This window comes from Pyrgilauda ruficollis, unplaced genomic scaffold, assembly GCF_017590135.1.
Source record: "Pyrgilauda ruficollis isolate IOZ18807 unplaced genomic scaffold, ASM1759013v1 scaffold36, whole genome shotgun sequence".
In the NCBI taxonomy this organism is placed as follows: domain Eukaryota; kingdom Metazoa; phylum Chordata; class Aves; order Passeriformes; family Passeridae; genus Pyrgilauda; species Pyrgilauda ruficollis.
In genome coordinates, this window is record NW_024525045.1 from 3,215,442 (window position 1) to 3,337,337 (window position 121,896).

The 121,896-nt window shown below is 38.8% G+C and overlaps 2 protein-coding genes across 13 annotated transcripts; both read left to right on the forward strand.

Moving 5' to 3' along the window:
* The first annotated feature begins 7,030 nt into the window (after positions 1 to 7,030).
* Positions 7,031 to 18,119, forward strand: SLC16A14 (solute carrier family 16 member 14). Its single transcript, XM_041475759.1, has 6 exons — positions 7,031 to 7,129; positions 9,537 to 9,674; positions 9,963 to 10,239; positions 11,082 to 11,225; positions 14,919 to 15,911; positions 17,440 to 18,119. Exons 3-6 carry the CDS (start codon positions 9,978 to 9,980, stop codon positions 17,586 to 17,588), a joined length of 1,548 nt encoding a protein of 515 aa, XP_041331693.1. The 5' UTR covers positions 7,031 to 7,129; positions 9,537 to 9,674; positions 9,963 to 9,977; the 3' UTR covers positions 17,589 to 18,119.
* Positions 18,120 to 42,170: 24,051 nt separating this feature from the next.
* On the forward strand, positions 42,171 to 120,279 carry TRIP12 (thyroid hormone receptor interactor 12). 12 transcript variants are annotated; one of them, XM_041475785.1, is made up of 43 exons: positions 42,333 to 42,640; positions 67,641 to 67,787; positions 76,088 to 76,213; positions 77,163 to 77,824; positions 77,903 to 77,962; positions 86,762 to 86,867; positions 88,128 to 88,264; positions 89,177 to 89,260; positions 90,601 to 90,696; positions 91,678 to 91,826; positions 92,147 to 92,182; positions 92,267 to 92,362; positions 92,780 to 92,872; positions 93,012 to 93,173; positions 94,762 to 94,830; positions 94,944 to 95,109; positions 95,833 to 95,950; positions 96,091 to 96,247; positions 96,553 to 96,706; positions 97,330 to 97,558; positions 98,266 to 98,384; positions 98,987 to 99,194; positions 100,182 to 100,282; positions 100,399 to 100,573; positions 100,948 to 101,089; positions 101,937 to 102,128; positions 102,790 to 102,941; positions 104,708 to 104,880; positions 105,304 to 105,377; positions 105,494 to 105,693; positions 106,488 to 106,615; positions 106,900 to 107,051; positions 107,509 to 107,651; positions 108,877 to 109,033; positions 109,993 to 110,091; positions 110,616 to 110,730; positions 111,021 to 111,175; positions 111,684 to 111,848; positions 113,036 to 113,200; positions 116,567 to 116,680; positions 117,442 to 117,536; positions 117,738 to 117,841; positions 118,901 to 120,279. In XM_041475785.1, the coding sequence occupies exons 2-43, from the start codon at positions 67,690 to 67,692 to the stop codon at positions 119,095 to 119,097; spliced, it is 6,123 nt and encodes a 2,040-aa protein (XP_041331719.1). In that variant the 5' UTR covers positions 42,333 to 42,640; positions 67,641 to 67,689; the 3' UTR covers positions 119,098 to 120,279. The 12 variants fall into 12 exon arrangements, with proteins under 12 accessions (XP_041331714.1, XP_041331719.1, XP_041331712.1 ...); XM_041475780.1 differs by lacking the exon at positions 42,333 to 42,640 and adding an exon at positions 42,171 to 42,293 and having other exon boundaries at positions 77,163 to 77,962; XM_041475778.1 differs by having other exon boundaries at positions 77,163 to 77,962.
* The last annotated feature ends 1,617 nt before the right edge of the window (positions 120,280 to 121,896 follow it).

Consider the following 121,896-nt stretch of genomic DNA (forward strand, 5'->3'; position numbering starts at 1 on the left):
TTTCTCCTCACGCGGTGCTTCAGATGTTCAGCCAGCTGCAACCACACCCTTATATTCACACGTTTTAAACCAGAAAAGCGAGATATCACCATGTGCAAAACATGTTAATGTTACAGTTGCACTTAGGACTCATGGGATTTTTCCTGATAAGATAGTTTATCTTCCTTCTCAATTTACAACTTTGATTGCTAACGTAGAAAGCTGAAGTTAAATAACACCGCAAAAAGGGACTGTTTCATCACCTCTTTTTTTGTTTTGTTAGCAAGTGTCATTCCTCCTGTGCTGTGACTTTCTGAATTAGGGAAATAACTATAATGAGTTGCAGAGTATGTATTTTCCTGTGGACATCTTTTTCTATAACATGGAAATGTAGGTTTGCTGTTGTTGCTGCCACTGAAGAACTTAAAAGTGTGGGGATGGCAGCAGTTCCGTTCAGAAGCAGCAGCCACCATAGATACTCCTACCCATACAGTGTACCCTGCCAGCTCTTTAGACTTCTGCAACTCGGTATCCTGTTCCTGCTCACTTTCTCCCTTCATTGCTGCACTTCTCATGTGAGGCAATGCTCAGTTTTGCTGGGAGAACCTCTAACATGGTTCTTGACAAGTCACTAATAAAATAGCCTCTCCACCCTGAGGCAGGATTGTTAACCTCTGCAGCATCCCCAGCTGCTGAGAAATGTTCTTTGGTTCTTTTAATACAGTCCAGGAAACTTTCACATTTCTCACAGCATACACAGGGTGTTTTTTACACAATTTAATTGAAAGAGGGTAGCCTTAGATTAAATGATGCAAAGAAGTTCTTCCCTGTAGGGGTGATGAGGCACTGGCAGAGGTTGCCCAGAGAGGTTGTGGTTGCACCATCCCTGGAAGTGCTCAAGACCAGGATGGATGGGGCTTTGAGCAACTCAGTCTAGTGGATGGTGTTCCTAACCACAGGAAGGGGTTTGAAACTACATGAACTCTATGGTCCCTTCCAACACAAACCATTCTATCATTCTGCACTGTCCTCCTAAAGGATCTAAGGAAATTGAACAGGACCTCCTGTATCTGTAGCTGCTGTCATGCATCAAGCTCTTAGAGAGAGAAGGGAGAAGACAGAAAAGACAAGTAGTTATTCTCCAAAAGGAAATCTTCATGCCAGCAATGATAAAAATGTTGCTTTTTCCTCTACTTTTGAATTCCATTCCCATGGCCTATCCTCAGTATTGAGTGAACTTGAAGATAGCAAATTAGTTCATTCTTTCCCATTTGAGTAAGACTCTGCAACTATCATGGGAGTAGGCAGGGGAATTGCTGAAAATGTTCATACTTGCTCAGAGTATTGTTTAATAATGTTGTTTTGTGGTTGAATCCACAAAATATACCAAGGAACCTCTGCAGACAGGCAGTGGGAAAAGAAAAAAATATGCATTACTTCTGTTTGGCAGTCTGGAGTTACCAAAATGAAGAGAGGGCACAAGCTTTTAGGGTTTTGTAAGGTAGCTGTACTACTGTGCAGTCTCTATGCCAAATGATAATATTAGGTTGTTTTCCTTTTGCCTTTTTACCCAGCACCAATATAACATGCCCTTGCAAATATACAGAATTCTTCAGTTACCCAAAGAGGCTCATGGAAGAAAGAGGAGGCAAAATCTATAAATACCATAAATTATCTTTCCTTTCAACAGTAACTTGTGTAATGAAGAATTGGCCGGCTCATTCGGTGATACTTTGTACTGGTTAAAAGTTCAGCAGTTCAACAAAACTGGGAGAAGGATTTTCTTTTTTTCTGTTGTGTATCTTGGTGCTGCAGCCACCAAGCTCCTGTTTTAGACCTTACCTTCCTCATCAATCACTACAGCACTACGACTTCATGGGAAGCAGGGTGGCAGCTTAATGAGAGCTTTAGGGAGGAGAGTGATCAGCTCTACAGCAATAGTAGAGGAAAAGTGCTGGGAAGATAAATAGCACTTTATATTTTTATCAGTATGCATTTCCAGAGGGCTGAATGGTCTGTGAAATCTACAGCACAGCTACTTTTTTAAGCAATGAGGATTAAGCAAGTGGTTGAAGCTGAAGAGTATGGTCTGAATGAATGAACTGCAAGATGGGTTAAAACTGCATGGAATCCTGGGATTGAAAAATAGGAATCAATGTGGTGTTTAGTTGGTGACCAGTACAAGCAGAACACTCAAGGGTCAATACTGGTGCCAGAACTGTTCATTACTTTGATTTTAGCTTGAATAATTACATAGGATGCACCTGCAGCAGATTTTCAGACAATACTAACTTAGAGGAGTGATTTCCAAATAAAACAGTGGAGATCCAGTTGAGAGGCCTTTGGGAAACTTAAAAACTGAGGCAAGAGAAACCTTAAAAAGTGTGATGATGAGTGCAAAGGGAACATATGTGGTTGAATAGTGCCAGGCACCAGTGCAAGCTGCCAGAGCAGCAGCTGAAGAGAATGTGGGGTCACAGTGGACACTAAGCTGAACATGAGCCAACAGGGTGTTTTCATTGTGAATAAAGTGAAGCACTGTCTGAGCTACATTATGAAGAGAGCACGGGCAGCAGATGAATGGAGATTATTATCCCTCCTTATTCAGTGATAGTGAGTCCGCACCTGGGATAATGTGTCCTGTTTGGGGTTCCCCAGTCCAAACAGGACATCAAGAAACAGGAGAGGGACATGCAGAGGGCTGATGAGATGGCAAATGGCCTATAGCATACAATTTGTGAAGAGATTTAGAATGAGTTGGGCTTGGTTTGCCTGGCAGAGAGGAAAATAAGGGGGTATCTGACAACAACCTAAAACTACTCAAAGGAGAGTGGCAAAGATTATTGAGCTGGGCTCTTCTTATTAGTAGCAAATGGCAAAACCAGAAGGAAAAGTCACAAGCTGAGTCCTTGGAGTTGTGACTGGATGCATGTGATTATGCATGGCTGGTGCTACACAGGAACATACTGCCCAGAAAGGCTGGCCAGTTTCTATCCTTGAAGGCTTTCAAGGGCAGCTTAAGCAAGGCCATGACCGACCTGCAATACCACAGGTCACAGTCCTGCTTCAAGTGGAAGGCTGGACAGGGTGGATCCCAGAGATCCCTTCCAACCACCACTTCTAGGACTATGCTGCCACAGTGATCCCCAGACAGTAAAGGAAATTGAGTTATCAGTTCTTCCTACTTCTGCCTTCTTCCCTCTCTCCCTCCATTCCTCTTTCCCTCTAAGTTATATTATGTAATCTAATTACCTTTATGTTTAAGGGACTAGTAAAACATCCTTCCTTTTCAGTTGGGGTTACTCTGCTGGCCATCCAAGCATTTTACACAGTTAAGATTTGTAAGGCACCAGAGTCTGTCAGACTTTGTTTACCTCTTATTTTAGGGGATCAGGCACCTTATTCTTCTTAGCTAAAAACTGTAGACTTTTTCTGATACCATAGGATTGTGCTCTCCATTCTTACAAAATGGGCTTTTTTCCTTACTGAACATAATTCATACTCTTGCTGTTAGACCTGCACAGTTTAGTGGTTACAATTCAAGTAGATCCACACATAGTCATCTTCCCAAGGGACAACATAAATCCAAAACAATAGCCCAGAACCACTGTGGTATATGAACCAAAACTGCTGAAGCAGTATGACACAGCTGAGTAAATTCTCCATCAGATCAAATCTCTGTGGGCACAAGGATTTAGGCACATAGGCGGCACTCAGGTTCTGGAGGCACTGGGTTAGCAGCCAGTCAAATCCGTTTCCGTGGCAGACTTAAAGGATGTTAGCATGTTAGATAATTTATAAATCCAAGTGTATGTCTCAAACTTGAGTAATAACATTAGTCAATAAGTAGCAAATTTCAAGTGCCAAGCCCCTAGCATTAAGCCTTTTAAGAAAGCAGACTCCAGTCAAAAAGCTAATGCCAAGTTATAACTTAAATTCTGGGATACAAGTGCCTATACACTGTTGGGCAAGGTCTTATTGTAAAAGATGAAATCATCATGGAACGTGTGTACTGTAGAATGACACATATTTGCAATGCACTATCAAATTCTTTTAAAATGGAAATCTAGTTTTGTTTATGAAGGAAACATAAATAAACCTAATCACAAGTCTCTGACACTAATCTAGTTATTTATATTGCAAAATGATTTCTTTTTGAAGACTACAATCCAAAGTAGTGTAAGTTTTATGTAAAGACTGAAGCCCTAGCAATAGTTCATAGTCGGCCACATTTGAACCCAACCCAGATAGAAGTGTTTCATATTGATATATTTGATAAATTAGATCCATGATGGATCAGCACATTTTTAATGAAAAAAACAGATCAGACTTGCATTTATCAGTAGATAGAAGAGTCAAGCAAAAATGCAGAAAAAATATTTTAAAAGCCCCAAATTAATATTTTTAGCCCTCTTCTGACCATTTCTTCTCTAACAGATTCTGTGCCACGTTTTGCACATAGGCAGTTTGTGTAACACAAAACATTCCTGTTGGTCTCTCCTCATTTTGTCTTCTCTCAAGATACTTCTTATGTCTTCTTGAACAACCTTAATTTATACTACTCAGCGCACTGCTAGGACATCAAGAATCTCTGAGAATGAAAGTTTTGTATGGTGGCATATAGTCTCCTTAGCCTGGGTATATTCACTGCAAATAGAGCAATGAATTGCAGAATGTAAAACTCATTAGTCAGGTTACTTAGAAAGATGCAACTGAGGAGCAGATACTGGTCTGAAAAAGTAATGTATTTTTGCAGCTCTTCTCCCAAGGGTGGAATATTTTTGAAACTTATTTATAGTGCAATTTAGGTACCATACAGTGAAACTTCCCAAGCTGCATGGTCAGGGTGGTTTGGATACATAAATTCAACCAGCCACTCTGAAATAAACATATTTAACGGCCCTTAAAATCTCGATACTGGCTGATTTTATTGGATCATATCCTCCAGCTCTCTGGGATGTAAATTTCCAGCCATAACCTGTGCAGCAATAAACTTCGTTCAGCCACAAGAGTGTGCATGTGAGAGGATTGCAAATCTGCTCTGCCAAACCAGAATTAGCCGGTATCGCAGGAATGAAAGAGCGTGGAGATTTGAAATTGCAGAGAATGGAGACAAGGCGGTGCAGAGGAAGAGCTGCCTGGGGAGCAGGAGGCCCCAGACCGGTGCCGCACTCTCATGGAAAATAAGCCCCAGGGTGGTGAGCAGAGGCGAGGCTGAGCCGGCGCGGGCGCTGAGCGGAGCGGGGCGCAGGTGGACACCGGAGCCCGCAGCAGCCCCCGGGGTCTCGGGGCGCGGAGCAGCGCCGCGGGTTGGGCTGACAGCGGGACTCGGTGCCGAGGCGCTCAGGGGACGGCGGCGTTGGCGGAGCTCGACGCGGTGAGTACCTCGGGAGGAGCCGGGAGCCACCACACGGCAGCGGCACCGGAGCGGGAGGGGAACGCGCAGCGGCCACGCCGCCTGCGGCAGAGGCGCGCTGGGCTGGGCTGTGCGGGGCTGGGCTGTGCGGGGCTGAGCTGTCCCGAGCTGTCCCGGGCTGTCCCGGCGCGGGGCTCCCGGGGCCGGGGGCGGCGGCCCCTCGGAGGTGCGGCGGACCAGGAGCGCGGCTGCCGCAGCGGGGTAACTCGCGGTCATCCTTTGTGCTCGCGGGCGGGCGGTGCCGCGGCCGCGCCGCCTCCAGAACCCGAGCCCGCGCCCCATCCCCGGCCCCGGGCTGCGCGACACCGCTGCTGAGCTGTCCCTGTGGCAGCCCCGCGGCCCGGGCGGTGGCGGCCGTCCCTACCCCAGCTCTGCTTCGCATAGGTGAACGGAACTGGAGTGCTGGGAAGGCGTCGCGCGTGAAGCTCCCAAAGCTGCTCTCTTGGGAGAAAACAGCACATCCCCTGCCTTCGGGCTGCTCCCGAATGAGGCTGTTCAAAAGCCTGTACAAAACAGAGGTGCACGCCTGATGCAAGCTGCCCACGCCCGTGGGACCAAGGGGAGCAAACTGTCCACTGTCTGAGCCAATTCTGCTGTGCCCGGGGACGGGGCACCACGCGTGGGTCTCACCGCGGCACAGCAGCACCGAGCGGTCTCCGGGGAGGCCGCCTGAGCAGGGCTTGGAAGCATCCCTCAGGGAGGGGCAGCAGAGACAGCACTCCTGGTCTGGAAACAGAACTGCTGCCGACTTTATGCAAACTTGTGACTCTGGCAATTAGTTTAGCCTTTTAAGCATTTAATTTCCCCGATTTTGTGTTCCTTTCTGGGCTTGCATTTTTATGCACTGGGGCTCTGACTGGCAGAGGTGGCCGGTGTCCACATCTCCGTAAAGCTGCTGACAGCTGAAGTGCTCGACATGTTAGCAAGGTGAAACAAGACTGCTGAAACATATGACAACCAAAATAAATCATGTTTTTAGCAATGTTTCCTCTGTATGCCTTCATCAACCAAATAATTACATGTGGCATGTTTACTGGGAATATTACAAAGTCAACCTCATTACTAGTTATAATGCATTTGTGAGTTATCCATTGGAACTGTCTTTAAACTACAATTTTATTCTATAATTTTTAACACTGACGCAGTCAAATGCTGGAGGTAGTTGACCCAATATATGTAAATTATTAATCATATACTTTTTATAGCAACAGCAGATGTTTTTCAGTGATCTAGTTGAACTACAAGCTAGAGAGCCATAGCTCCACTGATGGTACATGGAACTTGGGTGTTTTGCTGCTAACTTAGGTCTTATTACAGCATCTGCATTTGTCCCTAAAATAGTTCATGAGTCAGGTTTTGAAAAAAGCTCAGCATCTTTGCAGGCACTAATGCTTGGACCATTTTTCTAAGAGCTCTGCATACTTTGTGTGCATATAGTCTAAAAAGCTTTTCTGGGAAAAAAAAATAATCTCATTCTTTTACAGGTGACCAAATAAGAATCCAGATTCCCCTGCCTTTAAATGAAATTCTTCCTGAGGAGCTGTATTCAAACACTGTTACTGTGAATGGGTCTTCCTTGCCTTGCTTGTTGGGGAAACTGGCTGGCTTCATCAGCTGCTGTCATTTTCACTACAGTTTCTCTAGGATTTCACAATTGCAAAGAGTTCATTTGGCTCCTCTGCCTTTCATGAGCCTGCTCTTGGCAGTGCTGTGTGGGAAGAAAGTTGAAGGCAGGTATGTGCCTTTCCCCTGGGTGCAACAGGCCATGGGACAATCAGACTGTCCTGGGGAGGAGATCCAGGCGTCCAATCCTTGCTTTATCCAGAGACTGAGAGTTTGTGCAGTTATTGGAGATGACCTCCTCTGCTTTTGAGTGTATTCACTCTGAACTTGTCACCTTAGTGAAAAGTTAATAGTATGAAAGTAATAATAAGCAAGAATTCAGTTCAAATGGTATATGCATTTTCTGAAGATTGTGGGGGTTGATACAAGCATGACATTAACTTGCATCTACTCAATCTAAGCCACTTCTGTCAGCAAGACTGCAAAGAGGAGTGTCATAACTTTGCAGCTCAATATCAATTATTTTTCTTCAAATAATTTAAAATATGTAAAAGATGTGCCTATTTCCTGTCCAAAGAAGAAATTTTTTTTTGTATCCAGTATCAGGATTCAGGTGTGCACAAAACCAGTCAAAAGTATAAGAGAGAAAGGTGAGGCTTTACATTTAATCTTGCCTCTGAATCTTCAGTTACATAATTTTGTGTTCCATTACCTAAGATGCACTGTAATATCCCTCATACATTTTCATTAATCTTATGCAGAGCATGTGCAACAGCTTGTGATTTTCTTTCATTCTGCCTCTTCTCATTATTTCCCATTAGCATGATTATTCACTGTGTTTATCACCTTTTTGCACCTAGTCTCTCTGTGCCTTGTGAGTGGGCTGAATCCTCTGTAAGTAGTCCAGTAACCTACAACAACAGAGGCTCTGGCTCCAAGTACATTATTCGAAAGGCTTGAGATGTCATCTTTAAGACCTATCTTTTTCAGAAGAATGGTGAGGTACAATTATGACTAAGGCTGTCCTCTTTAATTTAACTAATAATATAATTTAATAATTGTGACCAGGCTGTCCTTTTATGGTCAAAAAACCAGTCTGTACCAGTGCATGGCTCTGACTTGTTCCCCTGCTGCTCGTCCTTCCTCAAACACCCTGCAGGACCTCTCAAAGGACCTCCAAGCACTATCTCCATTCTCTGTTTCCCAGTTTGGAAAGGAACAGCCTAGAAGGCATTTCAGTATCCATTTCCACTGACAACTCATCAATTGACCCCAGCTTATCTGCCTGTGCAGCAAGTGTTAAATGTGCACAGTTCTTGTTCTTCCTCACTGTGTCACCAATACCTCCCATGGCCAAGTTAGGGCTAATGACAACTTAGTCACTATAGAACATCCATCTGTGAAAGATTTGCTACCAGGAGTGCAACACATTTTAGCTGCAGCTCACTTGTGAGGCAGATCAGAGTGCTCTCAGAGCCTACATGCTCAAGCTGCCCTTAGTTACACATGATTACCTGCACTGCCAGGAAGGGTCAGGTGACACTTGAGCACAAAGGGAACGTAGGCAGCAGCCAGGCTGGAGAGGCTGCACGTATCAACAGGTGTTCACTGGTGTCTGGGACTGGCCAGCTCTGACCCCAGCTATGGATTACTGTGGAATGCCCCAGAGCCTTCTCGGTGTGTTTATCTAGCAATAAGAAAATAGTAAAGCGGTTTGGAAAGGTAGTAACTTGAGAAGCAAAATGTACTCACGTATTTAAAGACAAATTTTGAGTTGGTACAGAATCTGGGTTTGTCTGTTCACCGCCTGTTTGCAGCAGTGAGGAGCCAGCCCAGAGGCAAACATGCTGAGCGCTCACAGGAGACATAAGGAGCTTTTAAAAAGAATTTTTGGTATCTTTTTTCCCTTTCCACTGTTGTGAAGCTGATGTTTCTTTTTATTTCTCTGAAGGAGAAAAGAAGACAAAAAATTGCCATCTCTTGTAATTTGTATCATTGCATTTCTAGTCTCCATGGAAACCTATGTGGTGCTCCACAGTTGGGTAAAATTTGAATCTGTGGCAGCAGAAATCAGAGGGAGGGAAGACTGGATTATGCACCTTGACTGTTAATCAATTAAAAGTGGTTTTGAAATTATTTTCACCTTGTGTTACAATCTTCTCTTAGAGTAACAATAGAATAAATCAAAGTAATCAAATTAAGCCAGTGTGATCTGATCCTATGTACACCTATGCATGTAACTCTGTCACTCAGTTTGATTCTGATAGGCATTGACATTAATTTGGAAGAATTCTTAGCTTTTAGTAGGATTATAAGGATTAATACTGTGGAAACTGAACACATAATAACAAACTGTTGTCATGTTGACTATTAAAAAGAGGGGCAGTAACCATTGCCTTGTTGTGATTTATGTAACCAAAACATTTTAAAAATGAAGAATCTGAATTCCTTATCTTTTGCTGTCTTCAGACAAGCTTCATTCTTGTTCTTCCACTGCTAAGGAAAAAATACATCCCCAAACTGGTTTCCTCTGAAAAGATGTGGTAACTTCATCTACCTGCTGCTTCTTTACTCCAAGCTTTATGAACTTGAACACAAAGGTGCATCATCTTACTGGGACAGCAGGTGACATAGAGAAGTAATATACAGAGGGAGACCAATCTTTTTTGTGACCACAGTCAACCCATGAAGAGTGAGGGCTCTCAGCCACCTAAAAGTAAGTAAAATATATAGTAATGGAAATAATGCAGCCTACTGTCAGCCTGTAAATACTTCTGCATAGACAGCCATGATAAGAAGTTACACAAAGAAATAAATTAATTGGACAATTTTCTAAGCATTTTACAATTTTCTAAGCATTTGAATAATGAAGTCACAGTATTCACTACAACTGCACTAACTATGGTGGTGAAATGTGATAGTGATTTATGGCATTCACCATAACCAAACCACAAAATCTGATTATTTTGTATGTGTTTTTAGGTATTTACTGCATTTGCTTCAGAATACTGCAGAGAAAATGTATGCTAGTCGAGAGGATATTGGATATGATTTTGGAGATGACTCAAAAGTTGGAAGTAAGCCAATTAAACCTAATCCAAACATCGATGGAGGATGGGCTTGGATGATTGTACTTTCCTCTTTCCTTGTGCACATACTCATCATGGGTTCCCAAATGGCCCTTGGAGTACTCAACATGGAATGGCTTGAAGAGTTTAATCAAAGTCGTGGCTTAACAGCATGGGTTAGCTCCCTCAGCATGGGCATCACGCTTATTGTAGGTATGTGCCAGCATCACATATGTTAAAACTGGATATATTTTCAGAATATGTTTGCCATTCATCCCTAAAGTATTTTCATATGGTTGTCCCAAGCTGACTTTTAAAGTCACCAGGACCAATTTTACAATGTGGATGGAGAAAGGGAATAACAAGGAAGATGACAGGGAAGACAGTTAGCCCAGGAAACTGCATGAGCAGGAAAGGAAGCCTGTGACTTCCAGGTCTGCCTAGAATTAAGAAAACATGATCTGTGAAGCTTGGAGTCATCCCCATGCTCTATCTGTGAGGAGAAAATGTTGAATTCACACAGTTTACATTTCAGTTTGGCAGCTGAATGAAAATACGTTTTTTTAGTTGTTTAGTTTTTAGTTTGGGATCAACCCAAAATAGTATCTGGAGGAAATGTTTGTGTATATATGTACATAGACACATATGACTCCCTAAATGAAGACTGAAAAAAGTTATATCTGACTAAATTATTCTACTGAAAACAAGATAAAATGCTTAACTTGTAGTTACTTGTGAAAATGTCTTGCACTCCTACAGCATCAGCATGAGGAACAAGTGTTTCAGCTTATTCCTCTGTTTAAACTGTCCCTTCTTCATGGGGCAACTTTGATTGCAGGTCTTGTAGGTATTTGCTAAGTATTTAATTACTTGATTGTATTTGTCTTTCCATGATTTTAAGAAGTAATTTTAAGAAGTAAACAAACTGAGTTGCACAAGTTTTTGCCTAATGTTTTAAGAATTTATTTAAAACATTAAGAAACTTAAAGTGAAAAATCGTTAAAGCATAAAGAATTAAATAAATAATTTATAATTTCTTTCATGTTTTTTAACAGGTCCTTTTATTGGTTTGTGCATCAGCATGTGTGGGTGCCGTACAACAGCCATAATTGGAGGGATCCTGAATGCCCTGGGTTGGATACTGAGTGCCTATGCCTCAAATGTGCACTACCTCTTCCTCACCTTTGGAGTGACAGCTGGTGAGAGCTGCACTAATGTTTGAAGGTTCTTTCAATTATTTTTGATTCTTTTGAAGCTTATTTGAGTGAGTAAATAGGGAAGGTAGACTGTAAAGTTATTCCAGCTCTGCTTTTACACTTTTTACAGCCTGTTATCTTTTTAGGAAAATTATTTATTCAGTGGATTGGGCCCAGTCCCTTCTGTTGTTGTTTGAATTTGACATGTGAAAGTGGAACTTCTATCAGTTTCACCCAAGTGAATACATTAGAGGACATTTTTAATGAGGGGAGTTACTGTAACCCAAACTCTGACAAGTAAAATTTAAAGATGAATTTCATATCTAGCTAACTCCTCTCCTTCTCACAGGAAAGAATAAAAAATGTTTTCTCCAGAAGTTGCTCCACATTAATAAAATACTGGATTATGAAAATTCAGCACTGCTTCAAAACCCATTTTAAAGGTTGAAGTGGGTTACAGCAGCTAAGCTGCACACAGCTGCTCACTCCCTCTCCCACAGTGGGATGGGGAGAGAATCAGAAAGGTAAAAATAAGATAAAGAGAGTTTGGTAGATAAAGCAAAAGCTGAATGCACAAGCAAAACAAAGATAAGAAATTCATTCACTACTTCCCACGGGCACGCAGGCTTTCAGCTGTTTCCAGTAAAGCAGAGCTTGGTCATGTGCAACTATTACCTGGGAAGACATTGCCACAACTCCACGCATCCTCCCTTCCTCCTCCCTTCCCCAGTTTTACTGCTGAGCACAACATCTCGTGGTATGGGATGTCCCTTCAGTCAGCTGGGGTCCCCTGTCCCACTGCATCCCCTCCCAGCTTCTGGTGCTCTGCCACTCACAGGGGGTGAGAAACACCCTGTGAGAAACAGAAAAGGCCTTGGCGCTGTGTAAACACTGTCCAGCAATAGCTAAGCCATGCCTGTGTTAGCAGGGATTGGGTCACAAATCCAAAACACAGCACCAGATGAGCTGCTAGGAAGCAAATTAACTCTCTCCCAGCCTCACTTAGGATAATGTATGGGGTGGTATTTCATATGCAGTTTCTAATAACATTTATTCATATTGTATCAACAACCACTCAGAGCAACTAATATCACTACAATTTTTAAAATCAAAATGACTGATGTAATGTTTTGTCATTTGAATGAAATTAGATGTCTAGAAAACCTTTTGACATGTGTAAGAGCCCAATCAAAATACAAAAAGTTGTGGGTTTAGGCATCTTCCTTCAAAACCGACAAATCCTTAGTGCTTGAATGCTCAGTTTCTAGCAATGTTTCTTATGAAAAAAAATCAGTTACATAAAGTAAGTTATGTAGAGGAACCCGTATTAAGTACTTAAAGCACTACTGTTTTGTTTGCTGCTCATTTCCAAAAATAGATACTGTTAACAGATATGAAACAGAAACGTGAAAGTTATCCATGTAAGAAATGCAAAATTTGAGCTTTAATTACTGTCTGAGCAGCACTGAGCAGTTCAAGGGGCTTTGAAATGTTACTCACTCCACAGATAACAGTTATTTTGCAAATGAAGCACTGTCTATGTTACATTTGCCAGAGGGCAACATTATGGAAAAAATGGACTGTTTGCAATATTAGTAATAGCTTCAGTACTCTACATTCTCTTAAACTGTCCTTTCATAGAATTTCATAGATATCTACAGAATTCCTACACATAAATTTCTATCTAGCTTTTTGGATGGAGAAATACTCCATCCAAAGTGAGCTTAGCAAAGATCACTCTGATGACCCTTTACACCACCATACCGTAGACTTCAGTAATGTTGTAAATTCCTGAACAAAGAACAATGATCACAGAGAGGATCCTGCCTTTTTCAGAATTTCTGTTTTCATATATATTGAATATAATCAAACAGGCAGGAATCTATACAGTTCTTCTTCAGCCCCAGCTGCTTTTCAGAAAGAGCACACACAAACCAAAAAATGGCAGAGTTTAAGTAGAGAATTTAAAGAGGACTTTAAATTTAAAACCAGATTTTCTGGGAAAAAAAAAAAAATAAATCAGAGACAAACTTTTATGTGAGATGGAGAAGTGAGATGTTGCAGGAGTAATTCTGTCCAGAAAAACAGTGTAGACATATCTGAGAGGTTCCTTCCAGCTCCATGAGACCTCTGTCCCTCCCTCACAATCTCCTCACTCACCCTCAGTCCTGCCCGCTCACTCCCATCCCCTCACTCACCACCCCCTCAGTCCTGCCTGCTCACTCCCATCCCCTCACTCACCATCCCCTCAGTCCCGGCCCATCTGGGGAAGTCTCTCCATGTTCTCATGGCTGCTCCTGGAAAGAGCTGCTTTTCCCTTGTGGTGGCCACCTCTTGCCATCACCTCTGGGCCTCCACGCTGCGCTTGTGGGCCTGCTCATGGCTGCTGCCTGATCAGTTAATCCCTCCGATCCCAACCTCATCGTCCATCCGCAGCCACCCTCAGCACATTCCCGAGGGTGCCTTCCCTCAGGGAGCTGTTCGCAGCCGGCTCCCCTGGAGCAGCGGGGCTGTCTCCTCACGGCAGCCGGCAGCAGCCCCAGCAGCAGGGGCTCTCCGGGGGGCACAGAGGCCTCCCGAGTCTGTGATCGGGTGTAGGGCGGGACACTGGTGCAAGATAAAAGCCCCACAAAAAAAAAGCTCAATTGTGTATGTGCCTAGGAAAGAAATAAATACTTCTAACAAGCAAAATGGGTCAGCTCTGGCCAGGGTCACTGCTGTGATGTTGAAGGGCTTTTTTCAGGCTTTTGTGGAATCATGGCTTTCTCTGGCCTAGCTGCAGCTAGATCATGCTGCAGCTGCATGCAGCTACGTTAGCACCTATTTAGGAAAACAAAGCAGTCACAAAACACTTCTGAATTACAATCACAGTGAGTTGGGAAGCATTTTCTACATACACCTGTTCCAATCCAAATTTCAAATCCAAATTATGAAGAATTTACTGTGAGAAAAAATGGTGAACTGTAACCTCTAACGATGTGTTTGCACACCTCATCGTTTTCTGCTAGAAGTACATGCCATGAATACCCACCCTGGTTTTTAACTACAGGTGAGGGGTTTCCAACAGAATTAGAGATCTACCTGGTAAGGCTGAGTAGCTACTGTGTGGCCCTCCCTGGACTGCCCGAAGAGAACCAACCTGGAGGCCACCTGAGGTCCCACCAGTGCACTAACCCCATGTACTGGCTTCTCAAATACATGTCATGGTCACTATTACTGAACAAGGACAGGAACTCAGTGGGAATCTTCATTGCTGGGGAACTTGGGTGAAAGCAACAAGATGTGCTCACTAAGCAGTTCTGGTCACTGATACCATCAGATGTGGGTATTATAATTGCAGATATTTCAAAATAGGCTGTGTCTATGTTTGCCCCCATAGTAACTGTCACTGTTTGGTTGTGGGACATTTGTAACTTTCCAGTGTTGTCATGCTGACGTGAGATAAAGGTTTTATATTCCATGTGTTTAGTTTTTCTAGCAATAAATATCAGTATTGCATTCTCACTGGAATGAGTATTGCAGATTTTGGAAAACACTATGAGACAGAAATGAAAGCTAACATCAGAACTGAATATCTATTATTGGTTTTACTACTATGCTTACACAAGAGTTGGGAATAAAACTGATTATTTTTCACTTCTTTTTACATTGCTGGCAAACAGTTCAGCTTTATTTAATTTTTTTTTTTTTTTATAGGCATTGGAAGTGGCATGGTTTATCTGCCTGCAGTGGTCATGGTAGGGCAATATTTTCAGAACAGAAGAGCACTTGCACAAGGGCTCAGTACCACAGGAACGGGGTTTGGAGCATTCCTAATGACTGCCTTATTGAAGTACCTCTGCACTGAATTTGGGTGGAGGAATGCCATGTTCATCCAGGGGGCCATCTCCCTGAACCTATGTGTCTGTGGGGCACTCATGAGACCGCTCTCTCCCAAAGAGCTCCGTGAAAAATATGTGGTGAGAAATGATAGCGAAGAAAATCAGGCAAAAGCTCTGTCCCATTCTACAGAGACTATAAAATCTAATGGAGTCCTTGGTGAAGAACCAGAGAAAAAAGAAGAGGCAGCAAATGAAGAAGTGCTTGCCAGTGTGCAGCACACAGAAATTGGAGGTAAATCTGGAAGTGGAAGGAGCATGTATGGACTGCGCCTCTTTAAGACAGTGAGCCAGCTGACAGTTACAGTCAGGAAGGGCTTTGCACTCTGGTACTCCAGCTACTTTGGAGCTGCATCACTGTTTACCAACAGAGTATTCGTGGCCTTTATCATTTGGGCTTTGTTTGCCTATAGCAGCTTTGTCATTCCCTTTATTCACCTTCCAGAAATAGTCAAGCAGTACAACTTATCTAGGCAGGACAATGTATTTCCTTTGACATCCATTATAGCCATTGTTCATATTTTTGGTAAAGTGATCCTTGGAATCATCTCTGATCTGCCGTGCATCAGCACATGGAATGTCTTCCTCATGGCTAACTTTACCCTGGTCACCTGCATTCTTACTTTGCCACTAATGCAGACGTACATTGGCCTGGCTGTGGTTTGTGCTCTAATAGGATTTTCTAGTGGCTATTTTTCTCTAATGCCTGTTGTGACTGAAGATTTAGTTGGAACTAAACACCTTGCAAATGCCTATGGCATCATCATTTGTGCCAATGGAATATCTGCTTTGTTTGGACCACCCTTTGCAGGTAAAAAGTTCAAATTGCTAACCAACAGATGTTTGTGTAATGATTGTGTGACTCTTTGTATTATTAAACTTATGCTATGTGCATGTGCAGTTAACAAAATCACAGCTGCTCCAGAATGGACATAACATTGAGCTTTACAATGTACAGATTTACAGGTCACATCTGCTGGGTTCTAGCTCACTGCCCTCACATTGCAAATTACAGTTCTTGGACATAGCCCCAAATCTATTACAACCTATCCTTAAAATGGTATGTTTTCTTAAAATAGTTACCATACACTTTTTTTGTTAAATGAGAAAGGTGTAAGCTATTTTTTCATGTTTTGTATACTATATGCACTATACATACTCATTCCTTTACCCACGTGAAGAAATGGTGATTAGTTCTCAGGGTAGGCAGCTGTTTGTACCACAGCATTACCCCAAGGAGAGCGCTGTGTGTTTGGGTGTCCCCACTCCAAACTGCCAGCTGATGTGTTGATTTAACTAACTTTGCTTTGCCTTCCTTCACCCAGAAATACCTACTCTGGGGACTGCACTGCTCTGCCATCCCCAGCAGAAGGGAGAAATGTATGTATGCTATCCTAGAGTTACTTAGGTTTAAACATACATTCATTATAAATTTCCTCATGGAAAGAGGTGGGGGAGTACAGAAGAGATACAGGTACTGATTGTCAGTACTCTATCAGAGTCCAGCTCTCTCTTTCCAAGGTGCTGCTGAGAAGAAAGCTGTGAGAAATCTTGAGGATGTCATGGCTACAGTCAGCCAGGGGCAGCTCTAGGCTGAAGGGAAGCCAGCAGCAGCATGAGCAGCCCTGGAAAGCGAGAGCCCTTTCTCTCCCCACCACTGGGTGAGCGACACGAGTGAGAAGAAAGCTCTCTCAGTGCCCCTTGAAAGCAGCAGTGTTTTACTCTGCCACGTTCCCTCAGCACCTCCCAGTCTGTGCTAAACCTGTCTCTGAATTTGGTCTTTGGTTAAGAAGCAAATTGGATGCAAGCAGCTAATGTAAAGAGAGCTTCAGACCTTGTGGGTACATCGCAATGCAGCCAGTGTGGAGTGAGGGAGTTTTGCTTATTTAGGTTCCCAAGCTTTCCCGAAGTAATGAAGAAGTAACTTTAATGAAGAAGTAACTTTAGTGTGTTTTTGCAAAGGAATCGAGGCTGGAATGAGAGTCATTGCAGTACTGAGATTGTATCTCTTGAACAGTCTTCTATTGGTATGTGAGGCTTGGAAACAGCTGTGGGGAATGTGTTTGCTTGCACAAGGCAGAGCATTTGAAATACCCAATATTGGGCATTTTACAGAGGCAGTGATAGGGAGGAGGATCTAATTGCTTTGGGATTACAAGATGTCGATTTTAAAATCAAAACTATGGTAACTTGTTTGAAAAATATTGTTTGTCCACAAAGCATCTGTGGATTTGACAGAAATGTCATGAAAGAAGTGTGAAGTACTTTTTGTATTTTCTCATGAAATGTACTTTTTTTGGCTAACTTTGTAACGAACATGTTCTGTCCTTGTTTTCCAGGTTGGATCTATGACATCACACAAAAATATGATTTTTCTTTTTACATAGCTGGATTGCTATACATGGTGGGAATAATATTTTTACTTATACAACCTTGTATTCAAAAGAAACAGTCAAGAGAAAAATCTGCAGAAGAAGCACAAGTATAGAACAAATTCCAGAACTTTTTTACAGAACTTTTTTGGTTTTGTGTTTCTCTTGTGTGACAGTATGAAGATGTTTTTCGTATAGAACAACCACATTTAGGTGCACTTAAGTGAAAAACAAATGTGCTCCATAAGGCTTATAAATTATTTGAAGTGTTCTTTTAAAATTAGTTAATATATTTTACTTTATAACTACCAAATACAGTGATTAAAAGCACACTGCTAGTACTTCAATATTAGAACAATGCTAAGGACACTTACCCTTGCTTCTCTTTTAATATTTCACCATTAACCACTGGTGAAAATCCACTGACTGCAGTGCAGTTACTCTAATTTACATTAGTCCTATGAGAGAATTTGGTCAGGACATGAATGATTTATAACAGTCCTTTCTACTATATATTCAATCTGATGAAAGATTAGTTACTGGGTGCTAGGAAATGATTGTATTTCTTGCCTGGCTAGCCAAGTACTGTTGAAATGCTACTATAATAATTCCATTAATTCAGCATACTAAATTACTATTTCTGTGATGCAAATCTGAAGAAAAGTTCTCATATATTTCTGAAGTGATTCAGTTGGACTCAATAGGTCCCTCCCAACCCAGTATATTCTGTGATTCTACTTCAACGATTTCTAATTTTGTTTTTTTTTAAAGTATCAACTGCATCTAAAGTAGCCATCCTCAATACACAGGCTGCATTTTAAATGCTGTGACACTTAATGCACCTGAAGTAAAAAAACCCATAAATGCAGAAACAGGAAACATATGGAAAATATCACTGTGACTGGAAAACGTTTCCAGAAACAGTTTGAGTTCTCTGGCCCCTTTACCTAATTAGAGTTATTGTAGAATTTAATAACATTGCCACTGACTCTTTCCATGGGAATGAACTCTACTACAGCACACTAAATTTTGTTATAATTTAATTTAATTGTTCACCAACTTTGTTACATATGAGCAGTTGCGTTGCTGCTTGTAATGTACCATGAACTGACTAAGATTCGTCATGTTTTAAAAATTTATTCTCTAGAAAATGAGATACTACAGAGCATGGAATAGCTAAAGAGCATTTAAAATACTAAAATAAATTTTCTTAATATTAAGGGTCTAGTAACCTGTGCAGAAGGTGATGTATGGTGGTTGAGGGCATATTTTTTTCAGCTCTGGGAGATGAGTCTGATGTTAATTTTCCTCTCAAATAAGAACCACTGTAAGTTTTCATTCTCTTAGCTTTATGAAAGTTCTTTGCATGACAAATCAGGTTCTTAGTTTAATACTTCTACATGCTGCTGGAATTCCTTAAAAAACAATTGAAACTATTCAGTTATATTGAAGAACTATTGGGAAACAGTTCAGTGTGCAACAATATCAATATTCTTATCTTCTTTATAGCTGCAAGGTTGGTTAACAAAAAGTTCTGAATGTGTATTGTTCTATATTGCAATTCACCAGCTTCTTAGTGTTGCACTTCTACAACTCTTGGCAGGGCCATACTTTAAAGTATTCCTTAAGGATCACTGAAGTGAGCCAAGTTAAAAAATAAAACCTTAAGGAACCCTGAATTAGTTTAAGATTTATATCAGAGCAATCATATAGGGTAGTTATGTACGGCCTTTAAAATTCACATAAGACAACTGAAGTGGCACTGAACTGCAGCACACAGCGTGAACACACAGTCAGTAACTTCCTAAAAACAGCTTTTGTTATTGGAGAAAATGTGCACGTAAATTTTCACATCAGTTCTTTGTTACAGGTTAAATGTTTCTTGGTGGGAATGCTGCTGATAGCTCATTTGAACTGAGCTATCTTTTATTGGTGAAATATATATTGTAGTGATGATTTCCCTCATTTGCCTTTTTTTTTTTTAAAGATATGTATCCTTCATACATAGACCTTCACTTTGTCGTTTGTCAAAAGCAACATTATTTGCATATTTCAGTAACAAAAAGTATGTTGTTCACTTGTGATATCTGCAATAGATCTTTCCATAGAGGTTCTTACAGGGCCATATGTCGGGAATAAACTTACATTACCCAAAAATACTCTTTCTGTTCATTTATTAAGTTATTATAGCATTTTAGCCACATAATGGAATTTGTATTTGTCATTATCCTAAAAAGAAATAACCACAAAGAGGAAAGAATATATAAGTGCTTCTTATACCTAAAGAACAACAGTCACTGAATGTTTCCAGCATATTGGTATATAGTTCTAGAACAAAAAATCCTTAATCTAAATCAATGAATATTTAGGTATTAAAGTACTGGTTTATAAAGCATTATACAAGAACCCTGTATTAATATCTTTTAATCAATTTATAAAATTCAAGTTTTGTACTTGGCATGTTAAAAAATTGTAAACTCCTTACACTCTTCAAATATGAAACTATTATATCCAGATACTGAAATCACTGGTTTAATACTTCTAAATCTAGTCAATTGTAAATGATGTATTAATTACTCTTTATAAATGACAATGCCACAGCATCTGCTATAAGCCATGGAATACCTGTAGCATAGATACAAAACAGAGAAATCAGAATAAAGAAATACAAAGTAGCTGCAACCTGTTCTATTGCAGTAACTGCTATGACGCTGATAAAACAAAATTTCAGGATACCCAACCTATTAAACATTGTAACATTTACATGCTGCTCCTGGTGAGACATATTTTATTTCTCCTCTTTCAATCCTTAAAAAGTCTGTTTTCCGTAGTAAAGAAGAAAACTCCATGTGTCTGACCCAATATACAGCCATGCCTTATAACAATTGCTTGGATGGAACGTGCACCTTTATTCAGTTAGTTTTTGTTCTTGGCACGTTGCTCCTGCCTCCTTTGGAGCGGTGGCTGACATTTGTGTGTGTGAAGGTTCCCATCCCACTGCCTGTGGGGCTCTTTCCTTTCAGGTGTGGCTGTGTCACACAGCCTCTCCACAAGAGCTTCCCAGAGCACATCATTGTCACACAGCTACTTGTAAGAGAAAGCAGAGGCTTAAAATCAGCATTTGGCTTACTCACTGCTGATTATTCTACTCCACAAAATGCGTTTAGACAGCACAGAGGCCTTGTGTGAAGGTCATTTGCAGTGCAAGCTGCCCACGCACTTTGAAAGATGCAGTGATAGTTAAACTCACAGGAGATCAGAAGTTTTGCCCAGGGTTGCCAGTGCAAGATATTACATGTTTTTCTCTGAAAAATCTGAGAAGCTATTTTTGGTATAATATCCAAGGCCTTTCTGCCACTGTTTAAAAAAAAAAAAAAAAAAAAAAAAAAAAAAAGCAAGCAGCTGTAATGCCACGTACTTTCCTGGTGTGTAATTCATACAACTGCTCTGAAATCAACTGTGTAAACTGAAGCCAAAAACCTTGTCAGGATGTAAAAATCACCTCAGAAATACAAATCTGTTTTCAAGGTAAGTAAAAGAGGTCTTGAGGTTTGAACAGAAATGCAATTTTAGAAAACTTTCTGATGTTCTGTAAGGATTAAGCCTGTTTCTCAGGAGAGAACAGAATCTGGTGGAAATAATATAAGGAAGAAAAAAAAGTGTAATCTGTTAGATGACAGAACCATCACCAAAAAAAAATAGGAAGATACTCTGTGTCATATATTATCTACTCACTGTAAATTATACAAGAGCACAGAAACATTAATTTTCCCCACAAATTTTCCATTTTTCTACAGATGCAGTTGCAGGAGCCTAAGTGCAGTTGTACTCAATGACTCCAATGCAAGTGGTAACAGAAATAGAAAAGCAAAAATCCTGATGTAACTGGTGTTACACACTGCAGATGTAGCTGGAACTGCTTCACTCACTGCCTACAACAAAACTGTCTCAGAGTACGTGTGGTCCTGGTTGTTCTTATGCAGGCATACACAACATCCTAGCACATTCTAGCAGAGCAAAAGCAGGGATTATTGGGGAAAAAAATGTGTATAAGTGCTGAAATGAAAATGTATGAGCCTTTTAAAAGTCCTCTTTACATTTCTGCTTACTCTTGGGTCTTGCCAATCTTCTTTGCCCATGAAATAAGGACATCCTGAATGATGAAGTCTTTAATGAAGTTAAAAAAATATATAGACTAGTATTTACTATTGCATATTTTTATTTCCAAACACAGTGCTCTATAAAAAAATACAGGAAGAAAAGCAAAGCTGAATCCTAGCCATTCCCTGACTCTGGACTGTCCCAGCCATTCCCTGGCCCTGGACTGTCCCAGCCATTCCCCGGCCCTGGACTGTCCCAGCCATTCCCCGGCTCTGGACTGTCCCAGCCATTCCCTGATTCAGGACTGTCCCAGCCATTCCCCGGCCCTGGACTGTCCCAGCCATTCCCCGGCCCTGGACTGTCCCAGCCATTCCCCGGCCCTGGACTGTCCCAGCCATTCCCCGGCCCTGGACTGTCCCAGCCATTCCCTGGCCCTGCCCTGTCCCAGCCATTCCCCGGCGGACTGTCCCAGCCATTCCCCGGCCCTGGACTGTCCCAGCCATTCCCCGGCCCTGGACTGTCCCAGCCATTCCCCGGCCCTGGACTGTCCCAGCCATTCCCCGGCCCTGGACTGTCCCAGCCATTCCCGCGGCTGTCCCGAGGCGCGGTGACAGCGGCCCTGCCCCGGGGCGCCCTCTGGCGGCCGGAGCGCCCCGCAGCGCCCGGCGCTCGCGGAAGGGCTCGTCCCAGACCTCGGGCACGGGTCGCAGCCGGGACTGGCGCCGGACACCGCACAGGATTTCAGCTCGCTGCCAAAGCGCCGGGAAAACACACCCTGTGCTCACACAGTGGTGTCCACGTTAGGACTTCTTTTACAGGACGTAAGAATAGCACCTAGTGAACAGTCTAAAATCCTCTGAAATGCACATTGAAAGGGTCTGGATCTCCTGGAGAGCAGGATTTATGCTCAGAACCCCAGTCTGAGAAATGCCATGCTCGGGGCAACTGCAGATACCTGCTGAGTTCAGCCTGCAAGGATGCACTGCACGGCATGGACACACAGAACTCCCACACTCCACTTTCCAGTCCTGAGTGGAGAGACTGTTCTATTTCCTCTGTTCAGAAACCCAAATATGCTACTCGATAATCCCACAGAGAGCATCATTCCAGCATATGCACAAATTACTCTGAAAATAAAAACTCATATTGTTTACGCAATTTTTAAATTCTCTAAATATACTGCTGAACTGAGAGAAAGGGAGCATGGCTTTACTTGTTCTGATAGTTTACTGCATTATGCCAAAATCATATTTTATTAGTATGAAACTTAATTCTTTCTAGGATTTCTTTAAATTCCAGAATATCCAAGGCTTTGTGTTAAACTAATGAAAAGCTTACTGCCCTCCACAATACCTTCTCCTATTCCACTCACACTCTTCAAATGACAGATGAATTCCAGATATACTGACAAATAATTTCCTGGTCTCCCTTCAATCTTTTCTCTTCCTCTCCTTTAGTTATTTTTACTCCCTTATTCTCCATTCAGTTGTTCCCCAGTCACAATATCAACTGATTTATCTTCAAATTGAAATACAGCCCAGGACTTTAGCAAGCTTATCTACTCCCATCTGGCCTTCATTTTTAAATTAATGACATGCTCTATTTTCCTGTATTGCCATTTCCTCCTGTGCTTTCTTTGCCCCATTCCCTTTTTCTTGTGCTCACTTGGACTCACTCTCGCTAAAACATCTGTAATGCTTTGGTAGCCACACAACAGGCACAGCAGCACAGCCACATCCTCTGGAACTGCCAGTCTGACACAGAACTTTTCTTGAAATCTTGTCCCACGTAGCCTCAAAATAATACAAATCTTGTGAGCAATCTCATTCTGATTGGGATGTACTCTGCACCAGACTTGTCCCACTCTCCATACTGCAAGTTTAATCTGCCTCTCTGAAGTCTTTCAGAGCACATCTCGTTGTCACAGCAGAATCAAGAGAACTAAACTCATTTTAAAATTCCTCATAGGGTCTCACTGTTGCTGATGTTCTCATTAATTGCTCCACCCAGAAACCAATGGGCTTCATTCTAGGCCTCTACAGCACCCTTGGGGATAAGAATAAAGTTATTTTTCTCTTTAAAATATTTCTCTTCCTATTTTCCATAAGCTAAAATCTTTTCTCTCCTATTTGAATTACTGCAGCAGCCTTTTTGCAGGCTCTGACAGGGACAGAAAATACAATTTTGAGGTATTCAGACCAACAAAAACAAACTTCCTACATGATAGCTCTGAATTTTTTAGCTTTCCATCCCAATTTCCTGACCCTGCACAGACAGGAAGCTGGAACACTTGACCTCCCAAAGGCCTTTCCAATAAATTTTCTTTCTTTTGCACCAATAGATCGCCCCCCCTTCTCCTGCAGCTTCCAGGCTATCCTTTACCCCTCATTTGGCATGGAGAGGACACCCTTAGCTCCAGTTGTCCAATAATGGCAAATTCTGTTATTCACTCTTTAAAGTTTCAATTCAACATGTACATACTATTTCCCATCATTTCCTGAGGGCTGGGAAGAACTTCCTAGCAAGCAAGCAAAAGTCACCTCTTTCTCCTCCTGTGTTTCTAACAGTTCCTTGCTGCAAAATCAAAAAATATTGAAAAAAATCTCTTTCCTTGTGCTCATGTCTTTTGTCAAGACATAAAATTTTTGTAAGGAATTTTTGTTTGGTGATGAGTTCAGTATAAGGGGATCCCAGTCTGTGGGTGAAGTTTCTAGACACTAAATAATACAAATCATAACACAAAACAAAGGTTTCACATTTCCAATACTTAATCCTGGAAGTAGTGTGCAACACCCAGCCATGGGTTGCAATGGAATTACCTGGATCACTGTGTTTATTATAAAACAAAAGTTTGCAGGATAAACACAGCCTTTTTAAGATCTGGTTTTTACTGCAGCCATTCAGTTTGATTCATTTATTGTCTCAAAAAAATGACAATCCTTATTTACTTGTTGTCTTAAGTAAAGCAGACGGATTGATGATGATGTTAAAACATGAATCAAAGCCAACAGGCTGCTCAGCAAAGATAACTATTTCAATTTGATTTTTTTGGGTTTTAAATTTTTACTGTTTCAAATCTGTGTGAAACTTGAGAAAGTCTGGCAATATCTTCAAGCTCCAGAAAGGAAATGATGTACAGGAGCAATGGGACAGGAAGCCATTTCAGGAAGTCATAGTTACCTCGGCACAGATTGAGGACGTTCCAGAACTCTGGCACCAAACACTACAGCAATCTGAAGTGGGAAAAAATGAAAACAAATACAAGAGACAACAGATTTGTAAAAGCCTGAAATTTCTTTCCAATAATTTCAGGTTATGCAGGTACATCTTTACAAAAAACAAAACCAAAACAAACCAAAACCAACCCAACAAAAAGTCAGCTTTTTTCCCCTATGTTTTCTAGAGAATATTTAACATGAATATTCAGATTCATTTTTGGATCAACTTTTCCACATAAATATAGTTTTTATGTAAAGACTGTGCTATTTACTCAGAGGAAGGTTAGTAAAACAACTGAAAAAATTCTTCAGTCATATGCTTTGGGGAAAATAATGATGGCTCTGACATCATGAGTCCCTCTAGTTCTGCTTCTTATCTTACATAGGTACAGTTAAACCAACATGAAATTGAAGGCAGTTCCCTTCTACAGGGATGTGGCATTTTTTGACTTATTCCTTTGTGATCCAGTACAACACAAAATTGTCCTTCTGTAAGTGTCCTTCCTAGTGACCAACTGCCCAACCCACAGTCAGCCGATTATTGCTGCTTCTGTGTCCAACTTGGAACTTGGCCTTTCGAGTTTACCACTGTTCTCTTCAGATCACTTACCTATTTTATCAAATTCCTGTAATAAAATTACTGGTTCACTACAAAATAGAATCCTGAATTCAATTTGCTACACTTTTAGTGAACAATCAGTGGTACATTTTGAAGCTGCATGTTGTTTCCTAACAAAATGAATGCAGCCATTCAGATTTGTACAGGATTTTTTTCCCTTATTTTTTATGGAAGTTGAAATTGTACTGATTATAGGCCTATTTGGATACAGCAGTTTTCCTTCCAAAGTATTTTGTAAGATTAATTACAAAACTCAACATTGTGTGAATACCTTTGAAAGAGCTTTGAAAATGACAAGATTTTAGGACGTTAAGATTTTTTTCTTCTCCCCCCCACCAAAATATTCCTGAGGTAACCATATGGGAGGAAGCTATTACCTTATCTTCCTTCATGTTTGGGTAGGTGGCCCAATATTCTGCAGCTCTCTTTTCCATGCTACATCACACTGCAGAATCAGTTTGCTGTGTTCTCCTTTGCTTTTATGCGTTCCAAGCATCTCAGTTCTATACAGTTGGTAATTTCCCTCAAATTTCTTATGCAAGTACAAAATGATCTACACAGCCAACTAAAAATGGTTGGGCTGATCTAATTCAAGCTGATATGAAAGAATGCTTCAAATCTTCTCATCCTGGGAATGATGGAGATAAATATTTTCACTGCACATCTATTTAATGTTGAATGATCAAGCAGGGTACCACACACATATTTGACTTTTTCTTTATTAGAAATTATTTATTTCTAGAAATAATAGTATGATCTGGTATGCATATTATAAAATATATTTAGTATTTAATTTATTTTATTAATGTATGTAAAGCTAACAATGAATTAACTGTGAAAATTTATTGAATTTTAAGTTTTCTATGACATTATCATTCTGAAAGTGATGGAGAATATTTGATGACTTATACTAATTGTTCACTCACCCAGAAATATAAGTAGACCTCTCTTTTTTTGCTCAACACTATCATCAATTAATTTTCCATCATTGCAAAACCAAATAAAAAAATCTTGCTCTATACTCTTGGCTTCATGAAATAATGAAAAGAAACATAATGATACTTTATTTCACTGCCCAAAAAGAACAGAAAATATCTCAAAACAAACATGAATGTTTACAGCTGTATGGTCCTTATAAATTTAGTAAAATGATAATGTTAATAGTTCAGGCCCCTTATAAAAAAAAAGTTGTCCAAAAATCCCAATCACATGAAGAGAGATAAAATCACAGGAATGAAAATCAGGAGATAATAACAGGAAATACCAACACTTAACAGGAAAACATTTTAGTGGCAGGAGTGTACCAAATATTTTGCAGCAAACCACGGATCTGGTGAGAAGTATTTATTTGAACTCTCAGTTAGCAAATAAATCAGTACGGATAACTAGAATATTATTCCAGAATATCTATCTATCTATCTATCTATCTATCTATCTATCTATCTATCTATCTATCTATCTATCCTTCCAATATCTATCTATCTATCTATCTATCTATCTATCTATCCTTCCAGTGTATATATGTATGATATGTATGTATATTATATATTTGTGGAGAATTAATAGAAAAATAATAGTGTGTGAATACTTAGGAGCAGCAAAGCTCTTAACAGGAGGTGAGGAGGTGTAAAAACATCTGATTTTGTGGAACAGCAAGAACTATGGACAGAAATAATATCAGTTTGACAATATAATTCACAAGCATAGTAATTTATACTTGTAATACTTCTATTTATGTTAGCATTTTTCTAAAAAGAAAACACCCTTATTTTATATTATAATTTTAATAAAAAATAGAGGAGAACCCCCCAGTTTTAGAGATTCTTTTAGAAGAAGAAAGAAATAACTACATCTTAGAAAAGAATGGCAACTGTGGCTTTCAATACTTCCTATAGGGAAGGAAACCTCTGAACCACCAATAAGACTTTTCAAGAAAAAGCAGGCAGATCTTATTCATAACCTACTGAATTATTTGTAACCTACTAAAACCACAGAATAACAGCAGAAAACAGCTTGCTAACAATAATTTAATTATCTAAATCATTGCACCCACGTAATGTAAAACAGATGTTTCATTGTGGCATCATATTGATATCAAGTAGTGCAGGAAAACCTTACACTACAAGCAACAAGTAAAAACCAAAAAGCTAGAATCCTTCTCACCGTCACATATTCACATCTCAAATCTACATTTATAAGGTAAATAAAAAAAAGAAGTAAACAAAAAGAGTATAGAAAACTACTTCTTTGAAAGCTCAAATTTATAAAAAATTATGAACAATTTTGCCGTGAATTAAAAATGTGGTGCAACTTTTTGCTTCAACTAATGGAGCAATTAGGAACATCTGCAAAACTCCAGCATATTTAAAGACTGTCTGAGCCTGAGCCAAGTTCAACAGGCAGTCCATTTTCTGTTGGTTCAGGACATACTCATTCCCCTCCTAGTCAAAACAAGCAGTAATAACTGGAATTAAAGATTGGTTTTGTCATGGACTGTGAGTGCTGATTGAAACTTTTTCCATGGCTTGTGTATATATATCCAGTCCCTTGAGCTCAGACCGTGGAGCCTTTCCATCCATGGAACACTAACAGAGCTCACAGCCCTACCCAACAGCCTAAGGTGGTGTTATTATTTCTACCAAGTTCACTTGAAGCTGATCAGTTGCAAAAGTTATAACAGGGAATCAGAAACACAAATGTAACAAACACAAACCTAAACACAGAAGTTCAGGCCACAGGGCTAAAAGTCTCTCAATTGTGCTGTAGGATGTGTTAGATTTCAATAAGAAAAGCACAATGTGTTGGTCTTATCTGAGACTCTGAGTGAGGATACACTATAATTTATTCTTGAAAAGAGATAAATGGTTGCACCCTCCCCCTACCCCCATACTTCTTTCCTCAGATTCATATAATTCTTGGGAAAGCAGATCTCCTCCATCTTGGTGTAAATAATCACAGAATCACCAAGGCTGGACAAGACCTTCAAGACCATCCAGTCCAACCATCAGCCCAGCACAGCCATAATCATCCCTAAATCATTCTCCAAGAGTCACATCCAGACACCTCTTGAACACTTCCAGAGAAAGAGACTCCAGCACCTCCCTGAAGAACTTATTCAAATAAGATGATGATTACTTAAGATGATGATTCAAGAAGATGATGTCAACCAAAACTGTTGATGAGAAAAACAAAACTTCATTTTGAAATGATAAACAAACAAACAAACCCATTTCTCAGCATGAAAATGCCAAGTGTAAATGAAAAACAAAATATCTACCTGCCCCTAGAACCACTTACCAAAACGGATTAATAACTGTTGCTTTTAAACTTTTGAACTTGCATACCTAACAATGTTCTACAGATTAAATCTATAAGTCTATTTAGAAAATTAATCATACACAATTTTATAAGTCTGATTCTTTAAAAAGCAGAGCTCTGTTGAAACAGAGATTACAATGTGTTGGGATCTGTAATGAAGTACATTAATCAACACTTTTCAGTCTGGGATATACAGTACAACAAAACAAAGTGTAGACAGATAGAAAATACTCAAAATCTGCACTGCTGTAAGCAAGACAAACTTTTCACAGTAAGTATTCTATATACTTTTTGTTTATTATTTTGTGTATGTGAGTGAATTTATCCATAATGTAAGCTTAAATACATGTGAGTGCCCAAAAACATATTTATTCCAAACACTAGAGTGGGCATATGTGTATTTAGACTCTTGAAAAGGTTTTTGTCTTTACAGAATCTAACAAACTTTAAAATGGAATATAAACCAATACTCTGCAAATTAAATACCCTTTTCTATTACAGCAGATGTTTTAATATGGGTATAAAAATGTACTTTCTTGCAGTATTGTCGTACAATTCCAAATTATTGTTTTATACATTCCAAGGCATTTTAATAGGAATTTCAAAAAAATGAAAGAAATGCATACTTCCATAACATTGCCTCCTCTTAACTGCTGTACCAGGAAGCATACTGCAATACATCTCTGGCAAAATTGAAAGATCAGGCCAACACGTAGAGGCACAGGAAAAGTAAAATATTCAAGTAATTTTACTGAACACCAGTGTGATTTTTTGAAACATTATTCTTTGATTTACAGTGGAACAAACTGTCAATAGCACCACTCCATTAAAAAACAGCTTTATGTGCAAATACCCAGGACAAATTGCAGTTACCTTGGTTATTTGTTAGCATGTGGTTATTTCAAATAAAAATATTGCATAGATTTTATAATACTATACTATTTGCATAGATTAAAAGATGAAGAATGGAAAGTGTTATGAGTGCATCCTAGTTACCATGGACACATTCCATTCTCAATGTTATTTGGAGGTGCAAGTGGTAAAGGAATTCACTACCACACTGCTTATTCCATAGGCATTTTCTTCATTAAAAAAGAGAGAAGAGGAAAGGATGAGCAAACCCAAATCTAAACAGCAGCAACCAAACAAGGCTTCAGGTAAAATGTCATTGCAATTTTTTAACAAATAAAACAACTTAAGTATTTACGTGAAAATTAGTAAAAAATAAACTATTTAGGAAGTATCTCTTGTCAAAATGAATCTGAACTGTAGCTTACCAGAAGCATAGAACTCTTTACATTGTATGAGAAAATAATATTTGAAATTTGTCATATAGTTAGCCACCTTTTAAGGATGTGGATCTCACTCTTCCTCTAATCTCTTTCAGAAGCTATAGAAGTGAAGACAAGTCTCACACATCAGACTCATACTGTATAAGAAACCTCTGGGGGAAGCTGAGACAGACGGTGTGAACCGAGAAACCCTGTACAAAGGCAAATATGAGAAATTTTCTCTTTCCCCAGTACACATTATTAGCATTTCAAACTTCTTCAGATTTATCTTTTTGCTTTGCTTAAAACTAGTGACTCAAAATACAGTTTCTCAGATTACAGGCTATATGGAGGTTAACTTTTCCCTTAAATTATTCTCCTTTAAATAGTTAAATGTTCATTGGAGAAGGCGGGTGACTACAGAATGTAGAAAATAACATTGTTGACATTCAGGAGATCTAGACTGAAACATTTTCCTCTGTCCCAGGTGAATGGCCTAGATCCCCAGTCTTTGTTTTTAGCCTTGGATTTGTTACTACAGTCCAAGATCTCATTCCACTGTACAGTGAAGGAGCCATTGTGTCTTCTACAGAGAAAATGTCATATTCTCAGTCTTAGAGACTTTATCTTTACTAAATCGCTTTACCCAGATTATTTTATCACATATGATATTACTTCTCCATCATATTTAAAAAAACCCCACCAACCTGTGCTTTTATTTGGGTTTTGTAGATTGAAAAAGACCATAAAATCTTGATTTCAGAATTAGAGTATTCAAATGCTTCTGTCACTCATTTTATTATTTTATCTTCTCTTCTCTTGCACAGTGTTGTTGCATTTTTACTACAATTTCAAATTAATCTATTGGTTTTAAAACAATTTGCTTCCATGTATTTTGGTTAAGAAATTGCCCATGTCACCCTCACTTAAATCTTAACAAAATAAAAGTGGAATACATATCAGCATTACTGAAATATCTTAAAGGAGATAACTATAAATTAGATAGTTCTAAAATTTTTACTTATGGAAAGGCACCCTCTGGTCATAGTTTTTTCTACTCCCATTCTAACATAGTTGCATCTAAGTGAGAAGCTGATACCATAGTAGAGGGTGTTTTTTTATTTTATAGTGAAGTTTTTCCAACAGCTGCATTTACATCCACACTGCAGCATTGACTGCATAAGAAATAAAGGAAATTTTGAGTTGGACAAGAGAAATCTTTAGGTTTAGACAAAGCTATACTCATTCTGCAAGTGAATGAAGCTGAGGCTTCTAGGTCGCTTTAAAAAATGCAAAACAGGTACCTTAAAATTTTACTCAATTTTCACCAAGAAGAAGAAACCATGTCTTGTGTCTAAACTATGAAAGAAGCTAGCACTGACAATGGACAGGTATTTGCAAAAGAACTAAAATAAAATGTTTCATAACTTTAGGAAGGGCTGGAGTGAGGCTATCCTTAGGCATGGACACTGACCCAGCTCAAGCCAATGCTATTTTGATCCCTGTGGGATAAACTGCTGCGGAACGATAACACACACGGGCAATTGTTTCATGAGAGGCTACAATGGCATATTGTGATTAACTTAAAAGCAAGAATGCAGGTCTTGTGGAACTGAAGAATCTGTTAAGTCTCCTTTTTTCCTTCCTGCCTCCAAGACCAGTTAGACACTTGGTAATGAAAATACATGACTGGCCAAAGCAGATTATTTTGAGAGTTCTGATTTGGTTAATATGCAAGAATGTGAACACTAGCAAATGCAGCCTGGAAGAAGGGACTATACTGGTTTCAGGACTGGTGCTGGTGTGTAGCTCAGAATTACTGGCAGGGTTTGACCTGAAAAAGAAAGTAAAACGGACTATCAAGAGGTTGCAGTTAATGAAGTCCTAATTTACGTGGGGTTTTCAGAAGTCTTTGAAGGACAACTTTTTAGGAGTAAACACAAAAAATGAAACACATCTGGGTGCAATAGTGCAAGAGTTCACCAAACTGAAATTAAACTAAACATGCACTGGCACCATTCCACATTTCAGGGATGAACAATATGAAACCAAAAGGTACTAATTGCTGCCTGTTATATCTGTGAAATCAGATGCTTTTTGTTCTTTTGGCAATTTATTGACTGTCTTCTCAAATTTAAGGTAGGGTTTACAGGGTCCCTGCTTCATTTCACAACTGATACAAAACCTCAACATCTGCATGTGCTATAATATAGGAAATTAAACAAATTACTATTTTGTCTACACTGATAGGATTACATTACAAGATAAAAGTTTCCTTCTGATCTGCACTCATGAGAAGAAAAAGTAGGTTTATTTGGCACTTACTAAACATAGGCCATTTTTCAGTCTTTCTAAGAGATGTTCACTTTATCTATGCCAAAGAGTCTAAAGTGTAAAAGCTAATACCCAGCTGTGCTAAAGTAACTGTTCTACAAGAAATACCCATACACGTAATTGAGTTGAAATTCTGGACAACAGTGTGTACTTGAAAGTTTGTACAGATTCTTCTCAGGACCACATTAGTCATCATGGAAACCCACATACTTCCTTTCCCTATGTCTGCTTTGGTTTTGGAGAAAAAGTTGTTTTAATAGCAGGAAAGCTAAAACAAGCTTTAGTTTGCTTTAGTTAGCAAACAAAAATAGAAACAGTGACTGTAGCAGAGTTCAGAGATAATGAAAATGACACACAGAGAAAAGGTAACTTCCTGGTGGCAAGGCAAACTCTTTTGTGTGGTGCTTTTAACAAGTATTTCAAATACTTGAAGAGAAGTGTTTCAATTCCAAAATTTCACATGTAGCAACTATGAAGCTGATAATTTTTCCCCATTTCACTCACACTTGGAAACATCAACCCACTTAAACCAAGGGATTAGCTTTGTGTGTGTGTATGCATGACTACTGAAGGCTCCCACTTAGAGCACCTGAAAAACGTTTTAGTAAAATTCAGGAGGAAGATATAAAAAGCTTGGAAATAATAATTGTCTTTTCCTTTGGGGAATGCAGTACTTATATTTGAGCACAACATTTGTTGTCTTGCCATGGTCTCTTCCCTTTCTCTCAGTTTCATACCTGGTTTATTCCTATTTTAGTACCTTTCTTTCTCAGTTTTCCCAGAGCTTGTGGGTGGGAGAGAGAATAAATAAAAAGTGACGAAAGTAAGGAAAAAAAAAAGTAGGTAAAGCTGTTTATCACAGCTGCTTACAGCAAAGGTGCTTCAGAAGCATACATACATATGCTTCAGAAGCATAGGGACTTGGGCATACAGATCAGAGAAACAATACAAGAGTGAGAGACAATGCAGAAGGGAGGGGATGTGCTGAAGGGAAAGCAAAACTATCAGAGGGAATAAAATATTACTCTAGAGGATCAGAGTCTTCACTTACGAGCATGATACTTGCCATTTATTAATGTGATTAAACAGGCAGACCTAGATCAGACCGCCACAAAGAGATTATTCTACCACTTAATAGAACAAAGCATGCAAGCTAAGTGCAAGACATAACATTCCTTTCTAGATGGATAAGACACTGACAGGTTTAATTTAAAACCATTTCTTTAAATTTTGTCCTCCTTAATTCAGTTTCAAGATCTCCCTCTCACAATTTCAGGTCTAGTCAATGTGAGTAAAAAACTCCAAACAACAGAACAGAGCAGTCAGAATTTTGCTATCTATATAAAATGTCCTGAAGTACAGCAGTGTTACAGTGCAAAATAATTTTTAGAGAATCTGCACCTCTTTTAGCAGGGTGTGCACATATAACTGGCAATACTTTTTATTACAGATGAAGTCTTAGTTAAATCATCCCACTGCTCCCTTCTTGGATACTTGTTATCTTCCTGATTTGCATATATCTGCCACCAGTTTAATCTAATATATGCTGAAAACTGTTTTCCTATATTTGTACGTGGGCAGCTCACTTTCAGCACTGACATCTCCTACTCTAAATTTTGAGGAACATCTATTGCATTGGTCCCTAAAATCTCACCATATTTTTTAAGAACAAACTAACACCATCAGTGCGTTTTGCAAAGTTCCCTTGCTGTCTATTTACAGCTTTAATTCCACCTCAAATCAGAAGACAGGAACACCAAAGAATCTATCACATGGTGCAGGCATTCTCATATACTTGTCTCCTACGCATGACTCCAGTTTTTAGAAAAAGCTGTGTTAACAAGTGTGCCCTTTCTCTCCATCAGTTATCAGCCCAGTACTATAGGGAGCATGTGCTACCTGTTGGTTGATTTTTTTTTCCTGTTTCTTCAAAGACTAGGATTTTTTCAGCCCAATTTCAACAACTCATTTTACATGAAACTTAACTGATAACCTTTAGGTTTCAGTCTCATTATAAACTGCATAGGAGGAAACAATTGTACAACTCAGCTGTAGCACCAACTTAGCAAAAGCTGAAATTTCTCATTATCATTTGTCATGATAATTTGATATGCACATGCATTAAAACACATTGAATTTTCTGTCATAAATATCTGCTTGTTTTTTTCATGCTTTCCAGCTACACAGCTTCTCTTGCTTGCAATCCCCATCTGCTGTCATTCCTTTCACTCTATTGTTCACTGTCATCCTATTTAGAACTCTGGCTTCAGACACTCTCCCAGGCTTCTGTGTCTACAGTATTATTTTGAGTTTTTCAACAAATGATTTCTATCATTTTACTGTGCACTAGTGGTCATTCTTCTAGTTCCCACCCTTCTCCAGATAATTTGTGTAACTCAGGCTTCAGCCAACAAGTGACATTTACACTGGTTGTACCCAATGCACAATTTTAATCTAATTTTGTGAAGTCCATCCAAAAGCTGCAGGCACTTTTACTTTGGTATTATTTAGGCTTATTTCAGTTTAACACAAACTGATTTCATTTATACCAAATCAAAATCAAGCAAAGTTTTAGAATAAAAATCCATACAGCAGTTTAGACCACCATCTTTGTTTAAAAATTATTTCTAGGTTACACTAAGTGTAACCTAGATAAGACCTTTCATAGCCTATCTCACATTGAGATACAAATTCAGAACTTTATCTAGCTTTGCCTTCTACACTTCTTGCCTTCTTCTTTCCCTTGAACATTTTGCTGAGTGCATTTAATTACTTTTGATAAATGAAAAAAGTATAAATATATGGTATGCCTAGTCAAGTAGACATATCTGATAGTTCTTCATCATGAATGCTACTGTGTATATGGAAAATGAAATAATGTAAATAGTTCTTGGTTAATAAAGTAACAGAAAAAAGAAGTAATTATTTCTCTAACTTGAAGCAGGAAAAAGGAAAACAAAACAGGCAAGAACACAAACTTAACTTTGGTAACATGAAAGTAGAATTACTCCTGAGGTATCCCAGGACAGAGAACAAGATTGATAAGGATTTACTACCTAAGTAAGGCAAGTGAAAAATATAACTAAATCTTCCTTTGTTTCTAAAGAACAAGCACTGGCAATAAGGAACATGTGAACATGACTTGGTTACAGCAAGAAATGTTTACATTATTAAGCAGAAAGTAGTTGTGATTGCTTACCTTGAGAAACTATTCATTTCATGACAAGAAAATCATCCTTGTCAGGTAGGACTAGATCAAGTACGATATTTTCAAAGAAAGCCACAAGTATTAAAACCATGCATAATACTTACAATGGGAGCTTATTGCCATTCTGTGAGATCCTGCTGTCTGTATATTAAAGACTAGTTATAAGTAGACAAAACCCAGCTGAGAAAAAAGTAAAAAATACATCTCTAGGCTACCAGTGATACAGTAAAACCAGATTAATGGCAAATTAACTATGATTACTTTATCATCTTTAACATACCTTAATTAAAACTGATATGAGAATATTCCAATGCATCTTCAAATAACAGCTCAATCACTATTGAAAAAGGATTTTATAAGCCCACACGACAGCACTGCATTATCATAGGCTCACTAAGAACTCAACTTCACAAGTAATAATCACTCCATATAAATTATATATCTAATTTCAAATCAATAAATGAATGTTTCACAGGATTAAGCATTTGGTAATGTTTGTGGGGAAAAAACCCCAAAATAATCACCCTCCAAAAAGAGAACTGAGTCTTCTGGGAAGGTAAAAACCCACCACTTACACTGCTGTATGTAATGCCTTCTGTAGAGAAATCATGCTCTGCTAATAACGAAAGCCCTGAAATTCCAGCATTGCCGGTGCAACACATCACCAATTACATTTCAGTTGTTAGAAGTCCAAATTTTCCTATGTCAGTTCTTGTGCTGTATTACATTTTCAATATTGCAACATGACCAAAGAATTCCCAAATCTTCCCCAAAACTTATGGATAAGATCTAGCAACCGCATGCACCCAGAGGTGGCACATCACAGAAGAAATGAGAGGTACCATCAGGCATCCAAACCATAACATGTCACAACACGGCTAAACTGACTTATTTTGGCTTTGGACTGAAACTCCTGACAACAATATTCATGTTTTTCCAGTTCAGCATTATTTCCCCAGAGAAACTGTCTCCATTTTCTCCGAGCAGCTCTACTGTTTGCTTTGATGCCTGAAATAGAGACAGCAAAAGAGCAAGGACAATTTCCCTATGTATTTTAGGCTTAACAAACATTTATCTGATAATAACTGCTAATACTGTGTGGTACCATTACCATGAAAATGTTTGATTCTTTGGGAAATACACCTTTTCAGCACAGCAGAGCATTTCCTTAGCTGGGACAAAATGGCTGCTGCCTCCTGGTATCAACAAACTACACTTGAAATGTTTCTACTTTACAACAACAAGAAGTTCCTATTTTATGCAGTTGAAGTCCTCCATACAAATAGCTAATAATAAAAATATATTTTTTTAAATTCCCTCTTGAGAAATTTATGTGCTCTTTTTGTTTGCTTTTCTGTTTGAAAAGTCAAAGAAGAGACTTGGATAGAATCCCGCTAGGTAGTAACTGGTATGGCATCCCTCAGGTTTCAAATGCAAATAAAATAGTAGAATTTTGAAAGAGGTTCATCTCCCACAGATATTTACTTAAAATAAGACTTATCTTTCCAAAAATTGTTTTGTGTAACATGAAATTAATTTCAGCTCAATTACTATTAGAACATCTGTTAATTTCCCCCCCCATCCATCTGGCTTAAGCACTTCAAATGGCATCTGCTGTCAATCAAATAGGTTACATATCAAATGTCATCATAAAGACTTGAAAACAAGCCCAAGATGTAAGAGCTAACTGTATAATACATTTTTTTCCAAACGAAGGAGCTATCCTTGCAGGTTTAATAAATCATGAAGGTTCTCACAACTGAAAATCAACCAGCCCACCACTACAAGGATCATTTATTAATGTCTCCTAAAATGGAAATTTTATTGAAAATGATAAGTTGTTGGCGTGTTTTGTTTTGTTTAATTTTTGTTTGGGTTATGTTGGTGGTGGTGTGGTGGTGATTTTTTGTTTGTTTGGGTTTTTGTAGTATAGAACTTACAGAGATCAGTTAGAAAATCAGGTTGTTTATTAAGAAAAGATTTTTAAAAAAAAAAGGTTCTTAAAGATTTAAGTGCTGTAGGTTCAGAATTTTTGCTTACAACTAAAAAAGCCAGAAAAAACCTTTCTTTTTAAAATTGAAACAACTAATTATAGGATCTTTTAAGCAAATACTGTAGTACTCAGTATCCAAAATAAAGTGCTGTGCTCAGGATGTATTGATTTAATCAGAAACTGACTGAAGACATAGAGGCAGACACTAAACAATAGGAGCAATGAGGTGTAAAGAACAAGAACATTCATGAGAACTGTTTGCCCAGTTACTTACACTGTTTGTTCATGTCCTGTGTGTATCTTTGAGAGAACCCAGTTGCTGATCTCTGGCCAAACACACAATCCTGCAGTTGCATATTTGACAGAGTCCTGGCTGTTACACGAGCGTATCATGTGTGGAATATTGCACAGAACCGTGGCAGCCTTGTGAAAGTACCAAGCTGGTCTTTTGTGGGTAAGTAGCTGAACATTTTACTAACATGACAAAATCTTCTGATTAGTGTAGCATTCATTAAGTGGTGACAGATGCTAGTATTAATTACATGTTGAGTGGATCATTTTCCCATTACATTTCTTTTGTTACCAGCCTCATCATTCCAGTTATCAGCCTGCCCTATAAGCAGATTAAGCACCAGACTTTTTTTTTTTTTGAGGGTGGGGGATGTGTGTCTATATTCCTTGTTTGACCAAAATGAGTGACTGATCTTTCCTACACTACCCCACCATCTGGATTCCACTCTTGCACTTTTCAAAACCTGTACTTATCATCTGTTAGGCAATTTATAAAAAATATTATTTTGAAAGGTTGTGTGGCTCTCTCAAGCATCTTACATTTAATGTTGGAAGTCATAGGATTAATCACTTGCCTTGTACAAACAGATAACATCTATTGTTTTTTGTGATAAATGTTGCCAAATTATAACTGGCATATTAAATATTAATTTGGCAATTAAAGTTTGAAAAACATGTACAGTAAAAGGTATATGTGAAACAAGTTGCCATCCCTCATGTCAGTCTTGAACAAAAATATTTCCATTCTATGTAACAGTACATGCACTCAAACAAAACAAAAACTATTCACCATACCCACGAATACTAGCAGGATTCCTAGAACACATTTTATGGCCAAGAATGATTTTTTATTTATTATGTTTATTCTGACATGTACACCAACTTCTCCTTCAGAACAACTCAGAGCAGCCCTGAAGAGGAAAAAAGGAAACAAATAAAAAAAAAAATTGAAAAGTACAAATGGCAAAGTCATTAATCTGGAAATAATTTCTGCCATAAACCAAAAGGTTATAAATTGAAGGTTGATAGAGGAGAAAGACATTGGAATAATAACTAATCAAAGGATGATCAAGAGTCATTAATGTGATTTTGGTAGAGAAAGTTAAATACAAACCTAAAATTTAAATCACCCAGGTTTTTTCAGAAGACATGGGGAAGTAATAATGCTTTTGCACATGGTACTTATTAGGTTTATTATTATTAAGAACAAACATATTAATAGGAATAAGTGCAATTGAAAACGAGAGTGACCAAGAAGCAGAAAGTCTGTTTCACAAGTGGAGACTGATAAAACAAAACAAGCCCTATCCAGAGTGTGTATTTATTAAATGTATACAATGTATCTCATATATATACGCACATATATACAGCATTGTTACCTATGCAAAAGATATCCAAACAAAATAAATGTAATAAATGTAATAAATGTAATAAATGTAACTGCACTGCTAACCATCAGAGAAGTGATGGTCTGGAGCAGTTGTTCTGTGTGAAGCAGCAGAGGAAAAAAAGCTTCACTGCCTTTGAAACACATCAAACCCCATTTATGCTATGGAGATCTATTATGTAGCTGGATGAAACAGCAGGCACTGGGACTGGATGACCTGAAGTTGTCTCTTTCAGTCTTATATTTCTGCAGTGGAACTGGCAGATGCCCACACAGGGGAAATATGTGGAATAGTTTCTGTGCATTTGTAAAATTATGATTGCTGACTTAAAATAGCTACTTGAAAAAAATTATTTTCGCTGATGGCTCAGATCTCTCCTTCCACACAATCCAGCTGGGTAAATTGCATTCTGTGAATGCTCATTTATGCAACTAAGTTACTTGCCCTAACACATTCTTAAGATCTTCTGTATTTGTACAGGATTTCTGGTTCTGTGATAGTTTGACTTTATAGTCAGCAGATACCTGGAAATCCTGGCCATGACCACAGGTCCACAAGCCTTGGAGCTTTGTAAGACATGCCCAGTAAATTGATAACTTCATCCTGGAGGAGCTGAATTTACTGCTCATGTAAAGCCCAAGTAGACTGTTCAAAGAAGGGCAACACTGCACAGAATTATGGGAGCTTTCATACAAATCCACTATGCAGCCACAAACTCCCCTTTTTGCTTTTAAAGAAAATAACAACAGACAGTTCTGAAACCACAAACTTCCAAGAACAGGGATATTCAAAGTAGCAGGTTTCAGCATTCACGTAACCCTGTGCTAGCTGAAGGCTTAGACTGTTATTTATTTGGAAACTGCAAAATAGCACACTGGGAACGTGAGCCAACAACGAGGCCTCCTCCATGCTAACCCAGGATGGCTAAATATATTTTACATGAGACATAACTTGGAACATCAGTGATGCACATACCTTCAACTGCTATTTTTGACACAGGTCTCTTCACAGGAGATTCCATAGCCTCTAGAAAGGTTAACTAGCATCCAGGAGTTTTAAATGTACAGAAGTTAAAACTGGAGACACTACTTACATGAAGGTGTTTTGGCAAGTAAGGAATTAAAATTTGAGTGAAGGTTTTGCTGGAGGTTTTGGGAGGTTTTGCTGGAATCAGATGCATTAGCTTCAGAAAATATAGTGATATATTCAAATACATACATTCACTGCACAATACTTAAATGATCTTATTGCCATAAAATCACAACTGAATTTTTCAAACAGTCCAAACAAGTTATTTTTCAATGACACCAGCTTCCTGGTAATGCCTTGTACAATGAACATTTGCAGAACAATTTGAACTTACTTACACAGTTATGAAGCTTTTTTTGCATGGTTTATGTTAACTGATTTTGGTTCATTTTCAGGATATATTTGGTCAGCTGAAAACAAACCCAAGAATAGATATCTGAAGAGTGGGACAGAAAACACATATGAGAACCAAAAACCTAAAGAAATAATAATAAGAACCATCTTATTTTTATTATCTGAGTGCAAAAATGAATAGCAAAGACCCCACAACACTCAGTCACATTCCACAGGCAAGCAGAGCACTGGTAGGATTCCTATGGGGTCAGTGGGACAGGCCCACTACAAGACTTCAGCTACTCACAACCACATATTTCCCAGTTATTGTGCAGCAGTTCTTCCCTGAAATATGTTTATTATTTTGGTTTACTTTGTGAAAACAAACTGAAAACTTTCTCCTAGTTTAAAAATATGTTGTGGGTTTTTTTCTGGTTCTCGTGAGACATTTAAAAAACTTTCTCAGAAAAGTTTCTGAATCTTTACATTTTCTAAATCATTATGTCCAGCTTGAGACAAGTATTTGTGTTTGCCTCTAATAAAGTAAGTAAACTAAGTAAAAAATGTCTCAAAATGAAACAAAGATTATAGTATATTTGCATTTTATTTCATTAATCTTATAAACACATAATCAGATTTGTTAAATTTCATTTGTTTACTGTCCAACATTTCTTATTGATGATTCTATTAGATTACTCTGAAAAATACTTGTATTGCACATTTTGCAGGATATTTTAAAGCAAAGGTTCAAAAACCTCTTTCAAGATATTTACCATTGCTTATTTCCCTGTTTGAAAAACCAGTTATCTACACTGGTGAAAGGCAGGAGATCTAACATCTCCAAGCACAATGTGGAAAATATATATGGCCTTCCCATTCCCAGATGTTAATTTCATGTTCTTGGAACGACATGTTAGATTATTGCTTACCCACCTGCATTAAGTCTGATTACCCCGAAACTTACCTTTCTTTAGAAGGAATACTTAAGGATTTGTCGTTTATTTGTGTTAAATGGCGCACCACATTTATTTGTGAGGCATTTCTGAGAGTGAACTTATGTCTGTTTTAAAGGTACAAAATCACGATATGTGTATACCACTTCGCAAGGCTTCTAACTCTCATTTCTTTTTCCTCTGTTTCCTCACGCAGAGCCCCATCCCACAGCTCGGGAAAGTCCAGGTAGAAGCAACCTCCCACATGCTGAGGCTCCGGTCCAGACACACTTTCGCCCGTGCCTGGAAATTCCCTTTTTGGCAGCCGGCCCTCACGCAGCCGGGCGTTCCCAGCCCTCAGGAGGCCAGACCAGCGGCACTTACGGTGGCGCCTCCCGGGTCGCTTCCCGGCAGCGTTAACGGGGCCCCTCGTCCTGCTCGGGTACGGAGGGGCTCCTTTCCCAAGGAGAAGCCCTCGCTAAAGCCGCTGCCGCCTCAGGCTGCCGGTCTGCCTTCCTTGCTTCCTTCCAGGGCTGCGGAGAGAGCGGCGGCCCCGCGCGGCTCCACCGCCGCCATTTTGGGACGCTGGCGGGCGGTCTCCATGGCAACCAGGAAGGGGCGGACATCGCGCGGGGTCACCGCTAGCCCGGCCCCCTCTTAAAGGAGCAGCCGCGGCGGCCCCGCGGTGCCGGGCAGGGTCCGACCCCCGCCGCCGGTGCCACCAGCGACCCGCGCCCCGGCCGCCCCCTGGCCGCCCCGAGGGGGGGACATTCCCGCGGACCCGAGGTGACGACCCCGGCGGAGGGATACCGACCGCGGCCAGCGGCTCCACCGAGCGCAGCGAGCGGGCCGCGCTCCGGGCCGCGGCGGGGGCTGCGCGGGGGGCGGCAGCCGGGGCAGGGGCCGCCCGCCGGCCCGGGGCGCGCGCGGGCCCCGGCGGGGCCCCGGCGCCAGGAGAAAGTAGTCCCGCGGCCTCCCCCTCGCGCCGCTGGAAGGGGTTCGGCGGCGGAGGCGGCGGACGAGGCGTCGCTCGGTGCTGCGGCTTCAGCTGATAATTGAAGGGAAGCGAGGCGGCTGCTGCCGGGAGGAGGGAGGCACGGAGCGTCTGCGGAGGCCGCACCGGGACAAACTAGGTACCCGGGGCCCCTCCGCTCGGTCGGGGGGCGCCGGGGAGGCGGGCGCGGGGCGGCGGGGCGCTCGCTGGGCCCCTCGGCGACTCCGGGCCGGGCCTGTTGTGTCATCCTGGCATTAGCCGAGCTGCCCTTCCTGGCGGCCCGGGGCAGGGGGAGGGGAGCGGCGCCATCCCGGAGCATTGTTGCGGATGGGGGTGGGGGGGCAAATGGAAGCCGGGAACGACGCGGCGCCGTGCTGGTGAGTGTGTGGGGCGGCCCGGAGGGGTGGAATGGGGCCCTCGCCGTGGAGGGAAGGGGTGGAAACGGAGCTGACAAAATGGCCAGGCGGTCCCCGAGCCCGCTGCAGGGATATCCCTCGCCCTCCCACCCCGGGCTGGGGTGCCGGGGGCCACCTGGCCTCTCCCGGGCCGCCTGGCGGGGAGGGGGGCGGCAGCGCGGCCGCCCCTCGGCGGGCCCTGTGTGGTTGCTGATACAAAAGGGCAGTGTCAGTGTTGACACTGCCGTGCCGATTTCGATGCCCTTCCCTGTCTTCCCTCCCCCACTCCGCTTGGCCCCCTTTTCCTTAGTGGTCCTTTCTTTCCCACCCCCCTTTTATTTTTTTGTTCCCCTCTAAAGAAGGTAGGGAATATCTTAAAGGAAAAAACAGCATTTTCCTTTTCTTTCCTTCCTGCCCAGCTCGGTAAAAATGCTAAACAATCGGCCGACGTCCATATTTCACGAGCTTTTTTGGGGGGAGGAAGAAGGTGGGCAGAAAACGGAGGCGCCCGTGGGGTCGGAGTCACAAAGCTGGCTGCCCACGAAAGGGATTATTTTCGCAGCTAAATGTTTTCGAGCTGATGTTTTTCTTGTTTTCAGTCAAGAATCAAGTTGCCTGGTCCTTGCGTTTGCTTGCATAATGCGTCGTACTTGGAGGCTGATCAAACGCTGGGTTCTGCCTTTCCTGCCTGGCTCTTCCTCCTTCCCTTTTCCCGGGGGGCTGGGTCGTGGGACAAGTCTGAGGGGGCTGGTGGCGCTGGGGCTCCCGGCTGCTGCCCCGGTGATCCGGGGAAGGGAAGGAACCGAGGCCGGGGCTCTCGCCAGACCTGCAGGCCTGTCTTCCTGTGTCCAACTTTTTTATTGTTCCCCCTTCCCCCTTCCGAGTGCACGGGCTCTCCGGCAGGCGGGGGTTTGCGCGGCTCGGGAGTCCCAAAGTCTAGACGGGGAACCGGAAAATAATAGGGGAAAGAATGGAAAGTTAGTCAAGGGCTTTGGGGGAAAAACATCGACGTATCGAACAAAGGTCCTGCCTGTGTTGGAGAGAGAGGCCTGCATGTGAGGCCTGATTGTGTCGCATTTACACACGGGGAAGAAATGAGTGCTTGGTACTGGCCTAAATTTATTCTGTAAGTCTGGCATAGAACTTAGGAACGCTTTCAGAGAGTGTGTAGTTTGTTTTGGGAGTGTTTTTATTATGTGTAGCAATCCAGTAATAATTTTTATTTTAAATCTTTTTTTTCCCCCTAAAAAGATAGTTCAGGTTGTTTTTTTTCCTCCTTCCTGCCTTGTTCAGCAGAAACAACACTGATTCAGAGCTTCTAACACTGTAATGCAAAACTTAACTCGGACTAACTTAAACAGTTTGTGTTGTGTATAATATGAATTTTGAGCTTCCTGGTGCTTTAAAGGCTGCCATAAAGAGGAATTGAGTAGTTACCAGTTGATAAATTTGAAGTGCATCTATCATAATGAGAAAGGACTTGTGAGCACTTAAATGAATTTTTCAAGCTTTTCTTGTAGGAGCTGACATTGTGGGTATACTTTTGTAAGACTTTAAAAGCTAGAAAGCATTCCTGTGATTATTTCTGTTTATCTCTGGTGTAGTATCTTCTTTTCAGTTCTTCCTCTTCCACTCTCAAAACAAGAGTTGTAATTGTACAGGGTTTGGGTTTGGTGTGGTGGTTTTTTTTTTTTTTTTTTGATTTTTAAATTAAAAAAATTTTGGTGTTTGATTTCTGAGGTTTCTGAGATTTATTAAGATTTTTGTTAAGCTGTAAGTTTTTAAGCAAGTTGTATTTTATAGATGTAAAATATATGTAATGGACATGAAAGTGCTGGAAAAATAACTATTTTTTTGGTAGCTTATTTAATAAATATCAATAGGTGCTAAATGTATTTATGAAAATACTAGTATTCCAGTTTTTGCAGCTGATATTTTAACTAAATAAATGTATTTGAACTAAGAAATTTTAAAACAGTGGTCTGGTGAATAAATCCTGAAAATAATACTTAAAGTTTTTGGCAATATACTGTAATAGTTTCTGTCTTTGTAAAATGCAGCTGATTATGAGCAGCTCAGTTCTTTTGATTTTAAATGCAAAGGTGTTTTTAAATTTTATTGTTTGGTGTATCTTATTGTTGTGTTAGAAATACAGGTAATCAGATTTTTTTCCCCTTTCTTAGCGTTTTTCTGATAAAAATGAGGAGTAAACTTGAATTAACAATCTTTAAGTCTTCAGTCTCCAGATTGGTTGCATAGGTAGGAACCTAAAGATGTCTTAGCTGTTAGTAGAAAGATTGTAGGTCATCCACAGTGTGACATTACTGCTTATTAATATAGCAGATCTACTTCAGTAGGAGTGCCAACCTGTTGAGTAAGAGCTTATGAAAATGGAGTCTTTTGATGTCTTGCAAAAGTTTTTCAGGTCAAAGTGACCATTAGGGGAAATATTCTGCATCTTCCCAGTAAATGAATAATCAAAGCTGTCATTCCTAATCAGGAATCATGCGCAAGTTTTTGTCTTTTTTTTTTTTTTTTTTGTTTGTTTTGTTTTTTTACTTTTCCTTTTTGTATTGTACTTTGACTGTCTTCAAACCCAGAGTGTAAATATTACAGAAAAAAAAAAAGGTAATGAAAACTTTTTCTTATAAAATCATTCCTAAATTTGAGGCCTAGAGCTACAGGTGACAACAACACTATCTCTTCTGCAGCAGCGTAGCAAAACTAAAATGCATTTGTCTTTAATGCCATCAGTGGAGACATGATCAATTTCCATGTGGATCCTTACATCACTGATAAGTACAGTTACTTACTCTGCAGCTGTCCAGAAGCATAACCTGCCTAAATTCCTTTTGTTTCTAAGTGATGAAGCTGAAGCAGAAGTAGGAAAGTTAGTAAACTACATGTTTGTACCTAATTTGCAGCTAAATGAATCTCACAGCTATCTGTGTTAATATTGTATTTATAGGCCATGCTATATTTTCTAACAAACTACTTGGTAAGCATCATGTAGAACACTTTTGATCATGGATCTGTCTTGTGTGACACTGAGGCTGAATTTTTGTGACAAAGTGTAATCAAATACTGAAGTTGTACAACATGGTGAACTATGGCCTTGGCAAAAACTTAACCCAGAATGTTTCTGGGATCTCCCATTGGCCTGTTAGATGATCAGTGTCCTGTTCATCACTTGTCAAGTCAGTAAAACTCCCTATAAAGTACTTTGTTGACTCTGTTATGCTCTTTTCATCAAGGTGTCACTGCACTGCCCCATTCAGTACTGACTCTGAAGGTAGTAGCACATGGGATTTTTTTTTTTTTTTAATAGAGTAACATACTAGCTTTGGGTGAGTGCTTAGTTTTCTGAAGAAGTAGTATTTTAAATGTGCTCTTAATATTTTAATCATTACATAGTACCACTACAGATTTATGGTAGTATATGAAGCAAACTTGAGGGTTTCCATAGTTCAGTTTTAACTTAGAACATGAGGTTGGTAACTGCAAAACAAAGTAATATTAACTTTTTTTTCCTACTGGCGTGTTTTTTTTTTCAATGTATGTGAAATGAAATGCTTCTCAAGGAGTGAAACTATTTTCACAGTTCTCAGTGGTGAGCAATAATGAAAAAAATGCTTGTATGTAGCCACGTGTCTCAGGATTGCTTTTTTTAACAAAACAGTTGCTGAATTAATGTTTTAAAGTTATCTTCTGCAAATTAAGAAATTGTAGCTACCTATCAAATGTACAGTGTCTGTGGAGGACAGAGCCAAGTGAACTGGCTTCTCCTGCCTGCTTTCAGATACCAGTAATGGTTGCTTGTACGAAGTTCAATTTGAGGGGCAATTGTTCTCCTAATCCTGCCGTCAAGTTGGTAGAGTCCAACTGTGTAAATATGCATATTCTCCTTCAGTTCTGTCTGGCAGCGAGGGTTCAAGCACACAGAACCAAATTTGTTTACTCTTCTTGTCTGTGAAGATGCTTGTCTTGCAAGGTACTGACTGTTGCCAGTCTAACTTGACTCATGAGGGTACAAATATGGCAGCAAACTGCCCTGAGAGCAGTAGATGGTCACGTCTGTAAAGAAAAATGGAAATACTGTTTTCATATAGGATAAATGGAAAATTTAGGTGTCTTATAAAAAAAGTTAATCATGATAGTTTAATATTGGACTTCAATATTGAAGATGCATGAGGAATACTAGCAATTATGTTCAAGGCATGGTTGCCCTCGGTTGCTCCAGAAAAACCTCTCTTGTAAGGACTCATACAGTAAACCTGTTTGGAAAGTTTGGAGACCTCAGGAAGTTCCTTGGCCCTTCTCACATTTGACTTCTTATACCCTTGAGTAGTTTTTAATTGAATACAGTGTGCTAAAAAGAGGTTCGTTTTCTTGAATGATAGGAAAGGACCAAAAGCTTACATAGAAAGGTATTCTTGGAGAAGAAACTGCAAATGATTCCATCAGTGTGTAGTAATACTATGCTGGCTCATGGACTGGGAGGGAAAAATCCCATTTTATCAGGTGTTTTCTATACGATTTGCTTTGATAGTGTCCACAAGAAAGTGCATATGCTGAACTGCAAAGATCTGACATTCATGAAAGGTATGAAAGGGTCTGAGTCATCTTCTGGAATGTGAACCTTGAGTTGTGGGGAGCAATTTGGTGTTTCAAATTGGAAGCTGATGTCCCTGGTACTTCTTGAATAAGATGGCCTTTTTTAAGATCTGAAAGGCAATGTATTTTTCACATTTATTCTGCTTTCAGAGCAACTTGTTGCTGATAACTTGTGTTGTGTTTCATGAAGTCCAAATAACTAAACTTAATGTAAAGAAGGGCAAATAGTTGCTGGACTTTTGTAAAGCTGGAAATAAAAAAAAAATACGAATGTTATTTGTTTACTGAGGTATGTATGGTTTTTTGGGAGCAAAAGTGTTAAACTTTCAGGAGGCTGTCAAGCCCTGAGATGGGTATTAGACTTGGTATTAGCAGTGTACACCTCTGTCAGTTTTGTGGCTGGCTGTTTGAAGCATGGTTAATACCGATTTTGTTAATGCAGAGCAGTAACTAATTTTTTACCTTGATTTTCAGGTGTAGCTTTTAATAGTAAAACTATTAGGAAAAATAGGTCTATGACAAACTCATGCCCGAAGGTAACTAGGTGTAATTTAGCTATTTTTGCTTTTAGAATGCATGTATGCTGTTCTGTTCTCTCATTTTTTCTCCTTTTCTGTCTTCCATCTTACTTGTCTTTGAGCTTGTGATAGTTTGACTTAGCAGCTCTTGGTAGGAGAAATGTTCTCTGTATGTGGGCTTTTATGTGCTTGAAGTATGCTCTGTACCTCCCCTCTAGTCCAAGACTGCTTAGATGTAAAAGTACAGGTAAATAAGTGTGGGAATCAAAAATACACTCTTGTATAATATCTTCTGAGTTGAAAACATTGAGTTTTTGTAGGAGCAGGAGCAACATAAATGAGTTGAGGCACCAAAAAATGCATAGTAACACTAGTCAGGGTGGACTCCAATATCCCCCATGCCTGCTCCTCCTCCTTCCCTCCAGCCCTAAAGAAAAGGAGAAAAAAACCACCTGCATCCCACCCACTCATCAAGGGACTTGAATTACATGTCCTTGATACTGATATCATGATTAGTTGCTTACTTTAACACTTGCTGTTAGTGAGGAGAAGCTCTCTTTACATTATATATGCCTTTGTGGAATATGTGGTAGATGAGTGTTTTTGGACGAGGTAATACTGTAAGATGTGGTTAATGTCAGGGCTAGAGGATGCCATCTTATCCAAGTTAATAATGTTCTGTGTCTTCTAATGTCAAATCCCTTATGTAATTAGCTTATTCAGTGTAGGGAGTGTCCTGTCTTGGAAGGTGTGTGCAGTGTAACTGAATCTTCTGATCACAGGTGAGATGTGGCTGTGTATTTAAAGAGGACAAATGAAGAAAGTAACTGAGGGGGCATATTAATAGGCTATGTGCTGAATTTAAACTTGGAACTCTGCCTTCCTTAAAGAGTGAGTGTTTTCTTCCTCTTTATTTTGGGGATACACTTTATTTATAATCAACTTACTGACTGCAAACTAGTTTCTCCTTAAAACTTCACTTGTCATGAGCTTTGGAGTTGTTTCAGGTGTGGTGGCTTGATGAACTCGCCCATTGTACAGGGGTGAGGGGAAGGTAGGAAATTGCTCAGCTGAACAAGGACAGCAGACAGTCATAAGCTGTGTCAATAAGCCTGAGTGAACAGCACCTGAGAAGGAGCTACATAGCTGGGTAGGTACATCTGAGATCTTTAAGTTAAACAGCTGGAGAAAACACAATTTCAGCTGAATCTCATTTAATGAAGGGAATGGAAGCTGCATAACTTCAGCAATCTTGAAGCCACAATTTCAAGTGTTACAGCTTGTACTTGGAAGATCTGCTGCAGTCTCTTCTACAGTGTTTTTCAAGTTTATATGAGGATAATGGATGCTGCCATATCTTACTCTGGTAATATTCTGCCTGTTGTATTTAGCAGATAATAGTCTACAATAAAAGACTGGTAATAAAAATTAAGAATTGAATTATACCATAAGATTGTGGATTAAAGAAGTTAGTTTCACTCCCTTATTCAGTTACAAAAAGCTTGGCAGAAGAACAGATACATTCCTTTGCCAAAAGTAAGATAGGAAATGTGCATTTGTCAGATTTCCTCCATGGCAGCTCTTAAGTTGATACAGTTCTGCTGTATATTTGTAGACTTGCAAACAAACGTAGCCATGCTGGATACCTGACTTCACAGCACCTCAGAAGTTTCACCAGCACTTTAAGTAGAATTGGAAGTAGCGTGTTAAGGGAAATGCCATTGCACACCTCAGTCTGCACATTTAAATGCTCCATGGAGTGGAGAAAGTGAGCTCTCTTCAGATTAGCTGTGAAGAGGAAAGATGAACTTTATGAAATTCATGATGTGAAGGAATTACTAATGCCTTTGGTTAATGCTGACATATTTGAGCACTATGGCCATACTTTTTTTTTAATAGTTTAGAGGTTCTTGATGTATTATCCAAATTAAGCCAGAGTTGGAACAGAATGGACATTGAAAATTCAAATTTTATTGTGAGTTATGGAGAAGAACTCAAGTAAGCTAGAACCTGAGAACTTTATAATTAAAAACTGGGGGTAAATAGGAATGTAGTGATGAGTTATTTTTTGGGAATACATTTAAACTAAATGTAAAGTTGTCTGTGAGACTCCACTGAAGTAACAGGTCAAGTAATCTCAATCTGTCACTTTCAAAATACAATGCAGTGACCATACTTGTTGCTATGCTTCATGGCTTCCAGAGGTTCCTGAGTGTATTCCCTGCTCTTCTTCTGTCACAGACTTAGACAAAAGCTGTTAAAACTATTCTTGTAGTTTAAATATAGTAGATTCCTATTAAGTAACAAGTCATTGGATAAGCAATTGTATCATCTGTTTTTCAAAACTTCTTAATTAGTTTATTTTATTCAGATGAAATCTTGGGTTTATGTCAGACTGAGATCTCACACTTGAATGCAAACTGTGATTCTTGCTGGTAGTACCTGTAGTGTTATCAGGAGTACTCAACTCCTTTGGCCTGTTCTCAGCAATCTGCCTGTGCTAAACTAGTGTTGCTTCTGTTTGTGGCATTTGTTTGTTGGTCTCGCATCTACCTTGCAATTGCTGGAAACCCTATTAGGACTCATCTGTACTATTATTTTAATTAATTAATTAAAATGGAAATAATCTTAATCCTATTTTAGGGGTGTTGGAGCATCTTAAAAACTTTTCTCAGAAATAAGCTATGTAGATTGCTCTGCATTACCAAATTGTATAGCGTGTTTTAATTTAAAAGCTGTTCCCCTTTAGATAAAAAGTGATTTCTTCTCTAGACAAGCAGATTTACAATACTGTTTTCCTTTACCAAGATGATATCAGGCTACTTGGAAAGTCAGCTCAGTAAGATGGCAAATCAAAACCAGATAGCAGGTGATAGTGCTAATTGATCTAACAGCAGAGTTCAATTAGTATTTTGACTTTCTCTGTTGTGTAACCCACTCTAAAAGACCAGTTGAGTTGAATGTTAGCAACTCAGTTACAAAATTTCTCTGTTGCATTTTCATAGGACTCCTATGTTTTTTGTCTGCGAGTTCTACATGGAGCTCTTTCCACCTTTCCACAAATGGAATAACTGGTTTGGTTTTTGGAATATATTAACTTTGGCAAGTTTCCTCCCCTCTTCCCCCCCCGCCCCCCGTCATGTGTCAGATATCAAACATGAACATATGGGCACAGAGTGACACAGCAATAGAAGGATCAAGCTGGATAAACAACCTCTGCACAGACTAGCCCTATCCAAAAGTGTGGTATATGGTCTGTGGCTTTTTATTTTTAAATCCTAGAACTTGCTGCTTACTGCAGTAACTTGCTTTGTGGAGGGCTGTCTTCTGCCTCCCCTCCTCTTTCCCAGGAGAAGCTGTGGGGACACATTTTCTCTCTTCAGTCATAACAGAGCTTCAGTGGTAGGTACCATGGGACAAGAACAGGAAACGCTTCTCAAATTGTAGTTAATAGAGGTGTTGGCTTCTTTGCAGTGTCTTCTCTGACTTCTTAATACCTTCTGAGAAAGGGGATGGATGTTACAATAGCAAGAATGGTGTTCTAGTTACTTCCTTAGCCAAAAGATCCAAAGGGGGGGCGACTAGCTTTTTGTAGGAACTGAGCCTTAAAAGAGATTTTTGTACCTGAGCAGCATGAGCATCTCCTCTCTCTGGTGGGCATGGTAGGACAACAGAACTTGTTAGTTGTCTGTAAGGACAATGAAGACTCTCTGGGAGTAGGCTTAGTAATAAACCTCATACTTGCCTTTTTAATTCTTCAGTCCTTATGGGATATTCTTTCAGCATGTCATGTCTCAAAATTTAGGATCATCTAATTTCCAGCCTGAAAGTTCCTCTTAACCGTTTGCCTGCTAACTGTATCAATACTGTCCTCTCTTTATTTTCTTCTGTTAATGTTTTAGTCTTAGCACTTACTGGAAGTATTTACAACCTCGTTGCCTGGCTAAATAGTACAGATTTTATTAGTTAACTTCTTTAAGATCACCCTTCTGGTTTTCAGCTGGAATTCATGTCCATTGATAAAGACCCACTGTGATGGGGTAGAGTATTTCAGATAAGCACGGAGAATTCTCAGTTACTCGGTAATGGAGCATACACCTAAGCATTGGTTCCTCTTCCGCACCTCCTTTTCCATTCCCCTCCAGCATCACTCTGGGAGGAACTGGAATGTGCTGACATGGTTTGGCTTATAGCAAATGCTTTTTGGGTTCAGTACTGAGGTACAACATTTCCATATTGAGTGATAATATTGTACTTCATAGCATTGCAAGTGTCTCTCTAAAATAATTTACTATTCCATATTTTGATATATCCTTGCTATTTTGGGAGAGGGACAAAGGAGAGAAAAGGGGACTTGCAAGTTTTGGTAATTTTGGAAAAAGGGGAGCTTTAAGGGAAGAGCTCTGTGTTTAGATATCCATATCACCTGTGTAGTTATTTGGAAATAAGCCAGGCTATAATGATAACAAAGCTTTCTTCTTAGTTCATAGTTTTCTTCTATAGGTAATAGTCTTCCATCATTACAAACACTTTCTGTTAAATTTGTGCAGTGATGCAATCTGTTTGGATGCTACTTAAAAGCAATTTAAGTAGTCTTGGGTTTAACAAAACAGAAATAAAATATGAATGACCTCTCTTCTGTGAGCCAGGAAACAGTAACATGTGTCCAGAGTTCTGCTGTCAAAAACCAAAATCTTTTGCTTCTGGAGTCTGTTGATGTCCTGTCATTACTGAAGTATGATTTCAAGATTTAATACCATTACAAGTTGAACATTATTGCCTGCCTTCAAGTGTTAAAAATGTTTAAGCACCCACAGCTTACAGAGATAATATTTTCCAGTTGTTTTTCAAAACCTTGGGCCTTTGACTGTTAATTCAGAGTAGCTGTGAGTATTTTAAGTCCAGATACATCTGAATGGTATTCTTACTTGAGTATGTTTGCTGTAACACAGGTTTGAAGTCCAGCAGGTGGAAGCTGTAGTCCTCATCAGAGAGTACATTTTGCTACACTTTGAAACTTTGGTTCGATGAGAATTATCTACATAAGTTCATTTAGTAAACAAATAAAGTGTCATGGCACTACTGACATAGGGAAGGCAGGTAGGCTGTCCAGTGTGAAGTACTTGAAAAAAAACCAGACTTTGTCTCTCAGGAAAGGAGAAACCCTTAGTGCTGACTGTATTTCCAGGAATAGGCTCTCTTGAAATAGTAATTTGTTTTTTGAAGCAAAGAGACAATTCTTCCTTACTGTATTTTTTGTACCGCTTTAGGCTGGAGGACTTTAAATACCTGATTTTTGTGTAAAATACCTAGTTGCCAGCTAAAGGCTAACTTGAGGAGAAAAAGTGAAGTGCAAAAGTATGTACAAGTATTCAGTTTTCATACCACTGATTCTAGATGTATTATCATAAATGTTACAGGTATACAGGGGAGATAGTTCTCAGACATTCTAAAGATGTTAACCTGCCATGCCTAAGCTTTGAATAATTGAGTTAAGCAATTTGGAAACTCGGAGTTCTGTGCCTATGGATTCAGGAATGCTGCTCAGAGATTACTGAGTATGACAAGTAGAGGAGATGCAAGCTACTGTATTTGCTCAAATTTTCACCTAACCCTGTGAGGCATAGCTGAGTTGGATAAGGGCTTGTGAGCCCTTATCCTGGTTTTATGTATATGATCTACCTGGTTAAAAAGCCTACTTCAGAAGGAGTTGGGCTTTCTGTTGACAACATCAAATGCAGGATGTGACTAGTGCATGCCCAGACCTGTGGCAGCTAGAAGCAGCAGCTCAACTTATGGCAGAATATAGTGATTTAAATGTCTAAGCTTAGCTTAGATGCATCCAAAAGCAAGGTAGTTTGTTATTCCTTAATAGTATTCCAGGTTATGACAACAAACTAGAAATGCATTTACTCTTGGGGTGTGTTTGCTGTATTGTTGGGAAGGCTGGTGGCCCAGCTTTGAAGTGGGATTAACTTGAAAATACAGATTTGTGACTGGCTATCATTTAAACTGTTTTGTTCTTTGTACTTGAATAGACTGGAATAATGTTTGTGATGGGAGAGTGGAGGAGCAGCTCATGTAATTTCAAGTTGCTTCATCAGAATTTGAAAAGTTTAACTTGTGACAGTTGGTGGTAGATCAAAATATCAGGTTTTAAATTGTCTATTTCAGATTGTACAGATGCAATCTATATTTTGGACCAACTCTCTAAGTTTCATGTGCTGAATTTTAACATGAAAACGGTCTGCACTGGCATAATAGTGAAGCTCTATCCCCATACCCTCTGAAGTGTGTGGAACTTTGGATAAATAAATGTTATAGTTGGAAACTACCTTCTGTGTCATACACAAGACATCCATGTCGGTTTGGATTAGAGCAACTAATTTGCCTTCCTATTTTATTTAGGTGACCATACTCACTAGGATGTCTCTGAAGAAATGTAGTTGGGTTTTTTAGCTTCCATCAGTACTTGGTATTCTTCGGGAGATATAATGGAGTTCAGCTGAGCAACTGCATAGTGCAGACTCACAGCTCTAATGCCCTGAAGTCTGGCCTGTTTGTTTTCTCTGCTTAGTCTGTGCTGTAACTTCAGCAGTGAGTTAAATATTGTATGAAGAGTATAAGGGAGTGTAATCACCACTAAGCTTAGAATTAACGGAGTTAGAAAAAAACCCAAAAATCAAGTAGGTGTTTGGCTCAGAACGTCTGTCGTACTTGAATATTTACAGAATATTTATGCTGTAATTTTGATTTAAAAAGTATCCATTATAAAACACAGACTATGATGCCACATCTGAAATGTTTTCCTTGAAAATGAAAAAGTGCTTCTGAAACTTTCAGGCTGTTATCATGCAACTGTTTAATATAATAAACACTACCATGTTAGTAATATGCTAGTGGCATATTCTGCCCTTAATATAAGAAAAAACAACTCTGGAATTCTGCTTTGAAAATTCAATATTAGATGCTTTATATCCTCTACTTTCTACCAAAATAGACATATAATAGGAAATAGTTTCAATTAGTTTTTCATAGATAACTGCATGTTTGGAGAGCTGTGTTTTCATCAGCTTTCAATTATGTGGAAGAAGTTTGTGTTGGACAGATCACGCTGTTTCCAAATAGCAGTACATGATGTCTGTGTCCCAAAACTGGTCTGTCAGGGGAGCCTTTAAATACAAAGTAAACATACAGATAAATTTTGAAAAGCACAGAATAAAGACCCAAAGTCAGTGCAATAATTTGGCATCTTTTGTAGCTAATAGGGGTTGAGATGCTCTCCTTAGCACCTCATCTAGTAGTTGATGGGAGAAAAGATTTAAAGTATTTCCAAGACTGGACATTGGGAAATGGAGGTGTTGAAGATACTGGGATTACTGGAATGCGTTTTTCCCGTTAATCATATGGGGGATGGGGATGTGCATGCTCCTGAGTGTCTTTGGTTTGCAAAACAGATTGAAGAGTAAGAGAGGCTGCAGCCTTTAGGGACTATGTACATTTTACCTGTGATATGTAGGATACTGTGCAGAGGGGAGGGAAGAAACTGGCTCACTTCAGATATTTTGTCTTTCTTTACAAGCCTGTCTGCTTCATATTCTTTTTTTTTTTTTTTTGTCTTTCACTGAAGCCACTCCATTCCCTGTATGTTTTTTTACTAAAGTGTTGTAAAGAGTTATTTTATCTTGTACCATGATGAAGCTGCCCTCTCCAGTTAAATATCTTTGTATTTGTCTTCCTTACTAGTAAATGGATTATGAGAGGATGAGAGTAAAGAGGATGATGTGGAGTAGTTCTGGAGTGTCTTATGGGTGTTCTTTAAGGGAAAAAGCCCAAACCACAAAAACAAACCAGAAAGACAAAAGATCTTGCATGGGAGTTGAGTGAACTTTGCCTCCAATTCAGTGTCATATTATCAGTATGGAGTTATTTTCATGTTGGCAAAAAGATGCATTGCTTTGCTTACATCATTGATGTGTACACAGAGCACTTAGGAGAAACTGTCTTCCTTTCCTCTCTTCCTCACCCAATTCTTTTTCAGTCCTAGACAAGTAATGAGTTGTTTTGCAGGGCAGTAGGTTGTAGCTTTGTTCATAAAGCATAGTTAATCATTAGTGTTGGTTGAAAGGTCATCAGCATAGGAGACAACTCTTTGAGTATTCTGATTGGGTCGCAGAGCAAATTGCAGGAGCAAAAGCTTATCAAACCAACTATTGTAATATCTTATTAAATAATCATTTTGATACAGCTATAGAAAATTTACAGCTCTGCTTGTTCTTTTATGAATGTCTCAGGGTGGTGAAGAGATGGTGTTTTTCTGTCATGTGTTCTGTATTCATCAGAGAACAGCAGTTTAGCTGGAATGTTACAAAAAGCCTAGAACAGATTTAGGCGGTACCTGTTGGAATATTTTTTGTCAGAAAGTAAGGAGCCTTTCTTCCAGCCCTGAAGTGATTGACTCTTGACAAGAAAGTAAGACTTCGACAAACCTGGCCATGCTAGGACCCCAGGAAAAACACCTCATTAGTGTTAACTTGTTAGTCTTGTGAGCTATAACATGTGGGCATAGTTACAGTTGTTCTTGTTCAAGGAAAATGTGTGGGTAGCCTGGGAAAGATGAAGTAAAAATCTCTGGTGAGGTAAAGCAGAAAAATGTCCTAGTGGTACTTGCACATAAGGGAATGGGGAAAGGAATTTGTAGCAGACTTTTTTTGTGCGTATTTGATGATGCTGAGTTTTTGTCTAGTTTAAAACTAAGACTAAATCTAGCATCCTGCTAAAAAGCACTTCAGAGAGCTCTAATACTTAGTTTTGCTCAAGGTCAGCATCATGTACAGCGCCTTGTTCCCACAACATCTCTTGTTTTATTTGTGGAGCATTGAGAAGGTGTAAATGTGCAGAGTGGAGTAGACACTTGTCAAAAAAGCGTGCCATAAATTGTTTAATTTCTTCATAAAGCTCTGGCTTCTGAAAACTTTTTCCATGACTATAAAAGTTTGAACCTTCCTTAAATACAATTGTGGGACCGATATTGTATATTGTTCCCTGTATTTAACATGGAAGAATAGCTCTGAGCACTGTAAAGTCATGATCTTACAATTCATAGGATCAATTTAAAGTCAGCTTAATCCTTAGTGTTTAACAGATGTTTCTTGGGTTGTGGCTTTGTTTTGCTCAACTTTACACAGAACTTCTGTTTATACAGGTATTTGGTAGGCAGTTTGGTTCATGATTTCATACAAGGTACATGTTGTTAATTGTGCATGTGTCAGTAATATGGTATGTGTATTGGAGCTTCCTCCGAATTACATCACTCTAAGATATAATGTAAATGTATAAATTTTTCCATAGTCAACAGAATGTCTCTGGTACATAATTCCAAGATGCTGCTGGTTTAAGCACTGCCCAGTTTAGAAAACTTCAATGTGTTTTAATCCCTTTGTTTGTTGTTACAGTTTTCTTGTGATAGCAAAAGATCCATATGCAGATCCAGTGCCGAGGAAGCCGGAAACTTAACCTGTTTTAATTGGATTTCTTCCTCAATGACTGCAATTAAACCATTTCCCAGATTGTGTCATGTGGCGCAGGGCTCTTGCTATGCATTAGGGCCTATTACCTTTTCTTGTAGCAATTGGATGAAGTCTCTGTTCAGGAGAACAACATAACCTGCTTGAGCCAGGGTGGGAAAGGAAGCCTCAACAGGCATTGGTCTGAATCAGTGCTAGACATCAGTGATTAGAAAAACAACACGAAAACTCCTGAAATCCTCCTGATTTCTCCCAAACTTGTCTAAATTATATTTTGAAGATGCAAAAATCTGAGGACCCATTCTAGGTGAGTAGAAGAGAGATGAATACCTTCTACCTGGCCTTGGAAGGATAAGTTATTTTTTGAAATTTTTGTTTCTAGCTTTGTAGTTTTCCTCTTTATGGCATGCTGCTATTACTGAACAATTTTGTAGACTGATTTAGAGCTGAAGCAGAGTATTATGAAGACCCAGTCTTCTGCTTCTTTATCTTGGTTTTTTTTTTTTTTAATACACGTAGACCTGTGGTCTTGAGCTCATCTGTGGCACTTTTCTAATCCACATCTACAAGTGAACTGGTTTTTGTTTCTTCCAGCAGTAACTTTTGTGACATTTGGTATCTGAATTTCTTCATTCCAGTGGTTGATTAAAGTTACTGGCTTTTTGTTTTGTTTTTTTGTGGGGTTTTTTTTTTTTTTTTTTTTTTGGTTTTTTTTGCCAGTACCCTTCTAGTTGTCTAGGAGAGTGCAGAGATCATCTTGTGTTAATTAATCTTGTGTTAATTTAGACTTTGGGTACTGAACTCACTAGGTCTCTCAGTAATTTAAGACAGCTTGGCAAAAGTTGATGAGGAATTTGGCAGGTCTCAGAAAAGCTTCCATGCTGCAACTTGGGGCACGTATTGTCTAACAGGCTCTGCAGGTAGGATGTGGCTGTGCACCATATCAGTATTTGTCTTGCTGTTGCACTTGGTTTTGCTTAAGGGCTGTGTGTGCCAGCTGCAGGTGAATGGCAAGCTGCAAATGAGGCACCATCTGCTCTGTGGCATTAGAATAGGGAAGAGGCCTGGTGTTCCAGCAGTAGGTTCTGCATTCAGACTCAGTGTTGTAAGTAAATGCAGCTGTGCAGCTCAAAGGCAGCTGGGCATTAAGCATTGGTGGTGATGATTTTGAGTACTTCTTGGTTCACTTGCAAAAAAGTACTGAAATAAGCTACTAAATTGAAATTTGTATAAATCACTCAGCTAATTTTTTCTTTTTCTTTCCTCTGGTAATAAATACCCCTTTTCCCAACTTTGCCACATCTCTTTTACTTGGTCTTAGCTTGACCACCTGCTTCTAGCTTGCCTTCTTTTCTGGCAGTGTCACTGATCTGTACTTCATGAAGGATTCTGTCCTTTGGTTCACATTGTCTCACAGAAGATAAAGCTCCTCATTCAAGTGAATTCCTGTCTTCTGAGTAGAGTCTTCATTCTTGCCAGACAATGTGGTTTTGTGTTTATTTTGTTTTTTTTAATGTTTTTTTTGTTATGCTGTTAGTGAAAGCTTAGACCACTGTTCTGATAGTGACAACTAAATAAAGAGTTTTTAGAAAGTCTGAAAACGAAGATCAGGTAAGATTTTACTTGTAGTGTTTATGATGTTTTTTAGTTAAAAGTGTGCAAGAAACAGAGTTCACATCATTTTGCTTTATGTACAAACAGCATGGTTTTGGTCAGAATTTGGCTGTTGGAAAATGTGTTCTTTTCTGTTGGAGAGAGCTGCTTTTGTTTTGTTTTAAAAAGGAAAAGAACTATTATTTTCATTGTTACTAGAAGTTGAAACTACACTTCTATTAACAGCTGGTAGCAGAATTGCATCCTGAGGGTCTCAGTGTAGATTTGTCAGTATGTAACAGGAGTTTTAAAGGTTTTGTAGAGGTGAAGTCAAGACCTTGCTGTAGGACTGATTTGGCAGAAAAATTTTGGTCTGTGACACAAGTGTACAGAAGATAAAAATTTGAACATATTTGTTCCTCGCTTTTCCTTTGTTTCCCGTTGCTGTGACAAAGGGAAAAAAATCTATCAATAAAGATAGGAAACGTGATTCAGTATTTTGCAGCAAACGTTTGCTGTATTTGTTTGTGCCTGTTCTCTGTGTGGTCTAACAAATCTTTTGTGTTACTGACATGGCTTAAATACCTCTAGGCTGCTTCTGAAGCTGAGCTGTCTCTGGCTGGCTTGCAGCTATCCAGATCAGACTATTCCTTGATATAGACTGACTCAGGAGTTTCTGGGTTCTTATGCTTTTGATAATCTTCATGTCTCTGTAGCAAAAAAACTAACTGCTGCAGAGTTGATGGACTTATGCAACAAAACTTAATGTTTAGCTGGTTAAAAACCCAAAATAATACAGAACACCAAATTTAGACTGAGAAACTACAGGTGTTGTAAACATGAAAATATTTTCTTGAAGCTTTGAGTCCTGGCTCGCTGCCACAGTGAGAGCATTCCCTTCCTTTGTTAATAAATTCAAGTCAAACCATATCGTAGAGAAGAACTTAGACTGAACTAGTTTAAACATGTTATGAATGGTGACATGGAAAAGTATCAAATTTGGTTTATTTGCAGAAGAACAACTAATATTTTAATTTTTTTACAAGGGCAAATTCTTTGAACGAAATAGTGAGTAAATGTTTTAGGAGATTATTTTTATAGTTAACTCTATTATTTGTGCACTCAAAAACATGAGAAATAGTAGCTGTTGACAGCACTTTCAATACATAATGTAAAACTACAGAGACGCAGGAGAAAAAATAAATGCTTTCTATTTTTCCTAGTTTCTCCTTTGGATGAGGATCAAAGATCTGACTGATGTGTGTGTTGGTTTGGGAACCAAAGTGCAGTCCAAAGAGTGACACAAATTGTAATGTTTCAGTCCTTGATGAACACAAGAGATAGAAAGCAGTATTGTGGCAGAACTGAAGAGGGATGCCCTCAAGAGACCATTATATTTGTTCCATGCTACTTTCTTAATTTTTCTCCTCAGACTGCAGTTTGTTTTTTCAGAGGAAATAAAGAACTATAGGAGTGAAGGCTTTTACTGTCTTAATGTTAGGTAGCCCTCTCAACCACCTTGCAAGAGTTCAGTTAAGATTTAGACCTGGTTTTAATTTCTCAGCGCACAAGTACAGTAATGAAGTGAAGCTCAGGATTCCTGTGTACTATGAACTGGGAACACCAGTTGTACAACCACACCTGATATACCTGAGCTTGTGCTTGTACCCTGTACAAGGTTTAGGTTTTTTGTTCCTTTAAGCTATTCAGATGAGTGGGAATGTTCTGCTGTCTGACTTCTGCAGGTGCTTAATATTTAAGTTTTTTTAGCTAACTTGTGACCCTCCCCTCCATCCATAGGTTTCTCTTGGTTCATCAGCTGATAAGCTGGTTGTACTGTTGTTTGCCAGTGGTACCTGTACTTCTCAGTAATTTTGAGTAGTACCCCATTTGCTGATTCAGTTTGACTTCTCCACTGCCCAGAAGGATTTACTGATGTTCAGGCTGTGGCATAAAGGCCAGTCCATTGTTTTGATGGTTGTCAGTTCTTTGTAATCTTAATGGAACAAGTTTTTGCATTTCTTACAGGTCCCTGAAGAAGTCTTGAATTTTCCTTTCCCATACCAGGTTCAAGGAAAGGTCTCTGCACTCTCAGACTTCAAATTCAATTGACCTGCTTGAAGCAGGGGAGACTATTCAGCTTCTGCAGCTCAGTCATTGTCACAGAACGGCTCTTATCACCTCTGAAATATGTGATACATGTATTTATCTCATATCTTCCAGTCCTTGCAGAAGGACAGTAGACAGAAGTCAGTAGGTAAATGTGCTGCTTTGCTTGCTTGGGGTCATGGCATGGATGACCTTTTGGATCACATAATCCTGACAGCCTGGGCATTCCTCTAGCAAGTAGTGCTGTGCTTCTTTTCAGAGGTGTTTTCAGGGTTCTTACTTCCTGTAACTGTAACGGGAACTTGTAAATCTTCTGGTTGCAGATAATGAGTATTTGAACTGCCATTTAGCAGTAAGAGATTACAAATGTAGACTTTTTCTCTTCTTCCTTCCTCTTTCATACAGAGACTATGTCATTAGACATATATGCATAAATGCAGTCTGGAAACCTATGTAGTGGTTACATCCTTTCAGGCTCTTAGCCACTCATTTTGCTGTTCTATCAAGGTGGCCTTCAGCACTGCCACTCTCTTGGCTAGAAGGGTAGGCAAGGGCTGACCTCTTGAAAGTCTGGGAAGGGGAAAGCTGACTTCCTAATGTAGCAAGGCCTGAAGTTTGCCTTAATTTTCTGATGACTGTTTGTTGTAGAGTCAGTGGAACAGGGAATAACTCCTGTTCCTTGACTGATTTATTTTACTTTTTTTCTTTATGGTGAAATCACTCTAGTGATTCCAGAGAAGCTGAATTAAAAAGAATTCTTCCACTGTAAATTAATCTAGGAAGAATATTTTACTGAAGTTTTTCTCTTTTTTGTTGGCAATTTGGAAAATTATTCTCTCAGTAGAAAAGGAACTGAGTGGATAACTCTTGAATTCCAAAGTATAGGAAGGGAGAATATTGTGTCAAAAACAGCTACAGAAGACAGAGTTTAAAGCAACTGCTTGGACTAAAAAGTCATCTTAATTTAAGTCAGCTGCTGAAGTAAAAGTAGTAATTGAGTACTTGCAAGTGCTTGCTTGTAAGGCAAGTAAAGAGGTGTGTATGTCTGCAGGTAAATCAGGAGAACCTTGTGAACAGTGAGCAAAAATGAGGTGCAGCTGAGATCGGTTGAATATTATGTAAATCTGAAACAATTCAGCATTTACTAAACCGTAGGCAGTAATTTCTTCAGTTTAGTCACAATTAAAGTCTGAGCTCTTAAATGTGTTGTATGCTTATATATTTAGAGTGTTATTTCTATCTCAAGTGACAAGATTTATCACAGAAACAGCTGATCATGTAAATTAATGTCTACATTGAAGTAAAGTAATATAAATCTGAAGTCTTAGGCTTAATATTTTCTGATATGTATGCTGAACTCTGGATTCTGGCTGGCAAGATGCGCAACTTGCTGGAAGAAAATGTTCTGAACTTGCAAGGTATATAAACATCCTCCTGTCTTTTCCTTCTTCCTCCCCTCCTTTTGCCTAATACTGACTTCAGGGCAGTAAGTCTGTATAATTTTGAGGATTGCTGCAGCAACATGAAATAAGGCGCCAGGTTTTTTTGGCTAAACTGTGAGAGAGGAAGGGTGATGACCAGTGTACTTAGCTCAACTCCTAGTAGGTAACAAGTATTATAATGAGGGATTACAGGCAGAGGTGCTAGGCATATCCTGAAATATTCAGGAATGTGCAAGAGTGAAAAAAACTCTTGCATTACCAAGATTTTTGCAAGGAGCTTCAAACCCAAGACCAAAACAAAACTACCACCCAAAATGACAGAACAAATCCAAACTGAACAAACACCCCAAACAAGTTTCAGAGCTTATGCAAGTAGATTAAGAAGGCCTTTGTGGAAGAGTTCAGTTCATTTTTTACGGGTATTGTCACTGATTTGCCATGTTACCCTGTAGTTGGCCCTAGCCAGAGCGTGTTGGAGTTCTTCAGTTCACTCATTGTCTTTTTCTCTCCGTAGCCTATGTCAGGGTGGTTACATTAGCTCTTGGTGTCCTGCAGGGAGTGATTTGGATGCTGAGCAAAGGCTTGTTCTTTAGTTCTTTGTTTTCCCAGTTTGCTTAAAAAATATGGAAACATGTTGTTTCCTGTTGACTTTTCCACAAGAAGAAAGGTAAAGGTTTCACTGCAAGGTGACAGGTGATTTTTGTCTTGTGTTTCTGTACAACCTCTCCAAACCATATGTTGACCATAGATTGGCTACAGTGTTTGCGATGGATATGTTAGGTCTACAGAAATGAATTCTAGCTACTTTCCTGTGCAATAACAAAGATGACTTCAAATAGTAATCAAATAGTGTTTGCTGAAACTCAAAAATACTATGCAGCATAATAAGCACTAGATAGCAGTATTGTTACATAGCTTCAAAAGATATGTTGTGGGTTTATATGAAATGCTGGCCTTTGGAATTCATCCTCATTCTAAGGAGTCTGCTGATAATGAGAACCTCTGCAGGTCCATCCATGCTTTGGCCTCATCATAGCTAGGAATATGGAGTTATGAAACATTAACTAAAAAGGCTTGTGTGCAGATAACTATGCTAGAAGGGGACCTGAGCTTAAGAATTCCAAAATAGCATTGTCTATTGTGGAAGCATGGAGGTCTGATGGAGGGTTGTAGCTTTTTGTTATTGTGGGTGTGAGCAAGAATGTGTAGTTGAGGGAATGATTTTAAAATCTGGCAGGACTGCACTGGTGCATTTGTCTGGTCTCTGCTGAGTTGTACTTTTTTTTTCAATGTAGGTGTCTGACGATGGGAAAAAAAAAGCCAAGTGCTTGGAGTGAGCTCAGAGAGAGTGACAAGTCTGAATGAGAACAGCTGAGATTTAGGAACCTCTGGGCTCTTCTGTTTTAGAATGTTGAAGGCACAGTTGTGAAAATGTCTCTTCATTGCTGGACTAACTGGGCACATGGTATTGTGTGGCTTGCAGTGAGACTTAAGTTAGCATTTTGATGTTAAAGGTCACAGCTGAGTCACGAAGCTGCATTATATTTAAAAGCAAACTGGGAGTCGTATGGTAACAAGTACACAATAAGAAATGCAGTTAAATCGAGAGGTGTCAATATAGAACATAACTGCACATCATCTGGACTTGACAGATGCCTTACAGGATCAAACAGTTGTCATTTCATTCTTCTACACAGCTGAAAATACTGTGTGTATGACAGCATGTTGCGCTACATAACTTCTATGCACAGAGTACTTAAAGTGTCTGGTTAAACCCTTTGTCATGGTTTAATCCCAGGCAGCAACCAAGCACCAGGCAGCTGCTTGCTCACTCCCCTGCCAGTGGGATGGGAAAGGGAATTGGAAGGGTAAAAACTGGAAAACTTGTGGCTTGAAGTAAAGAGTCTAATCAGAAAAGCAAAAGCCATGAATACAAGCAAAGCAAGCCAAAGAATTGACTGCTTCCCATCGTTGGGCAGGTGTTCAGCTTTTTCCAGGAGAGACAAACACCATCACTTTAAATGTCCTCCCCTTCCTTCTCCTTCCCAATTGATATACTTCCCAATTGATATAGCATGAAGTCATGTGGTCTGGAATATCTCTGGTCAGTTTGGGTCACCTCTCCTCGCTGGGTCTCATCCCAACCTCTCAGGCACCTCAGGCCTCCTCACCAGCATGACTGACAGGACAAAAAGCAAAAAAGGCCTTGGTTCTGTCTAAGCACTTTTCACCAATAACTAAAACATCTGTATTCTCAACACTATGCTCTATTATCAATGCTGTGTTCAACAGAAATCCAAAACACAGCCCTGTACCAGCTGCTTTAAATTCGGGTTTGTCGGAGACAAAACCAGCACAGCCAGGCAGATCAGTGTTAAACTAGTTTCTCTAGGGAGGGCCAGGATTGCCTGTGTGATGTTTTCTTCAGCTGACTCTTGTGGTGGTGTGTGGAGAAGCCCAGGTTCTCGCCCTAGGTGGGAAAGTGCTTGGCTAACCTAGCAGAGGTCTAGGTGGGCACTGCTCCTTAGGGAGTGAAACCTGCTGGAATGCATGTTTTAATCGGTACAAGGTGAGACAGTAGTTCTGTGGCAACCATTTTGTGGTATGACTGAAAGCTTGACATTAGTACAGTTTGAGTGCCAGCTGACCTTCATGCAGAGGAGGATACTACTCCCTCCTTTTAGAAAATGCACAAAATGTGCCTCATTTCTGATACTAGAGAAGTTTTGGTGTTTTTTTTTTTTTTTTTTTTTTTTGTGTGTGTTTGACAGTGCCTGTGAATTACTTCAGCTGGACCTCTTAGGTGCTGAGCCCTTGCTCAGCTTTCAGCCTGGTTAATGCTAGGCTTTGCTTCTTGCACTGCTGTTCTGAAGAGAATGCTACAGCTTACGAACCTGACTGGTCTAGCTACACCAGCAAGCTGGCAGGATTTCCAGCAGTTGCAAACTTTTTCTGTTTTGATGTAAATCTTTTTGTGCTCTGAAGTGTAAGAAGTTGTAGATAGATGGTGTTACGTGTTACTGAAAAGCTTTAAAACTTTCTGTTAGTGGGAATATTGGCTTTGATTAAGGAGTTTGAATAAGAGGAAAAATTCTGAAGAGGGAAAGGTCACCTTTTGAGTAGTAGTGTTTATAGCTTTCTCAACTTAGTCATCACGACTTCTATCTAAGAGGTTCATCAAACAAGTGTATTTTGTGGGATTGTGTGTTTTGTGCTTTACTTATATTGTTTCAAATCCCTAAGCATAAGGTAAAAACAAACCCCAACCAAAACAAGTGAAGTTAAAAGTGATTAGTTAATTAATTCTACTTTGTGTTTGTGGTTTGCTGCTATATTGGACTTCTTAGTAGAAAGAATATGAAAAACATTGAAAAGATGCTTTTAGCTCCTGTGATGTAGGGATTAGGATGGAGAGTAATTCTTTTGCCTAACTTGTATTCTTACTCAATTCCTGGAACTATTTAAAGTATTTCTGGCATGCTAAGTGTGACCTGTCAATATTAGGTTGTATTATTACAGTGTAGCAAGACTGAATCTGAGCTAACAAAATCCTGATCAATAATTTCCTGTGCTGCACAGGTGTATGGATGATATACGTGTTCCTTGTAGCATCATATGTGAGGCAATGGTTTGCATAATGTGAGTTTATATGCCAGGTTTATTATGGTCTACAGTAAATCTTCATTGATTAGGATTCTTTCTTTGTCCCCCCTTCCCCTCTTGTCACCTTTGTTCACTTCTCTGAGCCCTTTTCAGAAGAATAGACAATTATGTTCAGTTATTCACTGTTTTTACTGACAATTCCAGGTCTTAAATTATTTCTTTGGAGGCATTTGAATTTGAATCTGAAGCTGCAGTGTTTTAAACCTTTTCATGACAGACTCCTTGCTTACTGTGCTCTGGATACCAAATCAGTGTATATACTACTGAATTCTTAAACTTGGGTTACTTTCCTTCTTATCGCTTCTTTATTTTCACCTGCAAATACCTTTTTTATACCAGATTCCACAAAATTAGAAACAGTAAAACTGGATTTGCTGGTTGTGATCCTGTTGCTATGTTCTACATGGAAATACCAATTTAGCACAGGATACAGAAGTCACCTCTCTTCACTGAGAAATTAACCGAAGCTTGTTCTTGAAATATATCTGTTTTGGAGGACTGTGGCTTGGGGGTTATGGTAGTCTTTAATAAATAACTACCAAAATAATATTTGTAGACCTCTAACAGTCAAAAAGCAATATCAACAGTAGTAATAGAAAGCCATCATAGATAATTTTAAAAAAATAATTGTATGCACTCATTAATCCTTCTGTCTCAAATGCCTTTCCCTTTAATTTAGCTCTCTTGAGGAGAATTTCCTGATTATAAAGCTAGATTTTTTTTCCTGAATGACTATATATCTTGCTTTATGCAAATGAAAGTTGCATAAATCTGACTAGAGAAAGAAGCTGTTTGGAAAGCACTGTAGTTATGTTGTGAATGCTGCTTCTTATTCCTGAAATGGGCTTTGTAATCTCCTACAGTGAAAGTTAAAATACTTGAATACTGTTGCTGTCTATGAAGCACTGAGTTTTTCCTTAGTGTTGATAAACACAGATTCTCCTAAATTGCATTTGTCCTGTCTCCTTATAATTAGAGAAGCCTGCTAGAAAGAAAACATGTCATCACAAAATCATAGAGGAGTTTGTAGTTTGGGTTGGAAGGGATCTTTAAAGGCCATTTAGTTCATTATGCTATATATACCAAAACCTGGTTGCTCTGTATTAAGTTTCTAAATGTCTTGAGAAGAACCTTGCCCATGTGTCTTTTAACTAAAAATTGTCTGAAAGTTTGTCTTTGGTTTTTGCTGAAACGATAGCATTTTACATTTGTCTCTGGAGGTGTGGCAGTGAGTCTTCATGCCACATATCTTATGGCTCTTCCTCTCTTGTCTTTCAGTGAATGATAGTGTCTAGAAAGGGTATGTCCCTTCAGGAGAGAGGTGCCAATGTCCAACCGGCCTAGTAACAATCCAGGGGGGTCACTGCGACGTTCACAGAGGAACACTGCCGGGGCCCAGCCACAAGACGACGCAGTAGGAGGAAGGTATGACTGCTATCTATGAGTGTTCAGATGTGTAACAGTGAAATGCATGTGATTTAGAGAATAATGTTTTCCACCTGCAATCCAAGCACTGAAACTTGCATAAAATCTTTCTGCCCCTGAAATGCTACCTGTACTGTTACTGTATGGGATAAGCCTATGGATAGCTCACTACCATACATGTTCAGCTGCAATAGCAGTAGTAGATCTAGCTATAGGGGGAAAAAGCTGTTTTCCATAAATCACACGTAGCAACAAATTCTTTCTGTGTCTTTCTTGCTGATATTAAAAATATGGGAGGGGAATGACAGGGAGAGTCTGTTACTGGGAATTTGGGAAAATGTTCCTCTTTGACAAGACTGAATAACTGGTACTCTATTACCTTTGCACTGCATATAAATCCTGTGCAGATGCTGTGAATAATTCAGGAAAAGAAAGGTTTGTCATCATTTAATATGCTTGATGCAGTGAGCAAGTGGACCAGATTGTATTTGCTCTGTAAGTGGTTGCCTCTGCAGTGCAGAATAAAGATCCTTAAAACTGTTCCATGGATGACTGTACTGTTACTGCTGTGAGTGAATCCTGTATGGATATAAGTGTGTCTTCAACTTTGTTAAAGGATCAGTCTAATGAAGAGAGGTTATAGTGTGATGGTAGGCAAATCTGTCTATTCTACTCCCTCAGATACATTACTGGTGAGTTGTTGAATATGTGTACCTTGGGCTTGATATTTTTTTTGGGATGGGTGTTAATATATTACAGCTCAGTGACACAAAAGCTTTTTACTATGAAGGAACTGGAAAGTTTAATGAAGATGAGGTTTATTTCTTACTAGTATCAAGTCTAAGTAAGATCAAGTTGAACAACTGTTGAATGGGTGAAGAAAGCCAACTTCTAAGGAACTTTGGGGAGAATTGAATCTGAAAAATGCAGCTTCACTTTCTCTAAACTAGTCTACTGTACAAGTGAAAGAGCAGATGATAAAGACAAGGCTTCTCCCCTCAAATAATGTTACACAAGGAAGGGGAAGTTGCTGCCTTATGTAGCTGATTATTTTGTAAGCTAGAATTGGTTTTGGAGAATAGCTCTTTTAACAGAGGCATAGTGAGCCCTCCGTTCCCTTCTGCCCATTCTGTGTTGTCTCTGCATCTCAGTGGATGTTTAAATTAGGTATTGCCCTACCAACTCTTTCCTTTTACACAGAACTTGACCTGGAGTGAATAAATTTCTCCCTAGAATAAAGGATTGGAGGCAAGTTATTTGGAGATGAGATGGGGGATTCTTCTTCAGATATCTACTGGTAGTTCAGATTTTACAGTAGAATGCCAGGGAGAAGCTCCACAGTGAGTGAGTCAGATAAACTGAAGCATTTTAAGGGTAGCACTGTTTTCTTTTGAGGAAGTCACTCATCCATTGTTTTGGTGCATTGTGATCTGTTATGCTGTCGTACATTGATTGAAGATTCACTTGTCTGAAATGACAGAACCTCTTCCATCCCTCACCAAATCTGTGCCAGGCTTCCATGAACAAGAGTGTACTGCACTTTTAAACTATGTTAGACCTTTATCAGAATGAGAGCTCCTTGCTAAAGTGAGCAGGATGGAAGAAGCTTGCAGTCCTCTTTGAATCTGGGTCTCTTTAGAACAGGACCTCCCCTGCCTTTGCATTTCTGAGCAAGCATTTTGAGCTGGCAGAGCCTATAAACTTCCTGGTTAAAGCATGGTGGTTAATAGAAAATTTAAAATGAATTTTCTTCTTTTACTGTCATCAGCATCTCCTTTTTAATAAGGTGCTGGGCAGAAATGGCTATTGTACAAGGACCAATGTAAGATTGGTCTGTCAGGTCCTTACAAAATTTGTGGAAGACATGGAAAGAGACAGGTTCTCAGATAAGTTTTTAGGTGGTGCCTGTTTTTGGACACAAACCTCACTCTCCCATGTATCTAGCATGCAGTGGTATAGTATGTTTCAGTTTTGCTGCTGAGCATTATGCAGGAGAGTCTCGAGTTCACAGCTTGTTGTGCTTGTTATGCCTTGCTGTACTCCAGTGATAAACACTGCTTTTGCTGCTATATTAAAAAAACCCAATAAAACCCCAAACAAACACAGCAAAAAACAATACACCTTTTCTTGCATTATGGGGGTTTTTGGGATGCCTGAGACAATTTATTTTCAGTCTTTTTTTGCATTTGTCATCAGTAAAATGAAACTCTTCAGTTTCAGCTGTAAAATCACTTAAATAGAATAAACAAACTGTGGAAAGACTAGTAATATGCTCACGTTGTGCAAATAACTGAACTTGGGATTTATCTATTTTAGTATTTCGGTTGGAACTGGGAATGTTCTTTTGAAGCCAATCAGTCATCCTCACTGCTGTGTTTTGGCTAATGTGGAATGGTCTTGGAGCACTTGAACTGGAATCTTTTTGGATGAAACTGAGCTGAAAGTTGTGTTCTGTGAGAGCAGTTTGTGTAAGCTGGTCACTTGTGGTTGTAATATGGTATGCTTTGAAGTAGAAATGATTGAAATGCAGAGATGGTGGACACTGATCCTTAATGCAACTGTCTTGCTTTATAGATTTTCTTTTGTTGATCCATACTACTTATTGATGTTGTTGTACAGACAGTGTGAGATTTTGTTCAGCCACTTATCCACGTATTTCTTGCCCTCCTCCAATAAACAACAAACCAATACACAAACATTGAAAACTCCCAGTTCCCCCCCTTCCCAATAAAAAAGATGGAATTAGACAGTAATGTGACTCTGTAGAGGATTGTTGCTTCATGCCTAAAATTAGCCACAAAGTTTGTAAGCAGACTTAAGGGCCACACCTTCTAAAGTGTTAGAGGTTACTTCACTTTGGTCATAGATATGCAATCATAACCCTTCGAGCAAGGACAGGTTTCGATACTGTCTGAACTTGTGTACTTGATTGCATTTCTGCTTTGTATAAATAGCTTTTTCAGTGCTGGAAATGCAACAGCTTTTTTCTTAAAGCTTTTTTTGTGGCTGAGGTGTGTGCATTTTCAAAATACAAATTAAGTGGCGAAAGCTTGGAGAGTTTATGCAGTTTGTCACTCATAATTTCAGACTTGGGTGTGAAGGCCAGTAATCCAAGGTAAGTGTGTGGTATGGCCAGATGGCCTTGTAATAGCATTAGAATTGCCTCTATCTCTTTTATGCTCTGGCTGGACTGAATGCAAGAGACTTTAGTTGATAAAGGTGTTAAAAAAGAGGGAGTCAGGAGAATGATAGTGCTGCCAAGCTGAAGTGCTAATGTATGTCTTTCTATAATCTTTGACACTTCTACAGCTCAAAAGTCTTTTGTTAAAACTATGCCAATTTAACTTGCTGAGCTGCTACCTTCACTTGTATGAAGACCTTGGAAATTCCAAACTTCTGTCTTGTCTGTTCTAAATGCAGAATCTCCCTCCTGTTACACTGAGTATTGACGGACTGGCTTAACCTGGAAGTAACAATGCAAACCCCTCTTCCTCTAGACTGGACTTGTTTGATGTCCCCATAACGTCAATACTTGAGTCACAATGAGAAGGGGATGCCTGTAATGGTTTTCTGCTGGAATTTTACCAGCAATTCACTCTCAGCGTAGTAACTTGATAGGAGCTTTTAGAGTTTGATTTTAAGATGCATTCTTTAAAGGTACAAGCAATGATACTAGGCTCAAGGAGGTGTAGAAAGACAGATGCTGTTTATTTGCAATTTGTGCTGTAAGAGTGATGTGTGCTTTTTCTCTAAAGGACAAAAGGGGTCTGTATTTGAAAAAGGGTTGGACTAATGTGAATCTTGACTTTCTGTTGTCAGTAGTTATGTTGCAATAACTGTGCTTTGGATGAATTTTAGCTCTTGTGGATATTATAGTTCTTACTGGTTTTGAAAAGTATTTAGTGTTTACCTCTGAATTCAGAATTACTGCTATGATTGCACCTTTAGAATGGTACAGCATGAACCCTGTCTGAAGTGTCTCTTGGAGCACTCTCTAGTGAAGAGTGACTTTTGTAGGTTTTTAAGGAAGCAATAATGATGCTATAGTTTCCCTTTGCAGCAGTAAACTGAAGCAAATGTGTTAATGAAGCTTTTTTTCATAGTGGTAGGAGGAGGGGGGTGGAAGGTACTTACTGTCATTTTCATAACTGTATATTGACATTGTTACCATCTGTGTTGAAGAATTGTGCCCTCCTGGCTTAGTTCCCAGTGATGCCATAGGATTTACTTTGAATGGGAGCAATCTGGAAGTGGTATTGTGAGGCACACAGTAAGATCTTTTCTGGACATGGAGCAGTTGATTGTTCCTTTCAGTTATGAGCAGTGTTTCACTGTATTGGTATAGAGTAATGGGAGTGGTCCCATGTACTAGAACTTTCTTTACCAGTGCTGCAAAAATTAATTTTTTTCATTAGTGGCTTTAAATGACAGTGGTGGTTATCTTTTTGCATATTATTAGTCTTAAGTAATTTTTAGGAATATTAGTATTGAAGTAGTATATCACTTTGACATAAATAACTGCTATGCTGTTGTTCTACATGGAAGTAGGATACTTTATAAGCAAAGTTTAATGTTTTGGAATAAAATATATACATGTTCTTGTGTATTTGGAATGGAAGGCTAAATGATAGATGAGATCCTTGTTGGCTGTGTGTGGGACTTGGGTATAAGCAGAAAGAGTGCTTTTGTCAGTTACATTGCTTTTGTTCTAAACAGGATTTGGTGATAGGTTAACTGGTAAGAACTTATGTGAGACCTGTAACAAACTAAATATGATGTTTGAGTTGGTGGGGAAGACATTTAGTGTATTTCTGAGGAGAGAAAGTAGGTGTTTTTCCACAGCTTTTTTCATCTGTGCTGTTGCCTTTTTCTTAATCTCATTTTTGGCAAATAAAAGAATAGTTTCTGCAGACTTTGTTTGGAAGCATTTAATAGCTTACTTTCAGCTGCTGTGGGACATAAACACTTTGTTTATTAACTAACTTCAAAAGGTTTTTTTAATATGCACAGAGTAACTCTGAGAACAGGTTCTAGTTCGTTCTTTATTATTGTTTTGCTCAGAGCTGGCATTTTCCACCATATTGTTTATATAACACAGCAAGCTAAATGGTGGTTATCTTGTCAACTTTTGTATATTTGTGTTATTCTAAACTTGAGTGTCTGCTTGTGAACTAAAATCTGCATCAGCAGACAGCTTTGCCCAGTTGAATGAAGTCTTGGAGTTGTTTATGAAACTGTCTTTAATTTTGGGGAGGAAAGCAAAACAAAAAAACCCTACAAAACACAGCTTGAAGGTGCCGCAGGAGCCCAGTCTTTCTGGAGGTGCCCCTGAGAGTGGAAATGGAAGAATGCAAGCTCATAAATACTTAGCTCATGCTATTTTGTCATTAATGAGGAGCTTAGTCTCTCAAAACACTTCTTGCTGGAATGGCAGTTCTTAATGAATGGTACATTAATGAAAAAGACTGTAGAACTTGTAATTGTAAGTTACAAGTGAAAAGCCTTGGTTTACAGACCAAAATACATGTAGCTTACAATCTTAAAATCAGCCTTCTAGTTGTGCATATATATTTTATAGCACTTGATTGCTCTGCAAGCATTGCTTGTTCTGAGCTTTACAGACTATTCTAACTACCTTTGTATGTGAGTTAATTTTTTTAAGGAGACCTTAAGTAAGCTGACAACTTAAATATAAATTGGGATGATAATACTTGTTGATGTACGGTTGAAGTTTTTACCTTAATCCTGTAATCAAATTCTTAGTTGTCTTGTATAAACCTGAGAGAAGAGTTCATGTCATGATCCTGGTGACTGACATGCTGCTGCATGCACAGTTGCTATTGTATTGGGGCCTTCTCTTTGTAATTCATGCAAGGTGAATGATTAAACTTGCAGTGAGACGTGAGAGCACAGTAGGTGTTTTAAAATAAAACCTAAAAAAACTCAGTGGTGACTCCCCATTTGTGACGTAACCTTTCTGCTCAGAAAGGCTATTTGTACTGATAGCTTGAAGAATAAAGAAAGCAAAGCAAATGCTAATACTCTGCATGTATTGATGATCTCTAGGATATGGCTTTAGATTTAATAGTCCTCACAAATTGGACATTAGTATGAAAGTGTGTTTGTAAAACTTTTAAGAATCAGAAGGGTTTAACCGTGAAAGGGGAGGAGCCAGAAGCAAGTGGAAACTCTTCAGTGCATGTTTTGCTTCTATTGTTTTAGCAGTATTTTAGTTGAAAAGTTTTTCATTTATTATGTTGTGTGAATATCTAAAGCAAAACAAAAATCTTTAGAGGAAAGTAATCTTTTAAAATATACTTCAGAATAAATGAACCCTGATCAGTTTAGCTTACATAAAACTCGAAATTCCTGCCAAGTGCAAATTATGTAATAATGTCTGTTACTCCCATAATAAAAACATTTCATGGGGAAAATTAAATTTCACGCCTTAATATTTTGTTGGGAAAAGGAAAATCCAAATACTCAAGATTAGGTGAAACATTCCCAAGTTTACCTTGATGGAGTTTGCTATTGTGATCTCAAGATCTAACAGTTTTATTTCACTTGCTTTTGATAATAAACAATATTTCTTATAGTATGATAAATAAAAATTAATTACTAGAGTCTGGAGAAGATGCTGTTAATTTAATCTTTTCAGACTGTCACACTCTTAGATTGGGCACAGAAAATGTTGAATATGTACTGTCTATGTGCATTCATCTGAGTAACTGCCTAAATGAGAATAATTCAGCAGAAAGCAGAAGGAGGAAAGTTATCAAGAAAAAGTCATATTACTGAAGTTTTACTGTTTTGACTCTAAGTGAATTAGCATTTGGTTATCATCTGGATGGTTGAACATGGTACTTGTTTTCCACTGAAATTCAAGTTTGTGTCGAAATCCTGAAGAGAATGGGGAAGCTTTCTGGTCAGTAGAATACTTAGCTCTGCCTTTACTACTACACTTGTGGCATTTCCTTGGAAGATGTTCATTTTAAAGCTTGTGGAACTCTTACCACTTTCACTTAGTCTCTTGGGCTAAACTTTGTGATGTTTGGGGTCATGGGCTGGAATTGGAAGTCTACATTATTCCCCATCCTCCGTGGATGTTTGCAGAGCTCAGCTCAAAAGCTGTCTAGGCCTGGGTTAATAGCATATGACCATGTAAACAGCAGTTCTTTAACTTTGAAACATTGCTTCTTTCAGCATTAATACTAGACTAGTTCGAGATTTTTCAAAGATCTTGGGCACTGGTTCTTGGGCCTTCTGTATCGGTAGGATATGTGCAGTAGGGTTTTCCTGGTGCCAGCTGAGTCAAAAACAGCTGCATTTTATCCAGGGAAGTGCAAGTGAGGTGTCTCTTGCCTTAGAAATTATTTATACTGTCCTGTTTTAAATGCTGATGAGCATTCTCTTTTGAGTCTTGCAGATGATAATTCTGAGTGGGTTTCAAAGTAAATGTGGAATATATGAACTTAAATTTTATCCATGGTGTATAAGATTATCTTTGTCCTTCAGTCAGAACTCATACAATAAACCACTTTTTTCATGCAGCTGAAAGCTGCTTAGAAGACCTCTTACAGCTTATCTATGTGAAACTCGTTCTGGTCTCTGACATCACAAGTTTCCTGTCTCACTTGACTGCCTTCATTGGTGGTGTGCATTTCTTCATTCCTCTTACTTCAGTGGTTACCAAACAGTTCTCAATCCTTTTAACTGGTAGATCTTGCAGCCAGAAAAGAACTGGTATGGTTGAGCTTTCCTACCAAGTAGAAATGCAGTCAGTTCCATTCTGAGCCCTTGTTTTTTGTTGTGGGTTTTTTTTTTCTTTCTTTTTTTTTTAACTGAAGAGTAAAGATGTAAATAATCATAACTGTATAAAGACTTAATGCTTGGGATCTGGAGGTAGATGAGTATACATCTATTTTTGAGAAGAGATCTTTGACAGATGCTCTAGTCTTGTGCTGTACTCTGCTAGGTTAATGATTAAGTGAATAATTCAGTAATCTTGCACACTAAAAAGATCTGAACTTATCTGCGAAACTCAGATGTGAGATGATGTTTTATTCATTTAAAATGACTAAATTGTGTGCTTTGCAAAACAGTTACACTGGTAGTGATTTGTAACTGCATGAGGTGGTTCTTTTGAAATGCTGCTTTAATACTAGGAGCTGATATGGACAAAATTGGTAGCTGTAAATTAATATGTGTAAATGCTACAAAAATAAACAATATTCCACCTACAGGTCTGTATCTGTATCTTGGAATCCTGATAGCTTTCTGTTTTGACTTTCTGCTGACAGGTCACATTTAGGGCAGGCAAAGCATAAGGCACATAGCCCTCCTGAGAGTAGAAAATCTATTTCAAAGACACCCAAAGTGCAGTCTAATACTACTTCTGAGCAGTCCAAGGGACACTTTTCTAAAAGGTAATTGTGCTTCGTATTCATGTGTTTACCAGTGTTATCTGCACTTGAAAAACTTGTATAATTATTGAGCTACACAGAGTTCTAATAAAACATATGACTAATGGATATTTAACTAATCTAGGTATTGCATTCACTGGATATATTTCAGTATTTCCAGTTCTGTTTGGTTTTTTTCTTTTTCTAATTCACCTACTAAGAGCATTCCATCAGTGATGGGGAGGAAATGATTTCTGCATAACTAGTCCTGGAGTACTTGCAAGGTCTTTCTCCCCTTTTTCTGCTTCATGTTGGGGGAAGATTGCCCAAGGAGTTTAGAGCAATGTCCAATGTGAATTGAAATGTGCAGTAATCTAAAGCAGGCCTGTGTTCAGGGTAATCTTGGTATTGCTTGTCTGCTCTTCATATGCTTCTGCTGTATACACACTGGAACAGTTTTCTATTACATAGAAGAGAATTTTGCCAGTTTTGTATGTGATTCACTACATCAATTTAAAGATTGGTGAGAAACTATTCTTTCCTCAAGAGCCTTTCTTGAACTAGAATCCAGTTATGACTAGTTATGCATTACTGAACACTCCTTATTCTCTTGTGGAACTTACATTCTCAAACATTCAGTTAATAACTTTATGGCTTGATTTTTTTGTTTGGTTTTAATCAGTTTGACATAGATATAAAAAAAATCTATTCAAGTTAAATTTCCTTTTTTAAAAAAGTGGTGCATTGTGCTTTTATTTTGCAATCTACTTAGGTTTCATGCTAGCAGATATGTGCAATGTGACTGTTCGCATCCAAGCATGTGGGGATTTTTGTTTGTTTGCTTCAGTGTAAATTGAACAGTGTTTCTTACATGCAGTATCCTTTACTATGATGACTTTTATCATGCAAAATTCTTACAAACTGTGAGGCTTCTTGAGTTCAACTCTAATGCTGTTCCTGCTTACTTCTACAGAGGCTGTAGTTCATCTGCTGTTTTAATACCACAACAAGAAGATCCAGAGAGAATCAATACTTCAGAAAAGCAAAAAACGGGGCAAGTGCCTAAGAAAGACAATTCTCGAGGAGTTAAACGCAGTGCTAGTCCAGATTACAGGAGGACCAATTCTCCTAGCTCTGCTAAAAAACCCAAAGCACTTGAACACACTGAACCTTCCTCAGAAACTAGCAAGCCACATACTAAATCTAAGAGAAGACACTCAGACCAAGAGCAGCCCAAGTCTACACAATTGCCATCAACAAGCAAGGCTCACACCAGAAAGGGTGGAGCTGCTGGTAGCTCCCGAAGTCAGAAAAGGAAAAGGACAGAGAATCTGTCTTGTATAGAGAGTGGGTCATCAGTTGAATCAACTGGCACTGAAGAAAAGTCAGCAAAAGTCTCCAAGCTGGCTTCAAAATCGGTGACCTCAGCCAAAGCTGGGTGTAGCACCATCACTGATTCTTCTTCTTCAGCTTCCACCTCCTCCTCCTCTTCTGCTGTTGCCTCTGCTTCTTCTACTGTTCCTCAGGGTGCCAGAGTGAAACAGGGAAAGGACCAGAGTAAGGCTAGACGTTCCCGTTCTGCATCCAGCCCCAGTCCAAGAAGGAGTAGCAGGGACAAAGAACCAAGTAAAACAGGTGGCTCTTCAAAGTTTGACTGGGCTGCTCGATTTAGCCCAAAAGTCAGTCTCCCTAAAACAAAACTGTCTCTACCAGGCTCTTCCAAGTCGGAGACATCAAAACCTGGACCTTCAGGACTACAGGCTAAGCTAGCAAGTAAGTAATTCTTTTCTGGAAGAATAAACACATGTTTTAAAATCAAGTATTTTAAACAAATACTTCTATTTTTTCAAGCTGCTTGTGATCTTCCTAGAAAAATCAACTTTTAGTATGTTCTGCTTTGTAAAGCTGTGACTGAAATTATTGACAGCTAAAGCAGACAATTTAAGTTCAGTCAGTGTTCTGTGAATTTAAGTTGCTTCTGTGTCTAACAAACCAATTTTAAAAATACAACACATGCAAAATAATTGGGTGTTGTGATAGGGGCATATATGTTATAAAGCGCTCTTGATTATATTCCTTTTGTCAGATGTTTATTCCCCCTCATTTTCTTAAGTCTTCTGTTCGGAAGTGGGAATGATAAATGCTGGAAAACAAATAGATCATATGTGGTATCTTCTTTGAGACTTACTTCCCTGCTTCTTCCTTATGGTGAGAATCTGACTTTTAAGAACTGTAATCTGGTAAGCCTGGTGTACCATAGTGCTGGGGTTATTAGTCAGTTTATCTTCTAAGTTGTTCTTACAAATTATGGCTTCTCTCTGGTGCTGAGTTGGAATAGCAGCTACAGTTCCTGAACATGATCACTGAGAAACGCAGGCTGTTTCCAAATAGAGCACCTGCTTGCTAGTATGCAGATATGCTTGTAGCTCTGTTGTCTTGAACAATTTTTTTAAAAAAAGTGTTTTACTGTCTTTGTGTACTGAATGGTTTATTTACTGCATACATTCTCTAAAACTTGATGTAAGAGGTTGGATTTCTAAGCTTGCTCACTGTTGTTCCTTTACTTAGGCATGATCACAAGTAGCTTGTCCGAATGGGGACACCTCCATAGTTAATACTAATACTGGAAGTAGGTGAAATAATCAAAAGCAACTGGCTGTCTTTCTGTATAATCAGCATAGGTCAGTTAAATTTACAGGTGTGTTTTGGCTAATGTGCATGACTCTGGAGTATTGATTCTGGAATGACTTAACCTAACAGAGGAAGAATGGCATTTGGGGAGGAGAGAGGAGTTATTTGCTTTACAGCAAAGTGTTTTTTTTTCTACCTGCTCTTTGATTCAAGGCTACCAGGTGATGAATTCCAGAATCAAAACTCTGAATTTGCCTGGGATGGAAGGAGAAGGAAGTGAGTAGAAGTCAGGGACCAAAGGGAATGACCAACAAGTTCTGAGATAAGTCAGGCTACAGGCAATAAGGAAAGGCAACAGGAAGAAAAAAGAATTTACCTCCAACAAGTGAACAAGAAGATGAAGGCAGAGAGTAATTAATGTGATAAGTTACAAAAATTCCTGAAGGAGTGAGAAGGGCAAGGGTGGGATAGCACAATGTAAAGGGTTGTGTGCGTATGTCTTGTGTACCTTGAGAAAACAGCATTGAGAATGTGAATCTAAACTGTTACTGCAAAGACTGAACTGAGAAAGATACTATGACTTAGCTCTTCTATGACCTGAAAGTTAAAGGTTTTTTTGCTAGAAGATGCTCAAATATATGTGACAAAACTAAGTTGGTGGGGACTGTAGGTGTGTGTGTATAAAATGTCACTGCTGAGGGGCACCACCAAGCATGGTGAGAGGTGTTTCTACATGCGATGGAGAACCAAGTTATTTTCTATAGATGACATTTCAATTTGAGGGAGGGGAAAAGTACTAACAGGTGATGTTAGGAAGTCTAAAATGTCTAATGCCTCTTTACCATAGATTGCAGCAAAACATACTCCAGTAAATATCATTGATCACCAAATATCACTGTAAGAGCCTAACCTATAACAGAAGTCTTAAACTATGATATTTTCAAACAGTCTTAGCCTTTCAAATAGTGCTGTCTGACAACAGGTTGAGGTGATCTTGGAATCAATACTAATTACTGTTAGCTCAGTCTTTTTGAAAAAGAGAGAGTGTGTGACATACACTTCAAGAATTATTTGGAAAAATTTGAAGTATTTTAACAAAATACACATTTTGCATAATGCTGAGAAGTGTTGTGAAAATATGACCAAAATAAACCACTAGGGTAGGTTTTTGAGAAAGAATGGGTAAAGTTCAAATTTGTTTTCTATAGCAGACAGTAACCTTAGAGGATGAAGGGAGCAGAAGAAAGTGATATCTCACACAAATATTAACACTGGGGTTTTCTAAAGCAGGAAGGCCAAGAGTGATCTAGATGGAATGGAGGTGTACGCCCTTCTACCTGGAAACAAATCCTTAGAAGTCATCGTAATTCTGTGTAGAAACGAAAAGCTTAAACTTGATTGGCTTTTATAGGTGTATATGTTATGAAACATGTTTGGAGAAGTCTGTAATAGGGCTTATAGAATTAGTGGGAGATAAACAAAAAAGCAAACCTAACAACTGCAATAAAGTCAAGAAAATTATAGGTGGAAGTGGCTCAAGGAAAATAAGTGTGAGGAGAAGGGGGGAATCTTCAGGCTGGCATAACATCATAGAATAGCTTGGTTGAAAGGGATCTTTAATTCCAAACCCCCTGCCACAGGCTGGGCCACCTTCCACTACACCAGGTTCCCAAAGCCCCATCTGGTAAGTCATGTTTATATAAATGCAATGCTGTTCCCTTCTGGAGATGATGCAGTTCGAGGAGTGCAAGAATCATTGTTAGGGGTTGTGATCTTTGAATGAAAAATTAGAGCAGCTGATCTGACTTACTGTACTGAAGAGAAGAATGAGGACAAACATGGTTGCCATCTTTGCAAAGTTTTTCACGTGCTGAAGGGAATGAGGAGAATACCCTGAGGTTTCTTGTCCAGTCCTCCTGAATAGCTAAATAGGTGTTAAATCCAGAGTGTTAAGCTCTACACAGCAGACTCCATAACAGAGCAGTGACATCACTGAATAGCAACTAAAGAACATGTTGGAATAATAAAAACAGGCTACACTAAAGTTCTTCACATCTATTTGAGTAGTTGAATATTTCTTCATAGAGGAAAGGGGGAAGTGAGGAAGAAAGCAAGTTTCTCATTTTGTTCTTGTGACTTGACTATTTTCACGTCCCTTTCAGGCCATATCTGTTGGAGGGGCTTTTTAAACGTTGAAAATTGAGTCATGTTACTGATTATGTAACAGTATAAAATCAAGCTCAATTATGTTTCCATTATTGGGGAAATCTTTGCTGTCCTTTGTGTATTGTCTTGTGGCCCCTAATTAGGAAGATGCTAGCAACAATGGCTGGGACAGTGCTAAGAGCAGGGTAATTTAGGATAGCTGTCCCTGCTTGGGAAGTCTCTACCTAATATTTGGAGATTTGGGGGGTTAGGGAGGTTATTGATTTCGCACTGAAAAGCCACATTGAACCTAAAGATGGAGTGTGAATGGTATGCAACTGCCTTTGAGGGATTTGGCAGAGGTGAGGGAGAAAAGAGTCAGAAAATAGCTCTGAATCAGTTTATTTGGGATTGTGGGTACTGTACTGTCTTGGGTGATGGTAGTTAGAGCCTTGGAATTGTGGGTTTGGGATTGAGGCAGTAAGACGGCTAGCTTGGAGATACTTTGTTTAATTGTGGTGACAGGCTGTGTGGGGCTTTAATAAGAGCTGGGGATGTCTGGGTTGGTGCTGAGGGAGGGTAATCATGGAATATTACAAGGATAGGAGGCTGTCTTGCCTTCCCCTGCTAGGGCTCTTTTTACCCTATCTCAACTAGTGAGAGGAACAGCCTCACAAAGGAGCCAATCTGAAGACTAAAATTCCAGTCCTAGCAAGTAAATCACTCCTGATTGCCATTCTGAACTGCACATGAAGGGCTTTCTAGGTTATGAACTGTGAAAGTTTGTCTAACTTTGTTTTGACTTGGGTAATACATTCAGACTTAATTAGGGATTGCAGTACAGCTGCATTCAGAACTTTTCTTTTGCACAACAAAATCTTCCTTAAAAAATGCTGACAAGTAAACACACTTAAATGTGAAGTTAAGATTTTTTTAGTTTGATTTGTTGAGCTGCGCTATTTCAGGTTTAGCTTGTTTGAATGTATTTTCCTTCTGACTCATAAACATGAGTGCTTTGCATGCAAAATAGGATGATGTCAGGGCATAAGCAATAAATGTCGGCCATAAGAAAACCTGTGCTTCTGCTTTAATTGTGAAGTTTACTTCTGAAGTTTTTGCAGATGCTGAATATAAGATGCTTAAACCTGATTTTCTTTGAGGGTTTGGATTAGAGATCATTTAGGTAAACTTGACACCCACAAATCTATGGGCCCTGATGGGATGCACCTACAAGTGTTGAAGGAGCTGGCAGATGTTACTGCTGAGCCATTCTCCATCCTCTTTGAAAGGTCATGGAGAACAGCAGAGAGGCCTGGGGAAAGCCAGTGTCACTTCAGAAGGGGCAAGGAAAAGGAGCCAGGGAACTATAGTCTGGTCAGCCTCACCTCTATCCCTGGAAAGATGATGGAAGAGCTTATCCTGCATTGTCATCTCTAAGCATGTGAAGTAAAAGAAGGTTATCATAGTAGTCAACATGGATTCACTGAGGGGAAATAATGCTTAACTAGTTTAATAGTCTGCTGTCTGAGTAGATGTAGGGAGGGTAGTGGATGTTGTCTTGACTTCAGCAAGGCTTTTGACTCTGTCTCCTGTAGCATCCTCCTGGCTTGGGAAGTGTGGGTGAGGTGAATGACCATGGACTAGGTTGAGAACTGACTGAATGGCAGAGTTCAGAGGTTGTGGTCAGCAATGCAGTGTCCAGCTGGAGGCCTGTAGCTGGCAGTGAGTCAATATTGGGTTCAGTCCTGTTCTGCTGGTTCATCAGTGACCTGGATAAGGGGGCAGAGTGCACCCTCAGCAAGTCTGATGATACAAAAGTGAGAGGTGTGGCTGATACACCAGAGACTGTGCTGCCATTCAGCTGCCATTCAGCAAACCTGGAGAAGCTGCAGAGTTGGGTGGAGAGGAACCTAGTGAAGTTCAAAGGCAAGTGCAGGGTCACACGTCAGTGCAGGTTAGAGCTGACCTGCTGAAAAGCAGCTCTGGGGAGAAGGACCTGGGGTCTCTGGTGAGAACAGGCGGTGCATGAGCAAGCAGTGAGCTCTTGTGGCTAAGAAGGCAAACAAAGTTCTGGGATGCATTACGAAGAGCACTTCTAACAGCTCAATGAAGTTGATCCTGCTCCTCTACTCTGCCTTGGTGAGGCCTCACATGGAGTGCTGTGTCCAGTTCTGGTCTCCCCACTTCAAGGAAGACAAGGAACTACTGAGAAGGTCCAGTGGAGGGCTATGAAGGTAATGAGGGGACTGCAGCATCTCTCGTGAGGAAAGGCTGAGATATTTCTGTCTGTTGAGACTGGAGAAAAGATGACTTACCAATGCATACAAATACTTTAGAGGTGGTTGTCAAGAGATTGGAGCCGGACTCTTTTTTCAATGATGCCCAGCACCAGGACACACAGCAGAGGACACAAACTGAATACAGGAAGTTCCACTGAATAAGGTGAAAAACCTCTTTGAGGGTGGCAGAGCAGTAGAACAGGCTGCCCAGAGAGGCAGTGGAGTCTGCTTTTCTGGAGATACTCAAAATGTGCCTGGACGTTACCTGCTGTAACAGTGGGGTTGAATGGTCTCTGAAGGTTGCTTCAGCCCAACCTTCCTGTGAGTCTGTGACAATTGCTGTATGTATTACAGAAATAGGGCTGAGTAAACAGCTTCTGGAGATGAACATCAAACCAATTCCCCTGAGAGCCCTTGCTATCTGTGACAGCGTGACTGGTGTTTTCCTCCATCAGGCATACACAGGGCATCTTTAATCTCATTTTCGTGAACACTGGTTGTGCTCTCTTTACTGGTGAATACTTGCCACTTTCAGCCTCCTGCAACTCCTAAAGACAGAGGACTAACCTTCAATTTGGAGGCTGTGCTGGCTATCCCAAATTTTAATGACTATGTGAGTGAAAGGAGGAAGGCTCAGTCTGAAGAGATTAGCAGTCCTAAAGTTATGGTATTGGGAAGACTCGAAGGATTTGCAGAAGATGCAGGTGGTAAGAGTAAGATTGACTTAAAGTTGATTAAGAAGGCTTCTTAAGGGCAGAGTGGCATTGAACAGCAGGAAGGGAATATGCTGTGAGAAGACTTTCTTTGCTTTCTCTTTTAGCCTTTAAAATAAATAGGGGCAGGTGAAAGCTCAGCTGTACCCTGGTAGATGCTCAGACACAGCAAAGTAAAGACTTAGGAAAAGAAAAATGTAGAAAGATCTTCTGACAAGTAGAACATTCTTGAGCAGCAGGAGAAAACGTGCTCAGCGTTTCTGGATGCTCAAGGTGTGTATGTATTCTGCAGCTCACCCACCAAGCAGTAACTGGGTAACTGTACGTTCTCTACAGCCCTCTGAAGAAGTTCAGTTTAAAAAGATGGCTCAGCTAATTTAATGCCACTTATGGAAAAGGGCAACCCATTTTATTGCATCTTTGCCCTACTGCTTGATGGTGTCTGTGTTCATCTGACCCTTTAGCATGCTCAGCTCACCAAACTGGCAGAATACTACTAAAACAAGAAAGCATGTGTCAGGTGTGTACTTGATACATCTTGGGATTGATTTGGGGAAAATAAGAGATGGATGGGCCATACTTTTAAACAGCAGTAAGCTGTTAAGCTGGCTCTGCTGCTTTGTTAACCTCTTGCCCAGAAGAAATCTTGTTTTGATACAAGCTAAGTCAGCCTTCACTTACAGTGGATGTGTGGTGTCTCATCAATAGCCTGTTACTAAGATAATAAGTAGTTACCTAATGTAGGTTTGACTACTTGAAAATGGCTACCCACTGATTTGAAGTAGTAAATGATGTGCTGACATAAAGGACAAAAATGTGCCTTTTTTCCCCAGTGAACTCTACTGTATCAAGGTGATTATTCTTCTAATGTAAAGCAAAAGTGCATTTCACTTAGAATTTCACCATAGTGTTACAGGTACTGAATAACCTAGTTTTCCATATATGTTATATATGAGAAAGTGGATCTCTGAACTCAGTGTGGCAAACATGTTTTACTTGTGGAGTAGTACAGTGCTATACCTAGTGCCAGTTGACGAATGCATTTTCTACTGTAAAATACAACGAGTTATGAGGGAAATGTTAATGTATCATTGTTCTTCTGAGTACTTGAGAAGTGTAACTATGGCATGGGATCCTGCTGCAACCATTTCAAATGAGTTTTGTTTTCCTGTCACACCTGTCCCGTTCTCCCCCCCAGTATTACATATACAGTATGTAAGTAAGGTTTGAGTCATTGTGTAGTGCTAACTTCAACTTACAGTTTTGGTTTCAAAGCATTTGTAGTAAAAATGCCGCTACTTTTTGAATACTCAAAAAAGTTGCATATGTCCTATATGTACAGACCGTGTGGAAATTCAAGTGACTGGCCTGCTTCAGTTCAGTGCTTGGTGGCTTTTAATTACAGAACATTGTTGTTTTCTTAAGGTTGCCAAATTTCTTGAGTTGCTAAGCCAAGTTTGTGGTAAATACATGAATATCAGGTTAACCTTCATCTGCATGGACCTTTACTGCACACAGCATTGTGTTTCTGGGTCAGATACGCTGTGGTGTTTGAAAGGTCACACTATTGGCCAGATCATTAATAGTTTTATAGATCACTTTTCCTTTTCTGTTAAATATCCAGTCGGAGGCTGCATAGTTATCATTTCATCCCTCAGTACCACAACTCTGCATTCCTGGAATGTTTTAGGATTAAGGAGCTAGGAGTTAGTTTGGTAACTTCTGAACTCAAATGCGTTGCATGCTTAACTGTGTTTTATTTCTGCTTTGTTGCCAGAAGAGGGAGCAGTGATCTAACTTACTTTTCAAAATGGTTTACATCTGTTCTAGTAATATGTCTGAATTCAATGTTATGATGTTCTCTTCTATTATATTTATTTATTGTGGAGGTGTGTGGATGGAGTCACTGCAATGTCAAACTGGGCCCGATAAAAATTTTTGATTTTTACCCTAAATTATCGGTTTTGTGCTTTGGAAGCTGCCATTGGATATTTCAACCTGATTGTAAGCCTGCTAAGAATCATCTGAAAATGTTATATTGCATGGGGTTTTTGTGTGTTTAACCTGATTCTGTGGTGGGATGTTACCAGAACAATGGCTTTGTCACCTAGAGCAAATTGTTATCAATTGGTTCAGTTTTCAACAGTGAAAATGCTTGTAAATTAAACACCGGAACTCCTTTTCCAAAGTTGTAAGGATGTGCTTGCTTATTTACATCAAGGATGGCCTTATGACAGTAAGAGGGGCTGAAGGCTGTAGTTGAAATAGGAATACAAATAATGCGTGGGATGATAGGTCTCAGCACTGACAGTGCTTGACTCCTGGCGAGAGCATGGTTCTGATTGAAGACAGTTATTTTTAAGCCAGATTAGTGTGAATAAAACTGACTAAAATTTGAGATTGCAACCACTACTGCCTTCCCTCTTGAAATATATAATTTTTTTTTTCTGTATAAGGCTAAAGTATCTTTTAATTGTTGGAATGTAGAAATAATACACTTGTATCCCATAATATGATACCTGTTTAGCATCAGACAGATGATCTATAGCTGTAGTATATATTTTAGTAAAAGGTGCCTACATAAAAACTTGGAGTTTAGTATTACCTAAGGCAATGAATAAAAGTAAATTTTTGAACCTTTCTTTTACTGGTATAACAGTTCAATGTAAGCTGAGTTATTGTGTTTCTCATGTACAAGCTGTTCTTCTACATGGAGGTTTCCTGTACACAAAAGTTTAATTTCTTTGTAGAACTGCTGTGTGTTTAAAGACTGATTTACTCTCAATTCTTTACATATTGCATAGGTCTAAGAAAATCTACAAAGAAGCGCAGTGAATCACCACCTGCTGAGCTCCCCAGTTTACGGCGGAGCACACGGCAAAAGACCACGGGCTCCTGTGCTAGCACCAGGTAAAACTTAGAGAAATGAAACTTGATTACTACAGTGAATTGGTGTTCATGTCGTTTCCGTGCATGACAGTTGGCCTTGGCTGTCTCTGACTTGGCTGTTGTAAAAGTAGCTGTAGCTTTTCAGGCCTGCTGGATTGCTCTGTACATTGGTGTTATGGATAGCACATAGAATTTGTCACCATCAGACTTCCAGTAAGTCCCTCAGCTGTGGAGGTGGAGGAAGAGAAACAGCCAAAGCCAGTATCACAAACTTCAGTAAACCTGTCCTTAGAAAGGTCTTTAAGAAGACAGACTGTAGTGCTTAACTACTGCCTGTCATGAATAGTGAAATAGATAATTGTTTTGAAAAATAAGACTTCATGGTACCACACAGGAGTCAGTTTTATTAGGGTACACTGTTAAGCTGACTCAGCTTGTCAGCAGTTTTGTCTGAACTGCATCTAAGTACTTAATAATGTACTTGTTGGTAGTAGAAGTAGGGGGAGAAGTAGTCCTGAATTAGTAATTTTCAACAGCTGGTAGATTAAATGGGAGGGGAGAGTTAATATATCCTGTGATGCAATAAACTTTTGTAGTTGCATATATTGTGGGACTAGATGTAGGAAGACTTAGCAAGCTTTATTTTTGTTCTTATGCCTAGAGTGCTTAGTACTTCTAGCACATCCTCTTTTCCCTCTTCCACACTATTAAAAAAACACTTCTGAAGTCTTGATTTTGTTGTCAAGTATGTATTTGAATTTGACTGTTTACTTTGAAGGCAAGTGTATTTCTAGTGATGAAGGATGTAGTGTTTAAAAACTGCAAATCTAAATGGGCTTATCGTCTCAAACTTGTTCTGACTCTGAAAACCAAGTTGAATGTCAGAGTCCTCTTCTTACTTTCAATAGTTCAGAACTTCCTCTGAAGATGATTACTCAATCATTGGCCTTCTCAAATGTGTATATGATTTATAACTAACAGTCACTTTTAGCTTGCTCATTTTCCCTGTCATATTTTAGTAGACTGCCTGGTCTTGAAATGTTTAATGTAAGGACCTGTCTGTAATGCCTTAGTGTAAACAAATCACTGCCATGTTGCAGGGCAGGGCGTGTACAGAAGGGTTGGATAATTTTATGAAGATTGATTCTTCCACAAATTGCTCATTTGTGCAATGTTGTGGCAGTGATGTACGTAAACATCATGTAATCTTTAGTAGACTTACATTAATAAATCTGTTATCTTAGTTCACAAGGTCTGAAACTTTGTTTTTTGAACCTTTAGTCGGCGAGGCTCTGGCCTGGGCAAAAGAGGAGCAGCTGAAGCTCGCCGACAGGAGAAGATGGCTGATCCTGACAACAACCAGGATGGAGTTAACTCTTCAGCTGCACGGACAGATGAGCCTCCCCAGGGAGCTGCAGGTAAAAAGGAATTCCAAGTGAAGAATTTTTAGCATAGTTGCTAGTATAAAATTCTTTGCATTTAAAAATAGTTAAATGGATTAAGGTCTGAAGACAAATTGTTGAAGCTGATAAGTAGTGCTGGAAGGTTTATGAGTCAGAGGGATCCTTACATTCAAGTATGATTTTTTTTTTTTTTTGTGATTTGGTACATGATTCAGTTATGCTTTTTTGTAATATCCAAACTATGTCCAGTAATCCAGATGTTAGCTTTTAAACTTCTGCTACTTTTAAAAAAAGTAACTTCGGCTGGTGCTGCATAAATATCATCAGCTGAAAAGACATCAAACTTCAGAATACAGAAGGCATGCATTACCTGTAAAAGCACTGTTAAAACTACTCAAATATTTTACAGATTTTTTTGTTGAAATTGCAAGCATGTGTGTACTGGAGAAATTTGTGACCAGTTGAATACTGTTAGTTGCACAGTTCTGTTAGATGATAATTTTATCATCTGGTCCTAATTAGTGAGTTCAAAAGAACTATTCAGTAATTATGCTGAATGGTATAAAATACTAAACATTCTATGCTTAAAGGTGGCTATATCAGTACAGAAAGTATTAATGGAAACTAAGTATAGCATAATACTCAATTAAGAAAGGTATGAATTTATTAAGGATACAGGTAAATCTGTCTGAAACTTAATTTTATGGACTAAGTTGTATTTGTTTTTCATTATCTTGTGTTGATAAAGCCCTTCTGTTCAGCTTTTGGAAAGTACTAGTCCTCTGTTTTAAACTGAAACTTTTACAGGAGTTTGCTGGTGGAAGCACTAAATGCAGAGTGTGCTTTTGATGGTGGAGCTTTTTTGGAAGTGAGTTTTGTGGCTTTAAAGATGCTGTAACTTGTATTAATCTCTTCTTGTTCCTTTAGCTTCTAGTTCTGTTGCTGGAGCTGTAGGTATGACAACTTCTGGAGAAAGTGAGTCAGATGATTCTGAGATGGGAAGACTACAAGGTACAAAATTTACCTTTTTGGTTGTTAGTCTATAAATAACCATACCTACACAAATTCTGTACGGCATTCAAGTGGGAAGGCTGTATTTTGTTTCATTGTCTGAATGTGTTTCTGCTCACAGTAATTCTGAAGTAAGGATTTACAAGCCTTAATTCAGAAAAGATGCAAGGAGTCTGGAGGGGGGGGGTGGGATAGTGTCTTTATTCATTTAAGTGGTGTGTAATACCCTACTACTGATGATTTTCTAGGAGGAGGTGGGGGGGAGAGAACTGAGAACTCAGTCCTATTAAGTGTGTAAGCTCAAATATGAAAATATTCTTTGCAAGCATGTTTTAAGTTTGGAGGGTAGGTTAGGCCTACTATACTCTGCCTCTGCTTCTGGATAACATTTTTTTTTTTGTGCTTGTCATTGATACCCATGTTGCTCCAAGCTTTGACCAAAAAAAGTCTGAATGTTCTTAAAATGCTTGCTTTGTGCTTGGGCTAAAGGAGCCTGGTCTCTCAAAACCAGAGAGTATGACAGGTATAAACTCAGTATGCATGTCCTGCAACTGGTCTAATGATTTTGCTACTACATTGCAGGGAGTCCTGAGATCGTGATCTCCCTTGCAAATGACAGGTTTTTGTTGATCTGTATATTTAATGTGGGAGTGCTGTCAGTATCAGTTCACTTGCTTATAGTTATCAGTAAGTATAGCTATGCATTAGAAACATTGGGCTAAATTGGTTTTCACTATTAATTATTTTTTATTATCAGCAGTAGTCATGGTTGCTGCAATAAAAATCAGAATCACCTACTTAGTTTAGCTTAAGTAACAGTACTGTAAAGTGTTGAAAATCAATCAAAAAAGAAACCCGCTAATATTTACCAGAGTTCTTCCCTCTCCTCCTCAGCAAATAAAGCTGTTGAACCTGTTTTTCAGTGTCATTTTTTTCAGAGTAGTAGTGCCTGCAGGTCCTGAAAACATGAAGATAAGCTTAACCTATCCTGTGTAGTTTCAGTTCAGATTTGAAATTACAGCCTGATGTATCTACTGCTCTGGCTCTAGGCTTATAGCAGTTTAATAGATGAGATGACTTTTGTGAAATACACAGCTATGCAAACTCAGTGGGTGACTTTGCAAAGGACCATACTGCTCTAACACAAAAATTAGCTACTTGTTCCTTTAAGGTCATCTTTTTGGTGTTTTTTCAAAATCGAGGTAGCTGCAATCATCTAATCCTAACTCTTAAAAGTATCAACATTCTAGTAGTCTTAAATGATAACATCACGGAATTTAAGCTTTTAAAAATATACATAGAAGCTTTGACAATGGCTGTTATCCTCTGTTTGCTTTTAGCTCTATTAGAGGCTAGGGGTCTTCCTCCTCACCTGTTTGGCCCTCTTGGTCCTCGGATGTCGCAGCTCTTCCACAGGACAATTGGAAGTGGAGCTAGTAAGCAAAGTTTGTCTAATTTGACTTAATTCTTTCCACTTCCAGACTAGTAGAATTCAGCCAATAGTAAATCTAATATTTGTATTAGCTTCATAGTTTAATATAGTATTTTACATGTTGGAGACTTGTATGTCTTGATAGTGCTAGACCACTTGTCAACAATTTTAATTTGCTTGTCTTCCTTTAAGGAAGAAAATTTTGCCTTAGCTGTATTTCTTTGCTTTTCTTTTTTGGGGCATCTTAATGTTCCCTCCTAGGTGGGGAAGGGAGGGTTCTTGCCTTTTCACCCCTTCCTTATCTTTTTCTTTTGCATGATGGGCTGCTTAACAAAAGACCTCTCCAACCCCCGTGGGTTTTTTGCTAGCTTTAAACAAATGCTTAAGCTAGCTTTAAAACAACTAGTAGATGTCAGTTCCAAGTTACATTGGTTTTAGTTTCAAAAGTGTTTTAGGTTTTGGACAGAATGGATTTCCTTCAGATGTTGTGTCAGAGAGAACGTGGGTCCTTAGACTTGTTGCACCAGGTCTGCGCTATGCAGCTGGATGAGATGTGCACCTTCCAGTCCAAGTCTGGCTTCCCAGGAGAGCCAGAGGCAGCCTGTTACACTGCATGCCAAGAAGAGGATGGGGTCTCATGGGTGCTCCATGTGCTGTATTAACTGGGGGGTGTTGCAAAGTCCTTTGCTGCACAAAGGTTGGGATGGTTTGGGTTCTGGCACCTGCTGTAGGTTGACAAGATGGCTGTGCTGAGCAGTGTGGCGGACTCCCTGTGCTGACCAGTCTGCACTGGAAAGGCAGCCAAGAGTGAGATTTTGTCTCCCTTTCCTATTCCCCCTTTCTGTGACAGGGAAAGGAAATGAAACTACAAATACAGAGGAAAACAAACTATCTCTGGTCTTCCACTCTGGCAGAAGTATAGCATAACAGTTCCCTTGAACATTTTCTAATACCTTTTTTCCTAAATTTTTTCCTGGATATCTAGGTTCTAAAGCTCAACAGCTTTTACAAGGTCTCCAAGCTACTGATGAAAGTCAGCAACTACAGGCAGTGATTGAGATGTGCCAGCTGTTGGTTATGGGAAATGAAGAAACATTAGGAGGATTTCCAGTCAAGAGTGTTGTACCAGCTTTGGTAAAGATTTAATCTCAGATTTCTGTTGGAGGATATATTATTTCACTCAATGTCTTGATTAATTTAAATCATCACTATTTATATTGTCTCCTTAGTGTGTGTGTGTATCTATCTTACTATTTGGTCTTGAGAGGATGTTTTGCTCAATTTTGATAGTCCTATTAATTTTTAATAGCTCAAGAATAGGCAGTGGTTCTTTTAGAATTCTTACTAACATTCACAATCCTGAGTCAAAAGCTACAGTAGTGATTTGTACCCTTTTTATGATGATATCTAGATACATTTTTTTACACAAACACTACTTTTTTTTTTTTAAACAGATAACACTGCTGCAGATGGAGCACAACTTTGACATTGTAAGTAGTTTGTAATATTTAAGAAGCTTTTGAAATATTAAGATGTTATCTGAACTTAAAATCAAATATCTTTATATTTAATAGATGAATCATGCATGTCGGGCCTTAACATACATGATGGAAGCACTTCCCAGATCATCTGCTGTAGTGGTAGACGCGATTCCTGTCTTCTTGGAAAAGGTAAAATGAAATCAAAACAGTAATCAAACAGCATGAGTGGATTATATAGTTTGTTTTAACTTTAGGAAATGCCATTAAGGTAGTGGCTTCTTTTAGTGGCTTACAAGATAGTATAAAGTGCATGAGAAGCTTCTAAAGCTTAATCTTTGCTCCCACCCTTACTGAAAAGTGCTCTCTCCTTTACTCAGAACTTTGTTGGGTTGGTGTTACAAACATACAAAATGTGTAAATAAATGAGCTGTTGACCCTTGGAGTAGCTCCATGGCTGAGGTAGCCTTAGACTGTCAGGCTTGGTCAGAGCTGGCTTCATTAGCATACGTGTCTTAGTAGGGGCTGTATGTCTGAGTGTTAATCAAGATGATTATTTTTGAAAATCGGTTTAGAAGTTGATATACCAGCTTTTTTGTTTTCTTGTAGCTGCAAGTTATCCAGTGCATTGATGTGGCAGAGCAGGCACTTACAGCCCTGGAAATGCTGTCACGCAGGCACAGTAAAGCCATTCTGCAGGCAGTAAGTACAACCAAAACAAGGCAGGTTTGCCTCTGCCTGCTCTACATCTTGGTGATCTTCTGTGAAGATGAAATAAGAAAACAGCTTTCTGTGACTTCAGCAGTACTGAGAGTGAAAATGTTTGTTTGTTTTGTTATAGGGTGGGTTGGCAGATTGCTTGCTGTATCTGGAATTCTTCAGTATAAATGCACAAAGAAATGCACTAGCTATCGCTGCCAACTGCTGCCAGAGTATAACACCTGATGAGTTTCACTTTGTGGCAGACTCTTTGCCACTGCTAACACAAAGGTTAACCCATCAGGTAAGAAGTTTAAAAAAATGGAATATTTTGATTTTGATCTGAAAGCAGTTTAAAGATGTGTCCAGATACCTGGTTCTTTGCTGTGTATTACTTGCATTTGCAAGATGATAATTGACTTCAAGTTTCTGTACTGTCAGGTTGTGATATACCAATGTACATACAGATCTTTTGTGGTTCTGTAAATGTGACATTTTAGAAAACAAGACTAATAGATACTTTAACTCAAAACATAAGTAATGGTTTTGTAGTCCTTGTAAGAGCAAGGGCATCAGTAAGAGGAAGTCCAGTAGCATTACTGGTTTTATTTTTTTTTTTAACAGATGGGTTGCAAGGTTCTCTCCCACTTTAAATCAGAACACCCTCTGTTTCAATTTTTGTGGGTTTTTTGTGCTTTAACTTTTTGGGGGACTTTATGGCATTTTAAAAAAGTTCCTGCTTTTGTGCAATAGTTTGAAGTGATGAATCTGAAATCAAGGGGCTCCTAAGGGCTACATATCCTGCAGTGCTGCTGTGTTTGTAAATGAGCACTTACAATAACTGGTGCACCAAAAGAGAGTTTTGGTGATCTGCTTGGTGGCAGATCCCTGTTAAAAAGATTAAAAAGGAGAAATATTTTGTTTATTAACAAATGCAACTAACTGGAAGCTTCCAGGTAATGGTTTTATGTATTCTTGTGCTGTTCTTAATTTTGCCTACATCGTCTTGCTGAAAGACTGCTTGAATCTTTGAGGCAGCTTCTAAGAAGCCAAATGACAGCTTTAGATTGTACTCTAGAAACAGGAAGCACCATTCTCACCAGTAGTAGGGACAAGTACTGATCCTGATCTCTGAAGAGAAGCTACAACCCACCAAAGTAAGATTTCAAGAAATTTTGAAGTGGAAATTTCCTGGAAAAAAATCTTGAGTTAGCTCTTAACAGAATAGTTGAGGTTGGAAGAGAGCCCTGTTACCTAGTCCTAGTTCCCCTGCAAGTTGAGCTAGAGCAGATTGCCCAGGAGCATGTCCAGATGACCTTTATTTCTGTTTTTTAAGTATCCTCAAGGATGGAGACTTAATCTCTCAGGCTAGCCTCTTCCAGTGCTCAGCTACCCTTACAGTTAGTGTTTTATTATGTTCAGGTGACTTTTTTGAGCATTTCATTGAACTTTTAACCAGAGCTATTTTCAGGGCAGTCTTTACTTGTGTCTTTGAATTTGCTGTGTTGTCTGTGCTGCATAATATGAAAATCAGGCTTCATGTAGTCTGTAGAATAGTAGTAGTGTTCACTCCTGCTTACTTCAGCTTTTCCCTATTGTTTCTTCCTTTCAGAATCCAGAAGGACTATTAGAGATCAATTTATTAATCTCTAAAGGTCCCTAAAGGTATTTGAGTTGCAAGGGGGGGGGTGTTTCCCAAGGAATATGTAGGAAGCACAGCTGTATCAGGAGGTCAGTTTAGACTGTCAGTGAGTTTAAAAGTGAGTGCTGTAATGTTCTGTAAAGTGATTATACTGGCCCTTTTGGAGAAGTTTTTATGAATGCCTCAAAATGATAGCATGTTCTAATGCAAGTTAAAATATTTCAAATTAAAGAAAACTTTTTTATAACAGGACAAAAAGTCTGTTGAAAGCACCTGTCTGTGTTTTGCACGGCTAGTGGACAATTTCCAGCATGAAGAGGTAAGAGTGTGGATGGGGGTACATTTCTGCTTTTTTCTCCACCCACCCTGTTTCTCTTGAGGACTCACCTTTCAAGGACTAATGTTTCCCATTTTGTTGTTCCCTCCTTGAAGAACTTGCTGCAGCAGGTTGCTTCCAAGGACTTGCTAACAAATATCCAGCAGCTCTTGGTCGTGACACCTCCTATCCTGAGCTCAGGAATGTTCATCATGGTGGTGCGCATGTTCTCCCTGATGTGCTCCAACTGCCCCACACTTGCAGTCCAGCTTATGAAGCAAAGTGAGTTCTTACTCTTCCGTGTTCTAGGGGGCCTGTTCACGTTAATGCTTACAGTCCGTGTGGAACTCTGTGCACTTGATTATATATACTCAGTTTTTTCAGTTTTTCTCTTACTGTATTTGCCCTGGGATAAAAAGTTGAGTTAAACTTGTTGAACACTTTTATCCAGATGGGTTTTTATCCTTTTTCCTAGTTCTAGCTGTTGTCATTGCAGTGCTCACTTAATTTTGAGTCTGTATTGGCTGCATAAACTACTCTTCTTCTAACATGAGCTGAATAATTCTCTTCTTAGTTGTTACCATGTGGGGGAACTATGTGCTTCAAGTACTTCTTCTAGGGGAAAACATGAACAAATGTAACTGCTGTAGAGCTGTCTTAGTTGTCACTTGTTTTCTTTGTTCCATCTCACAAATTTTGACTGACCCCTTCAGCTGCCTTTCTGTATCTTTCCCTGTATCTTTCCCTGTTTTCTTCTGTGTCTTGTACATTGAGTGGTATTTCTCCCGCAGTTGTCCCTTAAAGGAAAAAAACACAAACCCAAAAAAGCCACAAACCCCAGACCTGAGAAGAAACACATTTCTTAGTGTTCAAAGAAACACTTTTGTCCTGTGGTCCACTCTTTTTGCTTTGGGCAGTAACTGTCTCTTCTGTGTAGTGTCCAACAGAAAATGGAATCCATATCTGATGCAGGCAGTCAGTCTCATGAATAATAATTTTTTATAGATATTGCAGAAACGCTTCACTTCCTCCTTTGTGGAGCCTCAAATGGGAGCTGTCAAGAACAAATTGACCTTGTTCCACGAAGTCCTCAAGAACTTTATGAACTTACTTCTCTTATTTGGTAAGTCTTGCAGTCCTAGGTTTTAGGTGTGGTTTGTATATAAAAATCCTTAACTTCACTAAAATAAGGCAAACAGTTTTCAGCTTAGATGGCCTTGATTGTATACTTCTAGTAAAATACTGTTTTAATGTTCTTTACAGTGAACTGATGCCTTGCCTGCCAAAAGAGGGAATCTTTGCTGTTGATACTATGCTAAAGAAAGGAAATGCACAAAATACAGATGGTGCAATATGGCAATGGCGAGATGACAGGGGTCTCTGGCATCCCTATAACAGGATTGATAGTCGAATAATAGAGGTAGTAATTCCACACATTTGTGTGGTGATGCTTTTCAAATCTGCGTGCGGTTGTATAGGGAATTGAGTGCTTTCTCTGTCTTTAAAAATACCACTCGATCTTTCTGAGTAAGAAACACAAGTTTCCTCAAACATCCTGCTGTAATATTGCACTGTTTTGGTGTTCATCCATACCAAATCACTTACTTGCTGTTCTTACTTAATTTCTGTCACTGTTTTTCCTACTGTGTTACCCCTCTCCTCACTTTTCATGTAGTTTTCTGTTTGTTAGGGATTTCTTAACTTGAAATTCTTCCTTGATTTTAGGCAGCTCATCAGGTTGGTGAGGATGAGATAAGCCTGTCTACGCTGGGGCGTGTCTATACTATTGATTTTAACTCTATGCAGCAAATAAATGAGGATACTGGAACAGCTCGTGCCATTCAGCGAAAACCAAACCCTTTAGCCAGTACAAACACTAGTAAGTACAGCCCAGGAGACACCTGGGCTCTCTAGCTGTGGCTAATATATGCTGGGTTGTGCAGCAAATGTGTAAATTTATTCTTAACTAATAAATTTCTTATGGCTTCTGTGGAACATCAAACTGTTCTGATTTATATGAAGGTAGAAATTTCATAACAAAACTCGTACTATTGATATGTGTGATATGTGTTTTAACATGTAAGTTCCTCCTGGGACCTGAAAATGTATTGAACTGGGAGGGAATTGGGGGTGTTCCTGGCTTGATTTCTGAAACAGTTCTGTTCATACAACTCTTATTTAAGGAAGACTCTCTGAGGGCTTCTTACTGTTATGCAGAAATACATAATAAAACTGAAGAAAAAAAGATTAAACTCCTTGAAAAAGAGGAGGTTTTGCACCTTCATACTCGCTTTGACTTCTGGTTCTTGAATTTTATTTTCTCAATTTGTTAGCTGAATTGAATCAGTTTTAACAAAATAAAGTAATCATCAGAGCAGACGTGCAAAGGTCTGTCCAGTGATTCGTTGTGCACTGAATTGAATCAGTTTTAACAAAAAAAAGTAATCATCAGAGCAGAGGTGCAAAGGTCTGTCCAGTGATTCGTTGTGCACTTTCTCACAGGTGGACATTCGGAATTGAAGAAGGATGATGCTCGAGCACAATTAATGAAAGAGGACCCAGAACTGGCAAAATCCTTTATCAAAACACTGTTTGGTGTTCTTTATGAAGTATATAGTTCTTCAGCTGGACCTGCTGTTAGACACAAGTGCCTTAGAGCAATTCTTAGGATAATTTATTTTGCTGATGCTGAACTTCTGAAGGATGTGCTGAAAAACCATGCTGTTTCAAGGTAGGTTCTTTAACTGCTGCGAATGAAACTAATTTTGAGCTTACAGCTCAAACTTGTGATTACTTTTTTTGAATCATCTTTTTCAGGGGAAAAAATGATACTTTAAAAGTCTTACATATTTTCCAAAAGCTGAGGCTGCCAGCTCTGCAGGCTGTTTTTTGCATCATAGATTTTGCAGTAGTTGCCAATGCTAGACATTCTTACTAGAAACTTAGGTGGCCTCTGGCTGTGTGTACTAGAAGTGTCAAATATTATCCTTTATTGGTTTTTTGATTTCTAAAACTTGCCTATGAAATTCTGAGGGCAAGATAACTTTTGAGGTAATACAATGCGAACAGTAACAGACACTGATAGCATTCAACTGGTAAGTTTTATTCATGAAACCTGTCCTACATGTTACATGTAAAGTTGGCCATCTGAGGATGCAACTGGAAAATAAACCATAGTTTTTCAGAGACAGTACTGAGTTCCAGAACACAGTGTTTATAAAAGACTGTCTCCTTTATGCCATGTTAAAACTTGGTAAAAGTGATACAGGTAGGAAGAGAACTGTTGCAGTGCTTTTATTGGTAGCTTTTATAAAGCACTGTGAAATTTGTTTGCTTTCAGTCTCCAGTGCTGTGTATGCAAGATGAATTGACTTGATTTAAAAAGAAAAACTCAGCCAAAAACTCACAAAGCTAACTCTAATAAATTATCTGTTTTAGTCATATTGCCTCCATGCTGTCGAGTCAAGACCTTAAGATAGTAGTTGGAGCCCTGCAGATGGCAGAGATTTTAATGCAGAAGTTACCTGACATTTTTAGTGTTTACTTCAGAAGAGAAGGTAAATCATGGTTTCTTTTTGTTTTCTTCACCTCTTTATGTAGTATTTTAAAAATGTGTGTCCACTTTTCCCAAGCTGTAAAAATTGAATATTGTTATTGAATAATAAAGGAGGTCCTGTGCAAGATGTCTTCATACTACTAGGGAGGAGCTGGCCCAGACTCTGGAGGAAGCAAGCTTGTGTTTTCAGAATCTGAAGCAAGTTTGTACAGGCTTACTAGATACTAGTGAACTCACTTAGGCTGAAGATGGCTCATGGAAATTACATGGGAAGTCTTCGTGGAGAAAATGGATGAATGTTTGGCAGGAAGTCTTTGTACTAGTGTTTGCACTTGGGATTTCTTTAGCTGCTGTTCATACTGCTCTAATTTTTTATTTTTAAACTATGTAGGTTAACTTTTTGAAGAAAAGATTGAACTGTTTTTAAAGCTTAGTATTGATGGGTGGGGTGAGCAGATACTGCCATAGTCAAAGCAGAGGTTCAAGTAACACTCAGTTCTACATTTTCAAACACCTTTGTTCCTGCCACCACATCTCTACCACCCCCTCCTCTCCCCCTGTCCCAGACCAACCCACCAAACAAAGATCTCTTCTTTCTCCAAGGGGTGATGCACCAAGTGAAAAACTTGGCAGAGTCTGAGGCTTTGCTAACAAGCCCCCCAAAAGTCTGCACTAATGGATCAGGAACGCTGGGAACCACTACAACCATAAGCACTGGGACAGCCACTGCTGCCAGCAACGCAGCTGCAGATTTGGGCTCTCCCAGCTTGCAGCACAGCCGGGAGGATTCCTTGGATCTGAGCCCACAGGGGTAAGTTAAGTGCACTTCCTGAAGAGTAATCTGCATTCTGGTTTTGGTGCTTTCTTGTTTTGGAATTTTGGGTTTTATTTACCTTATTTTTTAAGAGATTGTCTAGGGTAACATGAGCTGCCCACATTATCATCTGCATTTCGCTGTGGTGTTTTCCTCTAAAGAACTAAATTGAAGTGGTGTTGAATTTTTCAATGGGTAGTTTTGATTCATTTTATATTAAATGTTTAAAAGAGGAAAAAAAGCAGTGACCTGACAGCTAGGTCATAATTATTTATATTAAATAATTTTCTGTTTTGGGAGACTGTCAAGAGCAACAGCTTGTAGTCTCATCTAACTGTTGAGGACAGTGATTCTTTCAGAGCTGTGGGGCATGGTTTCTGTCTGCTGGAGACTGGAGAAAAAATAAATTATCCTTAAGTTTTGTTGGAAGGCAATAATTTTGAACACTTGTAGAATTAAAATACAGTGTAGGAATAAATTACTAGTTTTCTCTTACTTTAAAGGTCAAGTATTTGTCACTTTAAACAAGAATTGAAATATGTGAACTTGTGAAGTGTAATGATTGATGAGTAGAAATGCCAAAAATTGTTGAAGAAGTGTTTTCTGTGCTTTTGTAGGGGAGGCATGTCAAATATCCAATGTTGGTTGGCGTTTATTCAGTAGAGATGTGTGGAATTTTTTTTTTCATTTCAAGTCTATTCAAATAAATGGATGAACAAATGGTTACACAAATTCAAGCATGAAAATCACGAGAAATTCTATTTAGTGTCACTTCTGGCTGTATTTGGCTGCTCATAACAGAAAGATGGCAGCTAGCAAAACTCTCTCTGAATGGAGTTAGTGAATATCCCTGTTATGGGATGGAACCTCTTCTTTAATTCTCAAGGAAGTAGTTGGCAGATGCATCTTAAACTGAGGGGGGGGATGTGCATGAGTATATATTTGTGGGTGGAAATAAGTAAGTTTATTTTTAAATTTGGACAGACGACTGAGTGATGTTCTAAAGAGAAAGAGACTGCCAAAACGAGGGCCAAGGAGACCAAAATACTCCCCTCCAAGAGATGATGACAAAGTAGACAATCAAGGTAAATAATTCTGAATATATGATACTTTTATCTCCTTTTAAAGTAAGCTTATAAACTGCAGAAAGAGCTGTGATAAACCTCTTGATTCTCTTAAATTTTGTCTTTACTTCCTCCAGCTAAAAGCCCTACAACTACGCAGTCTCCTAAATCATCTTTCTTGGCAAGTTTAAATCCTAAAACATGGGGAAGATTAAGCACACAGTCCAACAGTAATAATATTGAACCAGCACGAACAGCAGGAGTAAGTGGTCTTGCAAGGGCTGCTTCCAAGGATACCATTTCCAATAACAGGTACACACACACACAAAAAAAAAATCACAGTACTTGTAACATGAAGTTGACTATGATCAGGTGATTAGGTAGCACCTACAAGGAAGTTGGAGCTTAACCACAGTTGAAAAAATTCTGGGAAAGAAATCAAGGTAGAGAGATTAACATCTGAATAGTTTAAAGTTGCATGGTGGGGAAAGATTGGAGAACTGAGAAAAACAATGCAAGAAGTGATCTGTAGAGAAAAGTACTTGATGGTGTTGGAGTAAAAGCAAAGGGTTTTCTGTGGCTGCTGTTTAAGACGGAAAAAGTAATACTGAGGCTGTATTTACTTGTAATATTGGTGTATGCGAATGCTAAGTGTGGCTAAATTATTTTTGTGTGCTTCTTTACAGAGAAAAAATCAAGGGCTGGATTAAGGAGCAAGCTCATAAATTTGTAGAACATTACTTTAGTTCTGAAAACATGGATGGAAGCAATCCTGCACTAAATGTATTACAGAGACTTTGCACTGCAACTGAACAACTCAACCTCCAGGTTAGAAGTGGCAAACTTACTTACAGAGGGGGGGCAGTCATTTCTTGCCTTATGAGTCATTATGACTTGGAGTAATTTTTTAGAATGAGCGTGTACGCTCTGACACACCACTTCATGATAAAAGACCAGTCCTAGCAGTGTGTCATTTGCATAGCATTTCACATTCAAAAGTTCTGCGGTTAAGTGTCAGGGATCAACTTTATTCTTAAAGAACAATACCGTTTGTAGTAAGAAATTTGAGACTGGGGGAGAAGGAGAGGGAAGAAGCATTTTGTTAAAATGGTAGAAGAGGTATGGATTGGGGTAAATGTGGTAGCATGTCAAGAACTTCAGCCTTGCTTTTCAGACAGTTCTTTTTTTCAGTGGTCCTTGATAGGTGGTCCAAACATGTAACTTCTAAACCAGTACAAGAGCTGAGCTGTGTTCTGTGCTTTGATCTGAGCAATCATTAAAATATGAAACTTTCCCACCTCCTCTCTCCCACTCAGATGTCACATAAAACATACAGCAATCTGAGTTGTTAGGGTTTTGTTAGTGTGGTTTTTTTTCCAAACAGAAAGCACCCCTGCTTGGAACTGATCTTTACCTTGCGTAAGATGGAAATGAGACCTTGTGCTTCTCTCAAAGAGAAAACGTAGATGTTGCCAGTAATGTCTCCCCTTGAACAGGGACATGCTTATGCTCAGATTATTTGTCCTTCATTGCTGCTTGTATTGAGTTACTGTACATTGCAGACTTCCCTTTTTTTCCCCCTGCCCTTTAGAGGTGTTCCATGCAGTAGAAAGAAAGCTAGCATTTCCTTAAGCCTGTAATACCTGGGTAGTAAAACACTCTTCATATTTTTCAGGTGGATGGTGGAACAGAGTGCCTTGTAGAAATCCGTAGCATTGTCTCGGAATCTGACGTCTCCTCATTTGAAATCCAGCATAGTGGGTTTGTTAAACAACTGCTGCTCTATTTGACATCTAAAAGTGAAAAAGATGCTGTTAGCAGGGATATCAGATTGAAAAGATTTCTTCATGTATTTTTTTCTTCTCCGGTAAGTTTTCTTGTTTATTTTTTTGGCCTTCTTAGTTGTTTTTCTCTCAAATTTTCTTTCTCAAAAACCCATCTGAGAGGTTCTATGTTGACCTTATCTTAAAGGTGGAATACAGAAAGAATGTTTTGTTTATGTCTAAGTTGTATAACGCTGCAACTTTCACTTTGTTCAGTGTCTTTGTAGGTCATGACCTTTTTTGAACAACGTGTAATTAGAGAAAGTTGCACACAGCAGTGGAAAAAATGCCAAAATGGCCAATTGTCTGAGTCTTGAACAGTGTAGAAGTTGTTTCTGTCTTTTATGAAGTAGTTATGGAAAGAATTTTGATAGTAATATTATCACTTAGGACTAAATACTGCAAGAAGCTAGTGTTCTGTTTTTAAAGAAAGAAATTTGAAGTGGAAGAGAGGAAAGCAGATAACTAAAACGTCCAAAAAGCTTGTTCATAGTTAAGGGTGAATGCTTAAAATCTGTTGGGCTATTCAGTTGAAACCAGGAGAGAAGATTTCCTTCTTTGAAACAGGTCTTTCATAAACTTCTGTCATTTACTCATCCTGATACTGTTGCTACTTTCAGTGAGAGCAGGGATTCGTAATTATGGTATAAAGTGTTTAGGATGTTTTAATTCAAGCAGGTAACTAAAGACTGGACTATATTTCAGCTTCCTGGAGAAGAGCCCCTTGGAAGATTAGAGCCATTAGAAAATGCACCTTTGTTGGCATTAGTCCATAAAATGAACAACTGCCTCAGTCAGATGGAACAGTTTCCTGTTAAAGTGCATGACTTCCCTAGTGGAAATGGAACAGGGAGCAGGTAAGGATTAATGCTCAGGTAACAGTTTTGTTGGAAGCTTTTGTTTTCTAAAACTTGTTTCAAGCAACAAGTAGAAATACAATTACAACAGGAGGTAATGGAAACCTCTGACCCTGTTAAAGACAAAAGCAATGACACAGTTGGTGTTTTTTAGTCAGTGGAAGATGGAATATTTTACTAAATGTTTGCTTGCCATCTTGAAACTTGTCTCACTTAAATTGGGGGTGATAGATAAACTTTAAATGCAATCTCAAAGTTTACCCTTTAAAAATACAAATGTCTTCCTTGTCCCCACGTAACAAACACTGGAAAGAAACAATCTATTTCTTGGACACTCATGTTTTTTAGCAGAGTAATTAAATTGCAGAGAGTGTACTATGGTGCTCAACTTTGTTATTCATCTAGGTTCTGTTCTCTAGCATGATAGTGGATTAGGTGATAAGTCTTGGCTGTGAATGGAGTTTAAAATAGCTGTAGGCCTACCCTGAGTCTTCAGATACAGAATAAATTTCGAATCCAGCTTGGTAGTTGTTTTTTAAGTAACAAATCTGAATGAATAAAGACCTGTTTCTACAAGGTCTTTTCTATACTTCAGTAAATCAACACTAGTTTTTATTTATTATATAACAGTGAATTTCTTTTAGTACAGTTGTGCGTAAGTTTTAAAAGTATTTTTTGGTGCTGGCTGAAAGCTCAACATGAGAGGAGGAGCATTGAAAATTAATTTTTGAAAACTCTTTCTTTAAAGTTAGAAATGCCAAAGGTCTTCTATGTCTCAGGTAGTAAGGTAGTGTGGAGAGGTTTTTTTTCATTAATGGTGACACAACATCCATTTAATTTTATGTATTGGAGCCTCACACTATAGCATTAATCTAACTAACATTAAAATTCAGTACTTGTTTTTTGTGAAACTTAAAATCAGTGGGAATTAATGCAGCACACAGAATTCTTACTAGAAGAAATTAGTGTCTCTATACTGGCTTTTGCAAATAGTATGTGATCTGTAATCTCAGAATGCTTCCGTAACTATATTATTTTTTGTAAAAAGTGGGATAACTACCAAAATTAAAAAGCTGCTAATCATAGAAGCAAATCCTGCTGTTCTTTTTGATAGAAAATGAAACACGAGAAGCCAGAGTGCTGTAGCATTGTTTGACTGCAAGTTTTACTGTGGATTATGTCAATGAGGATTTTGAAGCATTAAGTTTTGGTAGTCTTTTACTAGCACCTGGAAATAGAAGCAGCCCAAAATAAGAGGCTTGTTGTATAAAACCAGCTAGCTTGAGTATTGATAGTTTGGTGAGGTAGAATGCATGTATAAACTATTCTTGGCAAGAGAAAAACAGAGGAGATTTCAGGTTTTCTCTTTGGGTCCTTATTGAAAAAAAATCCATTTTAATGAATACTTGCATTTTCTGTGCCCGTTTCTGATCCTTGTTGCACTGTACATAAGCACAGCTCTAAATCTCCTGTGTCATCAGCTGACCACTGAACTACTTCAGATTTCAAAGATGGTCAGTATAGGCCATATTGTAATCAGACCTCAGGCTGGGCTTTCTCTCAATTCATGTAGCTTCCAGATTTTGTTTAACTTGGATTCTGCTCTTCTTGTAGAAGAAAATTTTTTATCCACTTAATTTTAGATAAATAATACTCTGAGCAAGTAGAATTGTAAATGCATGTATAAGCCTATTTTACTGCATTTTTAGTGCAGTTGTGGTTATTAGATTCTTTGTGTAGCAACTTTTTTCACAAATTATTTTGAGTTTTTCTCTTAACAGAGGATCCCAAGCTTTAAAATTCTTCAATACACATCAATTAAAATGCCAACTGCAAAGACATCCGGACTGTGCTAATGTGAAACAGTGGAAAGGTGGACCTGTGAAGATTGATCCTCTGGCTTTGGTACAAGCCATTGAAAGATACCTTGTAGTTAGAGGTATTTATTACACAGTCACTTGTGTTTTCCTTTTTGGTATAGTTCCTGCTGTCAGTGTAGAGTCTGTAAAACCCTGTAAAGATTATGCTGAAGACAAATGAAGGTACCTATGAGGATACCTTGCTCACAAGGGAGGAGATTAAAGCTGTAAAGAATCTTCTTTTTCTGGGACAAACTGTTTCCTGTGGTAAAGAGTTCAGTCAAAATACTATCAGAAGTATTGCTGTTTTACTGTCACACTGGCTGTAGCTTGGCAGTTTTGATGCCAGGTGTTGATACTGAAATTTGTTCTAGCAGTTCTGAATCTTACTGTTCTTGACTGATACATTTTGGAACTGTGTTAGAAGTTATAACAGTCAGAGTACAAAGCATTGTTACCTTTTAATGAAAAAAAGCAAATGAGAATGTCCTCTCTTGCCTCAGGCTATGGAAGAGTTAGAGAAGATGATGAAGATAGTGATGATGATGGGTCAGATGAAGAAATAGATGAATCTTTGGTAAGCTTTTGCTCTGGGAGTATGGAGGGGGGGGCGGTGCAGTGTAGGGAGAGCCTTAAAGAAAAGCTATGCAACAAGTTTCCTAACTTGTATAGTTGTGTTTCTTTTTTTTTCAGGCTGCTCAATTCTTAAATTCAGGGAATGTGAGACATAGATTGCAGTTTTACATTGGAGATCACTTGCTGCCATACAATATGACTGTGTACCAAGCAGTGAGGCAGTACAGTTTACAAGCTGAGGAAGAGAGGGAGTCTACAGATGATGAAAGCAACCCACTGGGAAGAGCTGGGATTTGGACAAAAACACACACCATTTGGTAAGTTGCCTAGAGAGGTCCAGGCACAACTTCTCCAGTTTACTAAATGTATATACATCAAGAAATTTGGAATATAGCTGTCAGTCTTTTTTATTCCTTTGAAAAATGTGGAGCTCTGAATTTCCTGATGTGCTTGAGATACTTAAAACTTAGGAAGAATTCATTGCTAGCTCCTGATGTTCTTTCTAGCTCCTGAGTAAAGCTGGTGAACAAGAAATGGGGAATTTTCAATGATGCCTGCTAGATGGGGAGGAGCCATTCTTAGTTAGATAACTAACCACAAACAGTAGAGAATGTGCAGTATTCAGCTAATGGTTGACTTCATACTAATTTTTCCAGTTAATTGCTGTGAAAATGAATGTATTCTGTGGCCATACTTTGCAAGAAACATTGACACATGACTATGCTGAACATTTTAATGTTCAGCAGTCTCTTTCTTTTGAACACTTAAATGTGCTAAAGAAAAAAGCAGACAAATAAAAACGCCTAAGACAGCAACCAAAAAATGCCAAAACCCAACCTAACTCTAACCTCAAACACTTTTGGGTTTTGCTTATACATTCACCTTCTCTCCTTGCAGTTCATGGAGCTGAAGGGTCCCTGTTTTTTCTACTCTGTAAAATACTTGATTCAGAGGCTGGATCATATCCTAGTGCAGTGTTCTTATCTTTCTGCTTTTAACTGTCATTCAAATAAAGTTCTGGAAATCTGAGAACTAACACCTTTAAAAGTGCTTTTATTTCCCTGTAAGTTAGCATTTTAAAACATATTTTTAACTCTTGTTCACTTTTTAGGTACAAACCTGTGCGAGAGGATGAAGATGGTAATAAGGACTGTGTTGGGGGTAAAAGAGGAAGAGCACAAACTGCTCCCACAAAAACCTCCCCTAGAAATTCTAAAAAACATGATGAGTTGTGGCATGGTGAGTGTGGTGCCTTGCTATATGTTACATTTCCTCTCAGTCCTCTCAGAACTTTCACAGTGTTTACTGTCACTATAGTATTTCTTTTAAAGCAGACATAGTATAAAAATAGGAAGCATGTATATTTAACTGTATATTAAAAGTAAGATATTTATTGAGTTGTTTGCCTGAACTGTTGCAGTTAAGTGAATGCCATGACTAATACTGCCTAGGCTCCTAATAATTAAATCTTGGGAAAAATTCTAATTGAATTGTTTTACTAAGATGTTGTTTTTTCCTGCCAGATGGCGTATGCCCTTCGGTGTTAAATCCTCTGGAAATTTACCTCATATCTACTCCACCTGAAAATATAACATTTGAAGACCCCTCATTAGATGTTATTCTTCTTTTGAGAGTTCTACATGCTATCAGTCGATACTGGTATTACTTGTATGATGTGAGTAGAGCACTTTTTAAATCACTTTGATATTGGTTCAGGACAGAACCATCTGTAACATTTTAAATAACCTTTCCTCCCTCTCCACTGCCCCTCAAGAAGACAGACAAATGCAAATACTGCCATCTTCCCCTGCATGTTTGTCTAACTTCTGAGAAGATGAAGGCTGTAAATTCTTACAGTCAGTCATATTTTCTTTATACTGTTTTGAACACAATATCCATGCTTTGCCCTTTAAGTTCAAAGACCAACATTATTCCTGAAAAGGAGATTGGTACTGAACATCTACTCAGTCCTTCTTTCATGTGTGAAACTCTGGATGAAGAAAACTGCAGTGAAAATTGTTTTACTTTCCATGCTAAGCAAATTAGAAACATTAAAAATTTTTTTTAACAAAGGCTTGCTATTTCTTTCATCATTTCTCTAACTAGAAATACATTGTTTTTATTTAACACAGAATGCAGTCTGCAAGGAGATAATTCCAACCTCAGAGTTTATCAACAGTAAACTGACAGCAAAAGCAAACAGGCAGCTTCAGGATCCTTTGGTAATTATGACAGGAAACATCCCGACTTGGCTGACAGAACTTGGAAAAACATGGTATGAGCGATTTGCTGTGTAGTGTCTCTAATTCCAGTTAAGTAGGAATCTTGCCTGGGCAGCACAGTGCATCATCCTTAACAGGACTTCAGAGTGCCAAATGTAGTCACTGAAGTCTTGCCAAGTTACATAGTGGCATGGATGTTTACACCTACACTGCATAGTTTTAATCACATTCTGAGAGGTAGACGATGTGCAGAGTTTGGATCGCTTCTTACAGGAATTGCTGAGCAATCTGAAGGTTTTCCACTGAAATTTTGATTAGTCATGTGATACTTTTTCTCCTGGTAAGCTGCTCAATAACGTTCTTACCGTATCGCTCTGTTTATCTCCACACATACGGTATGATACAAAGGAAGATACGTTTATAAACAATATTCATAAAAGAATCAAAATAATTTTTAGGAAGCTATGTACATAGTACTTTATAGTATCTTGATACAGAGTACAAGCTGTCAAGTTCTTGCAGAATGAGAAAGAATGAGAAATTAGAGTTGACATTCTTGGGTTTTTCAAGCATGTTAATTGCAGCAATATTGTTGATGACTGTGGAATGCATATTCAGAGAAACTTTGGCTTTTCATGTTAAAAATAAGATCTCATAAATGTTCCAGATAAGATGATGAGCATGAATGTATGTTCTTCAACCTCTTATTTGTTTGATAAAACTGCCTTTCCACTTAATGCGTATGGAGGACAAAACTGTTAACATACACATGCCTTTGAGAGTAGTGGAAGTGATAAATTAAAACAAGACGTTTCTCTGGGAGTCTTTCACAGATTTAGAGTATTTTTTGCAAATGGTGGAAGGTAGAATAGTCATGCTGCTCTAGGCAGGTTCTCATGTCTTTCTGCTGCCAGATATGGGAGCTTGAGCTTAAATCTTTGATCTGTTGGATTTATTAGTTGTAGAGCAGGAGTGAACAAGGAATTTTATTTCCTGATGCAAAATTTGCATAGCCAAGGCTTTCGAATATTTTGAGTTACTTTTCAAGAGGAGTCAAAAGTTTCTGGAATTTTTTGTCACCTTCATATATTGCATTCCTCAAAACTCCTGCTCCTAAGCATTTTAACTAAAACTAAAGCATGCTTTGGAGGCTGCTTTCACCACAGAGCATAACAAACCACTCATTTTGGATATACTACATTTCTGTTGTGTTTAAAACCAAATGCCAGTCTGAGATGCTGCTTGGAACACAGCTGACTAATCTAATGCTCTTCACAGCCCATTTTTCTTTCCATTTGATACCCGCCAAATGCTGTTTTATGTAACGGCCTTCGATCGTGATCGAGCCATGCAAAGGCTACTGGACACTAATCCAGAAATCAATCAGTCGGATTCTCAGGATAGCAGAGTGGCACCACGGCTGGACAGGAAAAAAGTAAGTACATCTTCTTGAAAGTGGAATCAAGGATCTATTTATTTTTATATTGTCTTTAAGAATATCATTGTGAGCAAGGCTTATTTGTAGAAGTTGATGTTTTGGTAGTATAGGGAAGGGGAGGTGGGTTTGTTCCTGCAGTCTCTCGGCAGAAGGCTCAGTGTCTTCTCCGTGCTGGCCGCATGAGGGCAGGAGGAGCAGCCTGACATAATTCCAGCAGTGAACAGTGTTTCAGACAGCATTAGTGATATTGCCACATACTGGCTTGTAGACCTCTGTTTTGCTTGATTCTCAAAAGAATTCAAGTAATGAGATTTAGACCCTTAATAAAAATACTGTCCTTGTATCTGGGGAAGGTAAATTACCTGTCACAGCATAATAAAAGTATGCTGTGATTGTGTTAAATTTGAGGGAGTCTTGGATGTCTGTCTTGAACCTGGAGATAAGTTATCTTAAAATGATATCTGCTATACACACTGTATAATCTCGAATTCCTGTGGGGAAAAGCAGCAGGAGACACAAGAATCAAGTTCAAAAAGGATTTAGCTGCCCACTTGTAGGAATCCCAGTGGTGTTGAGGCTTTTGTTTGGGTTTCAGTATCTTTACTCTATTTTCTTCTCTACATATTAGTTTGAGGTATTTAATGTCACATGATAATACTTTGCTGTATCATAGTTCTATTGCCATATTCTTGGCAAGAAAAGTACCTATTAGTTATATTGATGTAAGTGTAAGGCATTGTTTTTTCACTTTATATTGAACACATTCATTCTAAACAGTTCTCATATAGAAGCAAGAGTTATTATATCAAAACATAAGCTTACAAATTGTTGAACTGAACTGTGGAACTATTGGCATGGGGTGGAAAATGTGCATAACTGATTTTTACCTGTTGTAACTGCCTTGGGAGCTGGAACTTACAGCCATAATTTCACTACATAAAACTTCTCTAATATAGCGCACTGTGAACAGAGATGAGCTGTTGAAACAGGCAGAATCTGTGATGCAGGATCTAGGCAGTTCAAGAGCCATGTTGGAAATCCAGTATGAGAATGAAGTAAGTAATATCACTGCAGTCTAATTTATCCGCTTTTTACTGAAGATTAATACAAATAAGCTACAACTTTCTTAAAATGGCTTGGTCAGATCCTTTGTCTTTCATGTTGCTGGTGCTAAAGAATTTTATCCTTTAATTATCCCTAATCCACTTGGTTGTGTTTTTTAGTTGCTAGGAGAGGCTCTTTCTGATCTAAATTTCATAATCAATTGTCAGCAGAGCTAACTTTTTTCTAACTCTTAAGCAAACTATATATGTTTTCTCTATAGATGAGAATTGGGTGGTTAATGCTTTTACTGCATTGTTACTTCCTCTGATAGGTGGTCTTTCCAGGTTGCCTCTCTCATGTTGTGAATATTTCTGTAGTTAGGTTGTTCCTAAGATGCTTTTTGCCATGTAGTCTTTTTTATAGCAAATAATGTATAATATTTGTCAGACTGAGTAAAGATTTTTATATTCAAACTGACCTAATGGACTTATCTATCTCATTCCCCCTCTCTCCCCTCACCCTTCATCCCCTGTAGGTTGGCACAGGCCTAGGCCCTACACTAGAGTTCTATGCACTTGTATCTCAGGAACTACAGAGAGCAGACTTAGGCCTTTGGAGGGGAGAAGAAGTGACTTTAGCCAATCCAAAAGGTAATTGCTCTACTACCTAATCTATAAATATTGATGAATATTGAATTGATTCTAAGTTGACTTCAGTTATGTAAAGAGCACCTCAGTTTGTGGTCAGATAATATGCCTCATCATAGTGTGTGGATCTTTGTGGGTTTTGTTGAGGTTTTTGTGTGTGTTTTGTTTGGTTTGGTTGTTGTTTTTTTTTTTTAATGAGAAGCTTAGGTTAAGCTTATCTGAATGCCACTGGCATCTTGAAAGAAACTAGTACAGTAAATACTGAACTCTTTTCCTTCTTTCTTCCTCAACAGGAAGCCAGGAAGGTACCAAGTACATTCATAACCTTCAAGGCCTTTTTGCACTTCCTTTTGGTAGAACAGCCAAGCCAGCTCACATTGCAAAAGTTAAAATGAAGTTCCGCTTTCTGGGAAAACTAATGGCCAAGGCAATCATGGACTTCAGACTGGTGAGAATGGAATAGAAAATCTATTCTGAAGGGGTCGCATAAAAATACTAGTTCTGACTGTTGAGAGATAAAAGCATTACGAGTTACATGGTATTACTTTCAGCTCCAGAAGTCAGGGCAATCTGAGGCGGGGCAGGGAGAGGGATGAGCATGCAGTGAAATTTTGTGGGGGAAAAGGGTAATACGTGTTGAAGATCTTTACAGTGGCTTTTGAGACCATGGAGTAGAAAGGGAAAGCCATTATCTGCTATGTGTTGCAATCTTTCCAGTCTTCCAAGAATGTTTTGGGCTCATTGTTACACCAGCTGCTGATTGCTTTAATGTATATCCAGTAGGCGGTCACTTGGGATTTTTGACTGTAAATTTGAGGCAAACACACTAGGACATGGTGTTTTGGTGTGTGCCAGAACTATGAGATGGTATTGTAGATCTGGTCAAGAGATGAAGTAGTAAAAGATACTTTTGGAAGACAGTTCAGTACTAAACAGTTCAGTGCTTTGCTTTCCAGGTGGATCTTCCTCTTGGACTTCCTTTTTATAAGTGGATGCTACGACAGGAAACTTCCTTGACATCACATGACTTGTTCAGTATTGATCCAGTAGTAGCCAAATCAATATATCACCTTGAAGATATTGTAAGACAAAAGAAAAGACTTGAACAGGATAAAACTCAGGTGGGAAAATAAGCCCAAGAATGGAAGAGTGCATCTTTACACATTTGAATTTTACAAAATAGCAGTAATTCAGCATGTATCATAGGGCTTGAAACTGATTGTAATAGTGATAATTACTTTGGTCTCACACAGAGTAGTTTTAATGTTACTAGATCAGTGGCTAATAATTATAAAAGTCTTTTTCTAAAGTCTAGCATGAGAAATTCATTATGGGATTCTTCTGTGTGATTAAACACAGTCCTAGAAATGCCTAAAACTGCCAGCTATTTGCCTAACTTCTCTTTTGGTTCACTTTAAAAAGACTAACCAACTTAAATACAGGTGGAAAAAATCCATCCTTGCTTCTTGAACTGTCAAAAGTTCGGCTTTTTTACTAGTTGGTTTAATCAAAATTCCATGTTTCATAGAAGTGCCTTTTATGTAGGATTATTTTTTTTCACTGAAGAGCTGTATGCAGAGCTGAGTTGAACAGCCAGCATGCATGAGCATACAGGTTCTTTCAGACATACATTAATTTTTCAATAAGAGTAGTTAATATTACTCTTAGCTGAAAATACCACAGTTCACTGTGGCACTCGTGGTAAAAGGTCTTTGGCACACATGGTTTTTCTAGCATCCAGTGTTAATAGATGGCAGGAAGTAATAACCTAATTTATACACTTAATACATCTGTCTGGTTTGTTACTAGTGAAAGTATTGCAAGTTTGTGGGTCTTTGTTCCTCTTGCCTCATTGTCTCACTATCTCCTTGGTCATGGCTTTTAATTTCCCAAGAATTTGAAAAACCTGAAACCTGGTGGATGAAAGCTGAAAAATGTCAGTATGCATGCCAAATATAAGGAAAAAACAGCCTCTGTGCTGTAGCATATTTCACATTTCTTTTTCTTGCAGTAGAATTTTCTAGCTAGTTTGTCTTCTGGCATGTTAAGTTGTAATTCCAAAACTGCTAGAAAAAAGTGTACTCCTGTGATCTTTCCAATTTATCCATTAAGCTTGTTTATCTGGTTTCTCTTGGTTTACTGTTACGTATGAAAACTCCTGAAGGAGAGCAAGGAGAGCTGCAACAGTTGTAATGGTCATGCTCTTACAGAAATGTCTGATTAGTCAAAGCTGCTTTAGAAGTCAAAACTTTTGAATAAGTTTATTTGAATTAATTGTTTTCATTGGTTTTCACTTCCAATTTTTTAGACCAAAGAAAGTCTACAGTATGCATTGGAGGCTCTGACTATGAATGGCTGCTCAGTGGAAGATCTAGGGCTGGACTTCACACTTCCTGGGTTTCCCAACATAGAGCTGAAAAAGGGGGGAAAAGATACACCGGTCACTATCCACAATTTAGAGGAGTATCTCAGAGTATGTAAAAGCAAACCTATGACTAAAATTCTCTTTTTTCTTGCTCCCAGGTAGTTTGTTTCCATATATATTTCAGTTCATTCTCATAAACTAGGCATGACAGTAATTTTCCTACTTATGACTTCTCTTCTGTACTAGTTTATTACTCCAGTAAAACTGTTAGAACGTAATTGCACTTGCCTTGAAAATTGTGTGGTACAAGAAGTCTGGTTTATATGTAATGAAGTCATCAGAAGTTTGGCTTTTTGGAGAAAAAGTAATTTAAGTGGATTCATTGTAAGTGGTTATGATAATGAATTTTTTAGGAATAGTGATTTAGCAAATTATTTAGCAATAGTGATCTAGCATCCCAGTGGCCTTTGAAGTGCTGTTATAGTAGTGTAATTTTTTTGGGCTCAGTCTTACAAAAACATCAGCACTTGTGAGTCAAAAATAAAGCATTCATTTTTTGTCCAAAAAGCCAAAACCAAACCAACAAAAATCCTAAGGAAAACTGAGCCAGTCAACCAGAGAACCCCAAACGTGTGAAAAAACCCTAAACCCTAAAAAGAATTAAATAAGGAAAAGATAACAAAATATTGCCAGAATAAATAGATAGTGCACCTGTGTATTGATTCATTCCTATGGCGAAAGGGACATAGAAAAACAGAAGGTTAATATTACTGAACAAAGGTATGAAGCTGTTTCTGTTGAAGGAAGTGATAAAGGGAATTGGTTAAAAACAGCCTGGAAGAGATGAGGTAGGACAGGAAAAATGCAGTATTATCACATGAAGTGAGTGGGATGGAGGGGGAGGATCACTGTACTCAATAATGTTACTAAATAATGCATTTCCTGACAGGTTAGGATACTGCCAGTTTCACTCTGACTGTTAAAAATTTTGAAGCACTGATAAGAAACACATCTGATGTTTTGGTAGAAACAGTTCAATAAGGGTCATGCAAATTCCACTCAGCTTTATCAGCTGAGAAATTTAGCAAAGCTCTTCTGTAATCCTTAAAAGTGAATACTGAGAAGTTTCTATTTACCTTATAGTTTGGAACTATTACCTGTCCACTTCTCATGTGTTTGTTAAAAGTAAATTCTGCTAGTCAAGAATCACTTACAGAATTAAATATATTTGAATTTAAAGCTCTTTACAGACTTAACAGAGGAGCAATACAAACTTCCACAGTTTATTAGAAACAGAATTTGCAGTCTCCATTTACTGAGTAATGTTGCATTTAAGCATTCCAGACTGATTTCCATAGTTTGCAGTGGTTTTTTTTTCTTCCCTAAGTAACTTGTATGAGATATCTGATACTCTGAGAAAGGCTTACAGATGGCTCAGATGTCCTCTAGTTGTCCTGCTGCAGGATTCTGTCTTTGTAAAGGAAAAGGAGATTACAATGGAAAACTTTGTCTCCTCCTACTAAAAGCTTTTGCAACTTTTATTTTCTTAAAGGATCTCTGTGCAGTTTTTCCTCCCGTTGTCTTTATAGACTTGATGTGAAAGAAATAGAAAGTATTTCAGGGGGAAAATTAGTGTGCTCTGCATCACAAGTATGATGAATTGCATTTTAGAAACAACATATTTAATTGCTCACCTGGCCTGTATAACATCCTATGGGTCAGCTGCCCTGCTCTTGAACATGTAATTTTCATTAAAATCTTGTGTGAGGATTAACATGAAAAGTAGTCTATAAAGCTGGAATATCCTAATGTTGCTTTTCATGCCTCTTCTGCCATAATTTCACTCCTCCCTCTACCTCCCTGTTTTCCCTCCAAGGACAGTTCCCACAGGAGCTGCCTTTATCAGAAAGTAGAACTGCTTCAATTACCACTACAGTGAAAGACTTTATTCTCTATCTTTTTTTTTGGCTTTTTTTTTCCTCTTCTCCCCTGTATTATAAAGAGGCCACCTTGCTTGTTCTAAGTTTGTGAACAAAAAGTTTCAGTAGTGTAGGTTTTTCTAGCAATTTGATCTTCTCTTTGAATCTGCAAGAATACAGTGCAGCTTAATTAATCAAGAGCCACAGGCTCTTGATCATGAAAACTAATCACAATTGTAGGTAAGCAGCTCTGCTGTTAGAATGTTCTGTGTTGTAGAAGAGTTTTTTGTGCTGCTGGTGCTTGCTGCCTTTCTCTTCAGTATTAAAACTGGTTTGTGGAAGTAGTGCAGTGTATCTCACGTGAAATTCAATGCCTGACTCTTCTATTGGAAAACTTATCAGCAGATCCTAATGAGCTTTGGTATCCTGAGAGCTTTCTGGAAGCAGTAACTCTTCAGTTATTGGGATAGGGTGACATACTTGCTTCAGGACTCCAGCAGGATCTATGAGCTTTTAAAACTGTTCAGATGCTTCCATAGATGACTTTAATTAGCACTACAGGCCAGAGCTTTTAACACTTTTTAAACTAGTAGTTTGGTGTTGACAGCACATCTTTCATGACCAGCCCTTGTTTGCTGCTAGGGTTGAGGATATCCAGGGCAAGTGTAATCAGCAGTAGCACTGACTGACAAAAGAATGTGAACTTGGCCTGCAGTCTGCTCTGTAAAATACCTTAATTTAGTGGAGAAATACTGGCCGCAGGAGATTTATTTAAAAGAACTCTGGTCTCATTTGTGTCATATGACCTTCCTTCCCCCCACTGATGTTGTTTCAATATGTGCTGTCCCCTTTGGAAGTTACTTTAATGTTGAGGGGGTAACTAGAGATATAAAACCAAAACAAAACAGAAAAATTACGCTCAAAAGGCCTAGATTAGTGTCTTACTGTCTTTTGCATTATGGTTCTTAACCATATTCCAGTAACTTGAAATGAGGTTACTGCTTGTGTTCCGATGTATTCTTAAAATATTAAGCTGCTTAATATATCAAACAGGCTAGAGTTGCTTTTTTAAACTTAATGTTAGAATACGGATCCATATATTTCCATGGGGGAAATTAAGATAATATTGCCAAATGATGCCCTATGGATTTCTGCTTCAGGTGCTGCTTTTTAAGAGGTGTAGAGAGAGAACACCTAGGTAAGGCTTCTAAAGATAACAAATGTTCAGATTTACTTTAAATTATACTGTTAAATAGGTTCAGTTTAACCAGCTATTCTGAGTTCTGTTTGTTTTGTTGAAAAGGCAAATGAGTTGTTTAAATTCTGCAGACCTTCATGTTAAGGGTGATGCGAATGATGAATTAAGGCAGAATGAGGCAGTGCTGTAGAGCAGCTCCATGAATCAATGTGCACCCTGTGGGAACTCCAGTGAGCATATGGCTGGGCTGCTGGAGTTTGGCTTCTGCAGTTGTACTTCTTTGTACAGTAGTGATTACTGCATGCTTCCTTTGTTCAAATTGCTTTTTTCATTTTGGTTCTTTTTCTTTCCCTGCAGTTGGTTATATTCTGGGCACTAAATGAAGGTGTTGCCAGACAGTTTGACTCCTTCAGAGATGGATTTGAGTCGGTGTTCCCCCTTAGTCATCTTCAGTACTTCTATCCTGAGGAGGTTGGTGAAAGTGTTTTTGCTGCTGCTTTTATAACCTTTATGTGGATGTATGGGCAGTCTTAACCTGGGTGCAGGGCATTTGTGACAGTCTGACATTGCATTTCTGATGCACGTTAGTAAAACTGAGTGCTCCTGAAATTCCACACTTAACTCTTAAAGATTTCTCTGTTCAGTAGTCACTTATTTAATGCTTTTATTATGAACAGCTACATGTTATTTAAATTAACTATTTTCTGAGAAGTGCTTTAATTTATGTATCATACTTCATTTCTCTATGGAGTATGGGTACCCTAATGCCTTGTATTGCAGTACCTCTGAATAGCTGTAGATAGTTGTGGAGGCTACCTGGGTCTTCCATTAGAACAATAAAGCAAATAGTCAGCTCTTTAGCAAGGCTTCAGCAGTAAGAAGAGATTCAGATGAAGGGGTATAGAATAAGGATAGTTGGTCTTGCTTTAGTCTCACCACCACCATATCAATTTCCTTGTAAAATTCTCAACACTCCTAAGTGGACTGAATTGAGTCACAATTACGGTTCTCTGGATGAGAAGAGAGAATGTTTTAGTCTTCTTTGAGGGAGTCTGTTTGAAGACTCTCCTTTGAGGGGCTTTTTTACCTTTATAAACTCAGACTTCTGACTTTAAGAACAAACATTAAAGCACACTTGGGAACAATGGGTTAGCCACGCCTTTGTGGTACTCCTGCGTTCCTGATGCTTTGCAAGGCAAAGAGGAACATTTACTCCTTGTTTAATTTTACAGTTGGAGCAGCTCTTGTGTGGCAGCAAGACAGACACTTGGGATGCAAAGACTTTAATGGAATGTTGCAGGCCTGATCACGGTTATACGCATGACAGGTAATACCATGTTGGTCTTGTTAAACAAACAAAAAAGAGTAGAAAATACTTTATTGAAATAATCTTCATACATTGTTATTCAAGCTAAAGGAATTATATGACATATATTTGAAAATGTTCATACTGTGCTGAGTATGAATCTGATGCAGTTACTTTAATTATAAACAAAATAATATTCTCTTTGTTCTTTTCCCTCCTCAGTCGAGCAGTGAAGTATCTTTTTGAAATTCTCAGTAGTTTTGATAGTGAGCAGCAAAGACTGTTTCTTCAGTTTGTGACAGGCAGCCCCAGACTGCCTGTAGGAGGTAGGTTTTCCTTATTGCATGTTGCTGGGCGTGAAATTGCTGTTATTGATGTATTTGTGAATAAGATGTTTACTTCAGTATAGGAAGAAATTCCTTAACTTAGGTATTTGAGAGGTTCATACTGGTTTCCCATTTCTAATTTTAGAAGTGTCTGGGCAGATGTCAGGTATAATTCTCATAACCTTTGTGTTAATCTCATGACACTTCCTACAGTTGACTCTCCAGGTTTAAATTGTTGCCAGAAAATCTGTCAGAGGGCAAAAGAGAGTTCAAAATTTAAAACTGAAAGCTCCTAATACTGTATTTTTTGGCTAGAGGTGCATTAAGTCATGGCAACAATATGATGCATTGTAACCTGAAAACAAGTCTCCTTTCTAGAAAGAGACAATACTTAGGATAGGATTAATCTTATTTAATTTCTCCCCCTTTTGAATTTCAGCATTTAGGTAAGAGGCAGTGCAGTAAACAGGGAAATTTGCTGTCTTTGCTGGAGACTGTTGTAAAATACACATTTTACTGTATTCTCAGCTGAGTGCTTTGCAGGTCAAAACAGCATTCATGCATCTGTTCCAATATTGGCGTTCTTTGGGATTTGGGGGAAAGACTTGATTATTCTTTTTTTCTTAGTGTATTTTGGGAGCTCTTCTGTGGAGACATGGTGCAAACACAATTGAGTATTTAGGAGTGTAGAAATGATAGCTGAAGCAAGAATAATCAGGTACTAGAGTCATAGATGATTCCTGTTAAGAAATGTGCATGAAGCCAACAAACTTAAAAATACTGGTTGGAATAGAATTTTTGCACCTACAGAACACAATTAAAAGGAGATTCATACAGCTTATTCCTTTATTTTAAATTAATCTTGTAAGACGAATCTGCAGGCAGGATTTGAGGTATTTTTAGCTTGTTGTGCAGCTTTATAAAGTCACATTCCGAACTTCTGAAGGTGTCCAGGAAGTCAGTTGTGCGATGCGTGCTTCTGTCACTGGGCATGTCTGCAGTCAGCTGTGGGTGTTCAGGAGGAGCAGCCTTATTCTGAGTGTTTTTTCTCATTACTAGGTTTTCGAAGTTTGAATCCTCCCCTGACGATTGTACGGAAGACATTTGAGTCCACAGAGAATCCCGATGATTTCTTACCCTCAGTAATGACCTGTGTGAACTATCTCAAATTGCCGGACTATTCAACTATTGAGATAATGCGTGAAAAACTCTTGATAGCTGCAAGAGAAGGGCAGCAGTCATTCCATCTTTCCTGATCACAATGAAAAATGCAATGTCTGCCTGTTACAGCAAAAGAGAAACTCATGATTCTTTTCTAAATATATCACCTGAGTCAAGGAAACGTGTTACGCCTTCTTGTTGTAGAAAAACGGCTTGCAGATTATAAGCAAAGACACTTGGTTGATATTCATTAAAAGCCCCTATGGACTTAAAGTGATCAGGCCCTAAAAGTTGTTGTGACAAGGTTTCTTTAGCAAGTTCTTGTTTAAATTATCATTTATTTGATGAGTGAAGTTTTTAACTTGCTTTGCTGTGTGAAATTTAAAAAGGGATGTTTTTCCAGGCTGGAACAATAAATGTCGCTGTGCAGTTTAATACTGGGCTGTGTGTATCCATCTAGCTAAGTCTGAAGTTTTTCCTCCAAAGACAACTTTTGTACATAAGTACAGAAATTAAAATACACCATGTATTTGACAAATCTAGTTTAGTAGACTAGTTCTGTGTACCCTCACCTGCCTCTAATTTTACCCATCCTCATGTATTGTCTGATGTGCAATTCACTTGGTTCTTTTTGTGTGCAACATTCAACAATTGTTATGTTTTGGTTAGCATGGGCATTTAACTGCTCCATGCCTCTTTCTCTGATTAAGATAATTTAAATTTTACTGAAATCAAATATATATTGTCAATATAATGCAGCCTTTGTAACTAGGTAGAACCTTTCTTATAGCATAGTTTTACTGTAGTGGTAGGATATAATGGCGACAGTCGTTACCAGAGTGCTCCAGAGCTGTTAACACAGTGATTCAGGCAGCAAAAGCCTCGTAAGGGAGGCAGGGAAGAATTATTTCTTTCATGTAGTTGAAGTCCAACAGCTTGGGCTGGCCAGCGTGTATTGTGGTAAGGCCCAGAGCATTTCGAATTGATGTAAAGTTTTTTAAAAGACAAATTAGTCGTTTCATTCCCTGTTTGAGTAAAGAATTTTCCTGTTCTTGATCTAAGTTCCTGGCTAATTTTGTAGGTTTTTTTTTTCTTTTTTTCTTTCCCCCCAGTGCTAGCTAGGAACAAGCAGTTCAGCCTTTGTCTTTTGACACAGATAAAGCACCTGTAAGCAATGCTCTGTCCAACTGTTTTATGTGCTGATTTCTCAAATCTGCAATAATTTACTTCATCAGGTTAATGTTTTTACCTGAATATAAATAAACAAGTTTGCTTCACCTTTTTGTTCATAGTTTTGTACTGTATGCCTAAAGTTCAATTGTGTAAATTACTGTAATGCAAGTAAATCATCCTAAATCTACTTGGCTAACAACCTGCAACTTGTGGATGATTTACTACTAAAACAAGACCTTTTAAGACCTCCAACTTTGAGGGAAATTTTTTCCTTTCTATGCGTTCAAAAAACGGGCAATTACGAATATTCCTGAGATGTACCTGCTACATAGGTAATCTTTATGAAAATGTGATAGTTAATTACTTTTATTCAACTTTGAGAAATCAAAATTCCTTTCAGTGCTTAGAAATTGTTAAATTCTGGCTAATCAGGCTAGTTATTTCCCCTCAACTAACAAGTTTTCTTTTATCCAGCTGAAGAACTCGTACTTCCAGAACATGTAACGGACATTCTTCTGGTGAACATTCACAGAATTACCTGTGCTTGCTCAGACCAGTGCCACTGAAATGTAATACAGACCTGTCATGAGCATGAGTAGAATGTGAAATCCTTGCACAAAGAACCTGATAACTGAACAGTTTTTTATTACGGTATTAAACCCGACCGAAGGCGCTTCACCCTGTACATACAATAATGGTAGCGCGCAGTGCGGCATAGTTTGCATCCAACTTCAAGGCAGTGTTTAAACTATGGACTGGTGTTTAAATTGTTCTGATAACTTGATCAAACTGAGCACAAACAAGTGTTTATAGTGTGTGGATAGCAATTTGTTCATTTTTTAAGGTTCTATATTTTAAAAAAACTGACTTGTGTAAAAAAAAAAAAAGAAAAAAGCTAATATTTTGTATTAAAATATCATGTGTATTGATACTTTTTTTACCCATGTTGTCTCCCTCTAGAATCTGGCTTTCATTGACTTGGAAATTTTGAGGAGCTTTCAGATTTGATAGTGTAACTGTTTGTGTAACTGTTTCAGTGGGAAAATAAGTTGGTGCCTGTTAAAAAAGGAAGGAAAAAACAAGTACCTGTGGTGATGTGTTCTGGCTGTCATTTTGAGCGCAGACTAAGGTTTTAGTTTGCCTGAAAAGTGAATGAAACCCTTTTGGGTGACACTTCTTTTTTCCTACCAAGGGCAGCTTTTAGCATATTAGAAAAGCAGTCTGGCTTAAAAGGTAAAGATAGTAAATTACAAGAATAAACTGAGAAGTCACATATGTATGTATCTAAGAGTAGTTCAGAATGAATGGAGGGGTGGTGCAAGATCTTAAGGATTTCTTGTTTTCAGGAATTTTGGATTAAGGGAAAAGCTCACTAAAATCGATCTGTGGGTGTATGTAGTCATTGTAGTACTGCACTGCTTTGTATACCTTTATAAGGTATAATAAAAGGTGCAATCAGAAGTCTTATCTTTAAAATGGATGCTTTTTTTAGCGTGATAAGTTCAACTGTTTTTAGGTAACACCACCAGTTACTGTTTTGGATGAGTTTAATGTCCTTCTGTGTTAACAAGAGTAGCAAAAAAATCAGTAATGGATGAAAGGGCCATACAGGCACAAATAGCTCCTACTGAACTTGTGCAATATATTTTTGTTGTTGTTGTTGGCTTTTTAGCAAAATTTCTTGTTTAGGGAACACTTTAGCATCCCATCTGACATGAATT

Excerpts from the sequence above, each read along its gene's own strand:
- SLC16A14 (XM_041475759.1), top strand. The coding sequence starts at position 9,978 with ATGTATGCTAGTCGAGAGGATATTGGATATGATTTTGGAGATGACTCA. Across the intron at positions 11,226-14,918 it reads CACCTTTGGAGTGACAGCTG|GCATTGGAAGTGGCATGGTT; the intron begins GTGAGAGCTGCA and ends TTTTTTTTATAG. Across the intron at positions 15,912-17,439 it reads GTTTGGACCACCCTTTGCAG|GTTGGATCTATGACATCACA; the intron begins GTAAAAAGTTCA and ends CTTGTTTTCCAG.
- TRIP12 (XM_041475780.1), top strand. The coding sequence starts at position 67,690 with ATGTCCAACCGGCCTAGTAACAATCCAGGGGGGTCACTGCGACGTTCA. Across the intron at positions 102,942-104,707 it reads GGAAATGGAACAGGGAGCAG|TTTTTCTCTTAACAGAGGAT; the intron begins GTAAGGATTAAT and ends AATTATTTTGAG. Across the intron at positions 107,052-107,508 it reads ACTGGTATTACTTGTATGAT|AATGCAGTCTGCAAGGAGAT; the intron begins GTGAGTAGAGCA and ends TATTTAACACAG.